General features: G+C 39.4%; 2 protein-coding genes across 6 annotated transcripts; one reads left to right on the top strand and one right to left on the bottom strand.

Moving 5' to 3' along the window:
* Positions 1–31842: 31842 nt before the first annotated feature.
* Positions 31843–63591, bottom strand: FASTKD2 (FAST kinase domains 2). 2 transcript variants are annotated; one of them, XM_003925615.4, is made up of 12 exons: positions 63327–63591; positions 61814–62640; positions 59069–59172; positions 58267–58375; positions 57552–57675; positions 57243–57382; positions 55559–55731; positions 37455–37621; positions 36225–36443; positions 35488–35572; positions 33697–33811; positions 31843–32713 (listed from the first exon to the last, which is right to left on the bottom strand). In XM_003925615.4, the coding sequence occupies exons 2-12, from the start codon at positions 62540–62542 to the stop codon at positions 32597–32599; spliced, it is 2082 nt and encodes a 693-aa protein (XP_003925664.2). In that variant the 5' UTR covers positions 62543–62640; positions 63327–63591; the 3' UTR covers positions 31843–32596. The 2 variants fall into 2 exon arrangements, with proteins under 2 accessions (XP_003925664.2, XP_039325862.2); XM_039469928.2 differs by lacking the exon at positions 61814–62640 and having other exon boundaries at positions 63327–63589.
* MDH1B (malate dehydrogenase 1B) lies at positions 63564–96626 on the top strand. Of its 4 annotated transcripts, XM_074399164.1 has the most exons (14): positions 63565–63729; positions 68256–68368; positions 70718–70852; positions 71051–71193; positions 72642–73138; positions 77008–77149; positions 78815–78978; positions 81289–81428; positions 81727–81778; positions 82508–82630; positions 87702–87779; positions 93227–93277; positions 94987–95055; positions 96127–96624. In XM_074399164.1, exons 1-14 carry the CDS (start codon positions 63708–63710, stop codon positions 96153–96155), a joined length of 1758 nt encoding a protein of 585 aa, XP_074255265.1. In that variant the 5' UTR covers positions 63565–63707; the 3' UTR covers positions 96156–96624. The 4 variants fall into 4 exon arrangements, with proteins under 4 accessions (XP_074255266.1, XP_074255265.1, XP_074255267.1 ...); XM_074399165.1 differs by lacking the exon at positions 94987–95055 and having other exon boundaries at positions 63564–63729; positions 96127–96626; XM_074399166.1 differs by lacking the exon at positions 68256–68368 and having other exon boundaries at positions 63566–63729.
* The last annotated feature ends 19914 nt before the right edge of the window (positions 96627–116540 follow it).

The raw sequence follows: 116540 nt of genomic DNA on the forward strand, positions 1-116540 counted from the left end.
TGGAATACTATGCAGCCATAAAAAACGATGAGTTCGGCCGGGCGCGGTGGCTCAAGCCTGTAATCCCAGCACTTTGGGAGGCCGAGGCGGGTGGATCATGAGGTCAAGAGATCGAGACCATCCTGGTCAACATGGTGAAACCCCGTCTCTACTAAAAATACAAAAAAAAAAAATTAGCTGGGCATGGTGGCGCTTGCCTGTAATCCCAGCTACTCAGGAGGCTGAGGCAGGAGAATTGCTTGAACCCAGGAGGCGGAGGTTGCGGTGAGCTGAGATCGCGCCATTGCACTCCAGCCTGGGTAACAAGAGCGAAACTCCGTCTCAAAAAAAAAAAAAAAAAAAAAGATGAGTTCATGTCCTTTGCAGGGACATGGATGAAGCTGGAAACTATCATTCTCAGCAAACTGACACAAGAACAGAAAATCAAACACCACATGTTCTCATTCATAAGTGGATATTGAATAATGAGAAAACATGGACACAGGGAGGGGAACATCACACACTGGGGCCTGTCATGGGGAGGAATAGCAGGGGGTGGGGGGATTGGGGAGGGATAACATTAGGAGAAATACCTAATGTAGATGATGGGGGGATAGATTCAGCAAACAACCATGACACGCGTATACCTGTGTAACTAACCTGCACAATCTACACATGTATCCCAGAACTTAAAGTATAATTTTAAAAAATGAAAATAAATAAATAAGAGGTTGTTTCCATATCCTGGCTATTGTGAATAATACTGTAGTGAACATAGTAGGGCAGATATCTGTTGAAGATGCTGATGCTGTGAGGTGAAAGACATGTTAGCTTGATTGTGGTCATTATTTCACAATGTATATGTACATCAAAACATCGAGTGGTACACCTTAAATACATACAATCTTGGTGTGTCATTTATACCTCAATAAAGCTAGGGGGAAAAGTAAGGGTTTGGAATTGTAGGGTTGCTTAGCATCCACGTAGCCCTAATACTCTATTTGCTTATAAAAAGGCCTAACCAGAGTGCAGATCTTGAGCTGTCAACAGCAGAAAGCACATGACCATAACAGGAATTAGGTTCAAGGAATTCCCCATTAAACACAGAAGAGCAGGATTAACTGGACAGGTAAATAATTCTCCTGTATAGGAAAATAAACACCAAGGAGAAGAGGGACACCATGTGGTCAGACTGTGAATGAGGCCACACATACCTTCTGGTTTGGGTGATCTATCCATAAAACTTGGAACAGTGACGGATTAAATCAGAGATATTTGGATACATAGAGAGGGCAAGAGTGAATCCAACTTCAAGACAACTAAAGCAGATTATCCATTTCAAGATTGAACAGGTATCCGCACAGGAGAAGATCTGGTACTGACAATAAGATCTAGCAGCATCAGCTCCTCCTCCTCCTCCTCCTCCTCCTCCTCCTCCTCCTCCTCCTCCTCCTCCTCCTCCTCCTCCTCCTCCTCCTCCTCCTCCTCCTCCTTCCTTCTTCTTTTAAGAGACAGTATCTCACTCTGTCATCTGGGCTGGAGGATAGTAATGCAATCATGGCTCACTGCAGCCTCAAACCCCTGGCTCAAGCCATCCTCCCACCCCAGCTTCCCAAATAGCTGGGATTACAGGCATGTGCTATGATGATTTTTTAAATTATTTTTTTGTAGAGAAGAGGTCTTATTTTGTCGCCCAGTCTCAGGATCTGGCTTCTTAGGCAATGGTGGGAAATTCCAATTTTTTTCATTTACCTTGCTGGCCTCCCTTCTCAGCCTCTTTACAGACTCCTCTTCCTCTATGATAATCTTTAAGTACAGCTGTGCCCCAGGGCTCAGTCACAGGGCTTTCTTTCTTCTCTACCTTCCATCTGTCCATATGTCATATTATCATGAGTCATGAGTCATAGGCTCATGACTTTAGCATCTCTATGCTGAAGATTCCTGTATTTATATCTTTAGATCCGACTGCCACACTGAGCTTCAGATTCATATCCAATGGCTGATTAAGCATCTCAAACATACCATGATCAAAATAGACTCATGATCTCCTGTCTTTCCTCCAAACCCCACTAACATGAATCTCCCTCCTCATACATTCTTCCAATCTCAGTAAATGGCTCCACCTTCTACTAGTTCTTTGAGTCCAAACTCTAGGCATCATTCGTGGTTCTCTTTCCTTTTTCCTTCCACATTCACCATCACTTCATTCTATAAATCCTAGTAGTTTCTATTAACATATTCACCAACTTTTCTCTGTCTCCACTGCCACTATCATTCAAATTACCATCATCTCCTATCTAGATCACTGTAATGGTAGTTACAGTACCTCTAGTTTCCAGACCCATTAACCAACCAACCTGTAGGTGTAGATATTTGAACTTATCTAAGTCAATCTGATTCTCTCTCCCAGGAGTCTGAAAAATTTTAAGTAGATAAGAACCTTTAAAGATCCATCTTCTTAGTTACTTTTTAAGTATCTAATGTAGCATAGCATTATCACCTATAGGCATTACACTCACTGTACAATAGACCTCTAGCACTTAACATCTTGCATAACTGAAACTGTGTACTCTTAAAGACATTTGAATTTTCATCAAGGAAACACATTGAAATCCCCCTCCGACGTATCTTCATTTTAGGAAGCTAGTGGGAACTGAGCCATTTCAAAGCCAGCATCAAATCCAAGGGTTACTGATCCTAAGATCCTAGAGCATTTTTGGGTATTGTTTCTCCAAGATTTTGTCATTCAGCTCTCCCTTTAAATTGGTGAGCCACCCAGTATCTCCCCCTAAGGAAAGGTGCAGTGAAAAGTTTCTTTTGGGGACCTCTGAGGAATCCACAAAATGAGCCCTAGCTGGATGTTTGCCATGACAGATGACACAAAAGCCTGATTTGAACAGCCACAGTCCTGATATTGGTAGACAAGGACTTCTCTGTTTTATTCACTACTCTGTCCTTAGCGCTTAGGATAATAGCTCCCTAATACTACAATTCGTTAACAACAACAACAACAACAACAACAACAAAGTTGTTAAATGAATTAACAAATGTTAGCCAGGCAAAGAAGGAGAGAAGAAAGAGATTTCCAGACAGAAGTGTCATGTTGAGATGAGAGGGAATGGTATGTTTAAGAAACAGAAAGGAGATCAATTTGGATGTGGCCTAGATTGCGGGGGTGGTGATGGGGAAGCAGGCTTCAGATAAGGCAGGAGAGATCATCAGTTGTCAGATTATAAACAACCCTATGCTGGGTAAAAGTGTAAACTTCCTGGAGAAGGGAAAGGGGACATCTTTTTAAAAATTTAAGCAGGAAAGAAAATGATAAAATTTGCATTTAGAAAGGTCACTGACTGCAATGCAGAGATCTGGGTTGGGAGAGGAGATAAGCTGAAAATAGGGAAACTGGTCAGAATCTGTTGAAGTGATACAGACAAGGAATTTTGGTGGCTAGCCTAGGGCAGCATTAATGTGCTGCAGTATTTTCAGAAGTTTTAAAAGGGAAAACCATGATGATGGGGAACTTGCAGGTTGGGACAATGCCCTCATTTCTGGCGTGTCTGCCCGACTTCATTCACTAAACTAGGGAAGATGGGGGAATCAGCAGGTGTCAAGGGAATGGTGATGAGTTGAGTTCTGGACATGAAGAATTTAGGACATGCAGGTGTAGTGGTCCAGGAAGCATCTGGAAATATTGGTGTGAAGCTAAGGAGAGGAAAATGAGCTGGAGATGTGGATTTGATAGTCATCAGTATAACAATATAACTGAAAACGTGGAAGAAAGAAGACCCAGGACAAAACCTTGAGGGACACCAGCACTTAAGATCAGGCAGAAAATAAGAGATAAGAGACATGGGAATAATTTGGAAGCCAAGAAAATGGAGTATTTCACAAATGATGAAGCAGTCAAAAACTGCTCTGAAATCAAGCGAGTAAAGGACCTCAAGTTTGCATTGCGTTTAGCAAGAGGGATATTGTGAGGACTTGTTGAAAATAATTTCAGTGAAGAGAATAGAAGGGGGTCAAGGGGTAAGGTCCAAAGGAACAGGAAAAAGTCAAGAAGTGAGGACAGAAACTCTTCTTAGGAGTTTGTCTTTACAGGGGCGAGGCGGAAGGCAATTTCTGGAGAGGGATTTGGGCTTGAGGGAGATTTTTGTACATTTAATCTGCAACAATGTGAGCATCTTTAAACAGTGAAAGGAAGAAACCAAAAGGGAAAAGAGAGTAATAAATAGAAGATGGGACAGAAAGTGAAAAAGAGTCTAAATACTGCAAGGCAACTCCCTGTATTTTCCCATCAACTGCCTCTCATATTTCCCACAGCAACTATTTCAAAGTTTTCTGCTCTCCCAAAAGTATTGGACTCCCCACCCCTCTCACTACCCACTGAAGACAGCTCCTTCCTCCCTCTCAGAGTACACAGAAGTCATCAGTCAGGGGCATCCTGGACTTTGATATCCATGCCCAACTTTTCCTTCTTTTGTTCTCACACACTGAAGGAAGTTTCCCAACTCCGGTTTAGGGAGACTGTCCCACTCTCCCTTTTCCATCCAGCTCACACAGCCTCTACTTTGTGCCAGTGCGTGATAGTCCCTGGAAACACAGAGAGGGAAAAGACAGCTTTCTTCCCCTCAAGGAGTTCAGGGTCTGTTGGAGGGAAATAGGTAACCACACTACAAAATGGATAACCAAAATAAAACATTGTTAGTGCTGCCGAGCGTGGTGGCTCATGCCTATAATCCCAGCACTTTTGGAGCCCGAGGCTGGAGGATCACTTGAGTCCAGGAGTTGGAGATGTGCCTGAGCAACATAGTGAGATCTGACCTTTACAAAAAAAAAAAATTAGCCAGCCATGGTGATGCATGCCTGTAGCCCCAGATACTCAGGAGGCTGAGGTGAGGAGATCGCTTGAACCCAGAAGGTCAAAGCTAAAGTGAGCCGTGATCCAGCACTGCACTACAGTCTGAGTGACAGCAAGATCCTGTCTCCGAAATACATTTATATTTTTATTATTTATATTTATATTGTTACTGCTGTGCTCAAAATGTGAAGAGAGTCCTGAATGACCTCACATGGTTCCTTTGGGCTCTCATATAGTAAATCTTGGGTGTCTCCTAAACATCCAAAGACTAGGCCTTTTTAATTCAGCAGCCCTAACACATCCAAAAGCATCATGGTAGTGCTAAGAAAGATAATTGTAATATTGCAGAAGAAAACAAAACTCAGAATCTCCTGAGATGCATTTGACTTAATAAAAACAAAAATTTCTGTAATATTTTGAAATACAAATGTACTCAATATATTTCCCTTCAGTGTTAAACATAGAAAGCCTCTAATTTCAAGTGTTGTCATTATTTATTTCTTGGTAGCAAATCTTAATCGCCAGCTTCCAGGGACAGAGCTATGGAATAACAAGAAAATTCTCAGGGTACACTCAAGCTTCCCTTGAATATAGTTTAGGGTAGGGAGTTAAGTATGATAGACAATGTAATTACCACCACATTGAGTCTGTTACATTAAGAGTAAAGTGTATTCATGTATGAATAAATGTACGAAATATTCAAACTGTGTCAGTTGAAACATGACATTTGAAATATATGGTTTCCAATGGTTTCTTTTGTAGTCATAAATAGTCACCATCTGGGCATCATCAATAAGATACAAGGACTCCTTCCCAAACACCCATAAAATGAAACTTGAGAAAGAGAGCAGTCACTAAAGCAAACCAAAAGGACTGTGTGGCAGAGACTGCTACAGGCCTTCCAATATCATTTTCCTCAGCTTTCTTTTCGTATTAGATAACTTTGAGTTTTAGCTGGAGACACAGCCATCCAGCTAGAGACTTTACTGTCCAAGATCCCTTGCAAGTAGGCCAATGGAACGAGCAGCTTTTGGGTTATGCCATTAAAAGAAAGCTGGTTGCCCTTAATTTTCTCTTTCCCTCTTCCTTTGGGTTGGCAAGAGGATGTGATGCTTATGACTTGACTTTGACCCCACAGCTGAGGATAATAGACTGGGAAGGGAAAGCAACAAGTTCGAAGAAACTCGAAACACAAGATGGCCAGTGGAACAGAATCCTCTTCCCACCCTGGACCTCTGCTCATCCCCATCTCTGGACTGTTATGTGAAAGAAAGGTAAATTTCTAGCTTACATATGCCATGGTATGTTTGGGTCTCTTTGTGAAAGCAGCTTAGTCTGATCTTGACTAATAGAAACTTGTTCTAGATAACTATCTCCAAAAGAGGAAACCCTGCTGGTATCTACCACAACCAGCTGAAGACAACCACACATCCTAGTGGAACCCAGTGATCTCCAGAACCTAGAGGAGATCACCAACTCCCTGGAAATGGTCACATCTTCCTTGCTCTCCTATGTACCCTCCCCACCCAACTGGAGTCTATGGAAAGCACCGAGACAAGGACGCAGTAGCGAGGCATACACAGAGCACAATGGTTTTGTGTGTTTCTAATTACAGTCAATGTCATTTAAGGGAGAAAAAGAATCAGGTATTGAAGGTAAAGGTACACTTCATCTCTTGCAACTACATTCCCACAGTCCACCAATACAGACAACAATCTAACAGTGAGGGATGTTATAGGCAAAGCTTATACAGAACAATGACTTTTAAAAGCCCAGCCCTTGTGTACACTAACTTGACAGCAATATGCGACTATTTGTTCTAAGAACTATTAGCACTGTGCTCCCACACAAGGGAATTGTTCGCTATTTTCCCTGGTGACGTCCTCTATATTTTTCCTATTATCCATTGAATGTTGTACTAAATACATATTAAAATACATATTTTTATGAAAAAGAAGCTCCTATAAACTGGTACACCAAAACATTTTCATTTTTTCATAAGAGTTAGGATTTGTTGTTGATTATAAACCCAATAAACAAGCATCCCTTTATTGCCTCATTGACAGTTGCACAATATCTCTATCCTCTTACCTACTGAGTTTTATAGGAACTATTTCAACAGAGTAGACATTTATCATCACAGGAGAAACTCCCATTTAGACATTAACTACCTTAGCTGTACTAGAAACTCATTTTCCACAGATGTCCAGCTATGATTTGCTCCTTTTTAATCAGGAAATAAATAAGATCTGGTAATAGCTTCCTGTGGCAGGGGTTACATCTTTATTTTACCCCAAGAAATAGATACCAACCAGTCAGAGAACAGCCAGAGGGCTTGCCCTTCTTACCAATAAAATTGGATTTTCACTAAGCCAATTGCTATCAAGCTAATTTTTAAACAGAAAACATAGATTGTATATTTAGTGTATTTAGAATACTTATAAGAAGCACTAAAATATATAATCTATGAGATTTTTAAATTTGCACTGATGCATATTCAAGTATGAATACCACTTCTTCTGCTATCTTCTGGCCTAAGCCAAGAATCTGGGCATCTTCCTCATCACCAAGCCAATCAATTATCAAGTCAGATCAGTTCCATCTTGTATTATCTTCTGAATTTGTCTACCATACCACATGTTAATGTAGTCACCATTATCTTGTACTTGGTTCATTGAAACAACCAACTCCCATCCATCCCCTTTTTTCTCCACCTTGACATCCCAATGATCTTTTGAAAATGGGAGCTTGCTCCTTTTAGGAAAGAGTGGAATGTGTAAGTGTGGTTTTAAAAGTCTGGATGATCTGTTCCCCTGCCTAGTATTCTGGCCTCATGTAGTACGTCCATCTACTCCCCATCCTGACCTCTGACACTATGTTCTGTTTATTTATAAAGCACTTACAGTTCCCTCAAACAGAACAAGTTCACTTTGCCTCTGCATCTTTCCAAACACTGTTTCTTTTGCCCATAACACCCTTCCCCCATGCTCCCTTCCACCTTCCTTTAGCTGCTTTGCTTCAGTTTTCAGCATGCATGTCACCTTCCTAATGAAGATGTCTGTGGTTTTTCAAGACTACACTAGGTCCCCTTCCTACGTTCTTTCCAGGCATCTAAGTGAATGCTCAATAAACTTTATCGATAAACAACAGCATTCCTCATATTATCTAGTTAATCTTGTGGGATCTTGCTCAAATGATTCCCAGTGGGTTGTGTTCAGGCATGGTTATTACTCTGATTTTCATTTCTGATACACACACACAATGCCAGCCCAGTGAACTTCATGATCTCACTAATATTGCTAGGGGCATCAGCTAGAAACTGCAATAAGCTGCTAGTATCAGAGAACAGAACTAATAGGGGCTTAGGCAAAAGAGAAGCTTATTGCTTTTTCACAGGAAGGAAAGTTTGAAGGCCAGGCGTGGTGGCTCACGCCTGTAGTCTCAGCACTTTGGGAGGTGGAGGCAGGTGGATCACGAGGTCAGGAGATCGAGACCATCCTGGCTAACATGTGAAACCCTGTCTCTACAAAAAATACAAAAAATAGCTAGGCGTGGTGGTGCACACCTGTAGTCCCAGCTACTCGGTAGGCTGAGGCAGGAGAATCACTTGAATCCGGTAGGCAGAAGTTGCAGTGAGCAGAGATCGTGCCACTGCACTCCAGCCTGGTGACAGGGAGAGGCTGTCAAAAAAAAAAAAAGAAAGAAAGAAAGAAAGAAAGGAAAGTCCGAAGATGGGCAGTTCAGGGCTAGTGCTGCAGCACACGAAGACATCAGGGGCTGCAGCTCCATCATCTTGAGTGTGTGACTTCCATTCTCAAAGCTGCAAATGCCTCACCTTCATTCTACATGAGAAAAAGGGATAGATAAAGGAATTCTTCCTGATGCCTTACTTACTGCCTTGAGTTTATATCACACTGGCCACCCCTACATGCAAGAAACACTGTGGAACGTCGTATTTTAGTTGAGCACTCTGGTGCCTCAAATAACAACTTCCTAAGAAAGAAGGGGAAAGTGAACACTGCATAGAAAACTACCAGTTTATCCCACAGTCACTCTAGTTTCATAATTCATTCTTTAAGAAAATAATTACCCTCTTTTATAAATTCAAACTTATGTAATCTAAGAAACAATAAATTGTTTAGCAAGAGTCACAGCAAGGACTTTTAAAACAACACACTTCAAATATGAAAGAGGCATTAGACAATTCAAATCACTTATGATCTTTCAGGAACACATCTCTTGTGTATAGAGAGGGACATCCTCATACAAATATCTCGCTTGTTCACTCATGTGTTATCCACACTGGACTCTTATTAATGGGGAACGGTGCATGTCCCACCTTATTTGCTCCTTCCCTTACGTAGCAGGATTACCATCCCCACTTTGTAGATGAGAATTTTTGTATTTTTAGGCAAGAGGAGGTTAAGTACCTTAGGCCGAAGAACATTGCTGGTGACAGCATCACCATTCAAAACCAGGTCTGTGCAACATACTCTCCACTGTCATAAAACTTCCCTACATAGCCCACTCTCCCAATTCCTAACAAGAACTAATGATTCTGTCATTCCAAGAATAGCATTTCCAGAGTGACACCCACTAACTAAGCCCATGCTGGCCTGTCCTTAGTGGAAATTATTGGCCACTTTGTTGTGCTGAAGTATATGATGGGCAGCTGACTTAGGTGACTCAGGGTATTAAAGGTGGAAGGATCTGTATAGATCATTTAGCATCACTCTACTCATTCTTGAGGTGAGAACATTAAAACTGGCCAGAGTCACACCAATGAGTTGTACTGCTAAGGACTGAACCTGGGGCTCAAGACTCATTATTTCTAGGGGCTCTTCCTCTGCAGCACCTCTCAGTTTTCTCTTTCCAAATTCCAGCTTAAATTCCAACGTGTCCTTACGGCATTCCAAATTAGTTGTTCTTTGCTTTCAGCTTACATTATATTTTAAACCTCCGTTTTAGCACTTCATTTCTTCTGCTTTGTATTAATTTTATATGTTGGTATCCCCTTCTAGACTATAAACCTGTTAAGAACTTATTTTTGGCCAGGTGCAGTCACTCACACCTGTAATCCCAGCACTTTGGGAGGCCGAGGTGGGTGGATCACCTGAGGTCAGGAGTTCAAAACCAGCCTGGCCAACATAGTAAAACCCCGTCTCTACTAAAAATACAAAAATTAGCCAGGCGTGGTGGTGGGCACCTATAACCCCAGCTACTTGGAAGGCTGAGGCAGCAGAATCACTTGAACCTGGGAGGCAGAAGTTGGGGTGAGCTGAGATTGTACCATTGTGCTTCAGCCTAGGTGACAGAGCAATATTCCATCACAAAAAAATAACAACTTATTTTTATATAACCTTCAAGTGTCTAGTTTATTATTTTGTCCATACTAGGTGTTCAACATGTATTTATTGAATGAATAATGATTTAATAATATTTTAGCATTTCTTTAATTCAAGTGTTTCCATCAAAAGCTGTCTCTCTCTAGGCCTAAAAATAAGGAAAACTGTGATTATTTGTTCTTTTTGTGTTGTACTTTTTCGGTTTGTTTTCCCATTTGAAGCATCCTCCAGTAGAATACAAGGTCTGCACAAACAAACTTATTTACGTTTGCCCTCCCCTCCTCCCTAATGCTCAGCATTGTGTCTGATACAGAGTCAGCATCCAAACACCCAATACATGATAAACAAGTGAATGAATTGTCTCTTCCATTTCATAGACACTCAAAGTTTTTGCAGTTTTGATCCAAGTCTTTCAGAAGCCTGAACTCACCAGAGACAAATACTGCAAAACAGCCATTGCATTCTTCCAAAGAAGTCATTGTGGGATGTGTGAGAACATCAAGTTGGCAGTTACACAGCATGTCTTAGGAAGAATGGGAGTGTGACTGTCAAGGAGAAAAGATGAGAACAAGAGTCTGAAGCTGTATCATTAACTGTTCCCACAATAATGCTTACTATCAACCAACTACAATACTTCAATGGCATACAACAATAAGCAGTCCTTACTCATCCCTCTGGGACAGCTGATTAGGCAGCTCTGCTGATCTTGGCAGGGTTGAGTGGGTGGTTCTTCTGGCCTAAGTTGGACAATATCACATGTTTAAGAAGATGTATTGATGTACAGAGGTCAGCTGGTTTTTAGCCATTATAGGTTACACTTGGCTGGAACGACTAGGCTAATTCATCTCTTTTCCAAGTGTCTCTAATCACTCAACAGACCGGCACAGATATTCTTATGGTGATGAAGAAGGTAAGAGTGACAACAAGCCTGATTTTGCAAGTGCTTTCAAGCTTTTGCTTGACCAATGATTTGATTTTCAACAAGTCATTGGCCAAAGAAAGTCTTATGGCTGAGATCAGAGTCAGAAATGAAAGAGCACTATAAAGTTATGAAGCAAAGAGGAAGAGGTAAATAATTGAGACATTTTTGCCAATCTACCACAAGGGCAAAGATTGAATATTACTTGCTTAATATCTTTTGCTCCTATTCCATACGAGTAGGCTTAATGAATAGTTGTTGAACAGATACACAGATTAATGGATGGATAGATGGCTGGATGGATTAATGAAGCTAGTTTACAGAGCTCTTCCCAGAGACAAGTCATCAATAACTCAACTATTATATTGATGATGCGAGCAGGAAAACATTTGTCCATAGATATCCACAAGATCTTACAAAAACAGAAACAAACACGAAATTACTGGGCCCATCAAGCAGCTCTGGGGATGGGTTTTCCGGAATCCTTCTAGGAGGAATATGAGGTTTTTGCAAGGTGTCCACCTTCTTTACCTATCACCAACCTTCCTGTACAACTAAGCTGAGTTTTTCATCACAGTGGTATTAAGGACATTCTAATATCCCCAGTTCTTGTTCTCCTTACTAAACAAAAACAGGGCATCAGAGAAGTCCTTTTTTTTAATCTTAAAGACAAGCTCTTACTGCAAGGGCAGCAACACTAAAAGCCTCCAGAATCATAGGTAGCCTCTGAAAAAGCCATGCAACATTTTCTGAAGCTTTCAGGTTGATCTCTGCACAGGAACTAAAACTGGAGAAAAAAATTCTCTATTGGTGATTAGACTGCAATAGAAAATTATAAACTTAAATTCAGAACTGTGATAGCCTCCTCTGTATCCCCTTTCTCTAAACCCAAGGACAGTAAGTAGCATTCTGGTAAAATAGATTTAATAAAAAAGTAATTCATTCAGGTGGAAGGGCTGGGATAGCAAGACTTGACTATTGTACTTAAAGGAAACAGAAAAATGGCACACATGTTGCAAGAAGTAAACCCAAGAGCTTTTGGTGAGTTATATATGATAAGCAAATGGTAGCTACCAATTATCAATACTATTTTGCATTTTAGATTGCCCTGAAGGACATGAAAAGTCAGATATGTATTCACAACAATAACTAACATTTATTGACTTAGTATATGCCAGGTTGTATACCAAACACTCTTTATTATCTCATTTAACCCACAAATGCCCCCTGTAAGATGGCATTTTTCAAATTTTGCCTTACACATTTTACAGAAGAAAGAGCTTATTCTGCTAAGAGTTGGGTGACCATGCATTCTGATTTATACAAGCCAGTCCTGATTTTTTATACATGTTATCCTGGCATAACTATTGATAACATTACTATTCACTCTCAATAGTATCCTAGTTTGGCTGATTATTATGTTCACCCTGGTTAAGAGGTTTGTCCATATAGCTTGTAAATGGCAGAGTCAGGGAGAGAAGCTGGGTCAGTCTGACATCAGAGCTAGCAAGTTCACCGCACTGAAACCTTCACTGCCTTAGCAGTTCAGCCATAATGATGACTCACTCAAGACTATTCCTCTAGTATCTGCCAGCTTATGTCTGGAAACTGACTTAAGATTTGGAGATGCTTGTGTATTAAGACTAGAAAATAAAACTTCAGTAATTCAGGTTGTATTTCAAAAAGACTGGAAAAAACCTGAATTGCCCAAAAACCTGGGGACAAAAAACAGGGAGAGCGAGATGCTATTCAAAGCAAAGTCTGTGAAATTATTGAATAGAATTTAAAACAATCATTTTACCTACTTAAATATCAATTTATTTACTTAACTGCTGTTGCATTTATTGAAGTTGCACACTGAAGAGTCATGACTTCCTGCTCTCAAGTAAAAGGAACAAGTTTACAGTTGGAATATCCTTGCTCTTCCATTTATTTAACTAACAGTAAATAGCAACATTTATCTCCTTTTATGCAACAGAAAGATAGTTTGTATTTCCAAAGAGGGTCAATTTGGGCAAAATGGAAGTCAACAAAAACATAAATTCCCTCTTTCACATTTCTCCCTTCTCCCAGCAGTAGGAAATATATACATTAGCAGCATAGAAATGCAAAGGACATAAAGATGAAAATTGTAAGGATCATGCAAATAGGATTTCTTATATTTACTAATTATGGGTAGATTTCTTGAGAAAAGAAGCAATCACCTGGGTTCTTTAGCTTATATTAGCTGTTCTTTCTCATTGCATAAGACTAGAAATTCAAGCACATTCCCTTTAAGCAAATCAAATTGGAAAAAATAAATGAACTTAGAGAGGTTGTTGTTTGCTTTTATAAAATAATCACCATTAAATTATTTTGATAAAATATATTGAATAAATCAAAGGAGGGAGAAATAACTAGTCAAGAAAAATGCTAATAAAGTCATACCAAATTATACAAACAAAGATTTCAAAAGATTCATGGGGCAGGGAAGCAATTCGAATAAACACATAAATGTGAAAGAAAAGAACAAGTGGAAATAAAGCCTTCTTATGGAATAATTAGATTGTGGTGGTGACATTAAGAAATTCCTCCCCCAAACTAGAATATACTGAGTAAAGTCAGAGAACCTGTAATTCATAGGGGATGAATCCATTTTAGACAGTGAAAAACAGGTGTTTTCAGTTGCTTGATTGCCCTGGAGAGAATTGTGGGAGCAATAATGTACACCCCACCTAGGAGACAGTTCTACTGAGTCCAGGGAGAATTTAAAGAAAGAGATAGGAAATTCACTGACTCATAAGTGAAGGAAGGCATTGGGTGGCCTCTCGGCCATCTGCCTAACATTACCCAGAGCCACACCTAAACCATCCCAAGCAGATGAGACCTCCAGAGATATAGCTCCATGCTCTCCTCTGGTCACTGTGTTCCAGGGTGTAACACTGGTCAGAATGTTTTCCTTCTTACTAATAAACAGTCATGTGCAGGTTATTCTCTTTCATTCTGTTTGCTTTGGAAAGAAAGAACAGGCATGTCTCTGGTCATCTTATTTTCTTATGGGGTCTAACAGGCACTGGCATTATTCTCGATTGTTGAGATACCATTCCTGGATGAATATTATCAAGAACTGCCATTACCATCTCTAGGTTTATTCATTTGAGTCCTTTAAGGCTTTCCTCCTGAAGGGGAATTCCTAGGCTTTACAAACTAGTGCATTTTGAGAAAATAATTTTTAAAAGTTAATATGAATGAAATAAAGCCTCTCATAATTAAAACCACATTAAGACAAGACACTTGGGAAATGAAACTTCATCCCAGTGGTGGCTCTTCAAGTATGGGGTCCAACTACGGGTCCACCTAAATCTGTTAGAGTTTGATTGTCAGACAACAGGGACACAACAAAGAACTCCAGGCAGGCCAACATTTGATTAAGGTGGCTGTGGATTTTGACAGCTTTTTCTGTTGTCTCAAATCCTGTTTTGAGCTCCCCTTTTGGTAGAGTAAGGACTACTTTTACTAATCCTATAAATAATAATGATAATGATAATGATAGAAAATTACATAGTTATCATTTATTAGTGCTTATTTGTGCATGGTAGGCAAAATAATGACATCCTCTTTCACCCTAAAGATATCCTAATTCTCAGGAACTATAAACATGTTATGTTACATGGCAAGAGGAACTGAGGTTGCAGATGGAATTTAGTTGCTAATCAACTAGAAGCTTTCCTGCTAAGATAAGGAACAAGGCAAAGATGTGCCCTCTCAGCCATGTTTTTCAACTTTGTACATTTGTCCTACGTGATGCTCTAAGACAAGAAAAGGAAATATGTCGTTTGGGAAGGAAGAAATAAAACCATTTTCATTGGCAGATGATATGATTGCCTATGTAGAAAATCTGCAGGAATCAACATAAAAAATCCTGGCATGAATAAACTACTGTAGCAAGGTTGCAGGACACACAGTTAGTAAAAGTCAATCATTCTCTTATATACCAGCAATGAACAAATAGAATTTGACATTCAAAACATGTTATCATTAACATTAGAACCCCAAAAATCAACCACTTAGGCATAAATCCAAAAATATTTGTATAAGATCTATACAAGGAAAATTATACAATTTTGATAAAGATATCAAAGAAGAACTAAATCTATGGACAGATAGTCTATATTCATGGATAGGAAGACTCAACATTAACAAGAAGTCAATCCTTCCCAAATTGATCTATAGAGTCAGCATAATCCCAACAAAAATCCCACCAAGTTGTTTTGTAGCTAGTAACAAACTGATTTTAAAGTGTATATGGAGAGGCAAAAGACCCAAAAGATTACAGGTGGAATTGAGGCTGCTAAACTGACTTTAAAATAGGGAGAGTATCCTCAATTATAAGAGTGGGCACAATGTAATCACAAGGATCCTTAAAAGTGGAAGAGGGAGGCAGAAAAATTAGTGACAGAGTGAAGGGATATGAAAGACTCCACTAGCCACTGCCAACCTTGAAGACAGAGAAAGCGGTCGTAAGCCAAGGAACGCAGGCAGCCTCTAGCAGCTAGAAAAGGCAAAAAACCTGATTCTCTTAGAGATTCCAGAAAGGAAGATGGCCCTGCTCACACCTTAATTTTAGCCCAGGTACAGAAATTTTTTACTGCTGACCTTCAGCACTGTGAGACAATTACTACGTTGTTGTAAGCCACTAAATTTGTTACAACAAACATAGGAAACTAATACACGGTGCCAAACTTTGAGCTACACTGTTCATGTCCAATTAGCTATAATTCTTACAAACACTGCAAGGAAGGCATAAACATCTGGTTTATGAAAATGAAGCCACTGAGGCCTCAGAGGGTAAGTGACTTGCCCAAGACTTCAGTTAGTAAAATGCAAAGCTAGAGTGTAAGTCCCAGCTTGTTGGACTCCAAAGCCTATTTCTCTTCTTCTCTACTCAAAACTAACCCATGTGGCATCATACCCCGAACAACCTTTGCTCCATGTCCAGATATGTACTGCTCCACCTCAGCTGTTAGACTCACTCCCTAGAAGCTAAAGGAATAAAAGAGAAAAATCCAATTACCATTTAAAAATAGCTCCCTATCTAAATGGCCAAATGAAAGTTTTATTTTAGTCTAATTGGTCCAACTGGCTCTGTTTGATACTTCACTTATTCAATATATAGGATTCTTCTGAGGAAAAGTATAGAGGGGCCAAGGGGTGACTCGTGAATGCAGGCTAAAAGCTTGGCTGAAAGCACTTTGAATCAATAAGCAAGCCAATGCATTGGGAAATTTACTAGATTCGAGTTTGAAATGGATTTTTGTTTTTGCTTTTATAATTAATTACTGTTGCTAATGCTTTTTGTTATTATTTTTATAATTAATTGCCAAGTATTGAGAGTAGCCAGCAACTTTTCACACATTGCTTAAACATACTGAGATAAGAAATCAGAATCATAACTGGAGTGCATGTTTATGGATTACTAAAATGCTCACATAAGAATTACACACTAATTCAACTATAATAAAAAAAATTACACTTGAAGAGCTTATTATATACGATTCCTTCCCCTTCTGAGAAACATTTGAGCAGAAGTCTAGCATGGTTACCATAGCAACTATAATGCAAAATTGGCAGTAACTTTATGAATTGCAAATTCCTCTAAGGGTGTTGGGAATTTTTTTTTCTACTTCCATTTTTAACCATCTCATATGCATTATTCCAGCAATATGTTAAACAAGGTTTTTGGGAACTCATGCATCACTTGAAAACAAGCTATGTTTTAAACCTTCAAATTTCATTATTCTAACAAGAGTAGACTTACCAGGAAACACCCAATTTACTGTTTTTTAAACTGTCCATTGTTTTTATTAATAACTGAATTCTTAACACATTGGATCACTTTTTCTGCAGAGAATCGAGGTAGTCAAATAAATGAAATCACTATCTCCCTTACCATCATCTGCCCTTGAATCTCTCTGAGAATGGAGAAAGGGGATAGTCCTAGTTTAAAATAAACAAACAAAACAAACAAACAAAACAAACAACTAATATTACTTAGAGGGAGAAACAGATTGTGAAAAACCCTTGTAATTTCACCATCTGTTTCTCCCTCTAAGTAATATTAGTTGGCATTTTGCATCAAAACTTTAATCAAACAAATGGTCAATCTTAATTGTTTTCCTTTCTTAATCCCATTTTCCCTCCTAAATGCTCATGAGCATGAAAATGACCCAGAGAAGCAACTTGAGCAACTAGGGAGCTAGTCCCAGCATGAATTGTTTGCTTGGGTAGTTCAGAGACTTGCAAAGGTAGCCAAAACTATTGTGCTATATACTACATGTGCATGTCTAAATACGTGTAATTGAGAGATCAGGTTATTCACATAATCATAAACGGTGCATGTCTTATCATTGCCAATTTCCTAGCTCTCTGACTTTGATAAAGTCATTGGTGAGCTTTAGCTTCCTCATCTATAAAATAGGAATTTAAATTTTTGCCCAGTCCATTTCGCAAGTCTGTTACAAGAATCATGTGAGAAGGTATGCTTGAATATTACAATGTCCTTTAAAATATTGCTATCAATTCTTCTGAATTTTTATTTCAGATATTCAATACTAAGAATCTCCAAAATATGAAGATTCTTTATTTTGACAATATAGTTTTGAGAAGAAAGATGCTAATTCATGGATTGGGTATCTCAGGGTTGAAAATAAAGGTAACTACAAAAATGTCAGAATTAAACCCTATTATGTAAAGATCTAAATTATTGCCTCTGGCCAGGTTCCCATTTGGGAGACCAATTTGTTTGCGAACAGTAACACAGAAAATGACTGCATCCAAGGGACATCTCTCAGACAAGTGTTCATCCAGATGCTTAACGAGTTCAGGGAGTCTTTTGTGAAGACAAGCAAGTCTACTGACTTGTTCTTTTTCTTTTTTTTGAACTTTTATTTTTGGTTAGGGGGTACATTTTCTGTCCTTCTTCATAGCAACTCCCCAAGGTCACAGGAACGTTAGTTGTTTTCCTGCTTTTGAACTGTAGCCTTCAAAAAGGATGTATGTATGGCCTAAACCTGTGATGAACATAAATTATGATATGCAACATAATCAGAGAAATATAGTGAAGAAACATTAAAAGACTGAAACCCTGCTTGGCTTCTGAAGACTTTGTTTATTCATACACTCCGTCATTTGTTCACTCAACATTTACTGAGAGCCAACTATACTCTGCTTCAGTAAAGAAAGGGAAGGATCAGACACATATTTACTCCTGAAGAGATTCCCAATTTCTTGAGGGAAGATACAGCCCTTCTTTCTATCCCTCATGCATCTAAGGGTCATGGGAACACAGAAATGGCAAAAACTAACCACAAGTGGGGCAAAAACAGGTGAGGAGAGAACTCAGAAAGTATTGTTCAATCTACTCTGATATAGGAGAAACTTTCCAGGTGGAGAAAAGATAGCTGGGATTCCTCAGAGTAGATAGCATGTGAAAAGGCTCCGAAAGATGAAATCTGAGTGCGGGGGAAGGCCTCTGAATAGCTGGAGCACAGGATGCCAAAGATGGAGAATAATGACCAAGGAATCTAAAAAGTGGGTCAGGCCCGACTGGACAGTATGTGCATAAAAAATGATGAGTCCTGAATTGTTTAAATAAGGGAGAAGAATAACATTGTCAGATCTGGGTTTTAGGCAGAACCTTTTAAGGGTAGCAGAGACAACCAAAAGAAGTACAAGCAGTCAATCAAAAGTCACTGATACGTCTGACAGGGGAGCCTGCTCTTCCCAGGGCAGAGCTAAAGACCAGTGGCCCCATGGGCATGAGAAGTCTGGGAGCGCTGCAGGAAGGAAGTCAGAATCCGCTGGACTCCACAACTTCCTGATGAGTGAGAAAATTTTTGGAAAACTGTCAGCATTATCTCAGAAGGTGAGCACACAGATTGTAGAGTATTTCTACCTTTCCAAGCTTGGCAGTAATACAAAAATGCGGTCGATTCTCTTCACTCCAAGTAACTCACACCAGATGCTGATGCCCTTAGACTCTTCCACAGCTACAGTTCCCCAAATCATTTCTATCCAGAGGTCAGGCATATGGAGCTCATTAAATTCCATACAGCAACATTGTAACTGTGTGAAACTTTTTGTTTGCAGTGCAATTTAATGTTGAATTTGATTTACAAAACTCTGCATAGTCTTAGTGCTACGATGACAGCATACCCTTCTATAAGCTTAAGTTATGGTTTGGGGCAAGGGGGAAGACCTTTGACCAGATGTTGGAATTGGAAATCTGGGCTTGTGCTAAGCATTTGCAAAGAAGGGAGAGGGTCACCTCTTAGAGAAGGTCTGTCCCAACTTCATCGTTACACCACTGAGGAAACCATGACCCAGAGAATTTACTTATTTATTATTTATTTGAGACAGGGTGTATTTGGAAACATTTGGGTGCACTTTTCTTCTGCAACTGCCTTCCGAGTTAGTTTTTATCTGAAGAGAAAGTTAACTCTTCATGCCTACATTGAATCAAAAAGAGTGTAACTCAGTTTTATCAACTTCATTCACCAAAGCTAGCTGGGAGGTACTTTTCATCATTTGTTTAAACCAAAGCCAGATACAAAAAATGAAGATTTGCCATGATTGAGAATTTGCCCAAAAAAATTTTGCTTCCTTAAGCAAAGGGGATACATATTTTACTTGCTGGACCAAGCTCAGAAACCCTGGGAAAGTCATAAGTCACAGAACCAAACCCTGTTCCAGAGCTGAGAAGGTGGAAAACGGGTGTGTTGATGACTCAAGGTCAGCCCTTGGGAAGGTGGAATTCTCTGGAACTTCTGAGAAAGAAAGACGGCCTCTCCGAAACAATTACATGTGAATTTTCACAAGCGGGGAAGATCCTTGTAGCTCTAACCAGGATTTGTTCTCATTCTGTGGGAGGAATGGAGAGAAAGAGAAGTCTTTGAGAGCCCTAAACTCCTGAACTTGAATGCAAAGCAGGCTTTGGAAATCAGAAGAGCATTGGGCCACTCCTATCTCATCCTTGTTCAGTATAAATGTATTCCCTATAACATGCCTTTCCCCCAACACACCACACAGGCACACACACACACACACATGCACACACACCCCCCATTAAAGAACAGATTGCCTGCCTCGGTGCTCCACCAGAAACTTTCAGCATCTAGGGTTAGCACCTTGCCTTCCATTTATACCTCAAACATTTCATTCTTCATATTGTTATCATTATCACCCTATCATTACACTGCTGGTTAATCATGATTAAAACAATAAACAAAGAAATAATTTTTCCCTGGTGAGCATAAATAATTGCAGAGGAATACATCTTGTTCGAGCCCCTGTAACATTGTATGCTATTACAGACAGTATTAGAGGATGTTTTATTGTAAGAGATAATTTTTTCTAATTGTAATGTTTACTCCCTTCAGATTCTAACCTCCTTCTAAAGGCCCTAAAAGGCACCTAAAGGGAGTCTGCAGCTGTTGCCTGCAGTTTAGGGGAAACGTCACTTTTCTACTTGGTGACAACTCTAAAGTGAAAATGTGAAACCAAGTGGAAGAAGCTGGGGGACATCTTTTCTACCAAACGTTAAAAGAAAAAGAACACATAGAATCTAAACTCCAGAGTGAGTCTCACTGTTGGGGGTGACAGAGCAAGGAGGAGCAATCCAGGTGTTCATTCAATTAACTCGGAAGACTTGTAAGAGGGGACACTAGCTTATTGAATAGGCTGGGTCAGTAGCTCCAGCAGGCTGGCAACAGCTCCGTCTTCTTCCATCCCCTACCCTGCCAGCTCTCCCTTCCCACTCCAGCGAGGCCACCTCTATCATATGCCAGAGTATTTTTGGTTGCACATGGCTATTAGAAGAGCCACATCTGAAGGTATTAAAAAGCTCATCACCTGATCTATTCTCAAAATATTCAACTCTCACCCAATTTAAGATTCCTTCCTTGCTTAGCTCAGTAATGAGCAGCAGGGGGAGGATGCTGTGGAATCTTCTTTTGCTGTTTGCCCACCTTGTTCTGTTTTCTGCTCCTCCTGCATTGCTCACTGTGCTGCCTCTGATGTCTCCAGGGCCAGGTGGGGAGGGGGGACTGGAGGTAAATGGGTAAGGTCTATTCACCAGTGACCTGGCAGTCTGCAAGGATGCCCTTTGTGTGCTAGATGCCCAGATGCTGGATTCTCCTCACACGAGCGACTTTTGTGGGTTTGTAAGAGACACCTCCACTCCCACCTCTCTTTCCACGGAATGTCTTTCTTACACCACAGTGTTCCCTGGCCTGACCCCACAATGCACTCTCAGGCTAACTGTGAAGACCCCATACCACTTCTTTTTGCTGAGATTTCTGAGCTTTGGCAGGACATCCTCTAGGACAGGTGCCTTTCAGGATGACTCAAGCCTGCTAGTTACTTTGGCATTCGTTTAATCCACAGGAAATATTATGCATCCATGCCATCCCTTCTCCCCTGCAAAACTTGGAAGCCAAAAGCCCTCTTATGGCCACCTGTTTTTGCTCTGCCATCAGAAGCAGCTCCACGCAGCCTTCTGCCTTTGGGCTTTTCCAGGCAAGAGTCAGGCTTCTATCTCCAGTCACCTCACCTTCCCACACCTCCTACTCTCACTCTACACTCCCACCCCCACCAATGTTTGAAGGATCTACATCAAGCTTTCAAAGGAACTTGGAGTCCAGGCTTCTGGGTATCACTTCATGAGTTGTGCCTCTACCTTACGGAAAGAACAAATCGAAGCCTCTGGACATGCCCCCTGGGATTGGGGTCATGCCCTCACCTTCCTCTCCATACGCTGGGCCCCATGCATGGCAAGTGGCTCTGTTAAAGATTACAGATCATTTTTCTCTTGAGACTATTGCAGCTTTTGCATTGCTAAAAATTTTAAGCATAGCCGGGCACAGTGGCTCATGCCTGTAATCCCAGCACTTTGGGAGGCTGAGGCGAGTGGATCACAAGGTCAAGAAATCGAGACCATCATGGCCAACATGGGGAAACTCTGTCTCTACTAAACAATACAAAAAATATCTGGGCATGGTAGTACACGCCTATAGTCCCACCTACTGGGAAGGCTGAGGCGGAAGGATCACTTGAACCCAGGAGGCGGAGGTTGCAGTGAGCCGAGACTGCGCCACTGCACTCCAGCCTAGCAACAGAGCAAGACTCCATCTCAAAAAAAAAAAAAAAAAATGTAAGCATAACATCCGTTTCTACCATCATCTTAGGCAATTTACACAGACAAATTTACGATTTTGCATCTATAGCACACGAAGTATGGATTTGTAAAGATTCATTAGAATGTATAATTCTCACATAAAAACATTTATATTCATAAACAGTATTTCCATAAAGATGATAACATTAGATATACAGTAAAGTTTATCTCTGATGAATTAAAGTTAGTCCTGAAAATCACGTCAACCGCAAATAACATATGGTACCTAATGTACCTAATACATTCTGAAATGGATGAATAAGTGGATGGATGGATGGATGAATGGATGAAATATTTTTAAAGCACCACATATAGTAGAGAATTAGAAACAGATTTTATTTCTTATTCTTCAGTATAGTAATTGGCGACCTTGAGAAGTGCCATTTAACCTTTTCACTTCTCAATTTTCTCATCTATAAATAGATCGAGTCATCACAAAGACCTGCTGTGAACAATAGATGAGATAATCTTGGGAGCTCTAAAGCTCTGCGTATAACAGAAAGGCATTAGTGGGATTAGGGCAGAGGATCTTCGGCTCTGCTGTTGCCTTGAACCATTTCCATGATTCTGTGACTCACTTTTACTACCTGCAAAAAAACCGAAGACTTCTCTCCAGTTTTTCTTAGAAGACAGGCTGTATAGGAGAAAAAACTGATTTCAGGGTGCAGCAGATTTAATTAGCTGTACAACCATGGGCCAACTCTCAAGTGTTAAAGAGGATAATGATGACTACTTCATAGGGTTGTTGTGAGACTCAAATGTCTTAAAGTAGAACAGTGCTTAGTACATAGATAACAGTGCTCAGCCTGTACAATTGTTAGAATCAATATTGGGTTTCCACTGAAAACTACCATGGGGTTACCTCGCCGTTTACTGCCTAGGTCCAGTCATTTCTGAGTAAGATTAGTTGCTATGGTTACCTTCCCAAAACACCACAGTTGAAAATGTGTTGGGAGATGGGAATTGATGGCAGGAGGCTTTCATGGCGGACACAAAGCAACTTCAGCCACGGAGACATTTCAATACATGCAAACTCCTTCCCTTGGAAACCAAAGTCACATTTTGCCAAAATGGAAATGAACTCAGGAAATAGAGTTTCAGAAGTTCTGCATTTGGCCAGCCTCCTTCCCCCATCACCAGGCCCTCAAGGACAGGTGTATTCTGGCCCTGAATCAGCTCCAAAGCATCTCAGTTTCTTCCCCCAGGATCTGGCAGTTCGAAAGATGTTGGTTGCCAGGCAGAATTCATCAGATTCATTTCCCAGATGCTATCGCTTCTGATGCCGAAAGAAAAATAGGTTGCCCAGCAATTGAGGTTGGAAAGGACAGGTGTAGCTGAGAAACACACAGTGTGGCACAGAAAACAATAATGGATTATTTTTGTTAAAATTCATGAGCATGTGTATCTGTATATTCCAGGGGTCCTCATATCCCTCAAACATAGTCTCTGGAGGTGCTAGTACTAACACCCCCAGTTAAAGTGCCCCCACAGCAGTGTTATAAATGATATTCGATCTGTCAGAATCAGTCACAGCTCCAACAGTTCTCAGCAAATGAATACAAGCGAGCCTGACCCTGCTTCCTGTTTTCCAACTAAAGCAAACCTAAGACCCGGGGGCCTCAAAGGCAAGAGTATTGTGCACCAGCTCCTACTGAAAAGGCTCTTTTCTGCCTGGTCTTTTTTCCCAGACATCCCAGGGAGCTGTCCTGCTCTTATTTGAAATTCAAACCAGAGGGAAGTCACCTCCACAAATACCAAGTGTCCGGCTTGCACTTCCATGATGAATCAGCACCACCTAGGGGCCATTGTCATTCATTTCTTGCCATATTCACTTATTGTCACAATAGAATTCCTTTTTAAGTATTGAAGCCGCACCCGCTACTGCCCCCTCACCACTGCCATCCACATAAGAAAAGTATAGAAGCTTCTCTACACACACTTTTCAAGACTCAGTTTCAGATCTGCTTTAGCTAGAAACCCTGGTCCACTAGCTTAGCACATAAGGATCACTGCTAAGGAGTGTGGTTCACATTTACAATACACCATGGGGACTTTGCTTTATTACTAGAAGAACTGCTATAAGCATCTACTATATGACAAGGTATAGTTATTTCTAATATATACAACTGTCCTTCAAATTGGGTATTAATGTGTCCACTTTACAGATGAAGAAATTAAGGCTTGAGAAGAGATTTATTCAGATCCCAAACCAGGGTTGACTTACTCTTTCACTGTAAAATGCTGTCTCTGATCTTACTGTGTGCAGAGGCTACGTGGCAGTGAGGCTGTTCACTTTAAGGATTCAAAAGCAGAACATTCAAATAAATCCTGTCATTCAGAGAAGTCACATTTAAGCCTATTCTGTCATGCCAATAGCTAATGCTCATAACAACTGAGTCTCTGCTATAGGAACTGCCTTCAGAGCTACCTGTGAGCTACACAACCTAATCTTATTACCTTAGAAGCATGTTTTATGTTTAAAAATATGGTATATACCATTGGAGGAGTGAAGGATGTGCCATCCCAAAATTTGCCAAATTGGTATGTTGATTATTTCAAAAGGAAAACACTGGAGAAATTCTAGTTTCAGAAAGGAAGAGCTAATCTGTCTCTTTCCATATGGAGCAAGAGATAAAGAATCCTCTGGGATGGATACTCTTCAGAGGCCCTGAGATTTATCCACACCAGCATGAGAAAGTAGCCCTTTTATCACTAGAGACTTGGGAGACTTGGAGGTTACAATGAATCCGAATAAACAAACTTACAAAAAAAAAAAATAACCTTTATCTTCCACTTGCTTTACACTCTCTCATATATCTCCTAGTGACTCCCCTAGAAAATTTTACTGTCCTAGCCAGATTTTCTTTCTCCTGTTGTTTCTTCTCAAATTTCTCGGTCTTTGTCTAAAAAAGTATAAGAACATCTTACTTTGGCCACTTTTTCAGACTTCACTGTCTCATGAAGATCACCATGTACATGCGAAACTAATAACACTTATATACTTTTCTCTTGTTAATCTGCCTGCTGTCAATTTTGGCTTCTAGATCCAGCTGACGAGCCCGCTAAGAGCTAACAGAAGCATTGGAGGTGATCTCTGGTTCCCCAATATCATGCTGTCAAGCAGCATAATCTCCCAGGTCCCTCCTCTGTAAATTTCAATTCAGTATCGCTGGGAAAGACCCAGTAGTTTGTGGTTTTGTCAAGTACATGCGACTGTAATCACCAGGAAGCTTGAGAAACACTGATGCAATGATACAAGCGTGAGCTCTGGGGTCAGAAGAACTTGGGTGCAGATCTGGCTCTGCCTTTTGTCTAGTTGTGCACCCCTAGGAAAGGCACTTAAAGCCCTGAATATCAGTTTCTTCATCTATAAAATGAATATTAGTAATTATTAATAACCTCCAAACAGGCATGTGGTGAAGACTGAATAATATAACGTGTGAAATGCTAGCACAGTGCTTGCCACACGGTAGGCACTTAATACACGGTCATTACTATTGTTAATCACCCATTCCGCTGAATGAATCTGCCCTATGTGACTTTTTGTTATTTCTAAAAATTAAATCCACAGTGAAAGGATATGAGGATACATAAAAATATGATCATAACACATATTATATTTCATTAAAAAGTAAGTAACTAAAGATCCTTAGGAGAAATGATAGATGACAGATAACTAGATAGATAAACTTTAGGATAAGAAAATGTTCTACAAATGAAAAACCAAACACTTAAAACACTTTAACACTCAGGAGATTAACAAGTGTCTAAAAATACACACACACACACACACACACACTCTCTCTCTCTCTCTCTCTCTTTCTCTCTCTCTCTCTCTCTGATACAAAAGGTGGAAACAACCCAAAAGTCCATCAGCAGATAAACAAAATGTGGTATATATATACAATAGAATATAATTCCAACTTTAAAAGGAAGGAAATTTTTTTTCTTTGAGACTTTGTCCCCAGGCTGAAGTGCAGTGGCATGATCGTGGCTCACTGCAGCTTCATTCTCCTGCGCTCATGTCTTTTTAATTTTCTGGTAGAGATGGAGGTCTTACGATGTTACCCAGGCTAGTCTTCATCTCCCCACCTCAAGTCATCCTTCCATCTTGGCCTCCCAAAGTGCCTAGGCGAAGGAACTACTGACATATGCCACAATATGGATGAACCAGAAAACATTACGCTAAGTGAAAGAAGCCAGTCAGTAAAGGACAATACTGAGCAATTCCACTCTGTAAGGTGTCTGGAGTAGTAAAATTCATAGAGACAGAAAGTAAATGGTGGTGGCCAGGTACTGGGAGAAAGGGGAAATAGGAGTTCTTGTTTAATGTGTACAGTGTTTCTGTTTTGCAAGTTGAAAAGATTCTGGAGATGGATGGTAGTGATTGTCACACAACAATGCGAATGTACTCACGGCCACTGAACTGTATACTTAAAAATGGTTAAGATGATAAAGATTATGTTGTATATTTTGTCACGATTTTTTAAAAAATTTAAGAAAATCACATTGATATCAAAATCACAGTTAAATATGAGTTTCAGAAATATCTCGTTTGGTTTGTGTTGCTAAAAAGAGCCCCATGTGAGTGACATACTTCTGAGGAAGTGTACAGAGTACGTCCTTTGGAAAAATGAGCGAGTAAGTTCACAAGTATTTTTGCATCTGCATTCTCAAAAAATGTAACTGCACTGCTTTGGTTGCCTGTTTTTCTTTCAAGCTATTCATTTACAAGATCACTCAAGAAATGTTACTGAGCTAAATAGGATGCTATGACTGGAAAACCTGTCTGCCTTAACCCCGGCCTGGGGGGTGCTTTGAAAAATGACTGCGGCTTATGGAGTACTCTAACGAAGTACTGACGGGTGTTATCATCCTCTCTTAAAGCACTGTGGTCTGTGCAGAGCTCTGCCCTGGGGTAGCTGGGTAAAGAGCAGGCGCATCCGAGGCTTGGCTTGTGGACTGGATGATGTGGAACCCCCATTACAACAGCCTGCACCAGAACAGGAGCAGTGGTCGTGGGGGGAATGTTATGTGAACCCAAGCTGGTGAACGGGGCTTTGCCCCTCTGTTTCATTAACCTTGAATTGATTTTCTTCAACACTAGGCTTTCTTCAGGACAAAGGCTGGGCATGGTGGTTCACACCTGTAATTCTAGCACTTTGGGAGGCTGAGGCAGGTGGATTGTCTGAGCTCAGGAGTTCAAGACCTGCCTGAGGAACACAGTGATACCCCATCTCTACTAAAAATACAAAAAATTAGCTGGGTGTGGCAGTGTGCACCTATAATCCCAGCTACTCGGGAGGCTGAGACAGGAGAATCACTTGAATGTGGGAGGCAGAGGTTGCAGTGAGCTGAGATTGCCCCACTGTACTCCAGCCTGGGCAACAGAGCAAGACTCTGTTTCAAAAAAAAAAAAAAGGTTTTCTTCATAGAAGGAGTATTTTTCTGATGAGTATAAGCAACATCTGAGCACTTCAAAGGTTCCCAAATAGAATAGCATTGGCTCTAATTTAACTTAAAAGTTATGACAAGATGAAAACTCTATTTATATATTTAATATATTTCATGTATTTCTTCTAGTATGCAATTTTTAAGCAAAAAGGAAGGAAAGAAGGAAGGGAGGAAGGGAGGAAGGCAGGGAGGGAGGGAGGAAGGGAGGGAGGGAGGGAAAGGAAAGTATTGCCTGAAATAATTGGGTGAAAGTTTGATGCTATCTTCTTCAGAATTATGAGGCCCCTGGTGTAGAGATTGCCTGAGAGGAGCCTGGGAGAGTTGTAGTAAAAGCATGGGGAAGTGTGGTAAAAACTGTGTGCAAGAACAAGTAGAAAATAAAGGCAGGTGGGTTGGCTTCTCCCTTCCTCTGCCTGGGAAGCTCTACTGCTGCCTAGAGAAACCTGCTCAGGGTGAGGTCACACGTAAAACCAGCCAGCAGTATACACAGGTGATCCTAGTGGGTCTTAGTAACGTTATATGTCTGTAACGCTGAGTGAAATTCTTTTCAATTTTTTTTTCTTTTTCTTTTTTGAGACAGGGTGTCACTCTGTTGCCCAGGTTGGAGTGCAGTGGCATAATCTTGGTCCACTGCAGCTTTGACCTCCTAGGCTCAAGCCACCTCCCCACCCCAGCTTTCTGAGTAGTTGGGACCACAAGTGCATGCCACCCCACCCAGCTAATTTTTGTATTTTTTGTAGAGGTGGGGTTTTGCCATGTTGCCAGACTGGTCTCGAATTCCTGGGTTCAAGCAATCCTCCTGCCTCGGCCTCTCAAAGTGCTGAGATTATAGGTGTGAGCCACTGTGCCCAGATCTGAGGGAAATTCTTAAAAAGCAAAATTCACAAACTTTTTTTTTTTTTTTTTTTTTTTTTGAGACGGAGTTTCGCTCTTGTTACCCAGGCTGGAGTGCAATGGCGCGATCTCGGCTCACCGCAACCTCCGTCTCCTGGGTTCAGGCAATTCTCCTGCCTCAGCCTCCTGAGTAGCTGGGATTACAGGCACACGCCACCATGCCCAGCTAATTTTTTGTATTTTTAGTAGAGACAGGGTTTCACCATGTTGACCAGGTTCGTCTCGATCTCTCGACCTCGTGATCCACCCGCCTCGGCCTCCCAAAGTGCTGGGATTACAGGCTTGAGCCACCGCGCCCGGCATTCACAAACTTTTAAATAAAATAATCCATTTTTTTTTTTACTCTATAACGTATTATGTGCAAATATTGTAGTATCAGGATTTACTTGCTGATAACAGAAACCACTGTAACCTAGCTTAGACACAATGTGCTTCTGTTAGTTTATGGCCGTGCACAGAAGGCTCCCACTTACAAGACGAACGGAAGGGCAGAAGGAGCAGCCTTTAGTCAGACTTCAGGAATGACTCTCAGGACACCATCACAGAATGGCTGTCCAGAAGAGATGCTACTATCTCTGCTTACAGCCTGGATGCTGGGAAATCAGACGATGCTGCCTAGTTGCTAGCTCCAAAGTCACATTACCTTAACTACAACCCTCACCAGCAAAGCGGATGCTCCTTGTCCTGCCACACCACACCTGGGGGCCTCTGCTGTTGCTATTCTAGAAAAATCCAAGTTCTGTTGGCTGTTTGTTGGCAGAAACATTATCTCCATCTCATTTGGCCTTCCCAGTTTCAAGTAGGTACATCTGCAAGGAGGAAACCAAGTCACATTTGGAATTCAAGCTGAGAGACTCCGCTTTTTTTGGACCCAGAGTGAGTCACAGCATACCTGTGTGCACAAATGGGTTACAAGTATGTTAAGAGATAGCCATCTTCTGTCTTCTGGGCAGCCACAGCCCTCCTGGTCAGCAAGCTCCACACCTAGGTCTCCCTAGAAGGTAGCCCAAACAGGGTAGTCTGATGGTCCACTCTCAGGCTCTATGAATAAAGAGTATGAGAGAGAGAGCTGATTTGAGAAATGCCAGCTCCTTGTAGGTACAGTTTCCAAGTAGATGCCCCAAATCTCTATCTTACAGAAGCTTCTATTTGCTTAGAGATGTCCAAGACAGTTGCAGGGTGACTACTCTCACAACGCGTAACGTTCTATAAATTGGAATGTCATTATTATTTGGAAATACGTGATATGAAAAGTTCAATTGTATTTGAGGTCCATTTGTATTATCACAAAAAATACCATCACATTTCATCAATGACAAGAAGAGTTGTTAAGCTATATATATATAAAATTTTTGATTTTTCAATGTTTTTTAAAAGTTCTAAACCGTTTCATCAGCTTTGTATAAAGGGAGCTTCTATTCAATGGTAACTACTGAGAATTCAGAGAACTGAATGAAATGTCTCAATCAAGAACTGACGTGGGCACAGTGCTTACACCTATAGTAAGTACTATCTACTTGGGGAGCTGAGGCAGAAGGATCCCTTGAGCACAGGAGTTGGAGGCCAGCCTGAGTAACATAGCAGGACCCCATCTTTAAAAAACTAAAGATTAAGATTTAAAAAAATAACAAAAATGAATTGCATGTAGCCAGTTAAAGAATACAATTTTATAACTTATATCTAAAGCAAGATCAAGCTTCTCATTAAGGATTCTGAAAAAAAATATTGGGGTATCTCACACAAAATTAGCATTTAATATCTTTCCTAAAACTTTTCCTATGTGTGCCATAGATCAGTGGTTTCTAGGAGACAGAGGAAAAACCAAAGACAGGAATCTTTTAGAGGTGATAGATATATTCATTACCTTGATTGTGGTTTCATAGCTGTGTGTCTTAAAACTGACCCAACTGTATACTTTAAATATATGCAGTTTACTGTATGTCAATTATACTATAATAAAGCTATTTTTAAAATTATGGGACAAGAAAACCCCACAAAGTACATTCTAGAAAGGTATTTACATTCTACCACCAGCTTATGCAAATGCTCACCTCATTGTCAGCACTGTAATTCTTAAAAAGAAAAAAAAATACTGCTAATTTGAAAGACAAAACGATCTCATCTGTTTGAATGTGCATGTCTTTACTAGTAGACTGAACCTTTTTTCATGTTGATCAGCTGTTTGCCCACTTTTCTTTCACTGTTGCAAAGCGATGAAGAATGCTAACACTAGAATGCTAGCAAAAGAGGGGTGCCTTTTTACCTGCCAGGTTAAGTAGTACAAACTGAAAATTACTACCCCAAAAGTGGTTTTAAGTATTCATAAATTTGTTAAATCCTTTGAATAGGAGTCCTAATCAGTCACTAGAAACTAATGCACATTTAACATTTAAAGAAAAAAAAAAAAACCTTAGTTTCTTTAATAACAGAATATTTTCATCTTGTTCTGAAGCTTATAAGGCTAAATCACTTGGCCAACTACACAAACCTAGAGGATGTCCAATCTGGAACCTGAACCTTCAGGGATCTTCTGGGACACAAGCTGAAGAGCCGAGAAGGATGAAATGATACAGAAATCAATGGCATACCTAAGACTTAGGGAAAGGAAAATTCTTTCAGCTTTACTTTCCTCATCCATAAAATGAGGGAACATTAAATAATCACTAAATTTCCTTTCAGCTCTAACCTCTTCTAAATGCAAGCTGGGTAAATTGATACAAACTGGCAGCTGTTGTCAGATTGCTACAGTTTTTGTATTTTCTTGTCAGCCCATGTCAGCTCACATTCAAACCCTAGCCCTCCCCTACTCTGTGTAGTCTTGGGCCAATAACCTATCCTGATTTTAGAGATAAGGAAATGAAGACCCAGAGAGAATCATAATAGCAGCTACACCTCAAAGGGCTAAGATCACGAAAAGACAGCACACAAATGAATACTTAGGAGTGCCCATCACATATTAAGATATCTAGCAATTCCAAGTCTGTGTGTGTACTTGGGGGTAGAAAAACACCGACTTGCATGGAACCCCTGCTATAAGTTCCACAAGAGACCATGCCTATTCATCACCATAGCCCCAGCAAATCAAATACCAGGTAGACAGGTATACTGAACAAAATAGTTGAACTTGGACAAATATTTGAACAAAGAATGAACAAAAATAATTGAAAAAATAGTCCTCAGATATGATTCACAATTCAGCTATATATTTAATTTAAAAGACTTCATGAATTGTGGGAGGGGCAAGGGGGAAAAAAGGAAGAGAAAGGAAGAACCCAAACACAGCAAGGCTTCAGGGTATTAGCAACTCACGGCCTGTCGGTGTTAAAAAATTTTGGACTCCTTGCCATCTACATATTACCTTATCTGTGATTCTCTTATAACCCATGAAACATCTATACCTGCAGTGCTTATTACAAATGCAAATGCCATCTTCACCCATTTTCAACAGGCCACCTCACTAATTCTTACACACTTGACAATGTTAGAACCTGGTCCAATTATTACCTGGCTAATGCTTGAAAATGATTTAAAGGCATAACTCCAAGTCTTAGAACAGCTTATAGCAGTATAAATATTCAGATTCCAAACACAAGGACTACCCACATCAACCTGCCTGTGACCCCTCCCAACTGAGAAATCAGTTTTTAATAGATCAAAGACGAAAAGGTGAAATGCACAGCTCACAAATTTCTCAACTATCTGGGCACCAGAGGGAATAGGTGTGGTTGGAAAAATAACCCTTCTGGAATTTTCTCAGCATATTTTAAAATGGCAGTAACACTTCTTCCATTCTTAAAATTAATTTTAATAGCGCACTAACATTTTTTTTTGTCTTAGCGAGCAGATAGGTTAATTCCATTGACAACTGGATAGTGGTCTTTATTAATTTTTACAAATGCATGTCTCCTAATACAAAAAGGTTGATTTTCATTTTATTATGTGCTTTGCAAATTTACAGCAGCAGCAGGAAGAACTTCTACTGAATAGATTTTGGTCTTCAAAAATGTGACTGCATCTTCCTTCTCTAGTTTGTCCATCTCCCAGTTATTGACCTTACCAAAGAAAGAGGAATATAATCAGTTTGTGAGACGATGATAACATTAAGTGCTAGTTTAGAGATCCAAACACAATAAAGTAACATGAGGACAATAGCTTTTTGAAAGCAAATGTTACCTTAGAACTACTTACATTTTAAAGACACAACACTACATGTTAGGGTTGAAGAAAGCTCAGTGAAAATTATAAAAATTTTAAAGGTCCTCTAAATGGTGCAAAAAGTACCTTCTTGAGAAAAACCTTCCTTAGAATATATATAATCAGTAATATAAAAAACAAAGTCTTAAATAGTAGCCCACCAAGAAAAAGGGGTCATCTTAATCTCAATAGTCCATACGTAATCCATTTCTAAATACTAAAGCATAATAATAGAAGATTTGGAACGTTTACATCTTACATTATGTGCAGAACCAAATTAGTGGCATCAAGATAGATCCCACAGCAACATATATATAAACGTATTTGTAAGGTTTCTGCTACCTAGAAACACCTGAGGAGGCTATTCAAGAGACGCTGTGGTGCACAAAAGCACATTGAAGCACAAGAGAAAAGAGGAAGACCCATCCTCTTAAAACCACTCAGCCTTTTTGGCAACAAACATCCTATAACAGCTTCACACAGGCCATGAAAACAAAGCTTTAACATCTTTCCTTTCCTCGTTCAAGATAATCTGGAAATTAAACATGGTTTCGTGCATCTTAAATACAAAAATATATTATTTGTATTCTTCCTCTTAGCAAAAAATGATTAAAGTGGACCTAAACAACATTTGTAAAAGCTCTAGTAAGTGACAGTAATCAGCTGAGCAGAACCCAAATCGTGTACTAGCAATGTTCAAAGAAAACAGTAACCAGAGCACTTATTCCAGTAATGCTGACAGTTCCTCTAGGCCTAGTAACCAGTCTCAACCACAAGATCCCTGGCAGCTGGTAGAATGTACATCAGTAATAAAGAATATTTCATTTGTATTTTTTCTTACCAAGATCACACGAAACCCCATTGCATTCAAATGCCGCATTTTCATGGCAAGGAATCCTCTGGGATGGCTTGAACCCAAACAATAAGCAGATTTAGGAACACACAGCACAGCTACTCTGAAAACAAAGATATGCAAAACAAGAACAGTTACTGATATTACAATTGACAGTCTCGCTGCATCCCTGTTCTCCGGAGATGTCCAAGTTGAGCTGTCCACTGACCACAGTCCTCAATATTCCTGTCTTAGTCCCTCACTTCTTCTACTCAGCCTCTGCAGATAAGTCCACTATACTAGGCTACTTTATAAACCAAAAATACACAACACTGTACACAGTTACCTCTCAGTTCCCTTTAAGGATGGCTACATTTTTTAAGAGGAAAATTTTCAGATATGAGAGCACTAATTTTAAGGGTTTTCTGTGCAGTGCTGATTTCTGATTTGAGTGTAATTATTTATTCTAACAGTAGAAGTAATGATATAAATAATACCAAGTAGTGAATGCTCCTCTTGAATATATTATCTCCCAGAGAAAGTACCATTTAAAACACAGAACCAGGAGTTGAAGTAGAAGGAAGAAAACGCCAAGAGAAAGGCAAGGCAAGACTGTTAAAAAGATAAAACCAGTAAATATTGCAAAAATGTGGAAGGCGTAATTTGTGTTTTCACTGTTTCTGGCACTTTGGAAATACTAAGTTCACTAGGAGAAAAAAATAAAAAAACCAGACATTTATATCCTTACTGCCTTCTATACTCTGGCTAAGATAAATTTTATATTTTTAAAGGTATGCTCAGATTCTTCACATCTCATGACTTTATACTGAGAACAACTATGTTATTTTATTATGTCAGAATAATGGAGTACCTGAAAAAGAATGATGATCATTGGATAGGGTCAGAGAGAAAGCCTTTTCTGAGGGGAGATGGGTAACATTGATAGTAAAGACAGCAGTTGAAAAGATGGCCAAGAAAAAAGCTAGATGCATTCAGAAAGAGGTGAAAGTCACAGAACTGTGTGAATGAAGAGGGATGGGCAGGTAAGAGTGTGGATGCCTACAGATTTTTTTCCTGTATCTTTCTATCATATTTATGTGTGTTTGTATGTGTGTGTCTAGTGGAGTAACAGGAGATATAAGTTCCTTGGGGTCAGGATCCATGTAGCAGAGCCTTTCCATAAAGGCTAACTGGCCCATGGCTGTGTGCAATGATGGCATGATCTTATGCATCTACTGAAGAGGCAGAGGCAGAATGTTCTCTCATGGTATAGCATCATATTTCTACCCAGAGACACTCTATTTGTAATGTGTGAGCCAAGGAAACAACTTATGATTAGCTTCAATGGGCTCTGACCCATACAAACAGAGTTTAATTTAAAAAACTAACCATGGTTTCTCTACCTCTGGAAAAGTCTTGGTGATAGAGCAAAATAGTTACTGAGCATTTGATTTTTGTAGAAGCCTCGAGTCTTTATTCGTTATGATCACTATTATAGTATCTTGTCCAAAGTTTACACTGAACTGATAGTTTCAATTATATTGTTTTATTAAACTGTAGCTTCAAAACCTAATTTTAAAAAAATATTTCACTAAATGGCCCAACTGTAGTCCGCTGTATTCGACCACAATGCCCACGTTTACATCTAAGGAGTACACTGATGGATGAGAAGTCTCTTGCTGTGCTGCAGGCTCCATACAAATATCAAGTCTTAGCTTTACTACTGCTGTTTAATACGAAGCCTTTTAGAATTAGAATTTAAATTCAGAAAGCCCAGCAAATGAAATATATGTAAGCAACCTTTGAATATCTGTAACAGAAGTTGTATCCACATCAGAAGGTGAAAGCACTTGATTCCTGTTAGTGTCCATTCTGATTTCAAAATCTGAAAGGAAAGAATTCATATTAATTTTTCAAACATTGCTCCAAATAAATGACTTGCTTTTTCTTTTCTTTTCTTTCTTTTTTTTTTTTGAGATGGGGTATCACTCTGTCATTGAGGCTGGAGTATAGTAGTGAGATCTTGGCTCACTGCAGAAATTTCCCAGGTTAAAACGATCCTCCCACCCCAGCCTCCTGAGTAGCTGGGACTACAGACACACACCATCACACCCACTTGATTTTTGTATTTTTTTTTGTAGAGATAGGGTTTTGCCATGTTGGCCAGGCTGGTCTCGAACTCCTGAGCTCCAGTGATCCACCTGCCTTAGCCTCCTCACACATGCTGGGATTACAGGTGTGTGCCACCACACCCAGCCCCAAGTGATTTTCTGTTTTAAAATGTTTAATAGTACTATGAATAGTGATAATAGCAGTAGCTAAAATACACTGAGTGCTAACTATGTGTCAGATACTAGAGATTTTAGACACATAAAAATGTGTAGAATTTAATTTATTGGTTATGAGGCAAGAATCAGGCCAATTTCAGAGTCAATGCTGCACTACACTGAACTGCTGCCACAAACACCTAATGTTTTAGTCAGAAAAAAGGGAAATAAATACAATAAAATGAAGAGAAATCATATAATGTCCCATACCAATATGATAATTGGGTGGCAAGTACACATTTTTTGAGAAGTGTCCTTCACCTCCCAGAAGGCTGCTCAGCACTTCTGTCACCTTTGCGTTTGGAAGTGATGGTGGCTCCTGTGGAAGCTGTGGGAGTGACAAGTCTATGTCCTTGTGATAAACAATATCATCAAGTTTTAGACAAGTATCCAATATATGCAGCTTGTGGACATTCTTCCCTGTGTCATCTAAAATAGGGAGAAAATATATCATTAAGAAGAAACAAATGCAACATTAAAAAACTATATTAATATATATTTAGTAACCTATATAAAATAATAAATATATATATAAATACACCTGTATTTCTAATTATCTCTTTCTTATCACAAGGACTTTCTCTGTGTCTCCCTGCTTTCCACAGTGTCTAAATCAAAGCCCTTTAGTTGATAATGTTTTGAGGCTTCAGAGGTCATTTAGTCTAAACTTCTCATTTTCTAGATAAGGAAATGCCTAGGAATGTTAAAAAGCCTCATGATTAAGGCAAAGTTGGAACTAGAATCCACATTTTCTGGCTTCAAGGCTGTTTCTCCAGTATTATACTTTGCCTGAAAAATTAGCATGTGATAGTGACTGATTCCTCACAACTCAACTCTGGGATTTTATAACATTGTTTTTTAAAAGAAATTTTGAACTACTCTATTCTATAGACACATCATCAAATTTTGTACATCTACCTGGGTATTGCTTTGCATTGTTTAATATTAAAGACTAAAAGACAACAGTTAATTTGGTTCCAAGAGTAAATGAACTAATCAGTTTGGTGGCTATTTGGTTGCCTGATCTAACAGATGTGCCCTGATCACAGGCGAGGAGTGAGTGACCAAGTGTTTACAGCTGCAAAAGTTGACTTAGGTTGGCTTCAAATGTGGTAAGTAAGGATTAGGAATTACAAACAGCTCTGATCAAAGCATGAATAACAACCTGAACATTTAGCCTTCATATAGATGGATACAGTGTACATAAAAGGAATAATAATGATGCATTCCTTTTTTTCAACATGTAGGCTTGTCATTAAAAGGTCCATAGGTTTGCTGCTTTGAAAGACTATCCTTTGACTTCACCATTATCAGCTTTTTCCACAGTAACACCTATTCTGCAAATTTCAACTAACGCTGCTCCAACTAAGACCCCATTCAGACTCATGTGGTAGCTTGTCAGTGCCTTATTTTGGTCACAATTGTGCAGTGATGTCCTACCTGATGTCAGTAGCTCACTGATGACGTTTTTTTGGAGAAGACGATCAACAGGAGCCAGAGGAAAGTAATTCATTAAGCAAAATGAATACACTGCATCCAGTAAGTTTTTAGAAGAAATACAGTGAAGATAACCAGTCAGAGCACTAGCCATAACTTCTAGGAACTGTCTGTGGAACAAATAAAAGTCAATTTCCCAATATATATAGAAGGCCATTATCTTCAAGGATTCCAAAGAAAAAAGAAAATCAAGCTTGCAAATAAATGTCCACACATTGTTCTGGACAGTGTGTTATCTCATAATAAGTGTAGGCATTCAATAAATGTTAGCTATTGCTACATGTCTTGCATGGGACAAACATTTTATAGACTATAACTCATTTAACTCACACTAAAAAACTCTATGAGGTATTACTATTATTCTCTTCATTTTTTAAAAAATGAGTAAATGGCTTAGAGAAATTGAGTAACTTGTCTAAGAACATACAGACAAGGAAATAGCAAAGATCATATTAGAACACAAGTTGTCAGGCTCCAGACCTTTTAATAATTATGCTAAATTTTCTATAACGCCTGGACCACCATGATAGTTTTATAACGAATTAAAATTATCCAGCTATCAACACTACGGGTTAAAAGAACTGCAAGCCTAATTCTACCACTCTGAGCTAATGTTACACAGTGTAACAATGTGGTTAAGTACAAATGAAGACAGAAATGATCAAAAGCAGGTGCAGTCACTTGCCCAGAGTGACACTGCTAATGAAGGATAGATATCCTTTGAACACACATCAATCTGACTCTCAGGGCATATGATACATGTGGTTATATAAGCAAAGAAATACATGCAAAGTATGGTGATCTCACAGAGGAAAGAAAATAAACAGAAGCTTTCGGGAGAAGGAGAATTCACATGAGTAGGAAACGTGGAATAGAAGAAGATCATTTGAACAGAGCCCTGAAAGTGCATGCTACTTGCCTGATAGTGAATAACTAGTCAGATGAAGGTAAAGAGGAGTGATTCTTAACAGTTGAGGCAAATATGCTTGGATGCAAGCCCTTATTAACAATGAGCCTGAAATGAATGGAGAGGTCCATGGGTAGAAGCAGAGGGTTGGGGAGGATGAGGGGCTGTGATAAGGCCAGGAAAACTATAGGAATTATGATGAAATGGGAGGAATGTAATGGATCATACAGACAACAGCAAGGCACCACTTCTGAAACCAGTAACTGCTTTTGAAACATGCAGTCGGACGCGGGGGCAGGGGGTGCTGTGGATAAGGAAGTTGGGAGCTTGGGTAGTGATCCCCTCTCTGGTCTTCTTTGGACCCACTCCTCACCATGTAACTCATGCTTCAACAACCCAAAATGTGTGCTTTCCCTACACATGCTCTGCTATTTTTTTCTTCCGGGCCTTGCATACAGAGGGCCTTTCACTTGGAATGTTCTTTCCTGCTAATCTTTCCATGGTAAACCCCCATCTCTCCATCTTTTAAGATCAGCTCAGACACCATCTCCTCTAGGCAATAGTGCCTGATATCCCCTGACCCTCCTCTTCACCAGGCTAGCATCCTGACATATCCCTCCTCTATTTCCAAATATCCTAGATGATATGGTTTGGCTGTGTCCCCACCCAAATCTAATCTTGAATCTCACTTTATTATCTTGAATTATAGCTCTCATAATTCCTTTGTGTTGTGGGAGGGACCCAGTGGGAGATAACTGAATCATGGGGGTGGTTCCCCCATACTCTTCTTGTGGTAGTGAATAGGTCTCACGAGATCTGATGGTTTATGAAGGAAACCCCTTCTCTTGGCTCTCACTCGTCTTTTGTCCGCTGCCCTGCGAGAAGTGCCTTTCACCTTCCGCCATGATTGTGGGGCCTCCCCAGTCACATGGAACTGTGAGTCCATTAAACTGCTTTCTTTTGTAAATTGCCCAGTTTCAGGTATGTCTTTATCAGCTGTGTGAAAATGAACTAATACACTATATCACTTGAATTTTCATGCTATATTTAATGACCAATTTATGTATCTACCTTATCCATTACACAGAATCCTCGGCAAAAAGGACTATCTTATTCATCTTTCTCCTAAGTGTCCAGGTGCTTGGTAAATGGTGACTAAATGAACAAATCAACTTAGATGACGAAGACAGAAGGAGGAACTTGTCATTGAAAAAGGATGAGTCAAGAAAAATGAGCTGACTTCCAGAATTACTGAACTTGAGACACTTCTGGGAGGTACAGAGACTATATGCAACCCACAGAGACTCTACTCTGGAGTTCTGGAGCACACTAATGACCACAGATGCAAATGTGGGATTATCCACAAGGGGTAAATATAGGTCAAAGAGAGAAGAAACCAAAGGACCAAAGTGACAGAGTACAAATGTTAAATGTTTCTTCCTTGGGTTTCAAACCCAGCAAGATACTCTGGATTTAACATACCCTCTCCCCAATGAGCCATCATAAATGAAATAGTGATTAACGTATAACATGTGGATATACAATATGCTAAACCAGATTTCCTACCACTCTCCTATCTAATGCATCTCTTCTAGTCAACTCTCTTCCCAAATACTTTGAGTTATTCAGCTTCCAAAGCCTTTGCCACTCCGGCCTAGGTAGTCATCTTCCTTTCTCCTTCCTCCATAAAGCACTTACTTGGTGCCTATCATGCCTTGCCTTCCTCTGGATATACAAAAGTTGTTTTCATAAATGGTCTAGGAAGAACAGGGAATACAAACCTTTCTGTAGTCCTCAAAACACCAAATTTAGGCAACTGTACATTCATGGGCATTCAGGAAATGGTGACTAATCTTACTATATCTGCCATATTGCCCCTATTTCTCCTTTGGAGAAATGTTAGGTGTGAAGCTTAGAATTAGATAAGGGTTTCTCAATCTCAACACTACTGACATCTGGGGCTGGATAATTCCTTATTGTGAGGGGCTATCTCATGCATAGTACAAGAGGATGTTAGATAGAGGATGTTAGCAGCACCTCTGGCCTCTATCCACTAGAGGCCAGTAGCACACAGCCCCGTCCTGTTGTGGCAACTAAAAACCGTCTCCATACATTGCCAAATGTCCCCTGGGAGGCAAAAAATCATCCCTGTTTGAGAACCACTAGGCTAAATGAAAGCAGAAGACAGACAAAAAGACAACATTCAGGATTCTCCTCCTGTACTAAATCTACTACTGCCATTTTATTAACTGTCTCAACCTTTGTTACCTTTGTTATCTCCCTTCTATTTCCAACATATTAATTTTGTTGGAACAAGTTATCACTCAGGCTGCCTAGACTCACCTGAAAAACTCTTACCCACCCAGCGCTTATCCTCTCAATCCCACTGGGGCGGTTTCTGGAGTTTTAATTGCCACTTAGCTTGATATTATTTATCTAGAAAGTGCAGGACATCGATGGGAGCCAGCCTCTGCCAGGGGAGTAAAGGAAGGTTGAATTTGGGGGATATTTTTCAACCTTATTGAATGTCTACTCTTTGTCAGGTCCTGTACTAAGTTCAGGAAAACAGGAAGCTGGGTCTGACTCTGAAGAGCTTACCAACTGAGGAGCAGAGACAGACTTATTGACACAACAAATGACACAACTTCTCAAGTCTTACACAGTCTCTGGTGAAGCCTTGACAAGGCGGTAGTCAAGAAACCTGATGTGGACAATTAGGGAAGACACAGGAAATGTAGTATGAGCTGAATCTGTCCATTCAGTGGACAGTACAGTGGGAAGCTGCTTTTCAGTTGGCCTAACACCACATCGTTGATTAACTGCCCTTAAGGGATGGGCATTTGACTCAAACTCAGTCCATCAGATGTTCTCTTTTAGAAATCTAAATCTGGAGAAAAAAAGCTAAAAGGATATAGAGCAGCTGGAGTCAAGCCATTTGATGGCAAACAGATGGCCTGTGCACCTTGCCACTGAAACACTCAGAACTGCCCTAGTTTGATTCCCCAAGGCTTCTGTGACCTACGCTCTAATTTTTTTTTTAAATTAAAAAATTACTGTGTGCTGGGCATTGTTTTAAGAACTTAATGTAGATTAACTCATTTAATCCTAATAACAACCCAATGAGACTGGACATAGTTCATCTCCATTTTAATAAGTGAATAAACTGAGGCACAGATAAGTAACTTGCCAAAAGTCAAGTAGCTAATAAACGGCAATGCCGAAACTCAAACCTAAGCAAGCTAGCTCTAGAGTCCACACTTTTAATCACTCTTTTAACAAATGGCATTTTATATGCTTTTCTGGTTTTTAATGAACCTTGACTGATCCAAAGAATAAGAGAAGATGTTCTGGGTAGAAAGCAAAGGTATGAAATAAGCTGGCACATTTGAGAAATTGCTGTATTTAATAGTAGAAATGCATGGCTATGGTTAAAATGAAAAGAACAGAAAGCAGTAGCTTGAGACCAAATGAATAATTAAGGTCAAAACAGAACTAGAAGAAGGTCCAGCTCTCACAGCTTCTCAGAAACACTGATTTAACAAAGACATATAGACCAAAATATCTTTATGAAATGTCCAGAAACCAGTTAAGAGATTATCATACTCCAGACAAGAATAAAACCAAAAAGACTGAACTGAAACAGGTAAGAACATTTTACCCAGGTCGACCCCTCCCCAAAGCTGGCACAGCTCAGCACCAAGAGAGATCACCTTGACCTAGGACTTCTCCCTTAGAGGAAGAGAGTAGAGTGTGCATCCAACATATCACTTTTCGATGTGCTCCCTGAGTGACCCATTTCTGTCTCAACTCACAAGGAATACTAACAAAACCAGGAGGGTTCCGATGCCTGAGGGCAGTTAAGAACAAAAGAAAAGGAGTGGACAGCTTCCTGCACTCAGCACAACTCTCAGAGATTTGAGAGAAAATAAAGAACCTGAGGATTCAGCCTCAGGAGGAAATGAGAGGAGTGGAACATATCTTCAACATCCCAGCCTTTTGGTGAGCTGTCCAAGGAGCTGGTTTCTGTCTCACCTTACAAGGAGAGCTGATGAAACCAGCATAGTTTGAATGTCCAGGAGCAGTTAAGAAGAAAGGAAAAAGGGGTCAGTGGCTTGCAGCAGACTTCACAACTCAAGGCTTCTCTAAGGCAAAGGAGGGAAAGAAGTGGAGCATGCCTCCTTTGTACTTGCCTGTAGTACAGTAGTCAGACACCAGAGGGAGCAAGATATTCCCTGAGCCTTAAAAAAAAAAAAAAAGAAAAGAAAAGAAAAGAAAAAGAAAACAGTAAATCCCTCTGCTTAGAAATCCATCAACACATTCATAGGAAAAGTTTCAGAGCCCTCCAAAATCTCCAGCTAGGCTGATGAGGGTCTCTCCCTGTCAAATCCAGTCTGTAAAAACAGGGAGAGGAAGCTGTTTCTTCAAATGTGCAGAAACCAGTGCAAAGCTACAAGGAAGAAAAAGAATCAGGGAAATGTTACACAAAGTACCCAAATAAATGTCCAGTAACCAACATTAAAGAGAGGAAGATCTATGAACTGCCCAACAACGAATCAAAAATAATTGTCTTATAAGAACACAGAAAAGTAAATGAAATTAGGAAAAAGACATATAAACAAAATGACAACAACAACAAAGAAATAATAAACTATAGAAAGAAATAAAAAGCATTCTGGACCTAAAGAATATAACTGAACTGAAAAATTCACTAGAGGGCCATAGCAGCATACTTGAGTAAGCAAAAGAGAATGAGAGAACTTGACGCAGGTCATGTGAAATTATCCAGTCAGAAAAGAAGAAAGAAAGAAAGAAGAGTAAGAAAGCCAAAGAGACTTATGGGACACCAACAAGCAAGCCAATATGCACACTATGGTGTCTCAGAAGAAGAGAAAGAGGAGATGAAAGCTTATTTAAGGAAATAGTGGCTGAAAAATTCACAAATCTAGGAAGAGTAATGGACATCCAGATTCATAAAGCTCAAAGGACCCCAAATAAGATTAATCCAAAGAAATATACATCAAAACACACTGTAATCAAACTGTTAAAATTCAAAAACAAAAAGAACTTTAAAAGCAACTCAATTCTCCTACAAGGGAGAATAGCAACTCTCCCTGTAGAAGGGAGAGTTATACAAGGGAGTCCCCATCAGACTAGCAGTGACCTTCTTAGCAGAAACCTTGCAGGCTAGAGAAGGCACTGGAATAATGTATTCAAAGTGCCAAAAGAAAACTTGCCAACCAATAATCCTGTACTTGGCAAAACCGTCCTTGAAAAATATAGGTGATCAAGACTCTCAAATGAAAGCTAAGGAAAATTGTCATTAGCCTTTTCTTACACTAAATGCTAAAGACAGGTTAAATGAAAAAACACAAAACATCAATGTGAAAACACAGGGAAGTATATAACTCACTAGTAAAGATAAATATGTAAACAAATATAGAATACTGTAATGATGGTGTGCTTTAGTATAAATGTTAAAAAAACCAAACTATTAAGGATAACTGTAACTATAAAAATTTGCTAATGGATATACAATAGAAAAAGATACATACTGTCACATCAATAACCCAGTATGGGGAGACAAATGTATTGTTTTTGTAAGCAATGGAAGGTAAGTTGTTTTCAGCTTAAAACAGACTGTTATAACAATAAGATAGTTTATGTAAGACCCACGGTAACCACAAATGAAATATCTTTAGAGACAACACAAAAGAGAAAGGAACTGAAACATGTCACAAAAGAATCAACAAGTCACAAAGGAAGAGAGCAAGAAAGAAAAAGAAGAACTGTAAGACAGAAAAAAACAAAACGGCAATAGGAAGTCCTTCTCTATCAATAATTACTCTAAACATTAAGTGGATTAAACTTCCTGATATGGTTTGACTCTGTGTCCCCACCCAAATCTCATCTCAAATTGTAATCCCCTTGCATTGAGGGAGAGGGGAGGTGATTGGCTCATGGGGGGCAGTATCCCCCACGCTGTTCTCATAATAGTGAGAGTGCTCTCACGAGAGCTGATGGGTCTAAGTATGGCACTTCCTTGCACCTTCTCTTGCTATCTCCTGTCACCTTATGAAAGTGACTGCTTCCCCTTTGCCTTCTGTCATGATTATAAGTCTCTTGAGGCCTCCCCAGTCATGTGGAACTGTTAGTCAATTAAACTATTTTTTTTTTCTCAGATGGAGTTTCGCTCTTGTTGCCCAGGCTGGAGTGCAATGGTGCAACCTTGGCTCACCGCAACCTCCACCTCCCATGTTCAAGCAATTCTCCTGCCTCAGCCTTCTGAATAGCTGGGATTACAGGCATGCACCATCACCCCTGGCTAATTTTGTATTTTTAGTAGAGACAGGGTTTCTCCATGTTGATCAGGCTGTGTTGAACTCCAACCTCAGGTGATCTGCCCACCTTGGCCTCCCAAAGTGATAGGATTACAGGCATGAGGCACCACACTTGGCCAAACCTCTTTTTTTTATAAATTACCTAGGCTTAGGAAGTATAGCAGTGTGCGAATGGAATAATACATTCCCCAGTTAAAAGACACAAAATAGCTGAATGGGTTTTTAAAAAGACCAAACTATAACCTGTCTACAAGATACTCACTTTAGATTGAATGATATGTATACTTTGATAGTGAAGAAATGGATAAAGATATTCCATGCAAATGGTAACTAAAAGAGAGCAGAGGTAGCCATACTTATATCAGACAAAATATACTTTCACATGCACAGTTCATGGTAGGGTTCGGGCTCCTATAAGAATCTAATGCTACAGCTGATCTGAGAGACAGGAGGCAGAGCTCCAGCAGTAATGTTCGTCCGCCACTCATCTGCTTCTGTGTGGCCCAGTTCCTAACAGGCCACAGACCAGTACCAGTCTGTGGCTTGGGGGCTGGGGATCCCTGCTACAGATGAAATTAATATAACAGACATATACAGAATATTCCAGTCAACAGCACCAGATCACACATTTTCCTCAAGTGCACACAGATCATTCTCAAGGACAGACTATATGTTAAGTCACAAAACAAGTCACAACAGATTTAAGAAAACTGAACTCAGACCAAGTACCCTTCACAATGGAATAAGAAATCAACAGAGGAAAAACTAGAAAATTCACAAATATGTGGAAATTAATACACTCTTGAACAACCAATCAGCTAAAGAAGAACTCAAAAGGGAAATTATGGGATGCAGAAAAAGCAGTACTAACAAGGAAACTTAAAGCAATAAATACCTATCTTAAAAAGAAGAAAGATATCAAATAATAAACCTAAATTTACACCTCCAATAACTGAAATAAGACAAACTAAGTCCAAAGTTAGCAGAAGGAAGGAAATAAAAAGATTAGAACAGAAATAAATAAAATAGACAATGAAAAGTAGAAAACAACTAACAAACCTAAGACTTGGTTTTATGAAAAATGAACAAAACTGACAAATCTTTGGCTTGACTGACAAAGAAAAAAAGAAAGAAGACTCAAATAAATAAGAGACAAACAAGAAAACATTATAACTAGAAATAAAAACCAATGCCATAGAAATAAAAAAGAATCATAAGAAACATTATGAACAACTGTATGCCAATAAATTGGATAATCAAAAATGAATAAATTCCTAGAAAAATATAACCTACCAAGACTGAATCATGAAATAGAAAATCTAAACAAACCAATAAGGAGTAAGGAAATTTAATCAGTAATCAAAAACTTCCCAACAATGAAAAAGGCCAGGACCAGACAGCTGCACTGCTGAATTCTACCAAACATTGTGAGAAGAATTAATAGTCCTTCTATTGTGCTTAAATTTTCCAAACACCTGAAGACAGAGAACTCATTTTTTGAGGCCAGCGTTACCCTAATACCAAAGCCAGACACACACATTATGACATAAGAAAGCTATAGGCCGGGCCGGGCACAGTGGCTCATGCCTGTAATCCCAGCACTTTGGGAGGCCGAGGCAGGTGGATCACAAGGTCAAGAGATTGAGACCATCCTGGTCAACATGGTGAAACCCCGTCTCTACTAAAAATACAAAAAATTAGCTGGGCATGGTAGCACGTGCCTGTAATCCCAGCTACTCAGGAGGCTGAGACAGGAGAATTGCCTGAACCCAGGAGGCGGAGGTTGCGGTGAGCTGAGATCACACCATTTTGCACTCCAGCCTGGGTAACAAGAGCGAAACTCCGTCTCAAAAAAAAAAAAAAAAAAAAAAAAAAAGAAAGCTATAAGCCAATATCCCTAATGAACAGTGATGTAAAAATCCTCAATAAAATACTAGCATTAGAAGGATCATACACCATGAATAAAAAGAGATTTACCCCTGGAATGCAAAGATGGTTCAGTATATGCAAATCAATTAATGAGATATACCACATTAACAGAATAAAAATCACATAATCATCTAATTAGATGCAGAAAAACCATTTGATTAAATTCAACCTTTCATGATAAGGGCTCTCAACAAATTAGGTATAGAAGAACTGTGCCTCACCATAAGACCATATATGAAAGGCCATAGCTAACATCATATTTGATGATGAAAACAAATATTTTCTTCTAAGACCAGGAACAAGACAAGAATGCCTATTCTCATCACTTCTATTCAACAAGGAGCTGGAAATCTTAGCCAGAGTAACTATGCAAACAAAAGAAAAAGAAAGAAAAAACAACCAATCAGAAAGGAAGCAGTAAAAATATCTGCTGTGATCTTACACATTTATAACAAACTATCCAAAAAGGAAGTTGAGAAAACAATCTTATTTATAATAGTATCAAAAAGCATAAAAATACTTAGGAATAAACTTAAGGAGGTAAAAGACTTGCATACTGAAAACTACAAAAAATTAATGAAAGAAATTAAAGACACAAATAAATGGAAGGACAGTCCACACTCACGGACTGAAAGACATAATACAGTTAAAATGTCCATACTACTCCAAACAGTCTATAGATTCAGTGCAATCTCTATCAAATACCCAATGGCTTTTTTTTATAGAAATAAAAAAAAAAATCTTAAAATTCATGTGGGACCACAAAAGAATCTGAACTGCCAAAGCAATTTTGAAAAAGAATAGAGCTATAAGTATCACACTTCCTGATTTCAAAATACATTACAAAGCTATAGTAATTCAACAATACATTATGAAGATTATTCATTGGCTGGGCACAGTGACTCATGCCTGTAATCCCAGCACTTTGGGAGGCCGAGGTGGGTGGATCATGAGGAAAGGAGTTTAAGACCAGCTTGACCAAGATGGTGAAACCCTGTCTCCACTAAAAATACAAAACAGCCAGGCATGGTGGCAGGTGCCTGTAATCTCAGCTACTCGAAGGCAGAGGCAGAGAACTGCTTGAAGCCGGGAGGTGGAGGTTTCAGTAAGCCAAGATGGCACCACTGCACTCCAGCCTGGGTGATAGAGTGAGACTCCTTCTCAAAATAAATAAATAAATAAATAAAAGAGGAGAGGATCCAAGATGGCCCAATAGGAACAGCTCTGGATTGCAGTTCCCAGTGAAAACACAGAGGGTGAGTGATCACTGCACTTCCAAACAAATTTTTACTGCCCACAGACCAGGAGATTACCAGGCAGAAAAGCGCCATGAGTCTCCAGCATAGCTGTTTCAGCTGGCGCAATGGTCTCCACCCAAAAACTCACATAAACCCAGGCGCCGTTTCAACTGGAGACTGGAATGCCTGAGAGACAGAGTCATCCATTCAACTGAAAAAAAGGTGGCTGAAACAGGGAGCCAGGTGATCTGGCTTGGCTGGTCCCACCCCCACAAAGACCAACAATCTGAAATGCTCTGGATTGAGAGTTTCACAGCAAGCACAGCTGGACCCGGGATGGTCCAGCTCAGTGAGGGGAAAGGGCATCTGCCATTACCGAGGCAGTCCACCACTAAAGAGGCAGTCTGCCACTACAGAGACAGCCTGCCATTACTGAGGCAGGCCATCATAACCAAGGGAGTTCTAACTATACCCCTACAAACAAAGCTGCAAGGAAGTTCACACAGCAGCTGGGCAGAGCCCATGGCAGCTCAGCAACACCTCTGTTGGCAGACTGTGACTAGGCTATCTCCTGGCTGGGCAGGCACCTCTGAATAGGGTAGCAAAATGACACGAACTTATAAATAAAGCCTCACCTTCCCGGTACAGAGCACCTGGAAAAAAAAGGTGGTTATGAGTTCTGCTGCAGCAGGCTTAAATGTACCTCCCCAGCAGCTCTGAACGAAACAACAGAGCTCACAGCTCAACACCTGAGCTCCTATAAGGGACAGACTCTCTCTCAAGCAGCTCCATGAACCCCGTATAACCAAAGAAACACCTCATAAAGGAGAACTCAGGCTGACATCTGGCAGGTATCCTTCCAGGACAAAGATAACAGAAGAAGAAACTGGCAGCAACCCTTAATTGTTCTGCAGTCGCTGCAGGTGATCCCCAGGCAAGCAGGGTCTGGAGTGGACCTCCATCAGTCCTACAGCAGGGGGGCCTGACTGTTAGAAGGAAAACTAAAAAACAGAAAGAAATAACTTCATCAGCAACAAAAAGGATGTCCACTCAAAGATCCCCATCTGAAAGTCACCAACCACAAAGACCACAGTTAGATAAATCTACAAAGATGGGAAGAAACCAGTGCAAAAAGGATGAAAATACCCAAAACCAGAAGGCCTCTCCTCCTCCAAGGGATCACAACTCCTCACCAGCAAGGGAACAAGGCTGGATAGATTGACAGAAACAGGCTTCAGAAGGTGGGTAACAACAAACTTCTCTGAGCTAAAAGATCATATTCTAACCCAATGCAAAGAAACTAAGAACTTTGAAAAAAGGTTTGATGAAATGCTAATGAGAATAAACAGCTCAGAGAGGAATATAAATGAATTGAGGGAGCTGAAAAACACAATATGAGAACTTTGCGAAGCATATACAAGTTTCAATAGCCAAATCAACGAAGCAGAATAAAGGGTATCAGAGACTGAAGCTCAACTCGATGAAATAAAACAAGAACGCAAGATTAGAGAAAAAAGAGTAAAACGAAATGAACAAAGCCTCCAAGAAATATGGTATTATGTGAAAAGACCTAATCTATGTTTGATAGGTATACCTGAATGTGATGGAGAGAATGAATCCAAGCTGGAAAACACTCTTCAGGATATTATCCAGGAGAACTTCCCCAACCTAGCAAGGAAGGCCAACATTCAAGTCCAGGATATACAGAGAACACAACAAAGATATTCCTCAAGAAGAGCAACCCCAAGGCACATAATCATCAGATTCACCAGGGTTGAAATGAAGGAAAAAGTGCGAAGGGCAGCCAGAGAGAAAGGTCAGTTTACCCACAAAGGGAAGCCCATCAGACTCATAGCAGATCTCTCAGCAGAAACCCTACAAGCGAGAAGAGAGGGAGGGCCAATATGCAACATCCTTAAAGAAAATAACTTTCAATCTAGAATTTCATATCCAGCCAAACTGAGCTTCATAAGCCAAGGAGAAATAAAATCCTTTATGAACAAGCATTGCTCAGAGATTTCATCACCACCAGGCCTGCTTTACAAGAGCTCCTGAAAGAAGTACTAGACATCGAAAGGAACAACCAGTATCAGCCACTCCAAAAACGTACCAAATGGTAAAGAACATCGACACAATCAAGAAAATGTATCAACTAATGGGCAAAACAACCAGCTAGCATCAAAATGGCAGGATCAAATTCAAACATAACAATATTAACCTTAAACGCAAATGTGCTAAATGCCCCAGTCAAAAGACACAGACTGGCAAATTGGATAAAAAGTCAAAACCCATCGGTGTACTGTATCCAGGAAACCCATCTCACATGCAGTGATATATATATATAGGCTCAAAATAAAGGGACGGAGGAAGATTTACCAAGAAAATGGGGAAAAGAAAAAAAACAGGAGTTGCAATCCTAGTCTCTAATAAAATAGACTTTAAACCAACAAAAATCAAAAGAGACAAAGAAGGACATTACATAATGGTAAAAGGATCAGTGCAACAAGAAGAGCTAATGATCCTAAATATATACACGCCAAATACAGGAGTGCCCAGATACATAAGCAAGTTCTTAATGACCTACAAGGAGACTTAGACTCCCACACAATAATAGTGGGAGACTTTAACACTCCACTGTCAATATTAGACAGATCAATGAGACAGAAAATTAACAAGGATATCCAGGACTTGAACTCAGACCTGGACCAAGCAAACCTAATAGACATTTACAGAACTCTCTACCCCAAATCCATAGAATGTACATTCTTCTCAGCACCACATCACACCTACTCTAAAATTGACCACATAATTGGAAGTAAATCACTCCTCAACAAATGTGAAAGAATGACAATCATAACAAACAGTCTCTCGGACCACAGTGCAATCAAATTAGAATTCAGAATTCAGAAACTAACTGAGAACCGTATAACTTCATGGAAACTGAACAACTGGCTCTTGAATGTTGACTGGATAAACAATGAAATAAAGGCAGAAATAAAGATGTTCTTTGAAACCAATGAAAATGAAGACACAACGTACCAGAATCTCTGGGACACATTTAAAGCAGTGTCTAGAAGGAAATTTATAGCAATAAATGCCCAAATGAGAAGCAAGGAAAGATCTAAAATCGACACCCTGTCATCAAAATGGAAAGAGCTAGAGGAGCAAGATCAAAAAAACTGAAAAGCTAGCAGAAGACAAGAAATAACTAAGATCAGAGCAGAACTGAAGGAGACAGAGACACAAAAAACCCTTCAAAAAAATCAATAAATCCAGGAGCTGTTTTTTGAAAAGATCAACAAAATAGACCACTAGCCAGATTAGTAAAAAAGAAAAGAGAGAAGAATTAAATAGATGCAATAAAAAACGATAAAGGGGATATCACCACAGATTCCACAGAAATACAAACCACCATCAGAGATTACTACAAACAACTCTATGTACATAAACGAGTAAACCTGGAAGAAATGGATAAATTCCTGGACACTTACATCCTCCCAAGCCTAAACCAGGAAGGAGTCAAAACCCTGAATAGACCAACAGCAAGGGCTGAAGTTGAGGCAGCAATTAATAGCTAACCAACCAAAAATAGCTCAGGTCCAGATGGGTTCACAGCTGAATTCTATCAGACATATTAAGAGGAGCTAGTAACACTCCTTCTGAAACGATTCCAAACAATCCACAAAGACAGTATCCTCCCCAAATCTTTTTATGAGACCAACATTATCCTGATACCCAAACTCAGCAGAGACTCAACAAGAAAAGAAAACTTCAGGCCAATATCCACGATGAACACATATGCAAAAATCTTCAATAAAATAATGGCAAACCAATTGCAACAGCATATCAAAAAGCTCATCCATCACGATCAGGTAGGCTTTATCACGGGGATGCAAGGCTGGTTCAATATACGCAAGTCTATAAATGTAATTCACCACATAAACAGAACCAAAGACAAAAACCATGTGATTATCTCCATAGATGCAGAGAAGGCCTTTGACAAAATGCAACAGCGCTTTATGCTAAAAACTCTCATTAAACTAGGTATCAATGTACCATTTCTCAAATTAATAAAAGCTATTGATGACAGACCCACAGCTAATGTCATATTGTAACAGGCAAAACCAGGAAGCATTCCCTTTGAAATCTGGCACTAGACAAGGATGCCCTCTCTCACCACTCCTATTCAACATAGTATTGGAAGTTCTAGCCAGCGCAATCAGGCAAGAAAAATAAATAAAGGGTATTCAGTTAGGAAAGGAGGAAGTCAAACTGTATTTGCAGATGACATGATTGTATATTTATAAGACCTTATTGTCTCAGTCTCAAATCTCCTTAAACTGATAAGCATCTTCAGCAAAGTCTCAGGACACAAAATCAATGTGCAAAAATCACAAGCATTCCTATACACCAATAACAGACTTAAAGAGAGCCAAATCAATGAACTGCCATTCACAATGGCCACAAAGAGAATAAAATACCTAGAAATACAACTAACAAAGGATGTAAAGGACCTCTTCAAGGAGAACTACAAACCACTGCTTAAGGAAATAAGAGAGGACAGAGACAAATGGAGAAACATCCCATGGCATGGTTAGGAAGAATCAATATTGTGAAAATGGCCATACTGCCCAAAGCAATTTATAGATTGAATGCTATACCCATCAAGCTCCCAATGACCTTCTTCACAGAACTTGAAAAAAACATCTTAAACTTCATATGGAACCAAAAGAAAGCCCGCATAGCCAAGTTAATTCTAAGCAAAAAGGAACAAAGCCGGAGGCATCACACTACCTGACTTCAAGCTATACTACAAGGCTGCAGTAATCAAAACAGCATGGTACTGGTACCAAAACAGAGATATAGACCAATGGAACCGAACAGAGGCCTTAGAGGCAACGCCACACATCTACAACCATCTGATCTTTGACAAATCTGACAAAAACAAGCAATGGGGACAAGATTCCCTGTTTAATAAATGGTGCTGGGAAAACTAACTAGCCATGTGCAGAAAGCAGAAACTGGATCTCTTCCTGACACCTTACACTAAAATTAACTCCAGATGGATTAAAGACTTAAACATAAGACCTACACCACAAAAACCTTAAAAGAAAACCTAGGCAAAATCATCCAGGACATAGGCATAGGCAAGGACTTCATGACTAAAACACCTAAAGCATTGGCAACAAAAGCCAAAATGGACAAACAGGATCGAATTAAACTCCAGAGCTTCTGCACAGCAAAAGAAACAATCATCAGAGTGAACCGGCAACCAACAGAATGGGAAAAAATTTTGCAATCTACCCATCTGACAAAGGACTTATATCCAAAATCTAAAAATAACTAAAACAGATTTACAAGAACAAAAGAAACAAACCCAATCAAAAGTGGGCAAAGGATATGAACACTTTTCAAAAGAAGACATATACGTGGCCAACAAACATATGAAAAAAATGCTCATCATCACTGGTCATTAGAGAAATGCATATCAAAACTACATTGAGATACGATCTCATGCCAGTTAGAATGGCAATCATTAAAAAATATGGAGACAACAGATGCTGGAGAAGATGTGGAGAAACAGGAACACTTTTGCACTGTTGGTGGGAGTGTAAATTAGTTCAACCATTGTGGAAGACTCATTGTGGTGATTACTCAAGGACCTAGAAATAGAAATTCCTTTTGACCCAGTAATCCCACTACTGGTTATATATCCAAAGATTATAAATTGTTCTATTATAAGGACACATGCACACATATGTTCATTGCAGCATTGTTTACAACAGCAAAGACTTGGAACCAACCCAAATGCCCATCAATGATTGACTGGACAGGGACAATGTGGCACATATACACAATGGAATACTACGCAGCCATAAAAAACTATGAGTTTGTGTCCTTTGTAGGTATATGGATGAAGCTGGAAACTATCATTCCCAGCAAACTGACACAGGAACAGAGAATTAAGCACCACATGTTCTCACTCATAGGCGGGTGGGTGTTGAACAATGAGAACACATGGACACAGGGAGAGGAGCACCACACACTAAGGTTTATCGTGGGGTACTAGCAGAGGGACAGTGTGGGATAGGGAGTTGGGGAGGGATAAAATGGGAGAAATGCCAGATATAGGTGATAGGGATGGAGGCAGCAAACCACATTGCCATGTATGTACCTATGCAACAATCCTGCATGTCCTTTACATGTATCCCAGAACCTAAAATGCAATAAAATATATATTTAAAAAAAAAAAAAAGGCCGGGCGCGGTGGCTCAAGCCTGTAATCCCAGCACTTTGGGAGGCCGAGGCGGGTGGATCACGAAGTCAAGAGATCAAGACCATCCTGGTCAACACGGGGAAACCCCGTCTCTACTAAAAATACAAAAAATTAGCTGAGCATGGTGGTGTGTGCCTGTAATCCCAGCTACTCAGGAGGCTGAGGCAGGAGAATTGCCTGAACCCAGGAGGCGGAGGTTGCAGTGAGCCGAGATCGTGCCATTGCACTTCAGCCTGGGTAACAAGAGCGAAACTCCGTCTCAAAAAAAAAAAAAAAAAAAAAAAATCCTTGAAAGAAATATATATGTTCTTCATTATGACCAATTACAATTTATCACTGGGATGCAAGGATGGTTCAATATATGCAAATCAATCAATATGATACATCATATCAACAGAATGAAGGATAAAAAAACCTTATGATCATTTCAACCGATACTAAAAAGCATTTTGTAAAAGTAGAATACTTATATGATCCAGGGATCTCACTTCTGGATATATTTTCAATTCATAAGAATTAAGATGAGAATCTCAAAGAGACATCTGCACTCCTATGTTAACCTGTAGCATTGTTTGCAACAGCCAAGACAGGGAAACAACCTAAATGTCCATCAACAGATGAATGGATAAAGAAAATGCAATATATACATATAATATTATGAATATTATTCAGCCTTAGAAGGAAATTCTGCCATATGCTACAACATGGGTTAACTTGAAGGGCATTAATTAAGTGAAATAAGCTATTCATGGAAGGACAAATACTGCATGACTCCACTTATACGAGGTATCTAAAAAGATCAGTCATAGAAGCAAAGATTATAATGTTGGTTGTCAGGGGTGAGGAAAGAGGGAAATATGGGAGTTGCTATTCAACAAGTATAAAGTTTCAGTTATGCAAGATAATTAAGTTCTAGAGATCCACTGTACAATATTGTTAACTATATTGTTAATAATAAAGTCAGCAATATTGTACTGCACACTTTTACATTTGCTAAATGTTCTTACCATAATAAAAAAAATCAAAATTAAAAAAATATATGTTTCTCAATTTTTTAATAAAGTTAAACTGAACTATGAACTTAGGAGCTGAGAGGATAAGCTGGGAGAGTTTGAAATGAAAACTCCTATAATGAATTAACTAATGTATTATAAAGAACAGAAACAAGGGCAGCAAATATAAAATGAAATTATGTTTAACTTCATATATGAGTAAGGAACACTATGTTTTATTTACCGGCATGGATAATGACTATGGGTGTGTTCACCCACAGTGATTCATTAAACTTATGATTTATAACCTCTTTTGTAAGTAAGTTATATGGTAATAAAAAAAGTAAAAAAATAGCAAGTACATACTCTTTGTTCTGGCATTTGTAGACATGATTGAGAGTAGAATAAATATGAAGAATAGATATAATGTTTTTCATGTTTAGGGATTCAGGTTCCTCTAGTATTCTCTTCATAAACAGATCCATTAAATCAACAGGTTGAAAACCAAGGTTTTCAAATGAAATGAGAAGAAAAAGAACCTTAAAAAGAGAACATTGAGGAAAAACTCTTTAATAATTACAGTTTGCTAACAGTAATTTTTTGGATCTCAAAAAATCTAACTAGTAATTCAACTGTCCTGATCAACGGGAGATATCCTGAAAAGAAACAATGATCTCTCCCTCACAAAATCTGTACCATTAATTCTTGAATTGTGCATCAAGTTAATAAGCAATCATTTTATAAGCAGAGAACCAGAGCATATAATGGTTTCTATGTTTCCATTTCATTTAAAAATAAACTCTTTCCTACATCATTTTCATACAACAGATCTGAAAATTACTTTTAAATAGGCCTTTTCTGAAGGTTTTCAAAATGACCAACTCAATCTTGAACTCCTCCCATTCCCCAAACTTAAAAACTTCCTAGATTCTAACACGTAAGACATAACCCCCAAATTTCTAATATTTAATATTAATATCTATAAGTGAGAATGGAACTGAAACATCACGATTAAAATAGGCTCTCAATCTTTTTTACTTAGGATTATTACTTCTCTTTCCATAACCAGTTTCCACAGTAAACTCAATATTCACCTTGCTCTCCAAAATAAACTGAACCTAGAGATCTAACAGTTATCATCTATTTCATTGCAAAAAGAAGTTTTTGCCAGCTGCTTCATTTAGATGTTTATATGCTTAACACAGCTCCGGATTTTAAAGGCTTTTACTCTGGACAAAACAATGGACATGACCACAAGTAGTGACATTTAATTCTTCAAAAACCATAAGCCTGTCACATCATCCATCTTTATTATTCAAAATCTATCAAGAAAAAGTATAAACACAGAAATGATGCTAAATATCTAATCAAAGTACCCCATACAACCCTTTAAAACCAAATAGAAGAGCAAACTTTGGTCAATATTATTTTGTTTCAAATAGAAAGATGACCAAAAGATAGAATACTATACAGATGATCCCTGACTTATAGTGGGGTATATCCCAACAAACTCACCATAAATTGAAAATATTGTAAATCAAAATGCATTTAATACATCCAACTTACTGAACATCATAGCTTAGCCCAGCCTACCTTAAACATGCTTAGAACTTACACTCACCTATAGTTAGGCAAAATCAGTTAACAAAAAGCCTATGTTATAATAAAAGTGTTGAATATCTCAGGTAATTTATTGAATACAATATGCACTGTTTACCCTCATGATGGCACAGCTCACTGGGAGCTGCAACTTGCTGCCACTGCCCAGCATGAAAAGAGAGTATCATACAACATATCACTAACCCAGGAAAACATCAAAAATCAAAAAATCATTAAGTGAAGCCATCCTAAGTTGGGGACTATTCATATTAGCAAGTAGCCCCCAGACAGGAATAATAAGGAACTAATTTCTCAAAAGTCAATTTGGCATTGGAGTATTTGGATATCTTAACTACTATAAAGGCGAAAGAGAAATATTTAAAATGCTAAATGAATTAGCATGTGTTTTAAAAGTTTTGTGAGGCTTATTCTAAATTGTTAATATACTCACTTTTTTGAACTTCCAGATGTCAAAAGTTGTAGCCACATAATCCGCTAGTCCCTTGAAGAGATCTAAATTATGGTATCGGAGGTCTTTGCAGGACTGCAATATGTTGATCATTATTTTTAAAGGACACCCGTGGATATTACCTTTAAGAATGAGTTAAATAAGCAAACAAAGATTACCAGATTGTTTTGAATGCAAGCTACAACATGCTTTATCCTTTTTTCACATAAAACCAAAATTTTTAAAGCAAAACAAAAATAGTCTAAAATAGAAGGTCAGGTGTTACAGTGATGAAAGAAAAATTCCCCTTACCTAGGACCATCTTACTGCATTCATTCAGGAGTATAACAGATCGATAATTCATGGTAGCTAGTACCTCAAACATGCGCTGGCTATTCACAACAGAAAATCTGTCTAATTCCTTCAAGGCTTTCATCTAAAGAAAAACAAACAAATTTAATTTACTATCTGTGGCAAAATAAATTAAACTTTTATTGAGACAGGGTGTTTCTCTGTCACCCAGGTTGAAGCCTCAACCTCCCATGCTCAACTGATCCTCCTGCCTCAGTCTCCCATGTAGCTGGGATTACAGGCATGCACCACCACGCCTGGTTAATTCTTTGATTTTTTTTTTTTTTTTTTTTTTTTTTTTTTTTTTTTTTGCAAAGACAGGGTCTTGCTCAATTAGCCAGGCTGGTCTCAAAGTCCTGAGCTCAAAAAATCCCCCTACCTTGACATCCCAAAGTGCTGAAATTATAGGTGTGAGCTACCATGTCTCACTAAACTTTTATTTTTAAATAAAAAAGATGATGTTTGGGTAAAATGACCCAGACAAATAGATAAATACATACACATTTATAAATACACATATAAATAAATATAAGGATACTTCTATTAATTCACTTTAGCAAAGCTACACCTAAAAGCCCAACAATGCCCTCTTAGAAAATTGACTTCAGGCAGTCATAGTAGTTACAAGAAATAATTTTTCCAAATCTCATCCACTAGAGAAAATTCATGTGTTTACCTCCAGTTTCCTCTTAAGAGCATTTGGTGCATCTTTTCCAACACATTTCATCACAGCTTGTAATGTTAAGACATCTCTTATTTTCCAAACTTGCTGATCAACTAGTATTCTGTTATCAAACACAGTAAATATTACAATCACAGAATCTTCAAAGCAGAAGACAAATCTTAAAATTTCACTTGATCCAGCTCCTTCTTACAGGAAAGGATTATGAAGCCCAGAGAAATGATCTACCTCCCCAATAGAGTGTAAGTAGTAAAAGATTGAGAACCAATCTATTAATAGTGCTATTTTCTCTCACATTATCGTACTGCCTTTACTAAGGAACAAATTAAATTACATCAGGAGATTACAGTAACATATCCTATGCATAGTCAATGTAAAAGGGAATTAAGTGTTACTCTCACCAATCTATGATGTTAGATCAGTTGTATCAATTTTATAAATTCCTTTTCAAGCTGGGCCAGTGTCAAATAACCCTCAAATAGTGCCTGAATAACTCTTCTGAATATACATATCAATTTTCTCCCACCCACATCAGTACTATGTTTTAAAATAAATTAATTTAGATGTCAATGTTACTCACATATTTGTTATTATGGACCCTAAAAGAAGCATTTCCAGCCTTATGTCATCCAGAGTCAGGATTTTAAGCTTAATAAGGCATTAAAGACTATAACTAGTAAAAAGCCTCCTCAACTCCTCCCCTCAAGAAAGCAGTTTAGTTTTCATCTCAATTTTTTATTCCAGATTTAAAAGGAACAAAGAAAACCACAGGAAGAAAGCATAAGAGAGTTCTCACCTGAATCCTGCTTGTAGAACATGAACATTCCTGCATGGCTCCATTGCCTCTAAAACACTTGACAAAACCGAAAGGCACACGTCATCACACTCATTGATACGTTCCTATTGAAACATAATTACAAAAATACTACAGGTGATGAGCCCATAGTAAATTATCTCATCCAAGCAAAACCACTGAACTGACGTACTGAATAAAAGGACTAAGTATCAAGCCAACAATTCCCACAGTCAGTCCACAATTAACAGCATCTTCAGGAAATAAAAAGTCATACTTACCGAATTTTCCAGCTAACTAATATACATCCTTTTATGTATCAACACTTTTTTACCTTCACCATTATCACTGAAAACATATTTGATATTCATTATATTCCACTGCTTCTGAAACAACTTCTATTCAACATTATTTTTACCTCTTTTTGGAGCCCAAGGTCATTACAAAGGCAAAACCAGTTAAAGTGCAGGAATATAAGAACCACAGAGGTATAGAAGGTAACTACCATCTCTAAAGATCCTTAAATGGTTGTGCCCTTACGATTTTCCTAGATCCATTCCTAAGCATCAAGCTGAAACTCTACTTGCGAACCTTCTAATTCAAATCTCCTGCCACATTCTACCACTACTATCTGGGTCTCAAGGGAAGCCTACACCCCACAGATTCTTCTTTCAGGTCCCTTTACTTAGAGTACTAAATTGGATTCCAGAAATAACAGTGGGCATAATTTGGAAAGTGAATAGTAACAACACAGCTTACCTAGTACTGCTCTACAGTTTAATCACAACTAGTCTATACACCTCACAAAAGATCACATCTGAGGAAACTTAGCCTAAAAAGAGACATGCTCTTTTGCTAAAATTACATAACCAACCAATCACAAAGTTTCAAGTCAGAACCAGATAAGAAATGGATATGGTTAGAAGAAAAAAACAGGTTTTTTTTCCTATGAAAGGATTTCCTTAACAATTTTACAGCATTCCCTTCAATATCTACTATGTAAGAAAACACCACTTGGTTATGTGTTTGAAGGGCAGATTCACTGATGGTACACTCTCCTTTCACCTCTATCTAAAATAAATGTCTTTGTATTATTCCAACAGTCAGTGAGACATATCATCCATAGAGATGTTTTGACTACAAAAATCCACTACTCAGACCTCACCAACACAGATGTCATCCCCGTGTGAGTCCATCTGTCCAAAATCTAGTAAGAGTATCACTGATCAGGTAAGGTGGCTTATTATAGTCACTTTTAAATAACTATATAGGGAACTAATACACAGTCTACAAATAGACATGGATATTCTGTGGTTTAAACAAATATACACACATACGCTAAATAAAAGTTATTGCTTAAGAACATATGGATCTTTAGCTAGAGTTACAGACTTAAAAAGAGAACATATGGAAATCACAGAATGTAAAAATTTAAAAATTTCCAAATAGCTAGAACCCAATTCTTGAATTTTATAGCAAGATAGGATACATGCCAGAATTATCCCCAAGAAATTCCTGTCTTTTAAAAAAAATTATGATTTTCAGACAGGGTCTGGCTCTGTCACCCTGACTGGAGTGCAGTGGCACAATCATGGCTCACGGCAGCTTCAATCTCACAGGCTCCAGCGATATTCCCACTTCAGCCTCCCAAGTGGCTAGGACCACAGGCAAGTACATCACACCCAGCTAATTTTTGTAGAGACAGGGTCTCCTTACGTTGCCCAGGCTGGTCTCAAACTCCTGGGCTCAAGAGATCCTCCTGCCTTGGCTGCCCAAAGTGCTGGGATTACAGGTGTGAGCTACCACACCTGACTAAAAAATTACTTCATTATCATTTTTAGAAGTCAGAAGTGTACACTCTTAAAACATAAATGATTAAAAAGCTAATCTCTCCTTCCTTACATCTGGCACCATTTCAGTTACATTAAACAGGACATTGACATTCTTGCTTTAGACTAAAAATGACTCCCTCCATCCAATTTCAACCTTCTTCCAATCCATTTTCCACTCATTCAGTGATCTAAAATACAAATTTTGCAATGGATTCCCAGTGCCAGGATAAATGCATACCCCTTAGCTAGCCACAAGAGGCTTTTTATGATTTGGTTCCTGTTTTTCTACCCTCCTGTCCTGCCCCCCTGCCCCCCTGCCCCCCAAGCCTCTTGCCCCTCACTCCTCTCCTTTGATCACCACGTACAAAATTTCTTCCCATCCCCTCAAACATACATCTCCATTGTTCTGTATTTCAGCCAGGCTAAATTACTTTCATCTCTTCAAATCTGCCAAACTTTTCCTCCGGGAATGTTAGGGCATGCAATCCTCTCTACTTAAAACACCAGCCCCTTCACTATCAATGTGCTCATTAGTTTAGGTATCATCTACTGGGCCTGAATCCCAGTTCTACCATGGACTAGATTATCTTCCTTCCCTTTCCTTTCTCTCCTTCTTCAACTACCCAGCCTTTCTGAGTATATCTTGCATCTCTTCTCATTTTAGCTTCTTCATCGCTGCTCAACTCTGGAGATGGTAAATGGGGAAGGTTTTCATAAATTTCCACAGCAGAAGGAAGAAAATAACTAGCTAACTTAAGGCCTCCAAATCATATAATATATATGCAAAAATAAATAAAAGGAAACTACCATTCCATTTGACAGTCTCTTTTAAGGAGGTTACATATCTATTTCCCATCATTCTTTCAAAATACTATAAATCAAGTAAAAGCATGTTTAAATCTCCTTTTTATTTTACCTGGGTCACCCTCAGCAAAGTCTGTACCAAAAGAGTGTTCTGAGGGATTCCAAGCTTCACTATTGCATGAAGACTGAACAGCAGGTACTTGTATTGCATGATCTTGGCTTCTCTCATCATATGTTCACAGAGCTGATTAAACGCAGGGTGGCTAAACATCAGTTGTTTTTCAAAGCGCTTCTGTTCGTCAGACAGTCTTTTGGCAATTGTCCACATTGCTGTGAAATAGTTGCTACTAGGAAATGTAGGTGCTTTTGAAAATGTATCTAACACATCACTAAGAGAATTACACTCCTGAGACAGTGTGCTATTGCTGTTACGATTTGGTTTTGTTTCGTTGTTAAGAACATCTTCATTGGAGACTTCATGATGAAAGTTTACTTTCTTCAAGCCATCATTAGATTTATCAACAGAGACAAGAGACTGCTTTGAGTCAAAAGACAATCTTCTAGCACAAAGTAGTCTGTCAATTCTACGGGCTGTTACAGTGCTTATGCCCTTTCTTTGAAAGCCAACATCTGATTTTAAAATGAATGCATCCTGAAAGAGATACCTAATGATACCAGATGATTGCATTCTCTTATGAAAGTCATTTAAAGTGTTCCAGTATGAATAAACTATTTTTGGTTTGTAAAGTCCCAAGGGATATAGCCTCATAGTTCTGCTTGTTGGAACTAAAGTCCTGAATTGTTTAAGGTTCCATAACAAGGAGCCTGCTTTGTTATTCATTTTGTTCTCCACTGAAACACTTCCAAAAAACTTTAAAGTTGTCAATATGAAACCAACGTCACTTTTACTAGTGAAAAAGAAAACGTGCTGTGGTTTTCCTGTAGGGGAAGAAGTAATAAAAAGAATAAAAATTAAAGCAAAACTTTTACTTAAAGAAATGGAATGCATTTAACAGAAGAGAAAATGGGGAACCTATGGCGCTATTAAAGATTTACATAATTTTTTTTTTTTAATCTATATGGACTCCCTCCAATATACCACAATGTGTCCAGTTTCAAAGAAGCCAGGTCACTTTCGAAGTAGTCATTGTATAAATGAGTTTTGTTTTTTTTTTTTTTTAAGTGAATTTCTGGTGCAAAAGCCTTCCGAAAAGCTTCCTTTGTAGGACAGATTTTTGTTGGCATTGTTATGGAAATATCCTCAATGAAAATTAGGGGATTAACACTGATGGATCATTTTCAACATGAGGATTTAGCAACGGCCGAACGCAGACCATCAAGAATATGGATTTGGGCCGGTACAACGGCTCGGTGGAAGAAGCAGAAAACGAAAGCGATGTTTGCATGTTACTTGCGCTTAGGAGGAAGATCTTACACAACTAGCCGGCCTCAACAGGTCCCGGGACCAACGTCAAAAGCCTGTCCTTCCGCAGCTGGGCCGCCCGGCATTAAGCTACCTCCTTTAAACTTAATTCCGGGACAACGCCTGAGACCTTGCTCTGCAAGGTAAAAATTCTAGGATGTGATACGTTCAACCACTCAGCCCAGGCTCGTTCTTCACTCACCTTAGGGTAGAACCCCGCAGCTACATACAGGCGCGGCCATGACAGCTTCTCCGAGAGCTGAGAGTCTCACGAGGTTTTACGGATTCCCTCAAAGGTCAAAAAGCATACGTTCGCGGTTGTAGCTGAAGAACTTAGCTTAGAAGAAAGCCTACGGAGGAGAATGACTAATTACCCTGGATACAGGGATGGGGATCAGGGCTACTACAGCGCTTATAAGGGCAATGTTTGATCGTATATCGCAACATAACCCATTCAAGTCCTAACTTTAAACATCTAAGCTCTGCCGGGCGCTAAACTTTGTAGTGCGCTTGCGCCTTGCCGTTGGCTGCGTGGTTGCTAGGAAACCGCTAAGCCGCGGTCCAGGCTTCAAGTCTCTCCACCATGGCCAAATTCGTGATTGCGGGTGAGTGATCCCCGCGTCTGCCCGCAGATTGCTCAAAACGCCGACAACAGCTCCCCTCCCACGGCCGCTTGGCAGTGATGTTCTTACTGGCTTATACCAAGTCCAGGTTCTATGTGGACCGCTCCATGCTTTGCTATGGCTTTATTCAAAGATATTGACTGGACCGTGACGGTGTGCTAAGCACGGTGGGACGCTGGGAATACAATGGAGGGAAACATATCTCTGCCTTCGAGGAGCTTTCAGTCTCATGGGGCACAGAACATGTACTTTTGATACGGTGTGATTAATGCAATGAAGGAGACATGCATAGGCCCCTGGGAGCATAGACTCCTAATCAGGATTTAGGGGGTGGGGGAGAGGTGGACACAAGGAACTGGCTGGGGAAGATATTGCAAGAGCTGAGTTATGAAGGCGTGAGGGGAGGAGCCTAGTCCAGATCAAAGCAGAGAGGCTAGAAGCCTCATGGCCTAACCAAAAATCTGGATATGTGAGGAGTGACAGGACCTGGTTCTAGAACAGGAGCAGGAGCCAGGTCATTGCATTTCATGTACGCCAAGGGAAGGTATTTGAATTGTATCCTGAAAGCAATGAGGAGTTATAGAAAAATTTTAAGCAGGAGGGTGGTCTTAATGAGTTTGCATTTTAGGAAGCCTGTCTTAGCAGCAATGGAGAGAATGATTGAAAGTGCTGGTTGACAGCAAGGACCCAACTGAGAAGACTTTTATTACAACAATCCATGGTAGCTGCCTCCTTTCCTCATAGTTTCTTTTTTGTTGTTGTTGTTGTTTGTTTGTTTGAGACGGAGTTTCACTCTTGTTGCCCAGGCTGGAGTGCAATGGCACGATCTCGGCTCACTGCAACCTCTGCCTCCTGGGTTCAGGCAATTCTCCTGCCTCAGCCTCCTGAGTAGCTGGGATTACAGGCACACGCCACCATGCCCAGGTAATTTTTTTAGTATTTTTAGTAGAGACGGGGTTTCACCATGTTGACCAGGATGGTCTCGATCTCTTGACCTTGTGATCCACCCGCCTCGGCCTCCCAAAGTGCTGGGATTACAGGCTTGAGCCACCGCGCCAGGCTTCCTCATAGTTTCTTGAAAGAGTAGACTGCTCTTCTATCTCCAGTTCTGCCTTCCAATTAATTTTGGAAGAAGGCCTCTAATTCTGCTTCCTGACAGAAACTGCTGTCATCAAAGTCACCAATGACTTTCTTAGAAGCTGTTTATCCTTTGACTTATTTGATCTCTTTGATGCATTGAACACAGCTGACGTCTACCATCCACAGAAGAATTTTTTTTTTTTTTGACAGGGTCTTACTTTGTCACCCAAGCTGCAGTGCAGTGGCACAATTATGGCTCACTGCAGCTTTGACCTCCTGGGCTCAAGCAGTCCTCTAGCCTCTGCCTCTCAAGTAGCTGTGACTAAATGGGGTTTTGTCATGTTGCCCAGGCTGGTCTTGAACTCTTACACTCAAGTGATTTGCCCACCTTGGCCTCCCAAATCGCTGAGATTACAGGCATGCGCCACTGCACCTGGCCCAGAAGAATATTTTTGCACGCTGACTAACTGTATGCTGGGAAGTCAGAGGAAAACACACTTACAGAGAATGCTGCATGTATGACAGTGGCAGAGCAGAGTTCTATAGGAACAATAGCAGGGGACCTTACTTAATTAGGTAAGGGCTTCCCAGAGGGAGAGATTTTAAGCAGATACCTTAAAGATGATAACAAATTACCTAAGAGGGAAGAGGTAGAAAGGAAGGGAGTAATTTAGGCATGGGTAACAGGGAGTGGGGTTAGAGTGAGGAGAACTAGTTTGGTGATAATTGAGAATATAAAATAAGTACAAAATTGAAATAAGTTTATTAGGACTGAAGCAAAGAGTACAAGGAAGAAAGTGTCATAAAGTGAGGCTAGAGTTAGGTAATGTAGATTCTTGTGAACTATCTTCAGTAGTTTAGACTTTATCCAGAGTTTTGAAAGGGGAGGAGGACCTAATCAAATTTGCATTTTATCTGAATGTTATAGCTATAGTGTGAGAGATAAAGACTGGATGCTGAGAGACTAGTTAGGAAAATAGTGCTGTAGTCTAGAAGGGAGTTGAAGGTGACCTGTCCTAGAGTGGCAAACAATGGAGATGGAGGTAAGTGAATGGATTAGAGAGATACTAGGGAGGCAGAATCTATAGAACTGGATATCTAAGTGAGTGGAGGAGGGCAGATGAGAAAGAAAAAGGAGTTAAACATCATTCCCAAGCAGTGGTTTGAATAACTGCAGAGATTAGGAGTCACTGAAAAAAAAAAAAAAAAAAAAAAAAAACAAGCAGAAGAGTAGGCTTAATACTCTGGATACTCTTACTGCTCTTAGATAATTAGGGAAATTGGCATAAAAATATAAGTGACTAAGCAAATTTAGTAGGGAAATGGTGACAAAATTCATCATGGACCTTCTGAGTGCCTATGAGACATTTTGAAGGATATGGGAAAATACAGGAGGGTGTAGGCATCTAGATAAGGAGATAGATCTGAGCTGGAAATACAGATTTCTACTTGAAGCCAAGGGAATGAAGCCAATTGGCCAGAAAGAATCTGTAGGATATAAAGAAAAGATGCTTCTCAGAATGATACCTTTTAATGGGTTGTTAAAGGAATAGGAACCTACAAAGGATAGAAAGGAGTGACCAGAGAAGTAGGAGAAGAATCTGGAGAATGCCCCCACTATAGCAGGTGTTTTAAAAGCATGCAAGGGGGCAGTAGTGGCAAATACTGCCAAGGGTCAACAAGAAAAGGATCGCAAAGTATCCATTGGATTTAGTGGCATGGAAGTCCCCAGTGACCTTCAAGAGAATTGTGGGGTCTACTACATTGCAGTGGATAAGAAATAAATGGAAGTGAAGAACTGAGGATGGCAAGTATAGAGAACTCTTTCAAGATATTTTAATAGAAAAGGACATATGAAAGGCAATAGCTAGAGGGCGGGATGATGTTCCTCAGGACAGGAGAAACAGTATAATGAGTATATTTAAATATGACAGAAAGGGACTATTAGAAACACATAAATCTCTAGAAAGAGGATAATTCACTAAGCAAGGTTCCTGAGAAAGCAGATGAGGGTGGGATTCAGAGCATAAGTGGTGGGATTAGATGTAGACAGGAGGTAGGACTCCTCTTCAATTGAAATGAAGAAGGGAGGAAAGGATGAGTCCAAGTGCAGACAGGCATGTAGGTGTGATGGAGGAGGTTGGAGGTTTTCCAACCTAATGCTGTTTTGTTTTGTTTAGATTGGTTTTTGTAAAGTAGAAAGCAAAGTTGTCTGTTGTCTTCTGATAATGCTGAGGAATGTTGAGAAGAAGGAAATGATTTGGAGGAAGAGGAAAAAGTTTGGAATAGTTACTGTAGAGAAAAGAAGAGAGTGCTGATAAGAGAAACAGAGGGATCTCCACGTAGGGTTGAGGGCCAATTAAAGCTGGTGACCATGAATTTTAAAGGTACCCTCCACTTGGTTCTACCATTTTTCTGTAGTGGTGCCCAGTAGGTAGGACCCAGCTACAGAAAAGGCAGGCCATTGGGTTCATCCAGGATGAGGGGCTTTTATCAGGCTCATTTTCCAAAAGGACAGTGGAGAAAGACAATTTAAGACATGGGCCAGAAAGTGATGAACCATAGATTTGAACTAGACAGGGAGGCTAACAGACAGGACAAGCTTCAGACTGGTTGATAACTTAGGAGTTCCCATGAGGCCATGGAACTGGTAACTAGTAGGAGTTACTCAGGAAGAATGCTACAGAGAGGGCTCTGCATTTTGTCTCATCCTTCCTGCTCTATCAGCCACCCAATCTGGTCTGGTGTAGTAGCTTTAACTTCCTGGGTGTTGATGGCTACAAACTGAGTCTGAAACACTTACATGGCACCTGCACCCCATATATGTGTATATATATATATATATATATCCAGCTGCTTGCTGATCATATCCACTTAGACATACTATAAATACCTCCAACTGCACTTGACTAAAATTAAATTTCTCATTCATGGTTTCTCTCCAGTTAAGGTCAGCATCATCTGCCCAAGCCAGAAAATAGAGGTTATCCCAGATTCTTCTTTCCCACCCCCAACAACTTCCTGACATGCATCAAATACAAAAGTGATTTTACCACCACTCCTCACTTCAAACTTTACCTTTTAGCAGCCATCAGTGAATAGTTCATTATCAGTACTAATTCATGCTAAATTAGTAGTAGTTAGCAGCCTCCTAGGGGAAATGAGGTCTAGCATAGTACTAGATGAGAATAAATATTCAGTAGGATTTTTTTCTTTCCACATTTTATTACTTAAGATTCTGACCACCTATGAAAATTTATTTTATTTGTATTAATCTAATATACATCAGAAGTTTATGTCTTGGCAGTTTATATTGTAACTTCATGTTGTCAAACTATAACTATAATTCTGTAATTACATAGCAAATACTTAAAACGACATAATTTCTGCATGATGAAAGAAAACATTGCTAATTTGAACTCTTTTAGGTAGAGCAGATTGTCCATATTATGCTAAAACAGAACTTCTGGCAGACTATTTACAAAAGAATCTTCCTGATTTTCGGATACATAAAATCACACAACGTCCTGAGGTTTGGGAGGTAAGAAGCCTTTATAGTTTGTTAAACTTCCGGATGCACAGAAGGTATTTTCATCTGATTAAATATTAGCTGGTGTATTAGATTGGCTTCTGGTAATGACTGTTCATGTACTGGTGATATTTGAATTCCTGTAAACAAGTCCCTACTTACTAGTCTCAAAATAATATTTATGTTTTTTTCTAATACCTAGTAGAACAAATTCGAGCCTAATCAATACATAAAATAAATTCGACCTCATCCCCTGAAGAATCCAGGTAGCTTACACTGTGCTTGTTAACTTTTCATTCTCCTTAGTATTTATTTCCAGTGACTTATTTGGGATACCTTACCTTTCTTTAGGGCTGTGTTTCCCCAGAAACAGACTTTGAGATGTAGAATTTGGTGAAGGGGCTTTACTGGAAAGAGGTCTTGGGAAAAGCATCCTGAGAAGGAATGAGGGCAGGAGGTTTGGGTAAAGGGAGAAGTTGAACTTTAACACAGCTGCCACAGAGGGCTCAGCAGATCCCACAGTGAACTCTTCATGGATTTTCAGAGGTATTCCAAACTGAGGCAAGGTAGCTGAGCTTTTGGGCTCCCTCCTTGACCAGCCATTGAATATCAGCTGCCCCTGGGAAGGAACTTAACCTTAGGCAAGGCAATTTTCTTTGGCTGAGGTAAATTCCTAGAGAGAGAATTGAGTCAGACTTAAGTTGTCAGCCTCTAATACACCAGGTGCCTGAGAGAGTGAGTGCCTCATTTGTGAAGGGGAATCTGGAGCCTATGTGACAGCACTGGACACAGTCCACCTGTTGTGCCTTTTGGATCTACATGCTCCTTATAATCAGCGCACAACATCTTGGATTCTGGTTGCCATCTTTCCCTGGGGATCCACATACTCCCTATAATCAGTTGATACCTCCTCCAGGATTTGGGTTGCCATCTTTCCCTGGGGAAAGGTTATAAGAGAAAGGATAGTCAAATGAACTATAGTCTCCTCTGCTCATAGTTTTAGAGCCAAACTGACACTCATCACCTGTCTTCTCTCGCTCTTTTCTCTACTATCCATTATAGATTTCCCTCACTCTCTGCTGGTCTAGTCTTCAGCTAAGCTATCTCATCTGCTGGGTTGTTTAGTGCTCTGTTACAATAAATGTTCTCTGTTTGGCAGTGCCCACTGACCTCTATTATTTCAGGATTTTATCATCTCAATTGCCAGGGAGTTCAGGTCTGTAGTACCATGTCCTTCAACAGCCTTGGCCACAACGATATGGAAAAATGCTCAACATCACAGATTATTAGAGAAATGCAAATCAAAACCACAATGAGATACCATCTCATACCAGTGAGAATGGCTATTATTTAAAAGTAAAAAGATAGCAGATGCTGGCGAGCTTGTGGAGAAAAAGGAACACTTATACACTATTGGTGGGAGTGTATAAGATGGAAATATCCTTCAACCCAGAAATCCAATTACTGTGTATATACCCCCCAAAATATAAGTCATTCTTTTATAAAGACAAGATGCACATATATGTTCACTGCAACACTCTTCACAATAGCAAAGACATGGAATCAACCTAAATGACTATCAATGTTTGACTGGATAAAGAAAATGTGGTACGTATACATTAGGAAATATTATGCAGACATAAAAAAGAATGTTTGCTTTAAGTGAGATAAAGGCAGGCAGATCTTCAATGTCAGCAAGGGAAATTAGTTTCCAGGATTTTGTTTGTTAGGTAGCCTCATTACCCATACCTCTAATGGCATGGTTTTAAGACTGCTGCCATGTACTTTGTTGTTGCTGTCTGACTCTACTCAGATCTTGTCAATGGAAGGCCTAGCCTATACAAACTAGATAATGATAATTTAAGCTTTTTCTGATGAATATTATCTGAAATCTCCAAATAACTTTTGGCTTATTCATTCAGTCTGAACTACATAAACCATACTCAGATTTAAAAAACAATATCAAATTTTATATGCCCCTAAGACTGGAAATATTGCATGTATAAGAAGAATAAGGACAAAACGAGTTGAATTTTTAAAGAAAATCAGTTGACTTGGAAAATGTAACCTCTCTTTAAGCTAAACACTTGCATTCAAGGTCTCCTTAGGAAAAAGAGCAACTTTCGGTACCTTTATTTGGTCAATTAATTTGAGGAATACTTTCTTATCTAATTAATCTGTTACTAACATCATCAGTATTTTCTATATTTACATTTTACTCTTTAAAGACATCTAAATTATATTATGTATAAGTAGTGACATTAAAAACAACCTAGTATTTTAATGTTTGAATTCTAAAGCATGAAATTGAATTATCTGGCAGATTTAATATGTGACTTCACTTGGAATGTCATTCAACAGGATTGGCTAAAGGATGTGTGTGAAAAGAATAAGTGGAGTCACAAGAATTCCCCCATCATCTGGAGAGAGCTGTTGGATCGTGGAGGAAAGGGTTTGCTTTTGGGAGGATATAATGAGTTCCTGGAGCATGCCCAGGTATATAAGTTAACTTGACTTATCTGTTCTAACAATGATAATTCACTTACATTATTTTATTTTTCAGGTATCTTGCTTTCTGAGTCATTATCTCATGTCTCTTTTTATTGTATTTTGACTTTAAACAAAAAGTTTCCATTATAGTCAATTTCTAGTTATCTATTCTCTGATACCGACTTTCTCTTTCCCAATATTTAGCTTTACTATGATGTCACCTCTAGCATGACGACTGAGCTGATGAAGGTAATTGCTCAAGAGAACCTGAGGACACACATAGAAAAAGAGCAGGAGGAGGAAGCCCTGAAAACTTACGTCAACCCCTTGCAGGTCTGGATCACCAGGTGGGACAGTCAAATCCCAGGATTCATGAGATTGATGTTTAATAATTAGAAAGGACAATGAGATGGGATTAATTTCATGATGGAAGACTACTTGAGTGTCAGGTTTGAGATTTGTGTGTATGTATACTTACATGCATATATATACACACACACACACACGTATATATACACATATGCCTCTGTGTGTGTGTGCGTGTGTCCTCCATATAACTCATAAATGAGTTTTAGGTTTTACGCGCGCGCACACACACACACACACACACACACATACACACGGTCTAAAAACGACTCTATAGCTTGGCTGCTTTGCAGAAGCTCGCCCTCTCTGACTGTTGCTCCCTCCCTCTTTCTTACTTGCTAGAGCTTTCTTTGGCTTTTCTTTCTGCACCCACTCCCTCTCTATGACCCACCTCCCCACACTTTGCTCCCCTTTGCTTTTCTTCACCTGTGTGCTCCTCTTTGCTCCCAGTCTGGGCACATGCCGTCTTTGCTGTCACGCCCTCTCTCTTTCTTTCTTTACACTGTCTTTCTGTTTCTTTTGCTCTCTCTCCCCCTCTCCCTGTCCTTCCCTTCATACCTCAGTTTGTCTTTTGCACTTTCCTGCCCATATGCACGTGTGTATCCTAATATATACACTCATTTTAAAAACTGTTATTATGAAATATTTGAAATACAGAAAGGAATTGAGAATGATGTAATAAACATACATGATCCATCTTATTGCCCAGATTTAACAACTATCACATCTTCTTTACCTATGTTTCAAAGGATTAAATTGGTACAGATACTGTTGAAACCCCCATTGCACACCTTGCCACACCCACTGTGATTGCCAGAAATGCCCAGATGCGTTTCTGAACTTCCCATGGTGGGCATTACAGTTCACAGTTGATAGTCACAGCTGTAAACACCTGCTGAATTGTGGTTACAGATATACCATAAATAGCCTATGTTGATCTGAGCCATCTTTGTAAGGATTTTTCTGTGTAAGAATTGGAAAAGGCAGTCCTTCCTAAAAAAAAAAAAGTCATTACTGTGTAGATGAGGTTATATTTTTTTAAAAAAGAGCTATAGCTAACTGAAACTTATATCTTTATCTTTTTAGGGGGAAATATAAACATGTAATTACAGTAATATAATACAGTTTTTAAAAAATTTTTATTTCTGCATAGGGGGAATTCTGTTTTCTTCGAAAAATCTAATAAACAGGTATATTTTTTATTTGGGGACTGATTTCAGGTGGCCAGAGCAACGGACTGATTGGTAGTGAGAAGTTTCTGTTCTACTTTTGACTTCTGGCCTTAAAATGTCAATGCAGCTGTGTGTGTGTGCTTATTTAAATATGAAACCACCCTGTTGATGTACATGCAAAAATATCTATTAAGAATAAAGGCTTACAAGGGACAAAGGATGTAACTATTCACAATCCAGCTATGCATTTTTAACAGTGCTTCTACTCCTGCCTGCTACAACCTAATTCCCATATTAACGAGCGGTGAAGTGTTTGGGATGCAGACGGAAATCAGCATAACTCTATTTGACAACAAGCAGGCTGAAGAACATCTCAAAAGCCTAGTGATGGAGACCCAGGACCTGGTGTCTCCGGTCCTGCGCAGCATCTCCATCTGTACGACGGTAGAAGAGGCCTTCCGCCAGGCCCAGGTCATTGTGGTGCTGGACGACACCACCGACAAGGAGGTGTTCTCTCTGGAGGACTGCCTCCGAAGCAGGGTGCCTCTGTGCAGGCTCTACGGGTGCCTGATAGAGAAAAATGCTGATGAGTCCGTCAGAGTCATCGTGGGAGGGAAAACCTTCGTGAACCTGAAGACGGCTTTACTTATGACATATGCCCCACGCGTCGCACGCAGCATTATCGCGGTGGCACTGGGGGTGGAAGGTGAAGCGAAAGCCACACTGGCCAGAAAACTGAAGACAACTCCCTCATGTGAGTGAATGACTCTTTATGCTTTTGGTTTTGTTTTGAAACAACATAATTTCAAAGCAGCCAGGAAGAACACTGTCCCCTCTGGGAACATTCTGAGTATCTGGGATAGAAAGTGTAAAACAGACATAAAGAACTTGTGTGATTTGACTACTGTGCAAACTTTTTTTTTTTTTTTAACTGGCTGCTGACTTTTGTGTCTGACTTTTTCCATCATTACAAAAATCAACAAATATTTAGTAAGATATAATTTATATTATTCAGGTGATAATTTGATACTTGATATTCCATTTTCCCATTATAGTCGATTAAGGTAACCAGTGTTTAAAAAAATCCAAGCTATGTGCAAGTGGCTCTGCCCCATCTCTCACACATAAAACCTTGAGCAGTTTCCTCATCTGTAAAATGAGGATGTTAACAGCACCTATCTCCTAGAATGGATGTGAGGATTCAGTGAGATGTATTTCTAAAGTGCTTAGAAGAGTGTCTGGCACATGAAAAACATTTCCAAGCATGTGAAGCTTATCAATAGGATTATGATATCTGATCAGTTTCTACTCCTATTAATATTTGAACTGGTAAATATCTGAATCATCGAAGGTGAGACTAGATCAGAAAATGGATTGTTGTATTTGAAAAGGGAGATAATATTGGACGTATTTTAACTAATTTTGCCTTTACGTGGTGCAGGTGGCAACTGTATCCATTGAGAAGGGAAGGAGATGCCAGGCATTCTCTCAAGCAAAATTGGAAAGACAATGAAATGTGAGCCTAGAATGTTCCCAGTTAGAATAAAAAAGGCTTCAGTGAACCCCTAACATTATAGCCAGAGCTGTATTATCTTTTTTGTTACAATGAAACTCTGGAAATCATAACTTCAGGTATTGCTGCATCCATATATTTAGTATTTTATCCCCAACATCACTACAACACTTAACCAAATTGATGCTAAAGTTATTCAATAGGAAACGAAAACGTTTTTCTAATATTTTATCTCTGTCATCAACCTTCTATATGTAGACATAGACTTATCATTGAAGGTGTGTGATACACTACTGAAAAGTATCAAGAAGAATCTAAAACAAGGTGTATGTGTGGGTGGGGTGGGGGGGGTGTTGATGAGGGTTGGGGGCTTTCAACCAGAAAGCTTCTCTCTTGTGGGTCTGCTGGTGCTGTGACTCTAAGCTCCACTCTACTCAAATCCAATAAGCATGTGAGAAGCAGAAAAACGAAAAATGGAGAAAAGTTGGTAAAAGGAAAAAGGCATTAGAGGGACAGTAGTTTAAGTAGAATTGTCAGTGAAGCAGCAAGGAGACACCCAGCAATGACAAAAGTTGAGCAAAACATCATGAAAGAGAAAAACCACCAAGGAAATTATTCAGGGATTATTCTAGATGCCAAGAGGGTGGCAAACCTTTTCAGAAAAGCACGATCCATGATAACCCCTAAGTTAAGTTCATAAATAACCCTATTTATTGGACCATGTGTATTGGCTCATCAGGACTCCTTCTGTTGCAAGAAAGTCAACTCAGAGTGACTGAAGTCACCAAGTACCATGGCTCACACCTGCAATTCCAGCTACTTGGGAGATTGAGGCAGGAGGATCCCTTGAGCCCAGGAGTTTGAGGCTGCAAGTGAGCCATGAGGCTGCAGTGAGCCTGGGCAACAGAGCAAGACCTCGACTCAAAACAAACAAACAAACAAACAAACAAAACAGAAAGCAAAAAGTGATTGAAATCAAATAAAGAATATTTTCCCTGCATAACTGAAAAGCACAAAAGGTAGTTCTTATTTCAGAAATAGCTGGATGCTGGGGCTCAAACCGTGGCACCAGGACATGCCTGTGTTCTCTCTGCTGGCCTGTCCCTCTGCTCTGCTCTCTGTGTTGGTCTCCTTCTCAGTTGAGCCCTAAAAAGTGGCATCCCAGACTTTCATGCTTATAGTTAACCTACAGCAGGAAAATTAGGGCTTTCTTTCCCAATTGGTTGTTCAAAAGAAGTACAAACTCATCGTCCAGGCTGGGACTGCATGCCTGTCTCCAAATCAATCATCATGGCCAGGAGGGTGGAATCTGCATCTAATGCCTATAGGTGGACCTAAGGCAGGACAGTCCCACCTGACACATAGGGACTGACATTGGAGAAGGAACAGTTATGTAAAGAAAAACCAGGATGCTCTTAATGGATGGAGGGGAGCGGGGGTGGGGGTGGCGGGAGGAAGGAAGAGAAATTCATACCAAGTTTTCGGAAAAAGGCAGATGTCCACTATCATTTTCTGTAGCATAATTTAGGGTGTTTAGAGCTATCAAGGGCCTCAAAGCTAATAAGAAAAATGAAACCCAGCAAGATTAAAAGGCTTCTTTAGGCTGTAGGAAGGATGCCTACCATATGCTTACCTGGTTGAAAAATTATTTTCCCCATATGGGATCCCACGAGCTCCAAACCCTGACTCCCACCCTCCCCTCCCTCCTACAACATGCAGCTCAGGGACCCGGGAGCACATCGCTACTCCCCTGAGAGTTGGGTGGTGGAAGGAGAACTAGCTATTCCTACTGCATGAGTCATTCTGATGAGGGCGGGAATCTCACAGGACGAAGGCAGGCAGTGATGGTGGGCTACACAAAATCTATTTCCCAGCCTCTTCTCCCCTAGCCTCTCTCTACTATAGAGGCTCAAACAATCACCCCTTTTCTTAGTTTCTTTGCAGCTAGGAGTGGTTGAGTGACCTAGTCTCTTTGGGGTCCCCTGGGAAGAATATTTCACTTTCTGAAAAGAGAAAAGGCAAAAGAGGAAGCTTCCACCCCATTCTTTTCCCTGTTGTCAGCTGCCCTTAAACGCAACTGTGTGTGAGAGAGTGATACTTGGAGCTGCTGCAGCCATCTTATGACCATGAGGGGAAGGCCAAGAGAATCACATCTCTGAGCTGTTAAACCAGCACATGTCACTGCCTACCATGACTTACCTGAGAAAAGTAATCCTTCTAGTTAGGACAAGTCAGTAGGATGTTCTGTGAGGTGAAGTCAAAAGCAATCTTATACAGGACAACAGGGAAGAAGTTACTCTCCACAGTAGAAAGCGGTGTGTACTTATAAGTGAATAAGTTTTTAGGCAAATAAATAAGTTAAATAAGTAAATAAAATTATTTATTTGCAGTTTTCATGCAACATTCCTAGACAGTTCACAATTATAAAATCGTATTGAATGCCAGTGCCTATTTCTCTCTAACCCCTATGGTCTTACTTCACTTTTCAGCATGTATCACTTTGTATAATACCTCATCCACTACCCACCATCCCTAGAATGTTGTAAGGATTTGAGCTGATTTGTTTTCTTCTAAACCTAGTACCATTTCATAACTATTTGTTGACTAAGATGTGCCCAGGGTTCTCATTTTGCCAGAGCTGAAACCCGTCAGAGAGTTAAGTGATTTGCCCTAATTTCTATTCTAGTCTAGAATCAAGAACTCCTTGTCAAAATCAAAGCATATTAAAAAGTCCTTTCTCTCTCAACCTCTCTTGACTTCTCACTCACTCTGTCTCTACCTTTTGTCTCTTAATGGCAAGCGAAGTCAGCACAAACACCAGTAATATACTTTTCAGTAGCAGTTTCTTTCAGGGAACATTTCTTTATTTCTGTAATTTAATTATATACCATACCATTCATAGAACATTATTAGGGACTGCCAAACTATGATAATTAGGGAGGTGATCCACGCATTTTGCACAATTTTAGGAATTATAAACTTAGATTCATTTTATAGAAAAAGGACCAATCCTAAAACAAACATACATACAAACAAAGAGTAGGCTTTAGGTATTTTTTATATGAATATACATTACTGTGATTTTTTAAAAAACTTTCTATTCTTCACAGACATTAAAGATGTGATAATTTGGGGTAATATCAGTGGAAATAATTACGTTGATCTGAGAAAAACAAAGGTATACAGATATGAGAGTGCCATTTGGGGACCTCTTCATTATTCACGCCCTCTTTTAAACTTGATTTTTGACAGGTATGGTATATTTTTAAGTGAAGTATGCTGACAGTGTTAAATGTATAATGCTTGTAAATTTTTAAATCATTTTATATATCTTTGCATAAAAGTAACTTGCGTTGCTCACACTCATATTTGTTCATGCTGTCTACTGAAGAAACAGAAAACTCCACAGAATATCAACTAGGTAATTGATTTTGAAATTACAAATTTTTATATTTCAGATTGTCCAGCAGCTCATATATTCAAGTAAGGTTATCTCTAAAGCAAGCATATGTAAGGGAATCTTACTTTGTGTAAAGACCGAGCTGTCTATCCAGGTTGAAGTTAGTTGAAATATTTTCAAGAAAAGAATTAAGATGATGAGCAGGCACAGGCCAGGCTGGGCGTTCTGTGGCAGGAGGCAGAAGCAAGAGGTGGTGAGGAACACAGTCTTAGAACCAAGCCTCCCAGGCTGGGATCCTCACTTAGCCAGTTATTAGCTGTGTGACTTTAGAGAAGTTGCTTAGCCTCTCTATGACTCAGTTTTTCATCGGCAAAGTGGAGATGGTAACATAATAAGGACCCTATAGGGTCTTGTGGAAGATGAAATGGATTACTCCAGATAAAGGACTTAGAGGTGTGTCTGGTGTCTGCACAGTAAACACTAGCAACTATGATGAGGCAGAGGAGAAGCGGGAAGGAGCACCTCTGAAGCATTTTTCTAAACTTTGCAGCATGTTCCCAGTTGTAGCATTTTCTTTCCATTGCCTCTTGCCTTCCTTTTCTTCCTCAGACTGTGGAACTTCACCCCTGCCTAGGGACGATGTGTCCTGAGTTCGCTATTTCAAAGCATGATTCCTCTGCATTTGCTGCCCGGGCAAGACCAGTGTTGCACAGAGCTGTGTCATGCTGAGTTAGCAGAGGCTAACTGGCTGGACTATTCTCTGAGTTTAGGCTTTAGATCATAAAAACTTAATTACTTTCCTATTTCTCAACATGAATGCAGCTTGAGCACCCCAATCCAAAAATGAGAAATCTGAAATGCATCAAAATCTGAAACTTTTTGAGCACCAACATGATGCCACCAGAGGAAAATTCTACGCTTTGCTTTCTGATGGTTTAATTTACACAATATTTGTTTCATGCACAAAATTATTAAATATGTTATATAAAATTACTTTCAGGCTATGTGCATAAGGTGTATGTGAAACATAAACTTTGTGTTTAGACCTGAGTTCCATCCCCATGATATTTCATTGTGTATATGCAAATATTCCAAAATCTGAAACACTTCTGGTCCTAAGCATTTAGGATAAGGAATACTCAACTGTAATTCAGTGTTTTATGAAATTATTTTGTTTAAAGTGAAGGGTACTACTGGTCGCAAGATAATGTCTACACAGGATAAATTCTTTGTAATAAAAGTAATGGTTCTTGTCATTTTTAGCCACTTTTCTATGTTCCATATTTATATTATCATATTTTCAGTTTGACATTTTGGGACTCCTTTCTGCTACATTTCATTGTTTTTCAGTTGACTTTTTATGGGGATTGAAGACACTTGAGGAAAGACACTAGGAATAGTCATATTTCTATTTTTGACTGTGGATAAGGTTTCTGAAACTTAGTTCCACTGACCAGAGAACATCTTTTTTCACTCTCATTCCTCTCTCCATTGTAAAATTGTTTCTCTCCTTACAGTGAGTGGGTAAAAAGAGAATTTGTGGCAACTCTCAAAAACTTAACTGCCACAGGAAGACAATTTGGAGGCATTTTGGCTGCACACAGTATAGCCACTACATTGAAATACTGGTACCATGGCTCACCGCCTGGGGAGATTGTATCTTTAGGAATATTGAGTGAAGGTAAATCTGGGTTTTTCATATCTTGTAAAATCTTAATGCCTCTATCTATGCCTTGTGCTCCTAATTCTGTGTCCCCACCTGTCTAGTTCTTCACATGGTCTATAAACTGTATGGACTTTTACAATTTCATAATCATTCATTCATTCAATTATTCATTCAGAAAGTCAACAATATTTTGTATGAATGCATTGGAAATACACATAGGAGTTAAGACCTGGCCTCTGCCTTCAGGAAACCTACAGTGGAATAAACAAGAGCCAGATACATAAATGAAATCGTCTTGTTAGGTTTTCCTAGCAAGAGATAAAGGGAAAGCAAGGTCAATTCCAGGGAGGAAGCAGGTGGAACCAGGACAGGCTTCATAAAGAAGGTGACATTCCAGTAAGACTAAAGTATGAGGAATGTTGACCTAGAAGACAAGTGTGGAAAGGACACTAGGCCCAGGGAGCCACAGGAAGACAGATATAAAGGAAGGATAGAGAGGGGCACTACGGGACCTAGACCTTAGGGTACCAGGCAGCACTGGGTATGTGGAAAGATTGCTCTCCATCCACAAATACTGCATATAAACTTTTACAGCCCTAATGTTTTAATCAACTAAAAACTATTTGAAATACTTCTGCCATTTTTACAAAACAGGAAAGAGAATAGCTGATGTTCTGTCATCTGTAAGGTCTATCTGAAGCATCTTTTCCCTTTGTGTTCTACTTTCTCCCTCAGAAGCTAATTCACTCCCAGAGCTGCAGACCTCCGCCTCTCTGCTGAGCTTTGGCTTGTGAAACATTGTCACCTGGATGTCATGTTGTCACTTCCATCCAACATATACCAAACTGAATCTACTACATTTCTTCCCAATCTGTTCCATCTCTTGTATTCTTTATAAGTAGAACCACCATATTCCCTATTGTTTCAGTGACTAGTGCAGGTTAAGAAATTTGAAATCCCTCATGTCAGAATTAATCTATTTCTCTCCTCTATATCCCCACATAGCATTTTGCTCCCCTATCACAGAGAATACTATAGTCTGCCTGCTTTTGATAGTGTGATTAGTTGCATATGTCCCCTTCGTTGTGGCACCCTGGGAGCAAAGGCTTTTTCTGGGCCACCTGTCTGCATCTTCACAGGAGCAGCATTTTATATGGTAGACACTCAATGAGTCTTGTTCAATTGAAGTTAAGGTGCAGGAACATTGCCATGGTGTGAATTCAAATCAGCAAGTTATCTTCTTAGGGAAATAGGCATTTAAAACCTTACCTTTATTTGTAGAAAGAAAGTTTAATTAATCTCTGTAGGAATTGTATTCAAAAATTAATAACAGAATACTTGGGGGAGAGGGGTAAATGATCATTCTCTCTCTCTCTGAAACCATACTGAATAGGTAAACCCTCATATCTCATCTGTCCATAAGGCTAGCTCTTCACAGATTAAACAAAATATAGCATAACTTGAGGATCTGTTTATCCCTCTAAGGAAAAGTCTTTTAGATCTTGGTTTCTTAAATGTCCTCAATTTTTTTTTCCTAGTGACATTTTTGTTGTACAGAAGGGCAGGAATAATTTCCTTATGTGATTGAGGTACCAGAAATGGGGACAATTTTGTCTGAATGGTGCTCAGTTAATAATAAATATTGTCAATCTTTTTACTTAGAGCACATCCAAATATAAGTGTTTCTGTATATCTTAAAGAAATTAAATGTTTTATTAAGCGAAGGATGACTTCTGCCTAAGATGTAGAAATATGTAAAGAAAATCATCCCACATGAAACAAACACATGACAAAATAACCAAATTTCCTGCTTCCCCTCCTTTCCCTTCCCAGTTCTTTATACTCAGGCTATATGACTGCCATAGCAGGCGAGAAGACTAGAAAGCCAGATGGACAAACGACTTAGGCTCATGGGCTACATAGGGGGTCAGGGATAAAGCTATGCAGACAGACAAAAAGAATGTAGACAAGATTCAAAAGAGAAAGACTGCGTTCTTTTGTTCTATGGCTCCCACATTAGTGTTGAATTTGGAAAGCTCTTTAATAAATTTATATGATTATTAAAAAAAAAAAGAAAGACTACATTAGCCTCTGGATGTGAGAGAAATACAAATAGCAGAATTATTAGAACTTGGATAGTTGCTCAGTCAGTTCTTCTAGAGTGAGTGTTTCAGTCTTCCTTGGAGAAGAATTCCCAGAAACTTAATTCTATCTTTATCATTAAAAATCTTGTATTATGTCTGTTTTTTTCTACAGTGCTTAAAAGAAAAGGCGTATGTTTCTAAGTTCTGCTGTGTTACTTTGCTTTGTGTTTGCTCACTGTAGGCCAGTTTGGTATTCCTGAAGGAATCGTCTTTTCTATGCCTGTGAAATTTGAGAATGGAACTTGGGTGGTTCTTACAGATCTCAAAGATATCGAAATAAGTGAACAAATAATGACCAGAATGACAAGTGATCTAATTCAGGTAATGTCAGAATAGATGCAAGGGGACTGACTTTGATAATGACCTTAAACTGATTCCTCTAGGCCAAGGCATACATTGGTTTTTCTATGGATTCTATTTTTTTTTAATTCCTAAAAATAATGGGATTATAAATGTTTGAAAAAAATCAGTGAAAGAACACTACTCATTTGGTTATACAATTTCCGGTATGTTAAAAACATTTATTTGTTATTTCAAGAATCAAAGTGTGTTTCTGTTAAAGAATAATCAAGTTAGGAATGTGGTCATTTAATTCTGTGATTATAAAATTTTTCAACAGGAGAAACTTGTTGCACTTGGAGACAAGATACATTTTCAGCCATACCAATCAGGTAACCTCTTAGATGTGATGTTTTATTGGACTGCTATTAAAAGAGTATTAAATATGTTATAACTGAATCACTGTTAATATGAATAACTCCCATTTATATTTTATCATTTCTAAACTAAATTAATGACAAACTGCTAAGTTCCATGTGTTCTTTGACATAAAACATCTCATGAGAATGTTAAAGAAAACACAACTTAAGAACACTATGATCTAATAAGTGTTGCAGGTATCATATTAATTTCCTGGGACTACCATAGCAAATTACCACAAACTGGATGGCTTAAAAACAACAGAAATTTATTTGTTCACAGCTCAGGAGACTAGAGTACCTGATGTGAGGTGTCAGCGGGGCCACACTTTCTCTGAAGGCTCTAGAGAAGAATTCTTTCTTGCTTTTTCTAGCTTTGGGTTGCAGTGCTTGCATTCTTGGCTTGTTGCTGTATCACTCCAATTTCTGCTTCCCTCTTCACGTCTGTCTTTCCTGTGTGTGTTTCTGTGTTTCCAAATCAATCTCTCTCTCTCTCTCTCTCTCTCTCTCTCTCTCTCTCTCTCACTGTCTCTCAGGATACCAGTCATTGCATTCAGGACCTGCCCTAAACCAGTATAACCCCATTTTAAATTGAGTATATCTGCTAAGACTCTATTTCCTATAAGATCACATTTATAGATACCAGGTATTAAGACTCCAACATATCTTTTTGGAAACACAATTTTTTTTTTTTTTTTTGAGATGGAGATTCGCTTTTGTTACCCAGGCTGGAGTGCAATGGCACGATCTCGGCTCACCACAACCTCCACCTCCTGGGTCCAAGCAATTTTCCTGCTTCAGCCTCCCGAGTAGCTGGAACTACAGGTGCGCACCACCACGCTCGGCTAATTTTTTGTATGTTTAGTAGAGACGGGGTTTCACCATGTTGACCAGGATGGTCTCGATCTCTTGACCTTGTGATCCACCTGCCTCAGCCTCCCAAAGTGCTGGGATTATAGGCATGAGCCACTACGCCTGGCCTGGAAATACAATTTAACCCACAGCACCAGATTTATTTTAGATAACTTTATTAAAAGCCAATAAATTTCAATAAGCTTATTTTTCTTATTGGTATTTTCTCCAATCATAAAGAAATAAGGAAGGGCTGACATCTTTTCTTTGCCTTAAAGATGATCTCAAGTATGGATATATACATGTAGAAATAAATCGATTTATTTATGCAAAGGGCTTTAGCCAAGTGTCTTTTGGAGCCCAGTATTTCTTTCTCTGCTAATGTTTATGCAGTACCAACTATAAGCCAGTAGCAGGAGCTGGAAATACAGAGGTGAATTAGATAGACCTGATCTTGCCCTCTTGGAACCTGCAGTCCATCAAGGAGCTGGCCACACATTACGTAGATGACTGCAATTGTGGCATGTCAGAGGAGTAACTACTGGCTGCTGTGCTGTCAGAGCTCATGCCTGGGGATAGAAGGGAAGAACCTGAAGCAGGAAAGTACATATTAACTTGTTTGGAAAAACTGTGGAAAAAGTGTGTGTGGCTGAAGCCAGAAGAGATGGAGCTGAGAGATACAGCCATGAGGAGTAGATGTGAGAGCTACAGGTTTCCAGATGGAGAGAACCTGGTCAGGTGTGGGATTAGTTTGCAAAATATCCTGGAATAAGGCAAGACTGTTTGCAGAAAGACTGGTATTGGGGGATAGTTCAGTGACACAAGGAAGAGATGGTTACAACCAAGACCAAAGGCAGTAGAAATTTGAGAGATGTTTAGGAGGTAGAGTTATCAAGACTTGCTGATGTATTGGCTCTGGTGAATCCCAAAGTTCTTCTAGCTGATCAACTGGGCAGATTTACTACTGATAATGGGAAAATGGTAAAAGAATGAGAGAGAATATGAGAATGTGGGAAGTCTGTGTATGTGTGTGATGTGTGTGTGTGGTGTGCATGCACTTCTGCATGCACATGTATGGATGGAAGAAGGAGAAGCATGGTGCCAGAGTATAAAAAGCATGAGTGTCATTTCTTACATTTTGATTCTGAAATACCTGTGTGAGATCTAAAATGGAAATGTCACATGGAGAACTGCACACTTCCTGGAGCTCAGAAAGATCTGGACTACAGTTGCCAAAGGAGGAGGTGTTACCTCATAAATAGAAATGGAGCTATCTGTATGATGGAGATTGTCCAGAGAGAAGGTGAGAGGGGAAAACTTGGAGGAACTTAGCCCGACCTGGTTAAGTGGAACAGGAGCAACTGACAGATGACCATGATGGGCGGTCAGAGAGACAGGATAAGCCCCTGCAATTTGATGATGTAAAAGACCTGAGGACAGAGGGTGTTTGAAAAACAAGGGCTGGTCTACAGTGTCAGATGCTATTGGTGTATCAGATAAAATGAGACCTGAAAAATACCCAGTGGATGTAGGACAAAAGTCATTCGTGACTTTGATGACACCAATTTTGTGGAATGGAGAGGGCAGAAATGAGACCAAAGTAGAAAGGAAGGTCCCTAGCTTTAGAGGCCAGAGTGTCACTTTGGAGCTGGTGTGCTTAGTGCTATAGGCCCAAGGAATGTACCATATACCATGACAGCAGTGGGAAGGGCACCATCAGGACTCTGACATGATGGGAGGACTTTCTGGAGGAGGTGACATCAAAACTGAGTTATGAGAGGAAGGAAGGCCAACAATCAGAGGCATGACAGGAGTAAATGGGAGAATTCAATTCAGAGAAAGGAATGTATTCAAAGCTAAAGAGAAAAGAAAGAACTTTCGAAGAACTGCCAATTTGCTTTATCTGGAAAATAGTGTTTGAGGAATGTCAGGAGGCCAGAAGGTAAATAGGGGCCTTGCTAAAACCAATGAAAGATTTTAGGCAGAATAGGGACAGGAGCAGCTTCTAATTTAAAATGATCACTGTCTGCAATGGGAAGAATGAATTGGAGGGGGAGAGAGGAAGCAAGAAGACCAGCTTTGTTGCAGGCAAAGAAATGATGAGGACCTTAAGCAAACAGTGGCTGTGGGGATGTAGAGAAAGAGTTAGATTTGCAAGAGATACAGTGGAAAAAACTTGACCAATCTGAGATTGAGGATAACAGAGCACTCCAGAGAGTCAAGAATGCCCCTGATGTTTTCAACACCTCCACACATGGTCATGGTGTTATGTGAGGCAGAACTTCCCAAACAGTGGGCCACAAATGAATCGAGTATGTGGAGCTCTTGATATCCTCAGTTCTAGGGGCAGAATCTGGGGCAGCTGGAGTCCTCGAGCTGGTTGCCTCTCTTGTCCTTGTCTCTTACTATGTGTACTGAGTCATGAAAATGATTGGGAAGGTGGAATTAATGTAAGGAATAAAGGAGAAGGAGCAGATTTTCAAGAGGCATCTAAGTGAAAGTGTCTGGTAGGTTACAGACACATGTCTCTGGAGTCCAGGAGAGAGCTCTGGGCTGGACATGAGGACGCAGAGTTGTCAGCAAGTGGTAGTAATAAGAATAAACTGATAACCATAGTGACCTCCTGGAGGAGGACCTGAGTGGCAGGGGAGGGAAGACTTCTGCAGTTTAGGGTTTCTGGTGCCTCTTGGATTTTGTTCCATGTGCATGATACATGTATCCAAAAATGCGAGGAGGCGGATCGGTATCTGGATGGTTGGATGTTAAAGTCTAACTACTATTAGAGAGGAGAGGGTGAAGATAGAGGGGAGTGAGCAGAAGGGTTCTCTGCTTGAGTAGAACTCAAGTGCCAGAGCACAGGGTCACCTCCAAACCGAAAGTGTCTCTGCTGCTGAGGCTGGAGGGAACGGGAGAGGTGATGGATGCAGATGGAAGTAAGTGTACAGGATGGAGGAGTGAGGAACAAAACAGGCAGTGGGACCAGGTCCAGAGGGCCAAAGACTCAGAGAAAGCCTGGGCTTGTGAGGAAGGACACGAAGGTTTGAAATACAGGCATGTGTGCATGTATTTGGTCAATGGCAGATGGTGTAATACCACAGTGGTTCCTTAACATAATGGGGTTAAGCAATTCCTTCCACCTTGTGACGTTCTGATGATCCTGATCCTATGTAGGCCTAGGCTAATAATGTATGTGTTTGTGTCTTCATTTTTAACAACAACAACAAAAAATTACAAAGAAAAAAGTAATTTTTAGGCTGGGTGTGGTGGCTCATGCCTGTAATCCCAGAACTTTGGGAGGCTGAGGCGGGCAGATTACGAGGTAAGGAGTTCGAGACCATCCTGGCCAACATGGCGAAACCCTGTCTCTACTTAAAATACAAAAAATTAGCTGCGTGTGGTGGTGGACGCCTAGAACATTACTGTATACTACTGTAGACTGATAAACACCATGCACTTAGGCTACACTGAATTGATTTAATTTTTTTTTCTTTCTTCAATAACAAATTAACCTTAGCTCACTGTATTTTTTTTTCCTTTATAAGTTTTGGGTTTTTAAAAACCCTTTTCTTTTAGCACTTAGCTTAAAACACAAACATCTTGTACAGCTATACAAAAATGTTTTTTTCTTTATATCCTTTTTCTTTATATCATTTATGCCCTTTTATAAGCTTTTTTCTATTTTTAAAAATTACTTTGTTTTTTTTGAGATGGAGTCTCACTCTATCGCCCAGGCTGGAGTGCAGTGACACAATCTTGGCTCACTGCAACCTCTATCTCCCAGGTTCAAGCAGTTCTCCTGCCTCAGCCTCCCGAGTAGCTAGATTTTATTTCTGTTTATTACTTCCTTTTTTATCCAATCTAGACTCTCATAGCTAAGGTGACTTTGGTATTCCACATTGAGCATAACAGTGGAAAATGAGTCCAGTTCACTTAGCATTTGGGAAGGAAGAAGATGAGGCAAAGAAATTGAAGGTCATTGCAAGAAAGCAGATGAAGTAATAGACTTTGGGGGTCTAGGTTGGTTAAGGAAGTAAGTAATAAATAGAAATAAAATAAAATAAATTAGCTGGGCATGGTGGCACGTGCCTGTAGTTTCAGCTACTTGGGAGGCTAAGGCAGGAGAATCACCTGAACCAGGGAGGCAGAGGTTGCAGTGAGCCAAGATTGCACCACTGCACTTCAGCCTGGGTGACAGAGTGAGACTCTGTCTAAAAAAATAAAATAAAAGAGTTCAAACAAGGGGGATATTGAAACTAACAACCAGGATGGGTACAGATCCCAACCAATTAAAACAGTTGCTGCCTTTCAGAATGGACTAACTGATCAAAATAAACAGAGAGGTCCATTGGTCCAAACCAGAGAGGGTTGAGTGAAGTCAAAGTAGGGGAAGTGAGGGAGGAAGTGTGGGGTTTGGGAGTTCAGAGGAGGTTCTGTCTGACAGCCAAGTTACCAGGAGTGGGCCAGACCAAAGCCCAGGGGATGCATGAAGTGAAGGTGCAGGCACAGAGGGATATATAGTGCACATTTGGTTTACCTCAAATTCTTTTATTCTTTTATTCTCAGAATTCAGAGGCCCTCTGTGTGCTTCCTGCACTAGGCAGAATATAGCTTCAAATTCCTTTCACGGGAGTGGGCTACAAAGCAGTCATTCCAAAACTGACTCCATTGACTTGCAGATAGTCCTAGCTGTCCCAAATATACTTGTATTATAAACAGTTTTGTGAGGAAAAAAAAAAAAAGACTTGATTTTATGCCGTGTATTAACAAATAACAAAGGACAAGGGGTGTGTGTGTGTGTGTGTGTGTGTGTGTGTGTGTGTTCATGTGTGTATTTGATTGATCTTAACTTTGTCATCTTTGGCTCTTGCTCTCCTAAGGAAACACTCTTCCAGGTATTCCAAAATCAGAGAATTGAAAATAATCGGAGGTTCCCACCCTCTCACAGTGTGGAGATCTCTGCTTACTAATATATCAATGAGATTATTCTTGTGTGAGGTTTGTTTAATCTCTTCAATTAATGCAATTCTGACTTTCCTGATTTTAGAAACTGAACTACATACAAAAGATAGAAGGATCTCCTCACTCATCACAGATGACAGCCAGGAAGGACAGGTCTCAGATGGTAGGTATACTTACACTCAATGTTTTCAAATGCCCTTTTTATTCAAGAGTTAACACTACATTTCAAAGAAAGTTTGATCACCCACCAACTATAAAGTGGGAGTCAAGTCATCCTATATTTAAAAATAGGATTATATTTAAAATCTGTTTAAATCTTTGGAGAAAAATACCAGATATTCCCTGAGCACCATCTATCTGCTGGTCACTGTGAGAGACACTGGGGCCACAAGAAGGAAATGATGGCCCCACTCACTGGGGAAAGGGGCCATGAGAATTTGAAAAGGTAAATCCCAAGACACACCATGAATTAAATGGCTTCATAAAATGAGGCAAGATAGATGAAAAGGAAGGAAAGTACATAATAAGTAGTCTAAAAATTTATATGAGGGCTGGGCGTGGTGGCTCATGCCTCTCTAATCCCAGCACTTTGGGAGGCTGAAGCGGGTGGATCATGAGGTCAAGAGAAAGAGACCATCCGGGTCAATATGGTGAAACCCCATCTCTACTAAAAACACAAAAATTAGCTGGGCATGGTGGCATGTGCCTGTAATCCCAGCTACTTGGGAGGCTGAGGCAGGAGAATCGCTTGAACCCGGGAGGCGGAGGTTGCACTGAGCCAAGGTCGTGCCACTGCACTACAGCCTGGTGACAGAGCAAGCCTGTGTCAAAAACAAACAAACAAACAAACAAACAAAACCCCTCACATGAAAAGGAGAAGCCTTGTATAAAGGAAAAAATTTAATTATATCTTGACATCTAGTTGGGACGTAGGATGGCCCAAGATCTAAAAAATGGGCATTTCTTCAGAAACTGAGTCTGTTTGGTCCTGCAATATGAAAAATGTCTAGAGATCTTATGTACAACAATGTGCATGTCTTCTGAATACAGTGTCTTCCGGATGCAAAGGATGGATGAGGCTGGAAAAGTAGGTAGGGGCTATCTGTTGTTTGGCTGAATGGCTAGTTAGCAGTATGACTGGTGGATGGTGGATGGCAGGACTGTTGATGAAAAGAGTCAAATTCTGTATAATATTTTAAGAGATTTATTCTGAGCCAAATATGAGTGACCATGGCCCATGACACAGCCCTCAGGAGGTCCTGAGAACACGTGCCCAAGGTGGTCGAGGTACAGCATGGATTTATATATTTTAGGAAGGCATGAACCATCAGTCATATACATTTAAGAAATACATTGGTTTTGTTCAGGAAGGTGGGACAAGTCAAAGCTGATGGGGTGGGGATGGGGCTCCAGGCTATAGGTAAGTTTAAACATTTTCCCACAGACAATTGGTTGAATTTGTCTAAAGACCTGGGATTGATAGAAAGGCATGTTCAGGTTGAGATTAAGGACTGTGGAGACCAAGTTTTATCGTACAGAGGAAGCACTCAGATAGCAGACGTCAGAGAGAGCAGGTTATAAATTGTTTCGTATCAGAATTAAAAGGGTGCCTGGCTCATAATTGATTATCTCCTGGATCTTCCAAGGAAGGAAGGAAAACAAAGGAGAGAGGGGATTCTCTATCGAATGTGGATTTTTCCCACAAGAGGTTTTGCAGGGCAATTTCAAGGTACTGCAAGGAAATATATTTTGGAGTAAAACATTTTGATTTGATTCCTTGTTATGGCAGAGTCAGATTGGAAGGTAAGTCACAATATAAAGGATTAAATAAAACACATCTGATTGAGAATTTATGGTTTGTAGGGCATGACTTCCCTTTAGAAAGGAATTTGAGCAAGACAAAAAATCAGAGCTTAGTCTTCAGGACAAAGCACAAAATAGATGGTGTCAGGCTTAGAGAATTAATCCAGCTGTAACATGAGCCCTACAGGGACTATCGACAGCCCAAATCACTGTACTTACAAGTGTGGTGAACTTAGTCCCACCTAGACAGTGTCTCTCTAGATATCTGAGTGGCGACACTATTATTGCATTTGGCCTAGTTGGCATTAAGCAACACTTCAAATCTGAGGGCACCAAGGCCCTTGTGAGAAGTGAGAAAAACTGTAAGATCTGTCATGAAGAAGGAGATGGCAGCTTTCCAGGGTCGGGGAAGAGAAGCCAAATTGTAGAATGTGTATTCCGGAGACTACTGACATCAGAACAGTTTCAATTGCTAATTACAGTTTAGGTTCTTAGACCCCTACCCGGATAAATAATAAGCTTATGCAGATGAAAGAACTTTAGTCATGATAAAAGAGAGAAAATGGGTTGATGTAAGGAGATCATTTGTTGAATAAGCATAGGATCAAATATATCCAATTATAGTGTTTTCCGTATTTTGGGAAACATTTCCATAACCTTAGGTGGATTGTAAAAAAAAAAAAAACAGTGATCAATGAAATCAGTTTGATCACTAGAATTTTTCTCATTGAAATAGAATGAAATTGATAAGAGTAAGGAGATCAGATTTCCCCCCACCCCACAATGAACTAGAATAGTATAGAAAGAACAAACAGCAAGTAAGAAAAACAAGAAAAGGGTAAGTAGGACTAGATTAGTGTATTAGTCAGGGTTCCCTTAAGGGACAGAACTAATAGGATATGTAGATCCATATATATAAAAAGGAGTGTAAGTATTAACTTACATGTGGTGGGAATCACCACCCCTTCGTCTTTCAAGTCCTTGATAGTGGCACTAATCTCTGCAACCCCTCCAGGGATAAGATATTATTTTTAATTTACTATTTTTCTAGTAGAGAAAGCTCTTTTGGCTTCCATTTGGCCTTTCCTACCATAATAGCCCTCACCCTACCAGCCGGGGAGCCATTGTGGGGATTCTGCCAGCTACTAAGTATGTCTATGCCAATTATGGATTCTGGCACTGGGGAAATGACCACAGGATGAGTCTGGTGACCTACTGGACCCACTGTAAGTCAGATCTGAGCTAAAACTCCTCACCTCCATAGGCCCCTACTTTAACTGGAAGACTGCAATGATGTTTTGGGTCCCCTGGAATCAATGTCAGCTCAGAGCCAGTGTGGAGTAGTCCCTGAAATGTCCAATTATTTCCCTTTCCCCAGTGCACATTACCCTGGTAAAAGGCCAGAGGTCTCCCTGGGGAAGGGTGGGGGAAAGATTCACTGCATAAATTGTTGGTAATGTAGTGGGGTCCTTCCTCAAGGGGGTCCAGTCTCCCCTTCATTCAAGGGGTTCAGGGTCTGTAAATGGGCTCAAATCTGGAAATTGATTGAGGGCTGTGATTCTCTTTTTTATAATTCAAATGAGTCTTTTGTTCATTAGACCCAGATGATTTATGCTTTATAAATTAAGTAGAAATGCAGTAGGCTTCCTATCATTTTCACATCTAGGATCATCGTGGTCAATTAGCCAATGCTAGAGCTCTACATGAGTCAGACTATTCTCATTGCTGTTTTGTCTCTGTTGCCCATAATGGTAGTTACATCCATCTTGCCTTTGAAAGTTGGTTAATTGCCACCAGTTGGTCCCTGCTACCTCGGGATCCAGTTATTCCCAGTGTATTTAAGTTTTGTAGTTGAGTGGCTGTGGTTCCTGCTGTTAGATCTGACATACGGAGAAGAGCAACTACAGGGCTCTTCAAAGATTCAGGTGCTGCTCTCACAAATCTATTTCACAAGGCCTTTGTCAAGGGTGTATCTTCTGGACCCTCCCAGCTGGGATGAATAGGTCTAAAGTGACGAATCCACTCTACCACCCTAATCTCCCTAAGCCTTTGGATCCCTTCCATTAAACCAAGGGAGATCAGGCATTTCCAGCTCACTCACAGTGGGCCATCTTCTAATCCATATTTCAGCTAACCAAGCAAATAAACTATTAGAAACTTTTTTAACTCCCTGAGCTGCAACATTAAATACAGAGTCCCTACTTAATGGGCCCAAGTCAATAAATTCATCCTAATCCAACTTCCACCATTATCCCATACCCTTAATATCCATTCCCATGCCTGTTCTCCAGATTTCTGTTTAAATAAATTAGAGAACTCAAGCAGTTTCTTTTTGAGTGTAACTCACTTCCTCATGGGTCATATCTGAACCTTACCTCTAGGGGCCTGCTGGGACTTTAGTTATAAGTCTAGAAGCAAACAGAGGTGTTGAGGGCGACTCCTGAGGAGAATCAACACTATTTTGCCTGGCAACTGCCTCGGAAAGGCCATCAATGTTGCCTCAGGCAGTACAGGGTTTATCTCCTAAGACAAAAGGTGGAAAGGCTAATGGCAGCATGGGTAGGGAAGGGAATATTGCCGCTACTGGGTATGGGGAAGCTGTTCCTTCTGGCAAAAGTGGTTCATCAGAGTTTACAAACTCAGTGTCTCTAGCTTCATCAGGGTCCTCCCACACATCCCCATTCGAAGTTGCAGGGTCCCATTCTCTTCTAATCAATGCCCTCACTTTAACAGTATACACCTGGTAAGGCTGTGCATGCACCTTTTGTTGCAGGTCAGCCACTCACGTAAGAGCTTGTGTCTGTTTTTCTATAATTTCAGCTCTTTCTCTACAGGAGATAACACTGTCCCTCAGGGCAGTCTTCACAGATTTGAGGCTCAGTATCTGCTTCTGAAGTCAGGAGACAGCATCATTTTCTTTTGCCACTTTGTCCACTGAACTTAGGAGCAACTAAGCAGCTTCATTATGTTTCTTTGTTCACCACATATAGTCAAAGGCATTATGTATAGTCACTAAACTCCCTGCCTGTCATGAATCAGGAGTGTCAGATGCATTTATTTTGCATAACTCTAAACAGTTCATACCAGGGGCTATCAGTTTTCTCCATACTATTAGAGTACTTAGTAGTTTGAGGTCTACTCATACTAAGCAGCCAACTCCAGATACCCCAAAACCAATGAAAGAAACTCCATCCTTAATATTCTGTTTCTCTAGAACCACTCCTAGTACCAAACTCTCTATTAGTCAAGGTTCCCTCGAGGGACAGAACTAACAGGATACATAAGTGTGTATAAAGGGGAGTTTATTAACTTACATGATCACAAGGTCCTATAATAGGCTGTCTGCAAGCATCTAGCACAGGAGAAGATGTAGGCTAAGAGGCTAGGCAAGTCTCACCTTTTCACATTTTTCTGCCCACTTTATATTTGCTCACAGCTGATTAGATTGTGCCCACCAGATTAAGGGTGGGTGTGTCTTCCCCAACCTACTGACTCAAATGTTAATCTCCTTTGGCAACACCCTCACAGACACACCTAGGATCAATATTTTGCATCCTTTAATCCAAGTTGGCACTCAGTATTAACAATCACAATTAGAAAAGGATAAGTATTTTTTGTTCTATTAATATGTGCACGAAGGCACACACTGGACTATAATGTAAAATGTGCCTTTTATTGTGGCACATAGTGCCTTCACAGTCACTGAAGCTTGAAAAACCTTGATTTAGAACCTAAGTCATCTCATAACCTAGACAGGTTGTTGGTTATAGTCTAAATCCAGCATGTTTTATTTAATTTTGATTTCAGAACATAAAGAACTGGCCCCTGATGAAGAAAAAGATCTAATTACATCAGACAGTAAGTCAGTGGGGTTATAAACAATGTCTATACTGCTAATAGTCATGACTTATATTGTCCAGTTAGAGAATAATGTATGGTCTAGCAACCAAAGCAAGTTTTAAATAACTGCTTCTTTTCATATGCTTCACAAACACTTTGAAATGGGCATACAAAATGTCAACATTTTTTTAAAATACTAAAACTGCTTCTTTGTCATACTCACCTCAAACTCTCCCAAAATATTCTAACTTCAGCTCCAGTCCCTTGTGTCTCCTCCTTCTCACCTTTCCCTTTTCTTCTCAATTCTTTATTACAAAGCCCAAAATAACCAATATGGCAAGACAGCATCTTCCTCGAAGACAGGTGAGAGGAAGAGTCTGAGAGAGCCAAGATAGAATTCTTAACTGGGAATTTTTTGTCTCATTATGTGTATATATAGCTCATCATATATATAATATATAATATATTACACATATACACACACATATATATGTATATGCTGTTGACCCTTGAACAGCATGGTTTGAACTGTGCAGGTCCACTTATTATGTAGATTTTCTTCCATCTCTACCATTCCTAAGACAGCAAGAGCAATGCCTCCTCTTCCTGCTGCTCCTCCCCAGCCTAGTCAACATAAAGAAAATGAGGATAAAGAGCTTTATGATGACCCATTTCCACTTAATGAATAGTAAACATATTTTCTTTTCCCTATGACTTTCGTAATAATATTTTCTTTTTTCTAGCTTACTTTATTGTTAGAATACAGTATATGATACATATAACATACAAAATATATGTTAACTGTTCTTGGCAAGACTTGTGGTCAACAGTAGGCTATTAGTTAAGCTTTGGGGAAATCAAAGTTATTTGCAGATTATTGATTACACAGGGGAATGGTGTCTCTAACATCCACATCGTTCAAGGGTCAACTATATACATATAATGTGAGTGCTTGCAAATATTTACGTAGTGGATTGTATTTTTTCTAAAGCTGCCTATACAAACTATATATCAACAAAATAATAATTTAGGGCTGGAAACAGTGGCTCACGCCTGTAATCCCAGCACTATGGGAGGCTGAGGCGGGCAGATCACAAAGTCAGGAGTTTGAGAACAGCCTGGCCAATATGGTGAAACCCCATTTCAACTAAAAATACAAAAAAAAAAAAAAAAAAGAAAGATTAGCCAGGCATAGTGGTGTGTACCTGTAGTCCCAGCTACTTGGGAGGGAGGCTGGGTCAGGAGATTTGCCTGAACCAGGAGGTGGAGTTTACAGTGAGCTGAGATTACACCACTGCACTCCAGCCTGGGTGACAGGGTGCGACTCTGTCTCAAAAAAATAAAATAATAATAATAATAATTTAGTATGTTTCCATTTTTATGGCTTCACCTGAAACTATATAGAAGGAAGCTAACAAACATTGAGAAGCTGCCCAGTGATTTATGGGGGCCAGGGGAGGAGGCTTCATAGTGAGGTTGGTAGAAAGATGCCACCCTGAGCAGTTGACTGAACATCTGCTTGTTCATATTGTCCACTCAGGACACAGATAAGCCATCATCATTCGTTGTGACTTTATATAATAGTGGTCTAGCATCTTGCGATTCCTAGGAGAGCAGTGCATTCAGAGAAACTTCAGAGGAAGGAACAAGATAGAAGAAAATGAAAATAACTGCAAAAATTATTATGCTTTACATACTAAAAACTATTCTTTTAACTCTATTTGCAGCAGCAGATTTTCAAAATCTGAGTCCTCAAGCCACCTCTGAAAAGCCACAGAGTCTTGAGTTCCTAAATGGTAGGTGGTAGATAAAACATTAACTAGTATTTTCTTATTCTGCAAATGGAACTGGGTAGTAGAGGATCATGTTTACTTGCAATACTATTCTTGTCATACTGCCTCCCTTTCCCACATTCCACAGAGACCCAGCCTTGGTTGCTTACTCTCTGGGATCCTAGCTTCCCACTTCTTTTTTTTTTTTTTTTTTTTTTTTAAGACAGGCTCTGCTCTGTTGCCCAGGCTCTAGTGCAGTGACACAGTGACAGCTCACTGCAACCTCAACCTCCTAGACTTGTGATGCTCCCAACTCAGCCTCCATACCCAACTAATTTTTAAAATTTTTGTAGAGCTAGGGTCTCATAGTGTTGCCCAGGCTGGTCTCAATTTCCTGAGCCCAAGTGACTGCCCACTTTGGTCTCCCAAAATGCTAGAATTACAGATGTGAGCCCCTGCATCTGGCCTGCTTCCCACTTTTGCAACCAAAGCTATGAGAACCTAATCCTTCCCTCAAAATGAATAAGTAAGGAAATTGACACAAGCAATCTGCATGTCCAGATTTCCCATATATATAACTGAGTTTAAAACAAAGCTGATGTACGTTTCTTTATGGTTGATCAGTCAGAATATTCCCCCAAGTTCCCACACTTTTATTTAAATGTCCAATAAAATGAAAAAAATCCCGTGCACCTTTCATTCTGAAATGTATGGTATGACAGACTTAGGAATGGTGCTAATTACAGGGAATTAGAATTGGTGCATAGAGGAGCAGCAAAGCCAAGAGCAGGAAAGCAGGAATGGAGCTGACAACATAGCTGCATACACGATTTGGAATGAAAAGCAAAGTACCAGGAGAGAGCACATAAAAATAGCTTACGGCCAAGGAAGAGGCCACAATTAGTTTTGCTATATGAAAACATCTAACTATGATCTCATGGCTTTATTTCCCCATAGAATCCCTCTCACACATGTACTTTCTCAGCTATTGAATCATGAATACAGGAATCCAGTAAACAAAAAAGCTAATAAAAACATATGCTACTAACGTATTTTGGAAATAGTTATACCTTTTCATTTCTTTTTCTTTTGCAGACTTTGAAAGCAAAACTGTGGAACCCTAACAGATCAAATCGGATGGAATACATAATTACTTGGTAGCATAATAAATATAGAAAGAATTTATATGAATGTTTATATTTAAGGAAAAATAATTTGAAAGATTTATATCAGTCTTAGATAATACCATGCAAGGCAATTAAATCACTGTGACAGCACAAAGGTCAAAGTTCAGTTATTTTGCATTACTGTATCCACTCATGTTCATTTAATAATAATTGGATTTTTCTCAGAAATATTTTGGTGTCAAATGCATTTTTTTATACTACATTAAAATAGAGTTGTCAGTCATTGCATCTGCCCATACATCTTCTGAAAGAACTTCCTTCTACCAGCCATACCTAACACCTGCACCTAAGTGGCCATGTTTGCTCAACTGTCCTCACCACCTTGGCCTCAACTAATTAGACCAAACAGATGCACCTCACTCGAGGAGAGCAATCATATTTTCTCTCTCTCAAAAAATTTGAACTGAGACCAATGAGTAAGTTGGTATCTGGGTCAGGTTAATGGTATTGAACAATGTGCCTGTGAACTCTTCATATCTGGTTGGGTTCACTACCTTCATAAGGACCTGCCTCTGTACCATTTTTCCTTGGATGTGCTTTGTATAAGGGTCTAAACAAGAAATCACACTTTTTTAAAGCTTAAGTTTCTGCTTGACAACAGATATGGCCTGAATAAAATGAATTTTGAAAGAAAAGCACAATATTTTTACTATATAATTGCATGGTTTAAGTAACAATTACAGGCTTTTATTAAAGCAGTAATAGCCAAACCAGTATGCTCAGATATTTTCCAGCTAATAAGACCCTTTACAAATGCCAGTTAGGAACTTTTGAAAGCCCAGGAGTCATGTGAAAAACTGCTGATACCTCTGCTTTCTTTGTATGTAGCTCTTAAGATACAAATCACTTTCTGAAAATTCAGGAGAATTGCAGGTGCATCTTCTGCATTGCTTCTGCACCATCATAATGAAATGGGTAATTTCAAACCCTTGATTGTCTTTTGCTTGTGTCCAAAGTCAGCACTTCATTTGATGTTATTGTAAAGAAAGCTTAGTATCTATGTTAAGGACATTGATTTTGCACCCTAATCCTACCGATACCATTGCCTCACTTTGTGGGGTCCTCAACCCAAGGAATGTGACCACAGAGAACAATACCTGGATGAGAAATCAAATGGTGCTTTACACAGAGCTGGGCACATGATGGTTGCCCCTTGTGATCAAATTAAGCAAGATTGGAAACTGATTCAGACTAAGAAGCCCAAGCTAAACTTCCTGCTTCATACCTTTTGAATCAGTTATATGACTCATTTATTATACATAACCAGATAGAAAAGCTGGAACAAAGGACACAACCATGAACACATCATCTTTCAATGTAGTGGCCCTCCCCTTTAGTGATTTTCTTTCCACGAGTGTCAAGCTGCAAACGATGCGATAATGAGCTTCTTCTCCAATAGGTGGATATCTAGGAAAAAGATAGAGGAGACCTTGGCAGTATTTTGTCCCCTTTGGGGACATATTGATTCCCATTGCCAGAAGTCTGTACTTCCAGCATGAATATGAACTGTCATATGTTTGGACCACCACAGGATGACAAGGATGCTCTAGAATAGACTCCTACAGGAGAATAAAACAAATTGATTTTAATCACCATATCTACTACCACACATTTGTCCCAAATTAATATATGGAATTACACTGGGAGGAAAGTGCTGAGTGTTTGCTATTTATTTAGAAATAATGATGGTTCCACTTCAAAAATATTTTTCAGGGTGATCTGGTTTGGCTCTGTGTCCCCCCATGAATTCCATCTTGTAGCTCCCATAATTCCAAAGTGGGAGGTAATTGAATCATGAAGGCAGATCTTTCCCAGGCTGTTCTCACAATAATGAGTAAGTCTCACAAGATCTAATGGCTTTAAAAATGGGAGTTTGCCTGCACAACCTCTCTCTTTGCCTGCTGCCATCTACATAAGGTGTGACTTGTTCCTCCTTGCCATCCACCATGGTTGAGAGGCCTCCCTAGCCATGTGGAACTGTAAGTTCAATTAAACCTCTTTCTTTTGTAAATTGCCCAGCCTTGGCTATGTCTTTATCAGCAGCATGAAAACGGACTAATACACAGGGAGGTTTGTTTTGTTTTGTTTTCCGGCTGATGCACTAGTTCTCACAGTAGCCTGTTATATGTAATAGACCAACGTGGGAAATCACAAGTCTCATTTTCCCAGTAGAGGTAATTTTAATTTGAGGTTATTACAAGTAGTTTCTCTATGTTGTTAAAACTGTAAAATTCAACAGCCCTTTATGCTAAAAACTCTCAATAAACTAGGTATCGAAGAAACATATCTCAAAATAATAAAAGCTATTTACAACAAACCTACAGCCAATATCATACTGAATGGGCAAAAACTGGAAGCATTCTCTTTGAAATGGGCACTAGACAAGGATCCCTCTGTCACCACTCCTGTTCAATATAGTATTGGAAGTTCTAGCCAGAATAATTAGGCAAGAAAAAAAATAAAGGATATTCAATTAGGAAAAGAGGAAGTCAACTTGTCTCTATTTGCAGACGACATGATTGTATATTTAGAAGACCCTGTCATCTCAGCCAAAAATCTCCTTAAACGGATAAGCAACTTCAGCAAAGTCTCAGGATACAAAATAAATGTGCAGAAATTACAAGTATTTCTATACACCAATAACAGACTAACAGAGAGCCCAATCATGAGCAAACTCCCATTCACAATTGCTACAAAGAGAATAAAATACCTAGGAATACAAGTAACAAAAGATGTAAAGGACCTCTTCAAGGATAACTACAAACCATTGCTCAAGGAAGTAAGAGAGGACACAAAGGGAGAAACATTCCATGATCATGGTTAGGAAGAATCAATATCGTGAAAATGGCCATACTGCCCAAAGCAATTTATGGATTCAATGCTATCTCCATCAAGCTACCAATGACCTTCTTCACAGAACTGGAAAAAAACACCTTAAACTTCATATAGAACTAAAAGAGAGCCCGCATAGCCAAGACAATCCTAAGCAAAAAGAACAAAGCTGGAGACATCACGCTAACTGATTTCAAAGGCTCAAAACAGCATAGTACTGGTACCAAAACAGAGATACAGACCAATGGAACAGAAAAGAGGCCTTAGAGGCAATGCCATACATATACAACCATCTGATCTTTGACAAACCTGACAAAAGCAAGCATTGGGGAAAGGATTCCATGTTTAATACATGGTGTTGGGTAAACTGGCTAGCAGTGTTAAGAAAGCAGAAACTGGACCCCTTCCTGACACCTTACACTAAAATCATAGTAGATTAAAGACTTAAACATAAGACCTAACACCATAAAAACCTTAGAAGAAAACCTAGTCAAAACCATTCAGGACATAGGCATAGGCAAGGATTTCAGTGACTAAAACACCAAAAGCAATGGCAACAAAAGCCAAAATAGACAAATGGGATCTAATTAAACTCCAGAGCTCCTGTACAGAAAAAGAAACAATAATTAGAGTGGACCAGCAGCCAACAGAATGGGAAAAAGTTTTGCAATCTACCCATCTGACAAAGGGCTAATATCCAGAATCTATAGAGAACTACAACAGATTTACAAGAAACAACAAACAAACCCATCCAAAAGTGGGAGAAGGATATGAACAGACACTTTTTAAAAGAAAATATATATGAGGCCAACAAGCATATACAAAATGCTCATCACTGGTCATTAGAGAAATGCAAATCAAAACTACATTGAGACACCATCTCACACCAGTTAGAATGGCGATCATTAAAAAATCTGGAGACAACAGATGCTGGAGAGGATGTGGATAAACAGAAACACTTTTACACTGTTGGTGGGAGTGTAAATTAGTTCAGCCATTGTGGAAGACAGTGTGGCGCTTCCTCAGGGATCTAGAAATAGAAATTCCATTTGACCCAGAAACCCCAATACTGTGTATATACCCAAAGGATTATAAATAATTCTATTATAAAGACACATGCACATGTATGTTCATAGCGGCACTGTTTACAATAGCAAAGACCTAGAACCAACCCAAATGCCCATCAACAATAGACTAGACAAGGAAAATGTGGCACATATACACCATGGAATACTATGCAGCCATAAAAAACGATGAGTTCATGTCCTTTGTAGGGACATGGATGAATCTGGAAACCATCATTCTCAGCAAACTGACACAAGAACAGAAAATCAAATACCACATGTTCTCACTTATAGGTGGGTGTTGAACAATGAGAACACATGGACACAGGGAGGGGAGCATCACACACTGGGGTCTGTTTGGGGGTTGCCCAAGGGAGGGATGGCAGGGGTTGGGGAGGTTGGGGAGGGATAACATGGGGAGAAAAGCCAGATGTGGGTGACCAGGGAATGGAGGTAGCAAATCACATTGCCATGTGTGTACCTATTCAACAATACTGCACAATCTGCACATGTACCTCAGAACCTAAAGTACAATTAGAAAAAAAAAAAACTATCATTGTAAAGACTTGAGGGAGGAATATTCTGTAGAAAAAATAGAGTATTGTTTGTAGAGAGGCATTACATGTATAAAGTAATTACTTTAATTGGTCACTGAAATATTAGTTAAGTGTCTATAAATCTTTGCAACTATAGCAAGCACTATTATGGTTGCCCTCCCTACAGTCCTGCCCCATTCTCTTGACCAACAGAACTCTGATATTGTTGGGATGGCTGATGGGCCCAATAAATAGTGAGATATCTAATTAGTCCCATTTGCCAGTGATTGGCCTAGGGGTGGGTATACAGACCCATTTTGAACACTGATACATAAGCCTTCTGGAGGCCTGCATGAGAGAGAGAGAATAAATGGTATGCAAGGAGAAAGCACTTTGGCTCTCACCTACTTCCTTCCTGCTTAAAATGCTGTCCTACTGGGATGTAATGCTCACAGCTTCAGCAATCATTCTGTAGCCACGAGAAGAGACACCACCAGCATAGGAGGGTGGCAGTAAAGAAAGACAGAAATAGTCTGGTGCCTAAGCCTGAGGCTTTGATGGCTTCAAAGAGCCTCTGAACCAACCCTGGATCAACTCCAGAATTTCTGTCTAATGAACAATAAATAACTCCATGTTTTAAATTCATGTTAGTGATGGGTTCTATTACTTACAGACAATGGCTGCATACTTATATATGTGGCTATATATACTTACAGCTAACAGATATTTAACTTAGTAGAGAAATCTCTTTCAATTATTCATTTTAAGGAAATGAATAAGAAATATATTTAAATCATTTATTTTTTAGAGACAAATTCTCGCTCTGCACCCAGTCTGGAGTGAAGTGGCACAATTATGGCTCAATGCAAACTGGAATTCCTGGGTGCAAGTGTTCCTCCCACTTCAGCCTGTCAAGTAGCTGGGACTACAGGAACATGGCACCACACCCACTAATTTTTAATTTTGTTTTTATTTTTGTAGAGGTGAGGTCTTGCTATGTTACCCAGACTGGTCTTGAACTCCTAGACTCAAGTGATCCTCCCACTTCAGCCTCCTCAGTAGCTGGGACTATAAGCATGAACAACCACACTCAGCCCCTACACAAACTGAATTCTCCAACTCAGCCAGGCTCAAAATCTATATTGACTGTTATATTTGTTATGTCTTCCCTAATTCCATCAGTAAATGCCATCAAATTACTTCAATTCTATATCATGATTTTCAATATTAGTGTGAATCAGAATCACTTGTTAAAACAGATTGCTGGGGCTAAGCATGGTGGCTCATGCCTGTAATTCCAGCACCTTGGGAGGCTGAGGTGGGCAGATCAATTGAGGTCAGGAGTTTGAGACCAGCCTGGCCAACATGGTGAAACCCTATCTCTGCTAAAAATAAAAAATTAGCCAGGCATGGTGGCCTGCCTGTGGTCCCAGCTGCTTTGGAGGCTGAGGCAGGAGAATTGCTTGAACCTGGGAAGCAGGGGCTGCAGGGCCAGTGCACTGTAGCCTGGATGACAGAGCAAGACTCTGTCTAAAAACAAACAAACAAAAGATTGCTGGGGACCATCTCCAGAATTTATGACTCAGTAAGTAGGTGGGGCCTGAGAATGTGCATTTCTAACAAGTTCCTAGGTGATGCTAAAGCTGCTGATCTGGGGACCATACTTTGACAACCACTGCCCTACACTGTGTCCTCAAACTTCATGTCACTGAAGCCTTGTTAAATCTTACACAGTGATGTGGCCTTCCCTTTCTTGGCCAAACCATTGCTTATTTCTTTTCATTTCAGGGAGATGAACATTATGAGACTCTAAGAGATAGAAATAGGATAAAGAGCTGTTCCTCCCTCTACATCCTACCAGATGCAACTGTGAAATAACGTATAACTTCTATTTGCTCCAATGCTGGCCTTAAAATGAACACCTTTAACTCTAAAACGGTCCTGGCCCAGAGCTGAATGCTCACTTGGTCTGCAGAGGACACAGAAAGGTTACCCAAGCTTGCAGCTGAGTTTCTGGAAGCAAACTGGTGACTCTCCCAACAGTGAGCAGCTGTTCTGCCCCTCATATTAATTTCTTCTGGGCAGAGAAAGCCAGCCCACAGAGATATCTAATCAGAAGTCTTTTGGTTTATTGGTACAAAGAAGCATGATTTCCATATAGAGAAGCCATAGCAAAGGTTTTACAGAGTCCTGGCAGTTTCCTCCTTTGTAGGTATGCTACCCATCTCAGGGAAAGCAGCCACAAGCCCTGGTGTGTCTTGCTCAAGAGCAACACACATAAGTCATACTTGAGTGATGCCATTAAGTTAAGTTTTCATCTGTAGCCCCTAAAATTACCACCATGTTTGCAAAAATCTCATGATGAGCTCTCAGTCCCCATGCTGACTTGACCTATCAGTAGCATTTGACATATGTCTTGGTCCATTCATGCTGCTATAACAAAGTACCATTGACCAGTAGCTTAGAAACAATAGAGATTTATTTCTCACCATTCTGGAGAGTGGAAAGTCCAAGATCAAGGTGGCAGTAGATTCAGTGTTAGGCAAGAATACGTGTCTTGGTTCATAGCATCTTCTCGCTGTGTATTCACATGGTGGAAGGGGCAAGGCAGCTCTCAGATGCTTCTTCTTCTTCTTTTTTTTTTAAATAAGGATACTAATCCTATTCATGAGGCCTCTAACCTCATGACCTAATCACCTCCCTAAGGCACCACCTCCTAAAATCTGCTATGATTTGGACATTCATCCCAACTAAACCTTATGTTAAAGTTTTGTCCTAATGTTGGATCCAGAGCCTAATGAGTTTGGGTCATGGGGGTGGATCCCTCATGAAGAGATTAATGCACTCCCTAGGGATGAGTGAGTTCTCCTGCTATTAGTTCCTGCAAGAGGTGACTGTTGAAAAGTGCCTGGCACCTCCCCACTTCTCTTGCTTCCTCTCTCGCCATGTGATCTCTACATTTGCCAGCCAGCCTTTTGCCTTCCACCATGAGTAGAAGCAGCCTGGGGCCCTCACCAGATGTCCAATCTTGAACCTTCCAGCTAGCAGAACTGTGAGCCAAATAAACCTCTTTTCTTTATAAACTACCTAGCCTCAGGTATTTGTTTATAGCAACATGAAGCTAAGACAGCATCACGTTGGGGATTAGTTTTCAACATTTGAATTTTGGTAGGGGGAGCAAACATTCAGCCCATTATAGCATAGTCAATCATTTCCTTGTCTCTGATACACTCACTTCAGCTGCCTTTTAGGTCATGAGACTTTCGTGGGTTTCTTCCTACTTCATTCCCATGAAGCGCTTTACTGATTTCTCTGTCTCCTTTCCTGAACTCTCCTTTTATACCCTTATAATATTGGAGTACACCAGGGATCCGTCCTTGATTGCCATCTTAGCTACTCATGACCCCATCCAGTCCTATGACTTTATATGCCATCTATATGCAAGTAATCTACTAATTTATATCTCCAGACCAGTCATCTCTTCCAAACCCAAGATTACCCTATGAATTAACATGTTTCAAACTTAGTTCCAATATCTCCCACCTTCTCCTCCAACAAAATCTCAATAAAGAGGAATTTCACGTTTCCATTCACTCAAACCAAAATTCTTGGAGTCATCTTTACCTTCTTTTTCTTTTACATTCTATGTTCAATCACAGCTTTACCTTCAAAATGGTCTTTTGGATTTACCAGAAGCCAGATTTCACCATTACTCCATGGGTCCAAGTCTCTATTGTCTTCTGGATTATTGTAGAGCCTCCTAAGTAGTCTCCCTTCTTTATCCTTGGCATCTTACAGACTATTCTTAGGATACTAGCTGCTGTTGTTTATATATTTGAACTTTCTAAATATCATGTTGAAATTTTGTCCCTAATATAAGTTCTAGCAGGAGGTATTGGGCCATGAGAGTGGATCCCTCATAAATGACTTTGTGCCATCCTCTCACAATGAATGAGTCTCACTCTGTTAGTTCCCGTGAGAGCTGATTGTTAATAAGTGTCTTGTACTTCCCTCTTCACTCTCTTGCTTCCTTTCTCACTGTGTGATCTGCATAGGCCAGCTTCCCTTCACCTTCTGCCAAGAATAGAAGTTTCCCAAGGCCCTCATCAGAAGCAGATATTGGCACCATGCTTCTTGTACAGCCAGCAGAACTATGAGCCAAATAAACTTCTTTTCTTTATAAATTATCCAGCCTTGGGTTTTCCTTTATGGCAATACAAATGGACTGAAGCAGTAGTCAAAGTGATGCCTTCCTTTAAAATGTAAATCAGGTGTAAGGAAGGGGTATAGTTTCAGCTTTCTGCACATGGCTAGCCAGTTTTCCCAGCACCGTTTATTAAATAGGGGATCCTTTCCCCATTGCTTGGTTTTGTCAGGTTTATCGAAGATCAGATGATTGTAGATGTGTAGCATGATTTCTGAGGTCTCTGTTCTGCTACATTTGTCTATATGTCTGTTTTGGTACCGGTACCATGCTGTTTTGGTTACTGTAGCCTTGTAGTATAATTTGAAATCAGGTAGCATGATATCTCCAACTTTGTTCTTTTTGCTTAGTATTATCTTGGCTATACAGCCTCTTCTTTGGTTCCATATGAAATTTAAAGTAATTTTTTTCTAATTCTGTGAAAAAAGTCAATGGTAGTTTGATGGGAATAGCAATTGAATCTATAAATTACTTTGGGCAGTATGGCCATTTTCACATTGATTCTTCCTATCCCTTAGAATGGAATTTTTTTCATTTGTTTGTGTCTTCTCTTATTTCTTTGAACAGTGGTTTGTAGTTCTCCCTGAAGAGTGCTTCACATTCCTTGTTAGCTCTATTGCTATGTATTTTATTCATTTTGTAGCAATTTTGAATGGGAGTTCCTTCATGGTTTGGCTCTCTTATTTGTTTATTGTTGGTATATAGAAATGCTTGTGATTTTTGCTCATTGATTTTGTAACCTGAGACTTTGCTTAAGTTGCTTATCAGCTTCAGGAGGTTTTGGGCGGAGACAACGGGGTTTTCTAGGTACAGGATCATGTCATCTGCAAACAGAGACAGTTTGACTTCCTTTCTTCTTATTTGAATACTTTTTCTTTCTTTCTGTTGCCCGATTGTCCCGGCCAGAACTTCCAATACTATGTTGAACAGGAGTGGTGAGAGGGACATCCTTTTCTTGTTCTGGTTTTAAAAGGGAATGTTTCCAGCTTTTGCCCTTTCAGCATGATATTGGCTATGGGTTTGCCATAAATAGCTCTTATTATTTTGAGATATGTTCCTTCAATACCTAGTTTATTGAGAGTTTTTAACAAGAAGGGATGTTGAATTTTATTGAATGCTTTTTCTGCATCTATTGGGATATTCATGTGGTATTTATCATTGGTTCTGTTTATGTGGTGAATTACATTTACTGATTTGCATATGCTGAAGCATCCTCACTTCCCAGGAAATGCATGCAGGGCTTAAAACCTAGATAACAGGTTGATAGGTACAGCAAATCACCATGGTGCATGCATACCTATGTAACAAACCTTCACATTCTGCACATGTACCCCAGAACTTAAAGTAAAATAAAAAATATATTTTAGGGAAAGAAGATTATCCTCTGGTAATTAAACTACAGTTATACAAAAAGAGATTGGAAGAGAGATACACAAAAGGAAAAAAGAATTTTCTTCTTACATCCAAGAATAGGATAGTAATGAATTATATTTTGAGGGCCAAATGACCAGTCATCCTAAAGTAGCAGAAAGGATCCCAAGCTTCAGTCAATAGCTAACCTTGACTGTAAATTAATTTAAAGTTTTGGTATATCTAAAAAAAGGAGCTATCAAAAAGGGATTGTGTCAACCATGGGGAAAAACGTCACAAAAGTTGGTGATATTCATCCAAATAGTTTCCAACAGTGAAGAGCTTTATGTAGTACACTATACAGAGTATAACCCCTTTGGGAAGATTATCTCTACAGAAAGGATAGATGAATCTGATGATTTTTAACTTTCACCATTAAACATTCAATTTACAAAGAAAAAGTGTGAATCATATTGTAGCTCAATTATGTTTAAGAGCTCATAGAGGTTCTTCACTACAGAATAAAAGCCAAAGCCTTTACAGTGGCCTAAAAGGCCAAAGGATCTCTTCCCGCCCCCACCTTTTCACCTCTCTGATCTCCTCTCCGACTATTGTTTTTCATGCTTATACCACTCCGCTCTCATCACATAGGCCTCTTGGCTGTACCTTACACCTGCCAGGCACACTTCCACCTCAGAGCTTTGCACTAGCCATTTCCTCTACATGGAACACCCTTTCGTTAAATGATATGTGACCAGCTCTTCACTTCCTACATGTCTTTGCTCAAATTTCACCTTTTTAATAACACCTATATATCCTATTCTGTTTAATACTGTTATCTGCCACTATCAGCAGTCTCAACCCCCTTTATCCTGCTCTACTTTTTACTGTATTCCACAGTGTTTACAATCACACATTATTACTGGTAGTTGATGTATTATACTTTTTACATATTTTCCTTCTAACACACTGGAAGGAAAGCTGTACAGTAGTAGGGATACTCGTCTGCTCTGTGGTGTTTTCTAAGCACCTAGAATAATGCCTAGCACACAGTTTTGATCAATACATACTTTGGATCCCTCTCTTCTAAATTTCAATGATACTTTTTTTCTTTTTTTTTCTTAATCCCCTGAGCATCCACCCCTGAATGCCATTCACTGGCTGACTCCTGGAGTTGCACCCTGCCCCATTCCTGGGTGCCGTCAGTGTGTGCCACCCCCCACCATGCCCTCTGTAGAGCCCCGGGCACTCATCTCACCAACTGAGTGCCAGTCCTTAGACCACCCTTTTGGAAGTCTATCCCTCCTACTCTGGGTAATGGCAGCCTGGTGCACTTCCCTGCCAGGGTGAATGGGCTATCAGGCTGTATCACCTTGGTAAAATTCACCACCATTAATGTTCCTCAGATAACCAGTCCAACAATACTAATGATAGAACAAGAATGCCAGCTTACCAATCTTAGACTTAAAATAGAAGTTACCAGATGTCCACAGCCCTAACAGTGCATTAACTTCCTGCACAAGCTATGTGGAAACACAAATTATAATCAGAAGGCTCAGAATCAGAACAAGAAGTATTTAGATGATTTGGATATCTGATGGTCTCAGATACTAATTAACTTGCATCTTCACAATGGAGCTATATTCAGTGTTGATTGGTAGAGATCACAGGCAAGGCACTCTCCATGCACAATGCTAACCAGGCTCTCCTGATTCATTTATTTAACACATTTTCTGGGTGCTTATGATGAATCATGCAGCATGGGAAGCAGGCACTGAGCATATGGGGGCAAATAAGACAAAATAGCTCTTATTCCTGCTTTTGAGGAGTTTGCTTTCTAGTGAACAAGACAAATAATAAGCCAATAAACATAATGAAGCAAAATGACCACAGGCTGTGCTAAGAGCTGTGACTAAAATAGAGTCATGGGATAAAGCTATTTCAGACAGGGTGGTCATGAAAGAGCTCAGTGAAGCCTCAGGATGAATGTGAGGTGGTCGTGAGATGAGCTGTAGGAAGCTTTCCAAGCAGGGGCAACAGCAAGTCCAAAGGCCCAGCATAAGGAGTAAGAGAGGAGATGGGTTAGTTTAAAAAAAAAAATACAGAAGGAAGCTAGCCAGTATGAGTGGAAGACAGGTATGGAACACATTTGTAGAAAAATGCAGGTCATGGAAGTTTTCACAAAATCCTGGTAGGGAATTTGATTTTCAAGGCACTAGCAAGTACATTCTGAAGAAAAGTTTAGAGGAACATAAGAATAGATGGTAGGATACCGTTTAAGAGGCTATTATGAGAGTTCATGCAAGAAATGCTAGTGGCTTAGACTAGGAAGGTGGTAATAAGGATGAGAAGTGGAAAACTGAAATATATTCTGGAAAGATATATCTCACTCGGGAATTTGTTTGTTTGTTTGTTTGTTTGTTTGTTTGTTTGTTTGTTTTGAGACAGAATGTTGCCTCTGTTGCTGAGGCTGGAGTGCAGTGGCATGGTCTAGGCTCACTGCAACCTCTGCCTCCCAGTCTCAAGCCATCCTACCATCTCAGCCTCCTGAGAGGGAGTAGTGGGGACTACAACTGCCCACCATCATGCCTGCCTAATTTTTGTATTTTCAGTAAAAACTGGCTTTCACAATATTGCCCAGGCTGGTCTTAAACTCCTGATCTCAAGTGATCCACCAACCTCAGCCTCCCAAAGTGCTGGGATTACAGGTGTGAGTGACTGTGCCCCACCACATTCATGGGATTTAAAGTTGGAATGAATGTAGTGAGGAGAGTGAATACAAAGGAGAAAACAAAGAGTAACTGGTTTCAGTTTGAACAACCAGCTGGATAATGGTGCTGTTTCCTAATATGTGGATAGACAGGGGAGCAGATTTGTGGATAAAATAGAAAATCAGGGGCATGTCAAGCTTAATATCTAAGTGGACGTACTAAGTTATTGATGAGTCTGAAGTTTAGAGAAGAGGGCAGGGCTAGAGTCATCAATTTGTGAATCACTAGCTTAAAGGTAGTAAGGGACCCAGGCACTGTGCAACATGTGTAGAAAGGGAAGGGTAAGGAAGGGAGCCCAAGACCCATTTTGAAAACACTCCCATATTTAAGGGACAGATCTACAAGGAGAAGCTAACAAAGAAGCCGCAAGACATAGCCTTCTGGTGGAAGAGAACCTATAGAGTGACATAGCAGAGGCCAAGAGACAGTGTTTGGAAAGGGAACATTTTAAAAGGTAAGCTAAGGATTGAGCAAATGAACAAATATAACAATGTTTTTGGAAGCCAGGATAATCAACATTAGAGAAGGGTAAAACAGCTATGGGATGGGGGAAGGGAGGGAAGAAACTTGTGGTTTTAGATGGCTAGATTGGAATTGAAGGTATCATGATAAACTTATGAAAAGGTAGCACCTAAATTCTGAGTTCTAAAACCATTCTCTACTAAAAGAAACCAACCCTCTTTGAATAAATGATTGGTTCTAGCATTGGGGCAGGGAACACATATGATAAATCTGCAATATCTTATTGACCCAGAAAATGAGAAAATGCAGGAAAAAAAATCAGATGGGACAGGTTTAAAGGAAGAACACAGACATTAGCTTTAAGGGATACCACCTTAATTAAGTATAACAGGTAATGTCACACAATAAACATTGGCATCCCCATAGCAATGAACCTCGTCATGTGATACACTAAGAAGGACAAAGAATTTCTTCTAGTATCCTTGCTCCCCAGAAATGTATACATTGAAAAATCATCTTGGGGAAAAAACATACAAACTCAATTTGAGAAACTTCCTACAAAATAATTGACCTATACTATTTAAAAATGTCAATGTCACAATAAATAAGAACAGGCTGAGGAAGTGTTCCAAATTACAGGGTACTAAAGAAATATGCAACTAAAGGCAATGTGTGATGCTGAATTAGATCTTAGATCAAGAAATAAAATGCTAGAAAGGACACTATTTGCAAAATTTAAATACTCTCTGTTAGATAATAGCATTTTATTAATGTAAATTTATTTAAAATATTATATAGTAGCTATGTAAGGGAATAGTCTTTTAAAAAATACAGGCTGAAATATTTAAGAGTAAAAAGGCAAAATGTCTATAAGTTACTCTTAAATAGTTCAGAATAAAATCACAATATGTATGTATTTGTATAAATATTTTTACAGTAACAATTAGTGATCCTGGAGGAAGAGTATATGAGAGGCTTTTTTTTTCTATTCTTCCACCTTTTATGTATTTTGAAATTGCAAAATAAAGTCTAGTAAGAAAAATCTAAGATAAAGGTAGAAAGATGTACTTTAGACTTAGCAATATGGAAGTCATTGATGAATTTGATGTAAAGTTTTAGAAGCCTCATCCATGAAATCATAGCATTCTACCTAATATTGGTAGCTTTCTACCTAAATATTTTTAAATTTCTCTCAAATTATTAGTTAAATCTTTTTTAATATATTCCGACTGAATTGTTTTTATAATTTTTATGTGTTTAACCTGTTCTGCAAACTGTGGCAAAAGTCATGAAATAAGAAACAGAAGATGTAAAACAATGGGGAAAAGGTAAAGTGAAATCTCCATGACATCAGTCTAGGCAATGACTTTGTGGATCAGACCCCAAAAGCACAGGCAACAAAAGCAAGGATAGGCAAATGACATTACCTCAGCTAAAATGCTTCTGCAGAGCAAAGGAAACAATCAAGAATGAAGAGACAATCTACAGAATGGGAGAAAACATTTGCAAACGATGCAAATAAAGGGTGAACATTCAAAACATGTAAGACATGCACACAACTAAACAGCAAGAAAACAAAAAATCTGATTTTAAAATGGGCAAAAGACCTGAATCAACATTTCTCAGAAGAAGACAACAAATAGCCATCAGGTTTATGAAAAAAATGTTCACTATCACTAATCCCCAGGGATATGAAAATTAATATCACAAAGAGATATCACCTCAGACCTGTTAGAATGACTGTTATCAAAAAGACAAAAGATAACAAATGATGGCGAGGAGGTGGAGTAAAGGGAATCCTTTCATGCTATTGGTGAGGATGTAAATTAATTCAGCCATTATGGAAAACAATATGGAGTTTCTTCAAAAAAGTAAAAATATCATGAACCAGCAGTCCCACTACTGGGTATATATCCAAAGGAAATAAATCATTGTATCAGCGATATCTGTCCTTCCTGTTACTGCAGCACTATTTACAATAGCCAAGATTGGAGTAAACCTCAGTGTCCATCAAAAGATGAATGGATAAAGGAAATGTGGTGTATATAAACAATGGAATACTAGTAGGTGTTTAAAAAAAAACTCTGGCATTTGCAACAACGTGGATGAATGTAGAGGACATCATGTTAAGTAAAATAAGCCATATACAAAAAGACAAATATTTGCATGATCTCACTTATATGTGGAATCTTAAAAAAGTTGAACTCATAAAAGTAGACATTAGATTGATGGTTACCAGGGGCTGAGACAGGAGGATGGTTGGGAAGATATTGGTCAAAGAATACAAAAATTTCTGTAGGACATGAGGAATAACTTGGAGAGATCTATTGTATAAAATGGCCACTATAGTTTATGACAATGTATATATTCTTGGACATTGCTAAGAGAGTAGATTTTTAAGTGTTCTCATCCCAAAAATGAGTACGTGAGGTAATGTATGCTAATTAGATGAATTTAGTCATCCCATAATGTATACATATTTCAGAATATCCCGTTGGGCACAGTGGCTCACACTTGTAATCCCAGCAACTTGGGAGGATGAGGACTGAGGATTGCTTGAGGCCAGGAGTTCAAGACCAGCCTGGACAACATAGAAAGACCCTGCCTCCACAAAAACAAAAAATAAAAAAATAGCCAGACACGTGGCAGGCACCTGTAGTCCTAGCTACTTGGGAGGCTGAGGCAAGAGGACCCCTTAAACCCAAGAGTTTGAGGCTGCAATGAGCTATAATCATGCCACTATACTCCAGTCTAGGCGAGAGAACAAGACCCTGTCTCTAAATAAATAAATAAAACATCATACGCACAATAAGCATATACTATTTTTGTTAATTTAAATAGTTAATAATATTAAATGTCTTTGAAACACCTACTGAAATTATCACTTGATTTCACTTACTGAATCTATTAATAGTTATATTATCAATTCCAAGTATCAAGCATCTTTGTAGCTCTAGAATAAAACCTAGTCAATTATGGTAAATTATTCTTTTAATATGTGGTTTCTAGGTTCTTTCTCTAGGATTTTCTCACTGATATTTATAAATTATACCAGCTCATATATTTTTATGTGAGAGTATGTGTGGGATACAGAGAAAGATATTATTATTGCTTTGTCATTTTTGGCATTCAGTGTTTTGCTAGCTTCACAAAATAAATTTGGTAACCTTCTAGGTCTTCTAACCATTTTCAAAGTATAAAAATCTTTTGTGTTTTTAAAGCTTCAAAGCCTTGACCCATAGCATGATCTGAGCTCAGAATGTAATATTTTAAGTTCATTTGTTCTATCTTCCTTGATATAGGTTTTCTATTTTTTTCTTGAGTCAACTTTAGTAACTTAATTTTTTCTCTGAGGTTATTCATCATATATGTAAATACATGTAAATCCTCTTTCTTTCTTGGGAGTTATAGTCTTCAAATGTATCTATAAGGGGCTATTAGAGAGAGAGAGTGAACAGAAACAGTTCCTATACACAAGAAGGAGTGGGCACTCAGCTTCTGGCTGGTGTGAAACATTTATGTCCCAACCAGAGCAAATTGTGATTGTGTGGAAAGATTGTACCCTCTTCCTACTGCTTGCTCAAGATAAAGACAGAGTCAATTACCAATTATGATATACAGAAACTACTGCCTTGCTAGCAAAGAATGCCACCTCATCAGTTATTTATGATCTTGTAAGATCATAAATTTGATTTAGAACCTAAAACATTTATAGGAAGAAAAGAACTGGTTTTGATTTATAACCCAAAACATTTTACGGGAAGAAAAGGAAAAATCTTAATATGACCAGGTCTATGTGAACTTGAGCCAGGGGACTGCAATGGTAACTACAAAGTTCCAGTTGACAGAAGTAAGTGAAACCAAAACAGTTCTCAGATCTTTTCTCTAAGCCTGTCTGAAGTCCAGCCATGCTAAGAGCTCAGGACTATCAATTGCCCATTTGCTTAGATTACTTTCCAACATACCCTGCTTCATTCTTAGGTACTTAACCATTTGTCTATTTAATTATGTTACTTTGACTGAAACTTCAGGCAATTTTTTTTTTTTTTTTTTTTTTTTTTGGCACCACGATCCTTGTTCCACAGAATTAGTCAATGCCAGAGATGTCTGCTGAAATCTAAAAATGTCAGCACTCAGAAAAATGTTCAAACCTCCTTCTATTGCTGATACCTCAGACACTCTGATGTGTCATGATGCAGATATAATGTAATATAAAACTCTAAATACAATTTCAGCTTTGCGTCTGCATCACTCAAACAGATACAGATTTCGTGTGAGATAGACTTACTTTCTTCCTAGATTTTTGTCATATCTGTTCACAGAAAATCAGTCATTTGTCTAGACAAAGATACATGATAATTTTCTCCTTCACTTGATTCCATTCTTGCTCCATTACTTATCAATTTTTATTTTTTTAAATGTCTCATTTTCATTTTTAAGAAACCAATAGTGTGATACTAATATGCTTCAAAAAGAAAAGAATAAATTAGCGATTATTGGATATGATACTCACTTTTCAAAGCTGTTATTATGGGACATTCTAGAGTGAATCTGTGATCACTTATCAGAGTTATTTTAATTGTAATTTTTGGGACCTGAACACTCAGACATTTCAGCTTTCCAGGTGCTGCTCACAAAGTAACACACCTATGCTTGCAGTTCAAACGCTTTTGAAAGATATGTTAACATTGACTTCACTTCTATATTAGTTCATTCTCAGACCCCAGACTGGGTAATTTATAAAGGAAAGAAGTTTAATGAACTCACAGCTCCACATGGCCGGAGAGGCCTCACAATCATGGTGGAAGGCAAAGAAAGAGGAAAGGCACGTCTTACATCACGGCAGGCAAGAGAGCTTCTGCAGGGAAACTCCCATTTATAAAACTATCAGATCTCGTGAGACTTATTCACTACTATGAGAACAGTATGGGGAAAATAGCTCCAAGATTCAACTATCTCCACCTGGCCCACCCTTGACATGTGGGGATTATTACAATTCAAGGTGAGATTTGGATGGGAACACAGCCAAACTGTGTCAACTCCCTACATTGTCAACAGCTTGAAGTCATTAATGGCCAAGTTGTAATACATTTGGTTCATGGGACATCATCTTTTAAAAATCCTATTTGGATTTGAATATGTTCATTTTTAGTCTAAACTTTAGAAATAAGACATTTTCAGATTATACTTAAACTGTAAGAGGAAATGTGTATTCATAACAAATTATTATCCTTTCCAAGACCTGCATTATATTTAACACCTTTAAAAAATGTGTAACCACATCTCTGTGTTTATAAAATGATTAATAAAATGATTTCAGTTCCACTCTTAGGTAACTCCCAACTGAGTTAGTTTGCAAGGTGGCGTTTATGTGGGACATGGAGCCCTTCTGACTGCTTGCTGCTCTCTGTGGAATGCCCTGCTCTCAGTAGCACCCAGAAGTTTTACCTGCTTCTCCACACATGAAACTGATATGAAAATGGCCCTTAGAAACAAGAGATGTGGGAGTAGCCTTAAATATTCAGGATCTTTATTATTAATGAATGCACTTCTGTAAGCCCTGAAAACACTGCTCTCACAAATATTACTGTTTTGCATGCAATTGCTGGGCAGCCAGAACAAGAAATCAACTCTGCATAGGAATGCTACATCTGGAAATCTAATTTTACTCAGCTTCTGTCTTCCACTACTGCTGAGTCATTTATATGGAGGTTAGACTAGAACGCTTCTCCAGAGAAACTAAGAAAGGTAAGGACCTGGAGTGGAGGCAGATAGATGATATCTTCAGCTGTCCTGTTGACTGTTCAGGAGGCTGGACCCTTCTAAGCCTACCTGGGCTTAGCCATGTTTCTTCAATTGATAGAATTCTTCAAAGAAAGGCTTCAGAATCTTGGTCCCACATGTCTAAAATTTCCATTGACTGCTCTTGTCTGTAGCTAATCTACGTGCAATGATTTTGGCAGGCTTCCAGTGTAAAGCTAGCATAACTTCAATTTTTCGGTTAGAATGGTATAAGAATCAGTTGAGCTATCTATGGAGTTGGCTGTTTCTTCTATTAATTGCTTTTCCTCTTCAATTACAGCATTCACTTTTTTAAAAGAAAAAGTTCCTTTTTTTTCTTGGAAATTATATGGATAATCTGTTGCTATGGGCTTCATCTTCCACAACATCTCATCCCTTCTCAAAATGAGTTATACCTCTGTAAACTACTGATTGCTTTTTTTTTTTAATTTAATTTTACTTTAAGTGCTGGGATACATGTGTAGGATGTGCAGGTTTGTTACACAGGTAAACATGTGCCATGGTGGTTTGCTGCACCTATCAGCCCATCACCTGGGTGTTAAGTCCTGCATGCATTAGCTATTTATCCTGATGCTCTCTCTCTTCCTGCACCCCCAACAGACCCCATTGTGTGTTGTTCCCCTCCCTGTGTCCATGTGTTCTCATCATTCAGCTCCCACTTATAAGTGAAAACATGCAGTCTTTGTTTTATGTTCCTGCATTAGTTTGCTGAGGATAAGGGCTTCCAGCTCCACCCATGTCCCTGCAAAGGACATGATCTTGTTTTTTATATAGCTGCATAGTATTCCTTGGTGTAAACTACTGATTTATTTGGCCATCGTCCCCATAAACTTTTTGAAAAGCATCAATGATTTCACTTCACCATATCATGCTTTGCCATACATTTGATGTTTACTCTTGCTTCCATTTTAGTAGAATTAATGTTGTTATTAATTTTGCTATTTTCAAATTGATACCCTTCTTACTGCTTCAAACTAAATCCTGTTCAGACAAGCTTCAACATGTTAGTGTGAGTTTATTTCGGTACAAAAAAAATTTTGAAATCCTTGCCTAGTGTCTTCATAACATACATTTTCCACAAACCCCTTGTGTATGTGTGTTTGTGTGTTGTTTGAACAATAGTTGCAACATGAAACAATTAACAAAGGTAGCTAATTGATTACTCTTTTAAAAATAAACTATTAACAGAATCCTATGTATACATATACATATGCATATATGTGACAAATTGATAGCTTTCGTTAGAAATTTAATATGTAGAATTATTTAGCACAGTGTCATTAAAAATTTAAGTATTGAGA

Source organism: Saimiri boliviensis, chromosome 5 (genome assembly GCF_048565385.1).
Source record: "Saimiri boliviensis isolate mSaiBol1 chromosome 5, mSaiBol1.pri, whole genome shotgun sequence".
NCBI classification, from domain to species: domain Eukaryota; kingdom Metazoa; phylum Chordata; class Mammalia; order Primates; family Cebidae; genus Saimiri; species Saimiri boliviensis.

Excerpts from the sequence above, each read along its gene's own strand:
- MDH1B (XM_074399164.1), top strand. The coding sequence starts at position 63,708 with ATGGCCAAATTCGTGATTGCGG. Across the intron at positions 70,853-71,050 it reads AGTTCCTGGAGCATGCCCAG|CTTTACTATGATGTCACCTC; the intron begins GTATATAAGTTA and ends CCCAATATTTAG. Across the intron at positions 73,139-77,007 it reads ACTGAAGACAACTCCCTCAT|ACATTAAAGATGTGATAATT; the intron begins GTGAGTGAATGA and ends TATTCTTCACAG.
- FASTKD2 (XM_003925615.4), bottom strand. The coding sequence starts at position 62,542 with ATGAATAACAAAGCAGGCTCCTTGTTATGGAACCTTAAACAATTCAGG. Across the intron at positions 36,444-37,454 it reads CAGTGAGCTACTGACATCAG|ATGACACAGGGAAGAATGTC; the intron begins GTAGGACATCAC and ends TCCCTATTTTAG. Across the intron at positions 32,714-33,696 it reads TGGGGTTTCGTGTGATCTTG|GTCAATAACTGGGAGATGGA; the intron begins GTAAGAAAAAAT and ends TTCTTTGGTAAG.